General features: G+C 43.0%; 7 protein-coding genes and 1 long non-coding RNA gene across 14 annotated transcripts; 4 read left to right on the top strand and 4 right to left on the bottom strand.

The window, feature by feature from the left end:
- Positions 1 to 32,947: 32,947 nt before the first annotated feature.
- On the top strand, positions 32,948 to 38,077 carry LOC135498401 (uncharacterized). Its single transcript, XM_064788657.1, has one exon. The coding sequence runs from the start codon at positions 32,948 to 32,950 to the stop codon at positions 38,075 to 38,077; it is 5,130 nt and encodes a 1,709-aa protein (XP_064644727.1).
- Positions 38,078 to 40,691: 2,614 nt separating this feature from the next.
- On the bottom strand, positions 40,692 to 107,579 carry LOC135498237 (uncharacterized). Of its 7 annotated transcripts, none has more exons than XM_064788451.1 (5): positions 107,525 to 107,579; positions 63,796 to 63,978; positions 59,622 to 59,677; positions 48,693 to 48,998; positions 40,692 to 42,956 (listed from the first exon to the last, which is right to left on the bottom strand). In XM_064788451.1, the coding sequence occupies exons 3-5, from the start codon at positions 59,642 to 59,644 to the stop codon at positions 42,713 to 42,715; spliced, it is 573 nt and encodes a 190-aa protein (XP_064644521.1). In that variant the 5' UTR covers positions 59,645 to 59,677; positions 63,796 to 63,978; positions 107,525 to 107,579; the 3' UTR covers positions 40,692 to 42,712. The 7 variants fall into 7 exon arrangements, 6 of the variants coding, with proteins under 6 accessions (XP_064644521.1, XP_064644522.1, XP_064644523.1 ...); XM_064788452.1 differs by lacking the exon at positions 107,525 to 107,579 and adding an exon at positions 85,651 to 85,869; XM_064788453.1 differs by lacking the exon at positions 107,525 to 107,579 and adding an exon at positions 85,501 to 85,575.
- On the top strand, positions 55,497 to 57,355 carry LOC135498183 (uncharacterized). The gene is made up of 3 exons (XR_010449017.1): positions 55,497 to 55,677; positions 55,978 to 56,043; positions 56,449 to 57,355. It is a non-coding gene; the product is annotated as an uncharacterized LOC135498183 (long non-coding RNA).
- LOC135498400 (uncharacterized protein F54H12.2-like) lies at positions 68,346 to 69,653 on the bottom strand. The gene has a single exon (XM_064788656.1). The coding sequence runs from the start codon at positions 69,651 to 69,653 to the stop codon at positions 68,346 to 68,348; it is 1,308 nt and encodes a 435-aa protein (XP_064644726.1).
- On the bottom strand, positions 75,021 to 77,078 carry LOC135498397 (uncharacterized). Its single transcript, XM_064788654.1, has one exon. It carries the CDS (start codon positions 77,076 to 77,078, stop codon positions 75,021 to 75,023), a length of 2,058 nt encoding a protein of 685 aa, XP_064644724.1.
- Positions 76,918 to 82,642, bottom strand: LOC135498014 (uncharacterized). The gene is made up of 6 exons (XM_064788124.1): positions 81,260 to 82,642; positions 81,045 to 81,125; positions 80,859 to 80,930; positions 80,658 to 80,741; positions 80,409 to 80,531; positions 76,918 to 80,187 (listed from the first exon to the last, which is right to left on the bottom strand). Exons 1-6 carry the CDS (start codon positions 81,339 to 81,341, stop codon positions 78,941 to 78,943), a joined length of 1,689 nt encoding a protein of 562 aa, XP_064644194.1. The 5' UTR covers positions 81,342 to 82,642; the 3' UTR covers positions 76,918 to 78,940.
- On the top strand, positions 94,953 to 96,167 carry LOC135498396 (uncharacterized). The gene has a single exon (XM_064788653.1). It carries the CDS (start codon positions 94,953 to 94,955, stop codon positions 96,165 to 96,167), a length of 1,215 nt encoding a protein of 404 aa, XP_064644723.1.
- Positions 107,580 to 117,066: 9,487 nt separating the features above from the next.
- On the top strand, positions 117,067 to 118,236 carry LOC135498395 (putative nuclease HARBI1). The gene has a single exon (XM_064788652.1). It carries the CDS (start codon positions 117,067 to 117,069, stop codon positions 118,234 to 118,236), a length of 1,170 nt encoding a protein of 389 aa, XP_064644722.1.
- Positions 118,237 to 144,179: the final 25,943 nt, after the last annotated feature.

Raw genomic sequence — 144,179 nt, 5'->3', positions numbered from 1 at the left:
GTTGACGATGGCGATGGCGATGGCGATTGCGATGACGATGACGATGAAGATGACGATGATCATGACGATGACGATGACGATGAAGATGACGATGACGATGACGATGACGATGACGATGACGATGATCATGATCATGACGATGATGATCATCATGACGATAACGATGACGATGATGATGACGATGATGATGGCGATGGCGATGGCGATGACGATGACGATGACGATGACGATGTCGATGACGATGACGATGTCGATGATGATGATGATGACGATGACGATGACGATGACGATGACGATGTCGATGATGATGATGATGACGATGACGATGACGACTATGATAGCGATGGCGATGGCGATGGCTAATGCGATGATGATGACGATGACGATGACGATGACGATGACGATGACGATGACGATGACGATGACGATGACGATGACCATGGCGATGGCGATGGCGATGGCGATGGCGATGGCGATGGCGATGGCGATGGCGATGGCGATGGCGATGGCAATGGCGATGAAGATGATGATGATGATGACGATGACGATGACGATGACGATGACGATGACGATAACGATGACGATGACGTTGACGATGACGATGGCGATGTTGATGACGATGACGATGTCGATGACGATGAAGATGATGATGATCATGATGATGACGATGACGATGACGATGACGATGACGATGATGATGACGATGGCGATGGCGATGACGATACGATGACGATGACGATGACGATGACGATGACGATGACGATGTCGATGATGATGATCATGACGATGACAATGACGATGATGATGACGATGACGACGGCGATGACGATGACGATGACGATGACGATGATGACGATCATGACAATGATGATGATCATGACGATAACGATGACGATGACGATGACGTTGACGATGGCGATGGCAATGGCGATGGCGATGACGATGACGATGACGATGACGATGACGATGACGATGACGATGGCGATGGCGATGGCGATGGCGATGGCGATGGCGATGGCGATGACGATGACGATAACGATGACGATGACGATGACGATGATCATGACGATGATGATGATCATCATGACGATAACGATGACGATGACAATGACGATGATCATGACGATGATGATGATGATAACGATGACGATGACGATGACGATGACGATGACGATGTCGATGATGATGATGATGACGATGACGATGACGATGACGATAGCGTTGGCAATGGCGATGACGATGACGATGACGATGATGATGATCATGACAATGATGATGATCATGACGATAACGATGACGATGACGATGACGATGATGATGACGATGGCGATGGCGATGACGATGATGATGACGATGACGATGACGATGACGATGACGATGACGATGGCGATGGCGATGGCGATGGCGATGACGATGGCGATGGCGATGGCGATGACAATGACGATGACGATGACGGTGACGATGACGATGACGACGACGACTTCGACGACGGCGACGGCGATGGCGATGACGACGACGATGGCGATGGCGATGACGATGACGATGAAGATGATGATGAAGATGATGATGATCATGGCGATGGCGATGGCGATGACAATGACGATGACGATGACGGTGACGATGACGATGACGACGACGACTTCGACGACGGCGACGGCGATGGCGATGACGACGACGATGGCGATGGCGATGACGATGACGATGAAGATGATGATGAAGATGATGATGATCATGACGATGACGATGACGATGACGATGACGATGACGATGACGATGGCGATGGCGATGGCGATGGCGATGGCGATGAAGATGATGATGATCATGACGATGACGATGACGATGACGATGGCGATGACGATGACGATGGCGATGGCAATGGCGATGGCGATGGCGATGGCGATGGGGATGGGGATGGCGATGGCGATGGCGATGGCGATGGCGATGGCGATGGCGATGGCGATGGCGATGACGATGACGATGACGATGACGATGACAATGACGATGACGATGACGATGACGATGACGATGACGATGATCATGAAGATGATGATGATCATGAGGATGACAATGAAGATGTCGATGACGATGACGATGACAATAACGATGACGATGACGATCACGATGATGATGATCATGACGATGATGATGATCATGACGATGATGATGATCATGACGATAACGATGACAATGACGATGACGATGACAATGGCGATGGCGATGGCGATGACGATGACGATGATGATGACAATGACTACAACGACGACGACGACGACGACGACGTCGATTGTGATGATGATGGCGATGACGATGACGATGACGATGACGATGACGATGATCATGACGATGATGATGATGATGACGATAACGATAACGACAACGATGACGATGACGATGACGATGGCGATGGCGATGACGATGACGATGACGATGACGATGACGATGACGACAACGATGACGATGATGATGACGATGGCGATGGCGATGACGATGACGATGACGATGACGATGACGATGACGATGACGATGACGACGTCGATGATGATGATCATGACGATGATGATGATCATGACGATGACAATGACGATGACGATGACGATGACGATAACGATGACGATGACGATGACGATGACGATGACGATGACGATGACGATAACGATGACAATGGCGATGACGATGACGATGGCGATGACGATGGCGATGGCAATGACGATGACGATGACGATGACGATGACGATGAAGATGACGATGATGATGATCATGACGATGATGATGATCATGACGATAACGATGACGATGACGATGACGATGACGATGGCGATGCCGATGGCGATGACGATGACGATGACAATGACGATAACGATGACGATGACGATGATCATGACGATAACGATGACGATGACGATGACGATGACGATGGCGATGGCGATGGCGATGACGATGATGATGACAATGACGATAACGATGACGATGACGATGACGATGATGATGACGATAACGATGGCGATGGCGATGACGATGACGATGAAGATGATGATGATCATGACGATGACGATGACGATGACGATGACGATGACGATGACGATGATGATGATCATGACGATGATGATGATCATGACGATAACGATGACGATGACGATGACGATGACGATGACGATGGCGATGGCGATGGCGATGGCGATGGCGATGACGATGACGATGACGATGACGATGACGATGATGATGACGATGATCATGACGATGACGATGACGATGACGATGACGATGACGATGATCATGACGATGATGATCATGACGATGATGATCATCATGACGATAACGATGACGATGACAATGGCGATGGCGATGACGATGACGATGACGATGACGATGACGATGACGATGACGATGACGACAACGATGACGATGATGATGACGATGGCGATGGCGATGACGATGACGATGACGATGACGACGACGATGACGATGACGATGACGATGTCGATGATCATGATCATGACGATGATGATGATCATGACGATGACAATGACGATGACGATGACGATGACGATAACGATGGCGATGGCGATGACGATGACGATGACGATAACGATGACAATGGCGATGACGATGACGATGGCGAAGAAGATGGCGATGACGATGACGATGACGATGACGATGACGATGAAGATGACGATGACGATGAGGATGATCATGACGATGATGATGATCATGACGATAACGATGACGATGACGATGACGATGACGATGCCGATGACGATGATGATGACGATAACGATGGCGATGGCGATGACGATGACGATGAAGATGATGATGACAATGACGACAACGACGACGACGACGACGACGTCGATTGTGATGGTGATGGCGATGACGATGACGATGACGATGACGATGACGATGACGATGACGATGACGATGACGATGACGCTTGACGATGACAATGAAGATGATGATGATCATGACGATGACGATGACGATGCCGATGACGATGGCGATGACGATGACGATGATCATGACGATGATCATGACGATGATGATGATGATGACGATAACGATAACGACAACGATGACGATGACGATGACGATGACGACAACGATGACGATGATGATGACGATGGCGATGGCGATGGCGATGACGATGGCGATGACGATGACGATGACGATGACGATGACGATGACGATGTCGATGATAATGATCATGACGATGATGATGATCATGACGATGACAATGACGTTGACGATGACGATGACGATAACGATGACGATGACGATGACAATGACGATGACGATTACGATGACGATAACGATGACGATGACGATGACGATGACGATGACGATGGCGATGACGATGGCGATGACGATGACGATGACGATGACGATGACGATGAAGATGACGATGACGATGACGATGATCATGACGATGATGATGATCATGACGATAACGATGACGATGACGATGACGATGACGATGACGATGACGATGACGATGACGATGACGATGACGATGATCATGACGATGATGATCATCATGACGATAACGATGACGATGATTATGACGATGATGATGACGATGGCGATGGCGATGACGATGACGATGACGATGACGATGACGATGTCGATGACAATGACGATGACGATGTCGATGATGATGATCATGACGATGACAATGACGATGACGATGACGATGGCGATGACGATGACGATGATGATGATCATGACGATGACAATGACGATGACGATAACGATGACGATGACGATGACGATGATGATGATCATGACAATGATGATGATCATGACGATAACGATGACGAAGACGATGACGATGACGTTGACGATGGCGATGGCGATGGCGATGACGATGACGATGACGATGATGATGACGATGACGATGGCGATGGCGATGACGATGACGATGAAGATGATGACGATCATGACGATTACGATGACGATGACGATGACGATGACGATGGCGATGACGATGACGATGGCGATGGCGATGGCGATGGCGATGGCGATGACGATGACGATGACGATGACAATGATGATGACGATGGCGATGGCGATTGCGATGACGATGACGATGAAGATGACGATGATCATGACGATGACGATGACGATGAAGATGACGATGACGATGACGATGACGATGACGATGACGATGACGATGACGATGATCATGACGATGATGATGATCATGACGATAACGATGACGATGACGATGACGATGACGATGACGATGACGATGACGATGATGATGATCATGACAATGATGATGATCATGACGATAACGATGGCGATGACGATGACGATGACGTTGACGATGGCGATGGCGATGGCGATTGCGATGACGATGACGATGAAGATGACGATGATCATGACGATGACGATGACGATGAAGATGACGATGACGATGACGATGACGATGACGATGACGATGATCATGATCATGACGATGATGATCATCATGACGATAACGATGACGATGATGATGACGATGATGATGGCGATGGCGATGGCGATGACGATGACGATGACGATGACGATGTCGATGACGATGACGATGTCGATGATGATGATGATGACGATGACGATGACGATGACGATGACGATGTCGATGATGATGATGATGACGATGACGATGACGATGATGATAGCGATGGCGATGGCGATGGCTAATGCGATGACGATGACGATGACGATGACGATGACGATGACGATGACGATGACGATGACGATGACGATGACGATGACCATGGCGATGGCGATGGCGATGGCGATGGCGATGGCGATGGCGATGGCGATGGCGATGGCGATGGCAATGGCGATGAAGATGATGATGATGATGACGATGACGATGACGATGACGATGACGATGACGATAACGATGACGATGACGTTGACGATGACGATGGCGATGTTGATGACGATGACGATGTCGATGACGATGAAGATGATGATGATCATGATGATGACGATGACGATGACGATGACGATGACGATGATGATGACGATGGCGATGGCGATGACGATACGATGACGATGACGATGACAATGACGATGACGATGACGATGTCGATGATGATGATCATGACGATGACAATGACGATGATGATGACGATGACGACGGCGATGACGATGACGATGACGATGACGATGATGACGATCATGACAATGATGATGATCATGACGATAACGATGACGATGACGATGACGTTGACGATGGCGATGGCAATGGCGATGGCGATGACGATGACTATGACGATGACGATGACGATGACGATGACGATGGCGATGGCGATGGCGATGGCGATGGCGATGGCGATGGCGATGACGATGACGATAACGATGACGATGACGATGACGATGATCATGACGATGATGATGATCATCATGACGATAACGATGACGATGACAATGACGATGATCATGACGATGATGATGATGATAACGATGACGATGACGATGACGATGACGATGACGATGACGATGACGATGTCGATGATGATGATGATGACGATGACGATGACGATGACGATAGCGTTGGCGATGGCGATGGCTAATGCGATGACGATGACGATGACGATGACGATGACGATGACGATGACGATGACCATGACGATGGCGATGGCGATGATGATGATCATGACGATGACAATGACGATGACGATGACGATGACGTTGGCGATGACGATGACGATGACGATGACGATGATGATGATCATGACAATGATGATGATCATGACGATAACGATGGCGATGACGATGACGATGACGTTGACGATGGCGATGTCGATGGCAATGGCGATGACGATGACGATGACGATGACGATGACGATGACGATGACGATGGCGATGGCGATGGCGATGGCGATGACGATGACGATAACTATGACGATGACGATGACGATGACGATGATCATGACGATGATGATGATCATCATGACGATAACGATGACGATTACGATGACGATGACGATGATCATGACGATAACGATGACGATGACGATGACGATGACAATGATGATGATTATGACGATGATGATGATCATGACGATAACGTTGACGATGACGATGACAATGATGATTACGATGACGATGACGATGACGATGACGATGACGATGGCGATGTTGATGACGATGACGATGACGATGACGATGACGATGTCGATGATCATGATCATGACGATGACAATGACGATGACGATGACGATGACGATGGCGATGATGATGACGATGACGATGATCATGACAATGATGATGATCATGACGATAACGATGACAATGACGATGACGATGACGATGACGATGACGATGACGATGACCATGGCGATGGCGATGGCGATGGCGATGGCGATGGCGATGGCGATGGCGATTGCGATGGCGATGGCGATGGCAATGGCGATGGCGATGGCGATGGCGATGGCGATGAAGATGATGATGATCATGACGATGACGATGACGATGACGATGACAATGACGATAACGATGACGATGACGTTGATGATGACGATGGCGATGTTGATGACGATGACGATGACGATGACGATGAAGATGATGATGATCATGATGATGACGATGACGATGACGATGACGATGACGATGATGATGACGATGGCGATGGGGATGACGATACGATGACGATGACGATGACGATGACGATGACGATGACGATGTCGATGATGATGATGATGACGATGACGATGACGATGACGATAGCGTTGGCGATGGCGATGGCTAATGCGATGACGACGACGATGACGATGACGACGACGATGACGATGACGATGGCGATGGCGATGGCGATGGCGATGGCGATGGCGATGGCGATGGCGATGGCGATGGCGATGGCGATGGCGATGGCGATGGCGATGGCGATGGCGATGACGATGATGATGACAATGACGACAACGACGACGACGACGACGACGACGTCGATGATGATGATCATGACGATGACAATGACGATGACGATGACGATGACGTTGGCGATGACGATGACGATGACGATGACGATGATGATGATCATGACAATGATGATGATCATGACGATAACGATGGCGATGACGATGACGATGACGTTGACGATGGCGATGTCGATGGCAATGGCGATGACGATGACGATGACGATGACGATGACGATGACGATGACGATGGCGATGGCGATGGCGATGGCGATGACGATGACGATAACTATGACGATGACGATGACGATGACGATGATCATGACGATGATGATGATCATCATGACGATAACGATGACGATTACGATGACGATGACGATGATCATGACGATAACGATGACGATGACGATGACGATGACAATGATGATGATTATGACGATGATGATGATCATGACGATAACGTTGACGATGACGATGACGATGATGATTACGATGACGATGACGATGACGATGACGATGACGATGGCGATGTTGATGACGATGACGATGACGATGACGATGACGATGTCGATGATCATGATCATGACGATGACAATGACGATGACGATGACGATGACGATGGCGATGATGATGACGATGACGATGATCATGACAATGATGATGATCATGACGATAACGATGACAATGACGATGACGATGACGATGACGATGACGATGACGATGACCATGGCGATGGCGATGGCGATGGCGATGGCGATGGCGATGGCGATGGCGATGGCGATGGCGATGGCAATGGCGATGGCGATGGCGATGGCGAAGGCGATGAAGATGATGATGATCATGACGATGACGATGACGATGACGATGACAATGACGATAACGATGACGATGACGTTGATGATGACGATGGCGATGTTGATGACGATGACGATGACGATGACGATGAAGATGATGATGATCATGATGATGACGATGACGATGACGATGACGATGACGATGATGATGACGATGGCGATGGCGATGACGATACGATGACGATGACGATGACGATGACGATGACGATGACGATGTCGATGATGATGATCATGACGATGACAATGACGATGACGATGACGATGACGATGGCGATGACGATGACGAAGACGATGACGATGACGATGATGACGATCATGACAATGATGATGATCATGACGATAACGATGACGATGACGATGACGATGACGTTGACGATGGCGATGGCGATGGCGATGGCGATGACGATGGCGATGACGATGACGATGACGATGACGATGACGATGACGATGACGATGGCGATGGCGATGGCGATGACGATGACGATGACGATGACGATGACGATGACGACAACGATGACGATGATGATGACGATGGCGATGGCGATGGCGATGACGATGGCGATGACGATGACGATGACGATGACGATGACGATGTCGATGATGATGATCATGACGATGATGATGATCATGACGATGACAATGACGATGACGATGACGATGACGATAACGATGACGATGACGATGACGATGACGATGACGATGACGATGACGATAACGATGACGATGACGATGACAATGACGATGGCGATGGCGATGACGATGGCGATGACGATGACGATGACGATGACGATGAAGATGACGATGACGATGACGATGATCATGACGATGATGATGATCATGACGATAACGATGACGATGACGATGATGATGACGATGCTGATGACGATGATGATGATCATGACGATGATGATGATCATGACGATAACGATGACGATGACAATGACGATGACGATGGCGATGGCGATGGCGATGACGATGACGATGACAATGACGATAATGATGACGATGACGATGACGATGATGATGACGATAACGATGGCGATGGCGATGACGATGACGATGAAGATGATGATGATCATGACGATGACGATGACGATGACGATGACGATGACGATGACGATGATGATGATCATGACGATGATGATGATCATGACGATAACGATGACGATGACGATGACGATGACGATGACGATGGCGATGGCGATGGCGATGGCGATGGCGATGACGATGACGATGACGATGACAATGATGATGACGATGGCGATGGCGATGGCGATGACGATGACGATGAAGATGACGATGATCATGACGATGACGATGACGATGACGATGACGATGACGATGACGATGACGATGACGATGATCATGACGATGATGATCATCATGACGATAACGATGACGATGATGATGACGAAGATGATGACAATGGCGATGGCGATGACGATGACGATGACGATGACGATGACGATGTCGATGACAATGACGATGACGATGTCGATGATGATGATCATGACGATGACAATGACGATGACGATGACGATGGCGATGACGATGACGATGATGATGATCATGACGATGACAATGACGATGACGATAACGATGACGATGATGATGACGATGATGATGATCATGACAATGATGATGATCATGACGATAACGATGACGATGACGATGACGATGACGTTGACGATGGCGATGGCGATGGCGATGACGATGACGATAACGATGACGATGACGATGACGATGATCATGACGATGATGATGATCATCATGACGATAACGATGACGATGACGATGACGATGATCATGACGATGATGATGATGATAACGATGATGATGACGATGACGATGACGATGACGATGTCGATGATGATGATAATGACGATGACGATGACGATGACGATAGCGTTGGCGATGGCGATGGCTAATGCGATGACGATGACGATGACGATGACGATGACGATGACGATGACGATGACGATGACGATGACCATGACCATGACGATGGCGATGGCGATGGCGATGGCGATGGCGATGGCGATGGCGATGGCGATGGCGATGGCGATGGCGATGGCGATGGCGATGACGATGACGATGATGATGACAATGACGACAACGACGACGACGACGACGACGACGTCGATGATGATGATCATGACGATGACAATGACGATGACGATGACGATGACGATGGCGATGACGATGACGATGACGATGACGATGACGATGATGATGATCATGACAATGATGATGATCATGGCGATAACGATGGCGATGACGATGACGATGACGTTGACGATGGCGATGGCGATGGCAATGGCGATGACGATGACGATGACGATGACGATGACGATGACGATGACGATGGCGATGGCGATGGCGATGACGATGACGATAACTATGACGATGACGATGACGATGACGATGATCATGACGATGATGATGATCATCATGACGATAACGATGACGATTACGATGACGATGACGATGATCATGACGATAACGATGACGATGACGATGACGATGACAATGATGATGATTATGACGATGATGATGATCATGACGATAACGTTGACGATGACGATGACGATGATGATTACGATGACGATGACGATGACGATGACGATGACGATGGCGATGTTGATGACGATGACGATGGCGATGATGATGACGATGACGATGATCATGACAATGATGATGATCATGACGATAACGATGACAATGACGATGACGATGACGATGACGATGACGATGACGATGACCATGGCGATGGCGATGGCGATGGCGATGGCGATGGCGATGGCGATGGCAATGGCGATGGCGATGGCGATGGCGATGGCGATGGCGATGGCGATGGCGATGGCGATGGCGATGAAGATGATGATGATCATGACGATGACGATGACGATGACGATGACGATGACGATAACGATGACGATGACGTTGACGATGACGATGGCGATGTTGATGACGATGACGATGACGATGACGATGAAGATGATGATGATCATGATGATGACGATGACGATGACGATGACGATGACGATGATGATGACGATGGCGATGGCTATGACGATACGATGACGATGACGATGACGATGATGATGACGATAACGATGGCGATGGCGATGACGATGACGATGAAGATGATGATGATCATGACGATGACGATGACGATGACGATGACGATGACGATGGCGATGACGATGACGATGGCGATGGCGATGGCGATGGCGATGGCGATGACGATGACGATGACGATGACAATGATGATGACGATGGCGATGGCGATTGCGATGACGATGACGATGGCGATGGCGATGGCGATGGCGATGGCGATGGCGATGACGATGACGATAACGATGACGATGACGATGACGATGATCATGACGATGATGATGATCATCATGACGATAACGATGACGATGACGATGACGATGATCATGACGATGATGATGATGATAACGATGACGATGACGATGACGATGACGATGACGATGTCGATGATGATGATGATGACGATGACGATGACGATGACGATAGCGTTGGCGATGGCGATGGCTAATGCGATGACGATGACGATGACGATGACGATGACGATGACGATGACGATGACGATGACGATGACGATGACCATGACCATGACGATGGCGATGGCGATGGCGATGGCGATGGCGATGGCAATGGCGATGGCGATGGCGATGACGATGACGATGATGATGACAATGACGACAACGACGACGACGACGACGACGACGTCGATGATGATGATCATGACGATGACAATGACGATGACGATGACGATGACGATGGCGATGACGATGACGATGACGATGACGATGTCGATGATGATGATCATGACAATGATGATGATCATGACGATAACGATGGCGATGACGATGACGATGACGTTGACGATGGCGATGGCGATGGCAATGGCGATGACGATGACGATGACGATGACGATGACGATGACGATGGCGATGGCGATGGCGATGACGATGACGATAACTATGACGATGACGATGACGATGACGATGATCATGACGATGATGATGATCATCATGACGATAACGATGACGATTACGATGACGATGACGATGATCATGACGATAACGATGACGATGACGATGACGATGACAATGATGATGATTATGACGATGATGATGATCATGACGATAACGTTGACGATGACGATGACGATGATGATTACGATGACGATGACGATGACGATGACGATGACGATGGCGATGTTGATGACGATGACGATGACGATGACGATGACGATGTCGATGATCATGATCATGACGATGACAATGACGATGACGATGACGATGACGATGGCGATGATGATGACGATGACGATGATCATGACAATGATGATGATCATGACGATAACGATGACAATGACGATGACGATGACGATGACGATGACGATGACGATGACGATGACCATGGCGATGGCGATGGCGATGGCGATGGCGATGGCGATGGCAATGGCGATGGCAATGGCGATGGCGATGGCGATGGCGATGGCGATGGCGATGAAGATGATGATGATCATGACGATGACGATGACGATGACGATGACGATGACGATAACGATGACGATGACGTTGACGATGACGATGGCGATGTTGATGACGATGACAATGACGATGACGATGAAGATGATGATGATCATGATGATGACGATGACGATGACGATGACGATGACGATGATGATGACGATGGCGATGGCGATGACGATACGATGACGATGACGATGACGATGACGATGACGATGACGATGTCGATGATGATGATCATGACGATGACAATGACGATGACGATGACGATGACGATGGCGATGACGATGACGAAGACGATGACGAAGACGATGACGATGACGATGATGACGATCATGACAATGATGATGATCATGACGATAACGATGACGATGACGATGACGATGACGTTGACGATGGCGATGGCGATGACGATGATCATGGCGATGGCGATGGCGATGGCGATGGCGATGGCGATGGCGATGGCGATGGCAATGGCGATGGCGATGGCGATGGCGATGGCGATGGCGATGGCGATAACGATGACGATGACGATGACGATGATCATGACGATGATGATGATCATCATGACGATAACGATGACGATGACGATGACGATGATCATGACGATGACGATGACGATGACGATGACGATGACGATGATGATGATTATGACGAAGATGATGATCATGACGATAACGTTGACGATGACGATGACGATGATGATGACGATGACGATGACGATGACGATGACGATGACGATGGCGATGTTGATGACGATGACGATGACGATGACGATGACGATGTCGATGATCATGATCATGACGATGACAATGACGATGACGATGACGATGACGATGGCAATGACGATGACGATGACGATGATCATGACAATGATGATGATCATGACGATAACGATGACGGTGACGATGACGATGACGTTGACGATGGCGATGGCGATGGCGATGGCGATGGCGATGGCGATGGCGATGACGATAACGATGACGATGACGATGACGATGACGATGATCATGACGATGATGATCATCATCATTTCGATAACGATGACGATGACGATGACGATGACGATGATCATGACGATATTGATGACGATGACGATGACGATGACGATGACGATGACGATGACGATGATGATGATTATGACGATGATGATGATGATGACGATAACGTTGACGATGACGATGACGATGATGATGACGATGACGATGACGATGACGATGGCGATGGCGATGGCGATGGCAATGGCGATGACGATGACGATGGCGATGGCGATGGCGATGGCGATGGCGATGGTGATGACGATGACGATGACGATGACGATGACGATGACGATGACGATGACGATGACGATGACGATGGCGATGGCGATGACGATGGCGATGGCGATGGCGATGACGATGACGATGAAGATGATGATGATCATGGCGATGACGATGACGATGACGATGACAATGACGATGACGATGACGATGACGATGATGATGATCATGACGATGATGATGATCATCATGACGATAACGATGACGATTACGATGACGATGACGATGATCATGACGATGACAATGATGATGATTATGACGATGATGATGATCATGACGATAACGTTGACGATGACGATGACGATGAAGATTACGATGACGATGACGATGACGATGACGATGACGATGGCGATGTTGATGACGATGACGATGACGATGACGATGTCGATGATCATGATCATGACGATGACAATGACGATGACGATGACGATGACGATGGCGATGATGATGACGATGACGATGATCATGACAATGATGATGATCATGACGATAACGATGACAATGACGATGACGATGACGATGACGATGACGATGACGATGACGATGACGATGACCATGGCGATGGCGATGGCGATGGCGATGGCGATGGCGATGGCGATGGCGATGGCGATGGCGATGGCGATGAAAATGATGATGATCAAGACGATGACGATGACGATGACGATGACGATGACGATAACGATGACGATGACGTTGACGATGACGATGGCGATGTTGATGACGATGACGATGACGATGACGATGAAGATGATGATGATCATGATAATGACGATGACGATGACGATGACGATGACGATGACGTTGACGATGGCGATGGCGATGGCGATGGCGATGGCGATGACGATGACGATGACGATGACGATGACGATGACGATGGCGATGGCGATGGCGATGGCGATGGCGATGGCGATGGCGATGACGATGACGATAACGATGACGATGACGATGACGATGATCATGACGATGATGATGATCATCATGACGATAACGATTACGATGACGATGACGATGATCATGACGATAACGATGACGATGACGACGACGATGACGATGATGATGATTATGACGAAGATGATGATCATGACGATAACGTTGACGATGACGATGACGATGATGATGACGATGACGATGACGATGACGATGACGATGACGATGACGATGGCGATGTTGATGACGATGACGATGACGATGACGATGACGATGTCGATGATCATGATCATGACGATGACAATGACGATGACGATGACGATGACGATAGCGATGACGATAGCGATGACGATGACGATGACGATGATCATGACAATGATGATGATCATCATTTCGATAACGATGACGATGACGATGACGATGACGATGATCATGACGATATTGATGACGATGACGATGACGATGACGATGACGATGACGATGACGATGATGATGATTATGACGATGATGATGATCATGACGATAACGTTGACGATGACGATGACGATGATGATGACGATGACGATGACGATGGCGATGGCGATGGCGATGGCGATGACGATGACGATGACGATGACGATGACGATGACGATGACGATGACGATGGCGATGGCGATATCGATGGCGATGACGATGACGATGACGATAATGATGACGATGACGATGACGATGATGATGACGATGACGATGGCGATGGCGATGGCGATGGCGATGGCGATGGCGATGACGATGACGATGACGATGACGATGACGATGACGATGGCGATGGCGATGGCGATGGCGATGGCGATGACGATGACGATGACGATGACGATGACGATGACGATGACGATGACGATGACGATGACGATGGCGATGGCGATGACGATGGCGATGGCGATGGCGATGGCGATGACGATGACGATGAAGATGATGATGATCATGACGATGACGATGACGATGACGATGACAATGACGATGACGATGACAATGACGATGATGATGATCATGACGATGATGATGATGACGATGGCGATGGCGATCACGATGACGATGACGATGACGATGACGATGACGATGTCGATGATGCTGATCATGACGATGATGATGATCATGACGATAACGATGACGATGGCGATGGCGATGTTGATGACGATGACGATGACGATGACGATGACGATGACGATAACGATGACGATGACGATGATGATGACGATTGCGATGGCGATGGCGATGACGATGACAATGAAGATGATCATGATCATGATGATGACGATGACGATGACGATGACGATGGCGATGTTGATGACGATGACGATGACGATGACGATGACGATGACGATAGCGATGGCGATGGCGATGACGATGACGATGACGATGATGATGATCATGATGATGACGATGACGATGACGATGACGATGATGAGGACGATGGCGATGGCGATGACGATACGATGACGATGACTATGACGATGACGATGACGATGACGATGTCGATGATGATGATCATGACGATGACAATGACGATGACGATGACGATGACGATGGCGATGACGATGATGATGATTATGACGATGACGATGACGATGACGATGTCGATGATGATGATCATGACGATGACAATGACGATGACGATGACGATGACGATGGCGATGACGATGACGATGACGATGACGATGACGATGGCGATGACGATGACGATGACGATGACGATGACGATGACGATGATGAGGACGATGGCGATGGCGATGACGATACGATGACGATGACTATGACGATGACGATGACGATGACGATGTCGATGATGATGATCATGACGATGACAATGACGATGACGATGACGATGACGATGAAGATGATGATGATCATGATAATGATGATGATCATGACGATAACGATGACGATGACGATGACGATGACGTTGACGATGGCGATGGCGATGGCGATGGCGATGACGATGACGATGACGATGACGATGACGATGACGATGGCGATGGCGATGGCGATGGCGATGGCAATGGCGATGGCGATGGCGATGGCGATGGCGATGGCGATGGCGATGACGATGACGATGATGATGACAATGACGACAACGACGACGACGACGACGACGACGTCGATGATGATGATCATGACGATGACAATGACGATGACGATGACGATGACGATGACGATGACGATGACGATGACGATGACGATGACGATGACGATGACGATGATGATGATCATGACAATGATGATGATCATGACGATAACGATGACGATGACGATGACGATGACGTTGACGATGGCGATGGCGATGGCGATGACGATGACGATAACGATGACGATGACGATGACGATGACGATGATCATGACGATGATGATGATCATCATGACGATAACGATGACGATTACGATGACGATGACAATGATCATGACGATAACGATGACGATGACGATGACGATGACAATGATGATGATTATGACGATGATGATGATCATGACGATAACGTTGACGATGACGATGACGATGATGATTACGATGACGATGACGATGACGATGACGATGACGATGTCGATGATCATGATCATGAAGATGACAATGACGATGACGATGACGATGACGATGGCGATGATGATGACGATGACGATGATCATGACAATGATGATGATCATGACGATAACGATGACAATGACGATGACGATGACGATGGCGATGGCGATGGCTATGGCGATGACGATAACGATGACGATGACGATGACGATGACGATGATCATGACGATGATGATGATGATCATGACGATAACGATGACGATGACGATGACGATGACGATGATCATGACGATAACGATGACGATGACGATGACGATGACGATGACGATGATGATGATTATGACGATGATGATGATCATGACGATGAAGATGACGACAACGATGACGATGATGATGACGATGGCGATGGCGATGACGATGACGATGACGATGACGATGACGATGACGATGACGATGACGATGACGATGACGATGTCGATGATGATGATCATGACGATGATGATGATCATGACGATGACGATGACGATGACGATAACGATGACGATGATGATGATGATGACGATGGCGATGTTGATGACGATGACGATGACGATGAAGATGATGATGATCATGATGATGACGATGACGATGAGGATGACGATGATGATGACGATGGCGATGGCGATGACGATACGATGACGATGACGATGGCGATGGCGATGGCAATGGCAATGGCGATGACGATGACGATGACGATGACGATGACGATGACGATGACGATGGCGATGACGATGGCGATGGCGATGACGATGGCGATGGCGATGGCGATGACGATGACGATGAAGATGATGATGATCATGACAATGACGATGACGATGACGATGACAATGACGATGACGATGACTATGACGATGATGATGATCATGACGATGATGATGATGACGATGGCGATGGCGATGACGATGACGATGACGATGACGATGACGATGACGATGACGATGACGATGTCGATGATGCTGATCATGACGATGATGATGATCATGACGATAACGATGACGATGGCGATGGCGATGTTGATGACGATGACGATGACGATGACGATGACGATGACGATAACGATGACGATGACGATGACGATGACGATGGCGATGGCGATGGCGATGGCGATGGCGATGACGATGACGATGACGATGACGATGACGATGACGATGACGATGACGATGACGATGACGATGGCGATGGCGATGGCGATGGCGATGGCGATGGCGATGACGATGACGATGACGATAATGATGACGATGACGATGACGATGACGATGACGATAATGATGACGATGACGATGACGATGACGATGACGATGATGATGACGATGACGATGGCGATGGCGATGGCGATGGCGATGGCGATGGCGATGACGATGACGATGACGATAATGATGACGATGACGATGACGATGACGATGACGATGATGATGACGATGACGATGGCGATGGCAATGGCGATGGCGATGACGATGACGATGACGATGACGATGACGATGATGATGACGATGACGATGACGATGACGATGGCGATGGCGATGGCGATGGCGATGACGATGACGATGACGATGACGATGACGATGACGATGACGATGACGATGACGATGGCGATGGCGATGACGATGGCGATGGCGATGGCGATGACGATGACGATGAAGATGATGATGATCATGACGATGACGATGACGATGACGATGACAATGACGATGACGATGACGATGACGATGGTGATGATCATGACGATGATGATGATGACGCTGGCGATGGCGATCACGATGACGATGACGATGACGATGACGATGACGATGACGATGACGATGTCGATGATGATGATCATGACGATGATGATGATCATGACGATAACGATGACGATGGCGATGGCGATGTTGATGACGATGACGATGACGATGACGATGACGATAACGATGACGATGACGATGATGATGACGATTGCGATGGCGATGGCGATGACGATGACGATGAAGATGATGATGATCATGATGATGATGATGACGATGACGATGACGATGGCGATGTTGATGACGATGACGATGACGATGACGATGACGATGGCGATGGCGATGGCGATGACGATGACGATGACGATGATGATGATCATGATGATGACGATGACGATGACGATGACGATGATGAGGACGATGGCGATGGCGATGACGATACGATGATGATGACTATGACGATGACGATGACGATGACGATGTCGATGATGATGATCATGACGATGACAATGACGATGACGATGACGATGACGATGGCGATGACGATGACGATGACGATGATCATGACAATGATGATGATCATGACGATAACGATGACGATGACGATGACGATGACGTTGACGATGGCGATGGCGATGGCGATGGCGATGACGATGACGATGACGATGACGATGACGATGACGATGACGATGACGATGACGATGACGATGGCGATGGCGATGGCGATGGCGATGACGATAACGATGACGATGACGATGACGATGCCGATGATCATGACGATGATGATGATCATCATGACGATAACGATGACGATGACGATGACGATGATGATGACGATGACGATGACGATGGCGATGGCGATGGCGATGACGATGACTATGACGATGACGATGACGATGACGATGGCGATGGCGATGGCGATGGCGATGGCGATGACGATGACGATAACGATGACGATGACGATGATGATGACGATGGCGATGGCGATGACGATGACGATGACGATGAAGATGATGATGATCATGACGATGACGATGACGATGACGATGACAATGACGATGACGATGACGATGACGATGATGATGATGATGACGATGATGATGATGACGATGGCGATGGCGATGACGATGACGATGACGATGACAATGACGATGACGATGTTGATGATGATGATCATGACGATAATGATGATCATGACGATAACGATGACGATGGCGATGGCGATGTTGATGACGATGACGATGACGAGGTCCCCAATGTCTGCTTGCTTTGAGAAGTGGTAGAAAAAAAGTTCATCCAACACACTTGTATGGTCCCCCATGTTGTCAGCTCTAAAGCATGTCTGGATGAGGTCACTCAAAAAATGGCGTGAAAAGGTATTGATATTGATCTGACTTTTCAGTAGCTTCAGGAGTTGGCTTTCTGGAAGTGATTTTACTAAATTCTCCGATAATTGTTGCTTTTGAAGTGGGGTCAGGTGGCCTAGATCCTTGAGAGGTGGCAGACGAGAAAGTTGTGGCGGTGTTGCTGTTGGTGCTGGCCGTGTGCCATCCACATACGAGTCCACTGTGATCCCCAATCTCTCCTCAGCATTGTCTACAGTGCAATATTCATTTCGAAGTTTTATGACCTTTGAGCGTATACCTCCAGCTGAAAGAAATAACGACAACTAAAACATGCAACCAAGCCCATCAAAAGCATGAAGGAGCCGCAGGATAGGATGGGAGAGGTTAGTGCAGTTGGTAAAGCTACTGACGAAAGACTAAAGACAGAGACAAGTGAAACCGTAAGGCCCATGACGAGAACTATAAGCACAACCACACCCAAATATGCCAAACTCTTGGTGAAAGCGATATGCAATGACAGTGATATAAAGCGGTGTGGACAAAAAGCAACCAGCACACAAGTCAAACCCATACTTACATTACACCTTATGTGTCAACCTATGCAATGAGAAAGATTATAATCAGCATAATTCAAAACATGTCACTCAATGACAGCAACTTCAACAGCAAATCTAAACTGGGAATAAAACATTGAATTACCTTGACGTTTTACAGATTCCGTGACATCATGTATGTACTTAGCAGCTTCTGTCCAATACTTATGTGGCGGTTTCATCATGGGCCATTCAGTTTCTTCATTGGTTTGCAGTTCTCTTGAGAAAAAAAGACAAAAAATTCATTTTACTCTTGTCATTATAACTGTTATCAAATTCTATATGTTTTTAGGCTATATAATTCCTGATGTTTACCTGTGCATGGCAATAAATTGAACAAGAGCTACTGTCTCGTCATTGGACCATTCACCATGAATTCCTCTAGCTTGTATCATGCTTGGGCTGGGTTTCAAAGCTTTCAGTAAAAGCCTATTGGCAGTCTGAAAATAAAGTTGCAGAATTAAAGACTTCATCCTCACACACAGATGTGTCAGGCATTGTGCCCTGCCATTCCATGCCCTACCAAAGATGAGTAACATGAGAGACAACTATTTCGATTGACAATACTCATAACCAGATCATGATGATGATGCAGGCAATACTGATTCACACGTTATGCACCGTAGCATAAATAGGCATGCCAAGTCAAGCCTGACCAATGCATTTGACATGGCCTAGGCCTTCCTATAGGGAAGTGCCTTTATCATAGGCCTAGCCTGTAGCTATACATAGCTACAGCACACACAGGCTACACTCATCATCAACATTACATCTATCTGCTATCAAACTTTTCTTACTCACCAGTTGAGCAGGACTTTTCGAAGGAGAAAAAGATGGTGAGTAAGCCGATGTCCTGAATCGATTTGCGGGTGACGAACATTTGCTGTCATGACTAGCGTCAGTCACATTTGATGTGCTGCCAAGAGTGCTGGTTGACACACATGATGACGGATGATCTACCTCTTCTTCAGTCCTTTTCTGCTGCCGTTTTGCACCAACAACGCTACTTAGGGCCCATCGTGAAGAGCGCTGTTTATGTCTCGTTTCCATGGTATCTAGAGGGCTAAAACCTGGGGATCTTAGGGGATCTCAGGCTCTTTTTGCTGGTAAATTTCATGATAAACACGATGGTGGCCACCATTTTTCAAGATCCCCTATGATAATGACAATAACCGACCTCTTACCAAGGCTACCAAACACTATGCTCATTTTCACATACATTAACCTCACTTCGATCGATGCAGATTTTTTCAAGAAAATGAGCAGCAAAAGACTACCTTTTTTCTTTATAAATCTCTTCTGTCATTATTTAAACATATTCAGTTATAAAATCTTTAATAATCCATAGCTATCTTTATGAAAACAGCATTTAAAAAGACGTATTATTATTGATATATTGACCACGTGAAGTTGTTTATATGACCTTGACCTTTCATAGTAGATCATGTGACCAGTTGTCCGATCCTCCTTGCGATAGGCTAAATGTTTTTTAACCGCTTCACTCGCCGTATTAACTCCGCGCGGCCGGCATACTTCCAGTTTGCCCCAATATAAGACAAACATCGGTTATATAACTGCATTATCGTGTCTTTGACGTCATCTTCGCCTATCTAGGAAGACATTTCGGGAAGGCCAAACATTCCAAGGACTCTTAGCATGTTTCCAACAAATGCCAGGAATCAAGGATGGCTTCTCAATAACTAAAATACGAATACTTTATATACAATTATTGCCATTTCATTTTTCCTCCCGCAGAACTCCAATGGATAAGTTTAGCACTCGCTAGAGTGGGAAAGTTCGCTTCAACGGCAGGGCTCTTGATTATTTATATCTATGCCAGCAAATTGTTTCCAACTACGACAAGAAACGATTTCATCGGACTATGCAGCGTTGGTGGTAGGATCGGAAGCAAAGTGGCGCCTTATATCGCCAGCCCGGTAAGGTTGAAACGACCACCCATTCTATTATTGATTACGTGATTTTTTATCTGAGATTGGCATTCCTTTTCCATAAAAAAACTAGTATTTTCATTAGTACGTTATGGAGGGAAAAGGTGCCTTTTAGAAGTTGATGTAATATACAATAATGTACCTTCAAATTCGCACTGCTGTACAAATTTTACAAACACGAAAATGATTTGACCTTCGCCGAAATCACTCATAATACATGAATCTAGAGAGACACTAAAGTCTGAGCTCGAAATCCCATGTGTGCCAAATAACCAACTACTCTTGTTGACAGGAATTTGAGAAAATCTTTTTTCAGCAAGGCATGGAGAAATAAAGCAAAATTTTGAAAGCAACATTTCAAACAGTTACGCTACAATTGCTACGGCGATAGATCGATTTAAATACTCTTTTATACTGCATGTATTAGAATGCTTATTTTTATTTGTATTGATAGTTTTGGGAAAATACTTCTTCAAAAGTAGCTTTTAAAAGAGCTTTGTGTTTGCAAAATTTTGGTCATGACCACTTTTGAAAAATGCCCTTTCTACCATGATAAGTGAATATTTCACGTCCTGGCATAAGCATTATCATACTGAATACCTGCTTTAATTAATGCACATAATAAACTCGGTCGAGACGGTAGCATCCTAGTTATTTATCGGCGGATGGACTCGCAAATGTATGTAGCCATGACATGTACTCGTGTACTGTCATGGTGTAGTGTTTACATTAGGCTGGGTTCACATATATATATATATTTCTTTATTTCCTCCTTGTTAGAAGATTACAGAACAACAGTAATGTATAGTTATTTACAACAAGCAACAAATCAAAATTGCACGAGACTAATCAAGAAATTAAAGTAAAGGTGTCTCTGAACTATTTCGCCTTAAACATTTTCTCACGGCCGCCAGGTGGCGGCAGTAACACCCAGAACTTGTGACATTTCGTCAAAATCGAGGCTATCTGTTTGCCTCCCAAGCAATGTTTCGACCAAATCACTGTCCATCATATTCCACAGTTCGCTACTAACATTAACGTCGCATTTTTGCTCAATGCTGTCCCAAAACCGGTCCCTGTTACTGCTAAAGGCAGTGCATTGACAAAAAAAGTGAACTTGAGGGTCCGTGTAGACGCTGTTACATTGTTCGCAGGATTTTTCGGTTGGTTCGACACGCAGTGTACACAACTTTGCCAGAAAGGCATAATTTGATGCTAAGTTCGGATCGTTCTTTGCACAAATCCAGAGCATAGACGGAAAGTCTAGAGACTTTTCAATGTTCAGTATTCTCTGATGGCCATTTTCTTGGCAGTCTAACACAAATCGTTTATTTTCAAACAGTAATGTTGCTTCGTTCACTATAATTTTCCAGATTCCTTTATCTGGAAAGCTACATGTATCCGATTCAAAGTAATCGGTCAGATATTCACGGCAATTATATTTGTCCATAAGCTTTACGAGGTTTGGAACATAGCCTAAACTTTTATTACTGTCTTTACCCGCACGTTCGACCATATTGGCATATCGGCATTTTAGAACTTTCAAAGGAAGGGAATTTTCAGACATTTTTGCAAGTTACTATACGGTATTCGGTATACGCTATTCGATATACGCTATTCGGTATTCGCTATACGCTATACGGGCACGGCGAGTCACATAGGGTAGCATGCGTGCGGTATTCCGTCTTTTGACGTCGATCAGATTGACAGTTCAGACGAAGAAGATTTGGCTCTTCTCCTCTTAGCCGAGGATGAAGCTGACCAGGCACAAAGACCAAAGAAAGAAACAAGTTCGCTATATGTTAATTAAAAGAATCATTTAGTTGATTAGTAATAAAACATGTAATGAAGGCCTGTACTTAGAAATTGCAATAAAATGAGTAAAAATGAGTACTATTGTTTCTAACTTATCATATAGTATGCAATTAATCGTTTAATAATTGTGATAGATAACATTAAAATGCATACCAATTCCTCTGGTCACTTCTGAACAGGGTGGTATACGCTCCACGAAAATCGAACGTGCACGATTCCCACTATACTATACTATACGCAGGTATACGACCTTTTCGAATAGTGCCCTCTTATGTGACCCGGTATTGTGAAATTTCCTTGTTCGATTTCAGGTACCCGCGTGCCCTGTCAAAACGGCACCGAATACCCGAATAGTAAAGTTCTATGTGAACCCATCCTTTACCTGGTAATTGGGCATAATTCAAGACACTGACAGCATCACTGTGCAAAATCCTGGCGTAAATCGCTGTAATTGTTTTGTTTTTATCGCCGATATCGTCAGCTAAAACTTGATGGCCGCCATTTGCAATTTCACGTCATCGATGAAGTCATTGGATCTTGGAAAAGGGTAAGTTACATGAACAATGGCTTAATGGCATAAATACACACATGTTGCCTTACATTTTGTCGATGATTTCACGAAGTGACAAATCAGCAATTTTTTCATTGAGAAAACTCCACTCAATGATTCCGTGTACAGTGTGTCCCAGAAAGTTTGTCGAATTAAATCTAATAAAAGTGGCAATACATCAATACAGCAATAGGGTTAACATAAGGTCTTATCCAACAGGTAACTTGTCATTGAAACCGGCGGTTCTTTCCTAGGCATAGAATTACATAGAAGCTACCCTTCGTTCCATATTGTGTTATTTCACAAACATTACAGAATTCCTAATCACTGATGGTTATAAGTTTCCTTATTTCTGCAGAAAGAACAAGCACAGAACAGATGAACTGAAAGATACACAACAAGGTGTTCATTACAAACACCACAGTGACGACAGATATGCAGAGAAAGAATCGGATCCGTTGACTTTGCTCATATATTTGTCAACTCGCGCATTAGAATGAGGAGAAGCAACAGACACGTCACTATGACTAGGGAAGGACGTGTATTAAATGAAATCCATGACATGTCCTTTAATACCCGACCAACAAAATCGATTTTAACTAAAGAACACCAAGATGAATTCAGCGTGTGACCGGCGATATTGTTCGGAAATAAAAATCCGATTGAACTATTAGGTATCCCCGAATTTTATTCTTATTGCAGCCATTGTCCTTGCATGGGTCAATGCATCGGCAACGCGAAGCGCGGGTATGGCTAGCGGGAGTTGACAAACGTATCGAATTGATAGTCCGGAAAAAACTGATTTATGCCTTTTTTCGAGCGGGGGAGTGCGATTTATTAATGGCGGAAGTTTGTAATTTCCTTGACACAACAATATACAACAAACGGCATGCACATACTCTGGAACGGTGCATTTATCTATGGGGAGATTTGAGTTGAGGTGGAGCCACTGTCAAAAAATAAACTCTAAGTGTTTCAGCGCACAAGCCGGGATTATGCCAATTGATGTGGACACGTGACAATAAAACGTCGATGATTTCATGACGTGACCAATCAGAAAATTCACTCAAGGTTTGAAAGACTCTGTGCATTATATATGAAAGAGTATATGGCACGAAATGCGAAAGAGTTATAGAATTAACATTGGCTTTGAATATCACCATGGTAATTGGTTTGTAAGTAGACATGGCTAGTACAACTCAGATGGTGCTGTTATCTCAATTTCAGAAAAATTACAGACTGGTCACTCTGTGAAATCATCGACGAAAACGTCCTCGTTAATATGCAGTAGTATTTGCCATATTATATCTTATCTCAATCCTTCTCTAGGCGTGAGTATCAAATATGAAGTGATGGGATGAAACCGATAAACTTTTGTGCGCACGACATTGATATGCAAATTGATTGACCTACTGTGAGGGACAGTGTGGTCGGCTGTTCATAATGGCCGCCACCATGGGAGAACGCCATTGTGAGACAAGACCACTAATGAATATTCATAGGTTGGAGGGTCCAGGCCTATCTATTAGACGAGTGCATGTTTTTTACTCTCAAGTACATATTTGGAGAGGTATTGAAAAAATATTTGTTGTGGCAAGTCTACAGATATAAAGAAATTATTTGATGAAAAAATTAATTTCGAATTTCGCTAATTGGGTAATAGGGGGCGTGTTTTGAGTTTTTTCTGCCAGTTGGCTGAAAAGAGTGGAAATATCAAAGTCTGTCTAATTTGTCGATTAAAAAAAAATTTCCGTGGTCAATCACCATTTTATTTTTCACCATTTACTTGCCCGACTGTCCGGAATAACATAATCTAAATTTCAGATTCACAACACCACGCGTTCTTTGATGCGTCGCGGTCAAACATTGACAATTTAACTGCTAAAAGGCTTAAAAAATCAATTGTGGTCTTGTCTCTATTTACACTACATTTTGGGTCAATATAGTGAAAAATTTGAATGTGCTCAAATCACTCTAATTCATTTAGAATATTGTATTGCTGATGATTTTTAAGGTCAAAACAAGCTAAAATAATGAGAAAAAAACTTAATTTGACCCAAATAAGAGTCAACCTAACCCCGGTTTAAGTTCGGTTTCATTTTTACAAGTCTTGTTGTGTTGCCATTCATTTTGTAATTTCTTTGAAACTACTTAGGCCTTGATTCTGAAAGTTGTGCCCTAAGCAGCAAAGATATTCCTAAATCACATCCTAAAGTTTCAGCTCCATAGCTTGCTTATTCTGGCCAGGGCAGGTCTTTGAATTTGGTGCTGTTGGGTGCAAAATCATGACTTTTTGTAGATTTTGTCCTCTTTCGTCGCTTTGGCACAGTTGTACCACTCTTTGAAATGTCTCTCATTTCTCCAAAAATGTCCAGATATGACTTTCCTTTGTTGGAGAGTTGTGGGATGTCATGTACATTAGTTTGAAAAAAATCTCAAAATGTTAACCCCTGAAATGTACCTTCATTGAGACAAGACCACTAATGAATATTCATAGGTTGGAGGGTCCAGGCCTATCTATTAGACGAGTGCATGTTTTTTACTCTCAAGTACATATTTGGAGAGGTATTGAAAAAATATTTGTTGTGGCAAGTCTACAGATATAAAGAAATTATTTGATGAAAAAATTAATTTCGAATTTTGCTAATTGGGTAATAGGGGGCGTGTTTTGAGTTTTTTCTGCCAGTTGGCTGAAAAGAGTGGAAATATCAAAGTCTGTCTAATTTGTCGATTAAAAAAAAATTTCCGTGGTCAATCACCATTTTATTTTTCACCATTTACTTGCCCGACTGTCCGGAATAACATAATCTAAATTTCAGATTCACAACACCACGCGTTCTTTGATGCGTCGCGGTCAAACATTGACAATTTAACTGCTAAAAGGCTTAAAAAATCAATTGTGGTCTTGTCTCTTGTTCCTTTGACGTTTGGTGAATAGACATATTGATACCCCTTACAAATTCCCAAAACTAAAATTGGTAGAATCCCAAACAATAAACTCACCAGCAACAGCATCGTGGCTGGGGGGGGGGCTAAATGAGTGGTCATTATTGTAACCCTGATCTTTTTTTTTGGGGGGGGGTCATTGTGCAAATCTTCATGCAATTGTGGCAGTAGTTTTTTTAATTAGAGCTCCACCGGTTATCAGAAAATGATGACACTGACGAACTTGAATGAGAGTTTTGTTTAAGGATCTTTTTAGAATAAAACATCAATTGAACAAGCTGGGTTCATGAAATTCCATCTGCCAACCAAGATCATCCATACCGCAGTATTTAATAATTGTGATACTTTTTAAGAATAAGATACGTAACTTCAAAACAGTGACCAATATTGAATCTGGTTATCAGGTTATTACTGTACCTCCGATACGTTGAGGGCGGACATGAGTTTAAATAGTTTAAATGTAATAACAACAGTAAATCTAACTGGCAGTGCTCGCGCCCTAGTCGTTACCAGTAACAGTGTCTATAACATAATATTATACCCTACTAATTGAAACGTGCTTACAAATAGGACGGAGTTCATGTCAACACTTTTTACTGTTCGCAACATCCATTTATCAGTGAATCAATCAATCAAACCAATAAGTGAATTTGTATTGCGCCCACATTATAAGAATTAATCTAGGACTCTTAGGCGCATTGAAAAGACCGTTTGAGAAGGTGTGCGTTAAATGACCATTGGTGTTATCAAGAAATATTTTCTGGGAAATATTTCCAAGGTGTCGGCTGCCCAATCACCTCCTATTTTTGAATAAGTAGTTTCCATCAACAAATTTCACAATAAAAGGAAAAATTCACAATGTGACTGAACTATCACGCTCAAAGGAGATTCCACGGTGATGTCGCAGCATTTTTTCAAAATGGCGGCTCCAATGTAACCAAAGACACGTGTTGCACTCGACGTTTTTATCGATATAAAATCACATGAACTACCTAAATAAACAATCACGAACTAATACCCCAAAGTGTAATCCACTAGAAGATGATTGAATATAATAAATTTTCACAACAGTTATGTTAAAGTCTGTGATTAGTTTTCCGACTTTTATCACGGTAGATGTTCGCAGCTTATTCAAATGTTGACATGGAGTGACCTTCACATTATGCAGTTATTTGATATAAGCAGAAAAGGAATTTCCCAACCCTTTCCCCCAAAAATACGAACTACTGAGACAGAAACCATCATAGATCCCCTCGTTTTCTTAACTTTTGTGCCCTATGAAGATGACCAATATTTTGCCTACATAGGGATGGGTTGTGTACATGGTGTAGTGTAAGTTGCACTCGGCCCATTTACAGCCGCTTGGGAAATTGACAGAACTGCACGTCAATATTAATTTTTAATTTTTGATACGGTCTCATAATGTTTTGCGACAACTTTTTAGAGAATCTGATTGAATAGAATTAGTGTCTGCCTTATTCAAGATGAAGTTGCAGAAAGTTCTGTTCTGGCTGTTAGGGGCTGTGCCAATGTTTGCAATGACGCATGACGATGATGACGCACATCAGAGTGATGATGATGGTGATGACGATCATGTAAACGTTGATGATGAGAATGCTGCTCCTTTTCTGATGGTGGTGTTAACCGGGCAATACACACATCTGGAACAGCAAGGAAGGATTTTACTAATAAACCACAACTTCGGCAAATCCAAAGTTTATTCTACAGAAAAAATGGCGAAAGCCATACACTACATTACAGTGTATACATACATACCAATAATCAATAACTACTAGAGCAGTACAGCAAAGTCTCAAGTTCCCTACCACAGAGGACAACTTCACAATGACGTCTCCTGACTGACTTTACAGTACCTAAACCACACCAACAAAGTAGCTACTCATAGTGGCTCCTAACCTGCTTTACAGTAGCAGACACACTCACAGGGGACCTGCCTCAAGGAACAATTTAATGCAGCTGACAGTGGAACGGACACTGCCAGCCACAGAGTACCTCTAAGACATACTCCTCCCTAGATTGGTGGAGTGAGGATTGGCTGCAAAGGGTCTTGGCCTTTAAAACCCACAGCAGTCAATCCCCTGTTCCCAGAGAACCAGTAAACTAATGTACTCTCTCCATGCTGGCATATACAGAAAGATCAACAGCAACACTTCAATGAACTCCGACCAGAATCCATTACCACACAGGAGGTTATGCCAAACTTTATATGATTTTTGTAGAACAAGAAATAAAGCATCTTCACACCGTCTGCTGGCGCCATAGCGCGGACAGTGGACGAACTAAACTGAAGTCAGTCTGACATGAACCACACCTAGAATTAACCACTTTATCTCTGCCAGCACACCAGAATAAATGCCTGAAGGCTACTAGAGTTCTTCTAGCTCATGTACATGACCTCATAATTAACCATTTCGGTCAAAACCACCCGTGGCCAGAGAATGCAACTCGGCCCACACACGAGGTTTCAGCTCGGATTCTGTCAATTTCACACGGGGACCAACATGGTCACAAACTCATCTTTTCTGGTCTAACTGGCAATAGTCAACCATCGCCCTGACAATATATATGGTCTTTATACACTTATCTAACGAAATATTGTGACACATAAGTCTTATCTGGAACAGCAAGGAAGGATTTTACTAATAAACCACAACTTCGGCAAATCCAAAGTTTATTCTACAGAAAAAATGGCGAAAGCAACTTTGCGCGATCCCACAATTCCCAGTGCGGAAAAGGTGTGAACCACGTGATCTCAGCCCATGCTTTAAAAAGTGAGCCCCCCCCCCCATTTTTCCATGCGGTTTATTCCTACTACTCCACAGTGGTACGTCACATGCACAGCTATAGTATGGTTCACGGTCACGTGATGTGACATCACCGTGGGACCTACTTTGTACCACGCTAATCTGATGTTGACTCCAATTAGACCCGAGTTAGCCCTCTGTAAGTGTGCCTAGTAAAGGCTTGGTTAGTTTACGTTTTCAAATTTGGCGCGCTTCCTTGTCAGCGGATGAAGAAGCTGGTCTGGGCATGCGCAGTGCTTTTGCCATCTACGATTTGTCAGAAAGACTGTCGCCTCTCGATTTGTCAAAACTTATATAATATTAAAGCCCCCTAAAGTGGTAAGTTTATAAAAACTAGTCAAAACCAAAGATTATGATGCCCAGATTGCCTGCAACTGGTCCAGTAAGGACGTCACTTGTTATTATGTCAAAATTCGACCCTTTTGTGCGGACCCTCAGATTTGTTGGTAGAACGTGTTTTGGCGAGGTTCCGCCCTGTCCTTTCCCTTCTATAAAAGTGTTAATTACACCCTTTACGGTCACTTGCATGGGCTCAAACTATTCTTGATGATCTATTGATATTGTCTTGTAAGACCCTAGTTCGTAGGAGCGATGTTTTTGGCAAAACGTGTGTTTTTATCTGATAGGCCTCCATGTACTTATATGGGAAACCCCACACACCCACTTCACGCCCAAAGGTGCGCGGTCACGTGACCTGCCACGAGGTGTTATAAGATGACGCCATGAATGTGTCTTCATAGGCACATCCTGTCACATCCTGTCTTACTAGTATGTAGATGCATGTTTGCATCATTTTCATAACGGCTACTCAGGGTTTAACCCTTTTATTGTCTGTATTCTTGTCTATGTTGTTGTTCAAAACTTATGTTGTCTGCAACTCTTTGTCTTTGTAGATTCAACGAGTGGTATCGACTAATAAAAAGATTTAACGAATTACGTCGTAACTTCTACTCAGTACGGTCAGCACGGGGGCAAATCGAGGAGCGGCAGTTACAGTGGAATCACTTCGCGGAATGATTCGTCGAACGTGATACTTCATGATGGGTGATAAAGACGTAAGCAAGTTCATCCAGAAACAAGAACGGGCCCTGCGCCAAGATGTCTCCACTTGGAGAAAAGTTGCTGTTGACACGGAGAAGTTGTGTGTTAGCTGTGAGGATCCAAATGCATTTGATGAAGCGTTCACGTATCTTCTATTCGATGCATTCACGACGCTGGAGAAAGCATTCAGAAAGTTAGAAGAACTTTACGATCTACAAGGCAAAGAGAATGAATCCTATGTGCAGAAATATCAGGATATAGAAGAACTTAACTATTATCTGACTAAGAAACTGTCCGATGCCTTGGCAACTTTGAAGCAAAAGAACATGCAATCTAAGGACACTGTTAGTGTTACAAATAAGAAAGAAGAAAAGCAGTCTGTGGACACTGTTAAAGATTACGATGAAAACGTCAATGCTAAATCTAATGACAGTCCTGATAACCCAAAGGATAACTCTGTACTTCCAAAAAGGAATGCGACTGCATGTGAACCCGCCACGTCAGACGTGGCCAACCTGATTTCACACTTGGTTGATCAGGTCAATCTGTCACGCCTACCACCACCAGAGCCTGGCGTGTTTTCTGGAGATCCACTTTCATTCCCCTCCTGGAAGGCGGCGTACTGTAATCTTATTGAGAGAAAGAATATTAGTGCACCCGAGAAAATCCACTATCTGAAGCGATACTTGTCTAAGTCGGTAAAAGAAGTTGTGGACGGCTACCTGACTGTCGCCGATGAAGATTCATACAACCAGGCATGGATGCGATTGGAGAAACGTTACGGGGATCCATTCATCATAGCCAATGCCTTCAGGGACAAGTTAGATCAATGGCCCGATGTACCATCACGAGACGGGAAGGCACTTAGGAAGTTTTCGGATTTTCTGAGGCAGTGTCTGGCCGCCATGAAAGTCGGAACAAAGGGAAACCTGAACATTCTAGATGACGAACGTGAAAACCAAAAGATCCTGAGAAAACTCCCCGACTGGCTAATCAATCGATGGAACAGAACCGCGTCCACCTATAAACAGACTGTTTGTTGCCATCCACCTTTTCATTACTTCGTTACCTTTATCGAACAAGAGGCAGAACTTGCTTGTGACCCTGTAACTAGTGTCCAGGCTGTTAAGAAAAAAGAAAGTCGTCCTGGGAGTGAGATGTCTGCTCAACTTGGCACCAAGGAGAAACAATCGTGGCGTAAAAAGGCCCCAGCTACCAGATCCTTCGCAACAGAGACGAAAGAAAGGAAATGCTTCTATTGTGAGGACAGTCATTTAGTACAGACATGCCCCCAGTTATCATCCAAACCCCTTAAGGAGAGACAGGACTTTGTACGATCAAACGCGCTGTGCTGGGGCTGTCTTCATAAGGGACACAGATCAAAGGACTGTAAGACACGCCTGCAGTGTAAAGTCTGCAGCAAGAACCACCCGACTTTGTTGCATATGGAGAGATCTGAACCGGCAAAGACGACCAGGAATCTGGAGAAAGCTGACGAGAAATCTACCAAGACCACCGACAGAAAAGATGTGGAAACGGCCTTCAACCGGAGGAGTCGGACCAATGTAGCGGTAGGATGCAAGAGCTCGATGATCGTCCCAGTCTGGTTGTCACACAAAGATCATCCCCACTCAGAGATTATGACCTACGCTATGTTAGATACACAGTCCGACACAACGTTCATCCTGGAAAGCCTTCGACAGGAACTTAGTGTTGATGGGACCATCACTAAGCTAAAACTGTCCACAGTGAGTGCTCAAAACAATCTGATAGAGACTGTTAAGGTGAAAAATTTGTTAGTTAGAGGATTAACATCGGATTCTGAAGAAAGACTCTCACTACCTCCGTCTTTCACTAGAGAGGTAATGCCAGCCAAGAGATCGCACATACCGACACCGGCAATGGCCGAGAAGTGGCCTCATCTAAGACCCATTGCCAAGGAGCTGCCAGCTATCCAGGACTGCGATGTTGGGATATTGATAGGTTATGACTGTCCCAAAGCCCTCAACCCTCGAAAAGTTATCTCTGGAGTCGAGCCTACTGATCCCTTTGCACAGAAGACCGACCTTGGATGGGGAATAATTGGTATCATCGACAATCACTCAAGCAGCGACGACCCAATAGGAGTTAGCCACAAAGTTCTAACTTACAGCGATATACCCTCAGTTGAACAGAAGACCATAAAAAGGGATTTGGTTATCTCTAACGTCACAATCAAAGAGGTTCTTACAACGCTGGAGGCAGATTTCAAGGACACTGAGGATACCGGCAGCCAAGAATCAATTGAAGACAGAAGATTCGTTCACATATTGACCAGAGAGATGCACCAAAGACCGGATGGGCATTATGAGGCACCCCTGCCTTTTCGGAACGGCAAGCCAAAGGAGCTCCCAGAGAACAGACGATATTGTTTGAAAAGGCTAAACAATCTAAAAACCAAGTTAAACAGGGATCCAGAATACAGGAGAAAGTACGTTGACTTTATGCAGAAGATAATCGACCGTGGAGATGCAGAATTGGCACCCCAACCACCGCTAGCAGGACAACATTGGTACCTACCCCACTTCGGAGTTTTTCACCCTAAGAAGCCGGAAAAAATACGGGTTGTATTTGATTGCCGAGCTGAATACATGGGACACTCGCTCAATCAGTACCTGCTTCCAGGCCCAGATTTGACGAACTCTTTACTGGGTATACTCTGTCGATTCAGGAAAGAGAAGATCGCAATAACATGTGATGTTGAACAGATGTTTCACCAATTTAAAGTCAACCCAGATTGTAGAGACTATTTGAGATTTTTGTGGTGGCCAGATGGTGACACTGATAAGGAGCCAGTAGACCATTTGATGTCCGTACAACTGTTTGGAGCCACCTCAAGTCCATCAGTATGCAACTTTGGCCTGAAAAGGATCGCCACAGATTATGAAGAAAAGTACGGGAGTGAAGCTGCTAACTTTGTCAGAGAAGATTTCTACTGTGATGATGGGTTAAAGTCTGTTCCCGCAGAAGATGAAGCTATTGATCTAGTAGGACTCTGTTCAGAAGGGAAGTTGAGACTCCATAAATTTGCATCAAACTCTGAAAAGGTGCTGCTTACCATCGATGAAGAAAACAGAGCTATCAAAGACAGTGATCTACAGCTGGTGCCACACGTTGGTCAAAACAAAGACCAAGTCTTAGGAATGTATTGGAGTATATCATCAGACCAGTTCCAGTTCAAGATAACGCTAAAGGCACGGCCAGTGACGAGACGTGGGATCCTGTCAACTATCGGCACAATTTACGACCCCTTAGGATTGATATCTCCAGTACTCCTTGTGGGACGACTCATCTTACAAGAACTCTGCTCCCTCAACCTGGATTGGGACAGCCCTCTACCAAAAGAACTACAAGACAAGTGGGAGAATTGGAGAGAGGAGCTGCACTCTTTGGAAAAGCTGAGAATACCCCGATGCATAAAGCCAGCAGATTTTGGAGAAGCTAAGTCAGTCATCATTCATCACTTTTCAGATGCCTCACAGTTCGCCTATGGTCAGTGTTCTTATGCCAGAATGATCAACAGCCAGGGTCAGATACACTGCAGCCTCATTATGGGAAAAGCAAGAGTAGCTCCATTACGTCCTGTCACGATACCCCGCCTAGAGCTCACCGCCGCAGTCTTGTCAGCAAAAGTCGCAGCAACACTACGGAGGGAACTGAGTCTTGAGATTGATGAAGAAACCTTGTGGACGGATAGTAAAGTAACATTGGGCTACATACAGAATGAAGCAAGACGCTTTCACGTATTTGTCAGCAACAGAGTCCAGCAGATCAGGGATAGCAGTGAGCCAAGCCAATGGAAACATGTCAGAGGTCAGGACAACCCAGCTGATGAAGCTTCCAGGGGGATGACAGTTGAAAAGTTCATCACAGGCTCCATGTGGCTAAAAGGTCCAACATTCCTTTGGGAACCCGAGATTCCAGCCCAAGCTAGTAAAGAGATACCAGAGCTATCACCAGATGACCCAGAAGTGAAGACAGTTACCAGCCTAGCAGTTCAAGCAGAAAAAACGGCCTTTGAGACAGAAAACCTAAAGGCATATTCCACCTGGGAGAAGGCGAGGAGGTCTATTGCGATAATCATCAGATACAGAGATAATCTGAGACGTAAAGCCCAAGGGAAAGCTGTTATGGTCGGCCCATTGAAAGTTGAGGACCTCAGGAAAGCAGAGTTAGAAATATGCAAAGCAGTCCAACAAGAGAATTTCAGCAAAGACATCGCAGTTCTCAGAAAGCTGAAAGTGGAGAAGACAGAAAAAGATGACCAAGCCAAAGGAAGAAAACTACAGATCAAAGGAACATCTGCAATTTATCGTCTGGGTCCTTTCCTGGATGAAGACGGCGTGTTAAGAGTCGGAGGTCGCTTAAGAAGAGCTGATATTCCATCAAATTTGAGGCATCCAGTCGTCCTGCCCAAATCATCCTACGTCACAACCTTGATTCTGAGACACTGTCATGAAAAGGTACTTCATGGTGGCCGCGGATTCACAGTCAGCTCAGTTAGAGAAGAGGGGTACTGGATGATTGGATGCAGGAAGGCAGTAGGCAGCTTTATTGGAAAGTGTATTACCTGTAGACGACTACGCAGACCACTCCAACAGCAGATGATGGCAGACCTTCCCAAAGATCGCCTTGAGTCAAGTCCACCGTTCAGCTTTGTTGGTGCAGATGCCTTCGGACCATTCTATGTCGGCGTCACGATTGGCAGGAAAACAACAGTCAAGAGATATGGCATAGTCTTCACTTGTCTTTCAATGAGAGCTGTACATATTGAAACAGTCACCGATATGACCACCGATGCCTTTATCAACGCACTTCGTCGATTGATTGCCATTAGAGGACCAATCTCCCTTCTACGATGTGACAGAGGAACAAATTTCGTCGGCGCAAGAAACGAACTACAGAATGCATGGTCTGAGATGGATTTTGACAAAGTCCAACAGTTTCTCCTGAAACAGGAATGCAATCTCGAGTTCAGGATGAATGTCCCATATGCCAGTCACCACGGGGGAGTCTGGGAACGCCAGATTCGTACCATGCATCAGATCCATACTGTCTACAATTCTGCTGAAATCTGGAACACAACTTGACAATGAATCGCTGCAAACGTACATGTATGAAGTCATGGCTATAATCAATGGTAGGCCACTGACTACAGACGACCTGGAGGATCCAGACTCCTTGATGCCACTCTGTCCGAATCAGCTACTGACTATGAAGTCACGGGTGGTAATTCCACCGCCTGGAGACTTCCCACGAGAAGACTTGTTTCTGAAGAAGCGTTGGCGCCGAGTGCAACATCTGGCGAACGAATTTTGGACCAAGTGGCGCAGAGACTACCTAAACAGACTACAGCCAAGACAGAAATGGAACCGAAAAGAGCGTGATTTCGTCATTGGGGACGTTGTTATCGTGAAGGATGATGATCTGCCAAGAAACCAGTGGAAACTGGCCAGAATCAACAAAGTCTTCGTTGATGAGGATCAGGTCGTTAGAACAGTCCGCCTCGCTGTCGGAAATCGATCCTTGGACAACAACGGAAAACCATTACAACAGACCACCTATCTTGAGAGACCTATTCAGAAACTCGTCCTTTTCCTTGAATCCGATCCACAGAAATCCGTCAATCAGCCAAAAGGACCTGCTGATCAACCCGAGTAATTCCCGGTCGAAGAGCCAGTTACGTTGTCTTCAAATCGATCTGAAGTCGTCTTCAAAATACGTGTCTGTGTCAGTGCACTACTCTATCGTAATATGTGGGTGAAGTGCTAGTAACCTCTCCCCATTACATAGTCACTTCGCAGCACCGGTGAAAGTGAAATACTAATATTGTGAAAATTGTTTAGTTTCGCCAGACACTGATTCTATTAAGACGGAAGGACCATCGCAGTGATCGCTAGTGTTCCTTATTGTTTACAAACATTGGATAGTCATCAAACTGACTAACTTTGAAAGTCTAAACTTGAACTGTCTTAATTATGAAGGTCTTGAAATTGACTTTGAGATAAGGAGAGACTTCTCCAACTCATCTTGTCTGGAAATAGTAGCCTCAGTGAGTTACAGACCATCCTCCTGTCTGATTTACTGGATGTTGGAGCACCACTTTGTGCATTTGGGTTGTTATGCTAAATTTGGTAGATTCTTTGTAGAATTGTGAACTCACTGGGTATGCTGTCTCCTTTTCATGCAGCCGTGGACTACGGTGTGTTTGGTTCTATGTGAAATAAGAGTTTTCATAATGATTTGAAGGCCAGTTAAGGTGAAAGCTCATTGAACATTTTGAAATCTGGTTGTGATTTGTCAACCAGTGGTTTTTAATTTTATGTGCAAAATGAACACCTCCGTTAGCAGTATGATTAGCATTGTCATACTTGGTATTTGATATAGTGAATATTTTGGCGATTTGCCAGGTTCATTGATTTAGCTGAGTTTAGTAAATGTTGGCAGTTTGCCAAGTTTATTTTAAAAGGTTTAAATTACCAAGAGTAATTTGGAAAGCCATGTAAGTGTGCCTAGTAAAGGCTTGGTTAGTTTACGTTTTCAAATTTGGCGCGCTTCCTTGTCAGCGGATGAGGAAACTGGTCTGGGCATGCGCAGTGCTTTTGCCATCTACGATTTGTCAGAAAGACTGTCGCTTCTCGATTTGTCAAAACTTATATAATATTAAAGCCCCCTAAAGTGGTAAGTTTATAAAAACTAGTCAAAACCAAAGATTATGATGCCCAGATTGCCTGCAACTGGTCCAGTAAGGACGTCACTTGTTATTATGTCAAAAATCGACCCTTTTGTGCGGACCCTCAGATTTGTTGGTAGAACGTGTTTTGGCGAGGTTCCGCCCTGTCCTTTCCCTTCTATAAAAGTGTTAATTACACCCTTTACGGTCACTTGCATGGGCTCAAACTATTCTTGATGATTTATTGATCTGGTCTTGTAAGAGCCTAGTTCGTAGGAGCGATGTTTTTGGCAAAAAGTGTGTTTTTATCTGATAGGCCTCCATGTACTTATATGGGAAACTCCACACACCCACTTCACGCCCAAAGGGGCGCGGTCACGTGACCTGCCATGAGGTGTTATAAGATGGCGCCACCGTCTGGCATACAGCATTTCAAATAGTTTGAATGTGTCTTCATAGGCACATCCTGTCACATCCTGCGTTGCTAGTATGTAGATGCATGTTTGCATCATTTTCATAACGGCTACTCAGGGTTTAACCCTTTTATTGTCTGTATTCTTGTCTATGTTGTTGTTCAAAACTTATGTTGTCTGCAACTCTTTGTCTTTGTAGATTCCACGAGTGGTATCGACTAATAAAACGATTTAACGAATTACGTCGTAACTTCTACTCAGTACAGTCAGCACGGGGGCAAATCGAGGAGCGGCAGTTACACCCTCTATGCGTTGATCCTCTCATGTGGACCGATGCATTAGTAAGGCGCTGCCTTGATATATGGGTCTACAATGTGACGTCTTGCTGTATGTAGCATCCTTTTTGTTCGTGTTGCTCAGCAAATCTGGGAGAGCCCCAATCAACTTCGGGGCCGAGTTTCTTCAAGGCGGACAAACCCCCGCTCTCGAATTGAGAGGCGGAAGTTTGTTCCAGAGATCTGAAGCTGATCAACAGGTGTGATCTGGACATCGCCAAATCAATAAGACTAGATCAGTCATCTGGGCTTTTTTTACAATACTTCGTATTTCATAGCACATTTAAAAACAAAACTCTTGAAAGTTTTTATTCAGATAATAGAACGTCGCACGAATGTTCCTAAATTAATAGACGAGGTTAAACGTTTTACTAGCACGTTCGAAGATCACCTTAGATGATTATTACTACAAGCCCATAACATATCCATATCTACCCTATCACACATCACCCTATCACACATCATTATATCTAAAATTGATCTGGGTCAAGACTAATACGAAGAAAATGTAACAGCAAAAATCCAAAAAAATGGCAAAACATCCTACACTTCCCGAAAAATCCAGCTGATTCAATAGCTCCCGAACCAAACATCTCATAATACAGGATCGGTGCATCTCTACCACGTCGATCATGCCAGAAAATGTTTAGGGCAATCATCCAAAGAGACGGACCGGGCCTCATCGTGTTGAAACTGTACAAGTCCTCATTCATATTCCAATCCGAGTGCTGGTTTCGTTTCGAAGCCTGTCATCTGTTTTCAGTCATTTCTGTGAGAAATCATCATATCAATATGATGCATGGATCAAAGGATTTCGCTAATGTATGAAACGATAAAAGAGCCACTAAATTGAATAATATAATCATCTAGTAACGAAATGTTAAAAAGAAAATATTACTTTCAACCCAATATTGGTACGAAGATGGTAGATGCAGAGTTTGTTGCTGAATTATAGTAAAGTAGCCCGCCCATCATCCAGCATGTCCAGAGGGGCTGCAGTTCAATACTTTGAACAACATCCCACTGAAAATCTCTTCTGAGACCTCTCATAATTGTCTTTTATCACATGCCACGACGTCATCGAGGTTTTGCGAAAACCCATATCAAAATAAAATCTGATATAAATTGTGGCAGAAATTTATACCAAGTGACGACATCACATTCGTGGTTGTCTTGGCCCGGAAACACACTCGACCTGCTGTCTCTTGGGTTTCCAGGCCAATACAATCTCTCATGTTATATTTCCACTCAAAAAACACACTCGTTTGGTTTTCTTATTGTTCTCCTCAATCAGCCAGTATCACAGTAATTGGTGACCCACTACTCCGCAGTGGGTCGTAAGTCGCACTAAGGCCACTATGGAGTTATTTACATATTATTATGGTTCCCGATCCAGTAAGATCGGGAACCATATTGTTTCTGGTCATGGTGTCTGTGTGTGCGTGTGTGTGTGTGTGTGTCCGTCCGTCACGCCTTCATATCTTATCTCCCTCAACAGCTACAGCTCTGGAAACATGTCGTACCCCCAGGTTTGTCAACCCTGCCAATAGAGTGGAACTTATCATAAGAGCATTAACTTTGCTTTGTTCATCAATTAGGCCTACCCATTTTGTCAGTTAAAATTCAGTTACTTAAAATTCAAAGCATTGATGATGAAATCAACACCAACTTTGCTGCCCTTATGGAAATCTTGTGTTCAAAACAAGCATATTCCTGGTTGCCAATGGACAAGTACTTTTAATTTCCCTCGGGCCCCCCCCCCCCCCTCAACACTACCACCACTGGTAAATCAAGGCCATCCAGATGCTATACCTAACAAACATAGTGGGACACACTGTAAAAACATGCTATTGTCTTGTACTTCTCTCAGATTACAGGGACAACCGAAGCTGGTCTTGTTGTTATTGAATATAACTACGTGGGAACCATATGACATTCACAATGTCTTCTTGTTCATCTTGTTTAGGGAATACGCTTTTTTGATACCACTCCTATTTTTGTATCTTTTGTGGTTCCTGAGATATTTTTTATTGTGAGAAAATAACAAAGTTCAAACAGCAACTTATGTCTATAAGTTCGTATATCTAAATTCGTGTTTTAAAATTCATATTTTAGGGGTTTATGAAGCTTTTTATGTCATAATCTGAAAGTTGACCAAAGGTTACGGAATTTAACATTGCCGATGATTACTTGATACTTTAGGCCTGGCGACTTACCACCGGATTCGGTGTGGTGGGTCACTGTCTCGAAAGCACTTGGTTGGCATTGCTTCAAAAGAAACAGGGCCACATTCCGTTGACACAATTAAAACCTCGCTGTATGGATCTCGATGTCTTTCACGTGAACTCTTGCTCTGCTGTTGTCATGGAAATTCAAGTCAACGCTATGAATGTCGGGAAGTCTAAACTCTTCAGCTGATTCAATGGGTTTTCTTTCTCTAACGTCAGGCTCGCTGAATCCTCGACTTAAATTCCTTCGTCTGGCGACAGGGGGCAGATGATGTCTTTCGCTGTCACGTGAATCATCATTTCGCCTGTTGCTCTCATATCTGAAAGAGAGATGATGATATTGATCAAAATAAAGAATACCACGCTGTACTATTTAAAAACACCACACCACCTTTGAGGGAGCCACTGCCAAGTGAATGCAAATGTCAAGATGGCGGTAATACAGTAGACCCTCCTTTGGAGGACACCCTGGAAACTGACAAGTGCTGTTCTTAATATAGAGATTCCTGATTAGAGATGTCAAACTGACTAGAAACAACCAATTTGGGACCAAATCTAGTGTCCTAAATAGGGTGATGTTTCTTAATTGAGAGGTGTCCGCCAAGGGAGGTTCCCGTGTAGTGCGATTCATATTCGTATTCAGCGTTTTCTGTCTTGAATTCAGGCAAACATTTCTATATAGAATCTTTGAAAAATCTATGTAGAAATTTCTTCACCAAAACTATTATAGAAAAACGGTAAAAACAAAATTTACATATAATTTCTATGTCGATTTTTCACATATTCTATATAGATTTTCCGTAGAAATGTTGATACATTTGTCGTAGGCTTTCCTTTATAGCAAGTCATTTAATTATTTACTCTGGGCTTTTATGGTTACCCTATCAGTTGAATTTGGGGGTTTAATTGCATCATCATTCAGGTGCTTGGCTTGGGGTTGGGCTTGGCAAAAGAGCTTGGGCTTGGCAAAAGAGTAATGTCGGGTCAACATTTTGCAACAGTGATGTCGGGCCTGACATCATTCAGTGAATATCAACCTGACATTCGCGTGAATGATGTAGGAATAATGCCCGCCTGACATTCCCACATTTTGCCTGTTTATCATGCTTCTTCTTTGTCCGGTCGTCGTGCAATGACCGAATCTGCGTCCTCCCATCAGAGTTGCGATCCTGCAATGGCACACGTCTATGGTAGGCGGGAGGGGACATTAATCAGAATATATCGGCCGATTAATTACTTGCGCCGCAAAGGCCTCCCGCAAATGATGCGCCGCAACAATGCCCCGCTAAAAACACGCCGAAAAAGAATGCGCCGTAAAAATCTCGCCGGTCTCCCGCGAAATTTGCATAAGTCCCCCCGCAAGTCGTGCTGAAGACTCCCGCGAAAATACCTCAGACGCAAAATTCAAACCGTCCTTGACTCCTGATTGGTTTAAATTGGGTCACGCGGCGAGATTTTTACGGCGCATTCTTTTTCGGCGTGTTTTTAGCGGGGCATTGTTGCGGCGCATCATTTGCGGGAGGCCTTTGCAGCGCAAGTAATTAATCGGCCGATATATTCTGATTAATGTGCCCTCCCGCCCACCATACACGTCGGTGCATCAAGTCAAAGTCAATACAAGGTAAAATACAAGAGAAAATCAATCGAGACAACACTGCCACGTCATTAAGTCTTCACATTCTGACGTCATCGCGCTGATATCAACGTTCCATGACGGGTGAGGCTAGATCAAGAGTGTTTCAAGGAGGTGTCATAGCGGCTATGTTTACGTATCTATAAATGGTAGAGGCTAATTACCAAAAGCGCCAGGGACCATCATTAATAATCACTAGCATATACCCATGGAGCGGGCAAAGTTGAAATGTAATATACATTAGTTAAATGGGCACGATGATTGAGCTACATTAAATTACTAACGTTACTGAAGTTTTATTAAAGGTTAAAAACGAAATTAACTGCATTTAGGGACTTATTGCTGCTATCTACATGCAACCCCCAATAGATTGATTGGAGTACGCTATTTTGCACAATGCATTGAGACCAGTGACAGCAGGTCCTGTTCCAAATAAGGCCCTCACATATTAGGCATATCACCTACCCACTCCCGTACCCAATGCCACTGTCGGACCAAAGCCAGGCGCATGGAGAGATGCAGAACGCAATTCAAACTGACAACATCAGTCAGTAAAGAATAAAACAAAGAGCAAGCGCTGGCCACTGTACATATTTTGTCCATCCGGGCATAACTGTTTATTGATACCCTGACTGCGTGTTCCGGTAGGCCACTCTCCAGAATTTGCCTTATCACTCAGGTCAGTGTTTCTCGAATAGAACTAAAATAGAACAGGCTAATCATTAATCTCCCTGCTAATACCCTGCACCATGGACCAGGTTGTATAGCACTACATACGTGCTGGAAGCTAATACTGATGTGGCAGGGAGAATATGCGTGAAGTTTGTGTATGCTTTTGAGAATGAGCGGAGCTCTCCAGTCGACGTGCTCTCTGAAAAGTTGTTATTTATTCTAAAACCACGAAGATATTCGACGTATGACACCCTCAGTGACACTCTTACATATGATCCAGACCTACGAAGCCAAAGGTTGCAAGAATTCGACGCATTTCCAAAGCCCAATTTTGAAACAAAAATCGCCTCCTAAATAGCGGCCACAACGCGCATTATAGTATAGATGTATTAATCGAAGATCATGTGATTCAACGTCACCGGCGGGAATTTCAACGTGGCTGACACCACCAGTTCGACAGCTCCTAAGGACAGCGACAAAGGAGTTAGAGCGTGGGACAGATGTGATTCTCTGCATCATCAATATTGTGCAAATATTCCAATCCAAGCAATGATTAATAGATTCTTCTTGATCTGTCCAAAATGTTGAATCCTACATGCATATGCAAGTAACAACGTGTATCTTTACACTCCCCATGATTGGTTGTTGATTCTGACAATCTTTCCAATACTTGTGGTGATAGTATTTCGAAATCTTGTGTATTGGTTACTTTGTACATGTTGCATGGTTTTCAGTTGTCGCTGCTCTGACGAACTGTTTTGGCATTTTAATGATGAGGTATGGATTTCGGACCCTTAGTAAGGGGGGTGGGGGGAGTTGATACTTGCACTAGAGGCAGCTTGCTGAAGTCCAATCCTGTACTGTAGGGTCTAGGTCTGCTTTTCGGAGGGGCTTGCATGATTTTTAAAAGTCATGAAAACTTCGTGGACCTTATTTGCTGGTTATCAGATTTATATTATATATTTATATTTGCATCTCAGAATACTGCCAACATGATCAAACTATAAAAATTGACCACACTAATGAATGTTAAACTGTTGTAATAAATTGCATTCAAGAATATAATTTACTAACTTTTTTTTTTTCAAGTTACAACAGGTCTTGTACCCCAACTGGCCTTCAGTAACCCCGATGTGAAAATGGATATCAAACTTAAGGTCACCTTTCATCTCCCAGTTACAAGGCCTTGAGTTCTGGATACCTTATCACTGGGCCACACCCAGATCACGAGTCGAATATTATTCCCTGTGGTTGGGCAGACCCAAAACTCCCAAAATATCCCATCATATAAGAATTAAATGACGTGGCAATGTACGTATACTTACCTTGGGAACATGAAATCCACAGGGGCTGGGTGCACTGATGAAAGCTTCATGGAGCTGAAGCCCATTAATAATGCACTCTGAAGTGAGTGGGGGGCCCTAGGCCCAAATGGTTGCGACAAAAATCGACCACTTACGAATATGGGAGAGTGTGAGACTTCCTCATCACAGGCACTACAGATGTGCAGTGCCAAAGCCAGAGCACCCTGGGGTGTTCCCAGACAGTGGACACCAAGGAAATAATAACAAATGATGTTGACGTGGCAATTTGGTGTCCACCGCGCCTGCATGACCGCAACTGAATGAAGAGATCATTCAGGCACTGTCTGACAGCTGTGATTGTTGACCCGACGTCATGACATCATGATGACGTCATGGCATCCTTGTGACGTCATCAGTGACATCGTAGCCTCAATTCAAAGCATTGATGATGAAATCAACACCAACTTTGCTGCCCTTACAGAAATCTTGTGTTCAAAACAAGCATATTCCTGGTTGCCAATGGACAAGTACTTTTAATTTCCCTCGGGCCCCCCCCCCCCCAACACTACCACCACTGGTAAATCAAGGCCATCCAGATGCTACACCTAACAAACATAGTGGGACACACTGTAAAAACATGCTCTTGTCTTGTACTTCTCTCAGATTACAAGGACAACCGAAGCTGGTCTTGTTGTTATTGAATATAACTACGTGGGAACCATATGACATTCACAATGTCTTCTTGTTCATCTTGTTTAGGGAATACGCTTTTTTGATACCACTCCTATTTTTGTATCTTTTGTGGTTCCTGAGATATTTTTTATTGTGAGAAAATAACAAAGTTCAAACAGCAACTTATGTCTATAAGTTCGTATATCTAAATTCGTGTTTTAAAATTCATATTTTAGGGGTTTATGAAGCTTTTTATGTCATAATCTGAAAGTTGACCAAAGGTTACGGAAGACCAATATCTACTCTAGGTCAATCAAGGGGGGAAATTCACTCCTTGCGGTCCCGCTATCAGGATACCTCTGTATATCCAACCGTATTTCTTTGTCGCCACACGCATCTGATGAGTCTCTCTTGACGAAACCGTATTTCCTGCACCTTCATGACCTATCAGGCACACATGGTTGCTTCATACCATCAGTGCACGGTGCCCAGTAGCCAAAATCCTTCATATTGGTCCTCTCTTGTTGCCATGAGCAACAGAGCATCCAGGCTCAGGCTACGATGTCACTGATGACGTCACAAGGATGCCATGACGTCATCATGATGTCATGACGTCGGGTCAACAATCACAGCTGTCAGACAGTCCCTAAATGATCTCTTCATTCAGTTGCGGTCATGCAGGCGCAGTGGACACCAAATTGCCACGTCAACATCATTATATAAGAATTAAACCCATATTTCACCCTGCGAACAAAGTACTAAGATGACGTGTCAATCTTTTCACAAGAAAATTTCAAAAACATTGGCTACCCCAAAAACTTTTAAACATCGATAACTACTTGAGTATACTATAGTTCTTCATCCATGTGGATTTCTAAAAAAAGCAGTTACAGGAACCATGTGACACTGTGGGTGTAAACAAATGGCACGTGATCTCATTGATAGCGTAAAAGTCAATATGACGTCAGACATGAATATTGATGAAGGTCCATGGCGCTTTGGGGAATTAGCCTCTACCATCTATAAATAGCTCGGGGAACACCAAATTACGATTTGACATCATCAATGGAATTTCCGGGTGATAAAATTTGAACATGTATTTGTTGACATGGACTTGGAATTTTCTTGAATCAGGCATCCATATTTCCTTTTTTTAAATAAAGTGTTTTTACGTGATAACCGGTGCCGAGTTGTAAAGTTGAGTGATTCTCAACGGTAAAGTTTTACCTTTTCTCAGAAATTGATAAGCTTTCATGTCCTCAGGTATAAGCGAGAATCACATACAGTAGACTCATGTATATCCCACCGTCAAAGCCAACGCGATTCCGAAATTTTCGAAGTCCAGCGAAGTATATTTATATATATGTACATATCATATTTCAGCACTTTGGCTATTGTATGTTACATGGCGTACATTTTAAGAAAGAAGTGTCAAAAATGTCAGGATCACTTTTCCCCCAAAGTCTTTGACACTTTTTGAAATCCTTCGGCCATAGTCATGGTCAAAAAGATTTCTCCTCCCCTCCGCTAGCTACGCCCATGCTAAACCAATCATGCATCTGATCACGTTAGTAAAACCATGATACGCTGAAACAATCAAGCAGATGTGAGCTGATATTGCTGAGGCTAAATGTCGATATTTTGCTGTTATGTTTTGTGGTCCCGAGGCTTTTATATCCAAAATCTATTGTTGGAACATTTTTATCGAAATTGTATTTTTTGGTATTTTCCAGGAAAGAAAGAAATGTCAAAAAAATTATTCTCCCATTTCTCACCTCTTCTCGAATACATCCCGCGTCCTGTCAACCGGGAGCGACCTCTTTCGCCCATAGTCATAGTGCCACCTAATGACCGGCTCGTAATTCAGAAATGATCCAATTTCGTTGGAAGTAATCTTGACTTTTCGTCTGTTATCGTCGAGAACCTGATTTTTCAATGCTGGGCCAGTTTTGTTGATATAGGTCCTTGGCCATTCTCTCATGAATGAGCCGTACACGGTATTGGTCGTGGTAGACTTGGGGTAGGGCATGGCCAGGCCCTGGTCCAGGTAGGGATCTTGACCGCTCATGATTTCAACAGTGCTGAAATGCAGAAAATACGAAAAAAGCATTATGTCATTTTACTCGCAAAGGAACTGAAAAGATTAACCAGGTACAGCGATGATCGCTTGATGATTTGGGTAAAGGTTAAAGGATGATGTAGCTGCCCTTCGTCCAACACTTATACAGTTATATATAGGAACAAGGTACAGTTTACTGTTTAAAGATTAAAACATTGCATCTTTTACACAGGCTAAAGTGTCCATGCCTGGATCAATGACTGTGATTAATCAATCTTCCATCCTCTGGCTAGACTCTTACACCAGTCTCCTCCATTCACTCATTACAGAGACTGGTACTTGACGGCATTTCACTCGTCATGAACTAGATTTGGGGCCGTCGGCTTCCGGTGTCCGGTCATGTGTTTTTCACAAAGATAGCTAACCTCGAGCTAAGTGAATAACCAGGAATACCAGAGCGCTCAGTATTGACAGTGCATCCACTGTATGCACTGGAAATGTATGGCTCGTCTCAGTTAAATCAGCGAGGCCTCCTCGACCCTCCGCTGCGCAGCGGATAGGGTCGAGGTTACATGGACTATTCATTGGCCCACCCATGGATAAATGATGTAGAATCCCCATCATAGATCATAAATCCATGGATGGAACCCATGGTCGTATCTGCCAATGGGTCCATCATTGATCCATGCGTGAAATCCGTTATAATTTGTTTTGACCGGCCATCAAAGAGTTTATATTAGAATTGGTGAACTATATTTATTTTTCAGAATTCTGAAGACTAGACTGTTCGCTGCATACGCTCACTTTAATCGGACCCACCGTCATTGGGCCTATGACGGAACTCCCATCATTGGAATGTTTCTGTGCCAATATCAGTGGATCTATCATGGGCCGTCATAGAATCTATGATGGGGTACCACTGTAAAACGTAGTTTGTGATAACAGGAAAGCGAATCCTCTCTATTGGGGAGTCTTTAATAATAACAAATTGATAAGTCAATCATGGGCCCTATAATGTTTGTGAAATGAACTTCGAATCAAAATATAATGAGGCCAGCTACACAGGTTATCGTCTACTTCAGAAATTCTGCTAGGCTCGACTCGAGGAAAATTTGCTGAAACGTGCATGCGGTTTGTAGTGTGATCAACGTAAACATTGAAGCAAGGTTGTGAGTACCGGTATCAGTCGGGCCAATCTATGAAAAATAATCCCCAAACCTCCAAACAATTGTAACGGAAGGGTTTTCTGTTTGGGCAAGTTGATTTGACCCCCAGGAAGATTGTATCAAGAGTTTGATAAAATCCAAGCTGGGAACTGCCCCAAAGCAGCATCCTTAGTGAATGTCCTTTGCAATACTATGAACTTCTATTATACAAATCCAGGCAAGTAACTTAAATAGTACACAACTTTTTTCTCGTCGGCATTAGTCCCTAAAAATGTACATATATTACCAACAGACATGAGACTGATAGGAATATGGCACCAGTAGTAGAAGGGCTTTTGGCAATTTCTCGCTTCGATTAAACATGAAATTAACATTTCAAATTTAGGTCAACGTGGTCAGCGCAATGGGATAGGAGCTATCATGGCTGTCAATGATTTGAGGTACACGTAAATAATTAAGAAAAACCCGACTAAGTTCCCTGATTCACCTTGGGACCACCAATAAAATTGGACCCGCTAGCTCCTGCTTATAGTTCCTAATGCAACTGTACCACGAAGGCGATGGCCTACGGCATCCTGCCTGCCGGCTATATCATATTACCTTGATTTTCTGGCTACCTTTGGCAAGGGGAGCACTTGCACCGATTTAAAGTGCGCGGTCTACGGGAACTGATCTCATACCTCAAGTGAGATTCCGTGAATACGATTGGCTGATACACGTCACGTAACCGTGTGGTATTCGCAATGTTGCCCGCTCCAGCCGGTCGACATTTTGCCATGTCTCCCGGTGTGACGACATTCGGCATGTTACACTCCGTGGCGGGCAATCTATTAGAATAATACTGGAAGGGGGACGAGTTAAGTCACACTCAGAGCAGTATTGAGGAATTTTTAATCGGACACTATCAATTCATCTTACCACGCACATTCTGCTTAGTTATGCAGTGGCTTAATCAGTTACCTGCACTCCATGTGGGGTGACTAAAATTACCTGTTGAACAGCTGGATGATTGGAACAGCGTGTATGGCAAGCGGAGTGTCCAGTAATTAAAAAAAACTAAATTTATTCAAAAAAACTGGTTTTTTACCTAATAAACTAAGTTTATTTGGAAAAAATATAGGTTTTTTTAAAACGACCTTGTTTATTAGCTAATAAACCGAGTTTCTTTAATAAAACCAAGTTTTTTACCTAATAAACCTCGTTTCTATCCACAAATGTCAAGTTTAACAAATAAACTTGGTTATATTCCCTAAAATATAAGTTTTTCATCCAGTGGTAATAAACTTAGTTTTATAGCAAAGAATCTTGGTTTATTAACAATAACTGGACAAATGGCTAATAAAGCTAGCTTTTTACGTAAAAAACTTGGTTTCATACAAAACAACTTAGTTTTTTGCAATAAAACCTGGTTTTATTGTAAAAATGTAGGTTGTTTTGAATAACTGGACAAACGGCGTGCAAAAACCTACTTTCTATCGAGAAACTTGTATTTTCTACCTCGCCCCATGTACACAAATCCGCGATGTTATCGGGACGAGGATGGGCAACCTCGGCACCACGTGGTACTAATGCTGCACTGCACTGCACTCTGTAAACTAGTTAGTGAGACCCTAACCTCATCCCAGATAACTCAATGTAGGTAGGATCGAGGTTTAAAAATATAAGTTTTCTAATAAACCAGGTTTATTTTAAAAAACGAGGTTTATTGGTAATAAACTTAGTTTTTTTTAAATAAACTAGGTTGTTTTAGTAATAAACCTTGTTTTATTGAATAAATGGACATTTCTGTACAGAAACTTATATTTTATACGATTATGTGGTAAAAAAACAAGTTTTTTTAGGTAATAAACCAGGTTTTTTAGCATAAAATGTTAGTTTCTGTTAAAAAACCTACTTTATTAGGAAAGAAAGTAAAAAACTTGGTTTTATTAAAGAAACTCGGTTTATTAGCTAATAAACAAGGTTGTTTTAAAAAAACCTATATTTTTTCCAAATAAACTTAGTTTATGAGGTAAAAAAACAGGTTTTTTTGAATAAATCTAGGTTTTTTTAATTACTGGACACTCCGCTTGCCATAAGCGTGTACCTGCTAACCTCTCCACGTTCCATTTCTAGTATTGATATGCCAAAAGTGTGTCGTTTCTCAATTCAATTGATAATCATACGATACTGCCAAATACATACTGATATCACGAGCGTTTCCGTCGAGTTTTGATCTCATAAAAGTTGATATGTGCCGCGACCAGTGTTTTCTCCGACGTCGGCATCTGTACGTAAATGGCCAATGTCAACTGACGCGCCATCTCCTGGATGATGGTAAAACTGGTGTGCCCGCCGCACCTGGTGTCTCCAGCACCCGAATGACTTATTCATACAGTACCGAACAAGAAAAAAAAACACGGTTTTCTCACCAAACGTGGCGAGAGTGTTTCAGAAATCTTTAGTCAAGTAAAGTTGTAAGATATCAAGAACAATATACCTAGAATTGCTAAAGAAGCTTTTTTGCTTTGTCTGGTTCATTGGACTCCACTATCAAATGTAACCCAAAGCCAAATGATCTGGTAATCAAACAGGCTCTTATGGGGACAATAAAGTCCATGGCTTTGAAAAAAGGCCAGGGTATGGAAAAGAAGTAAAAGCGGACACGCGGGAGCTTCTTGCAATGCCAGCCAATGCTGACATCAATGAATTAATGCAGGAAATTTAAGTTACATGATACAGTACTAGTGATCAGCATACGGATTTTTGTAGCGCGGAAGGAACGTGATCACAAAACCTCTATGAGATCTTCTAGTACCTCAATGACTACAACCCATTTGTGTCAAAAGAATGAGCATTACACAGCGTAGCGTCTTTCTTTTTTGGTTCATGTGGGGGTGAAAGCTAAATGAGGGTGAAAGCTAAATGGCAGAATTTGTTTGGGCGCGAGCTGCGTCAGTGGCCTAGTTGATACACTCTCTGCCTGTCACACGGTAGACCCGAGTTCTATTATGCCTTGGGTAATTTTCATCCATTTTTCATTCTGTTTGAGCATTTTTTGCATCTAGATTTTTAATCATACAAAGGTTATGTAAATTCCGGATTTTTGCCGGGAAATCTGGCACCGAAAGGGTTAAAGGTCATTGAAATTGCAGAATTGTAAAATAGAACGTTTATTGACTAACGCGGTGTTTTTCGCCAAAATTCATGCGTGCACGTTTTATATGTTTATTGCAGCTCTTTTCTTATTGTTGAGGATAATTTCAACGTCAAAAATGTATTCTTTGAAATGCGTGGTTTTCGTAATACTCCCATGAGTGCGGATATGCCTTTTTTTGTTCCGTTTCCAGTCCTCCTAGGCTAAACAGCGTCCACCAGGTTTAAAGTCCCTGAAAACTTCATGACATTTGGGTTTAAGAAGGGAGTTGCTCAGTTGTGTTGTCCTTTGGAACTCACTCGGGCTTTCGGCCCTCGATATTACCAAAGTTATAGTGGCCTGTGACCTAACCAATCCCATTGTGAACCTGACGCCGATTGGCTTGTTTCACTAGCATTCAACCGCGAGGGGCATGACATGCAGTACGCTTGATACGGTGTTGGATATGACTCACTGGGGATATTTCGACTTTATCGTATGCATATTGGTCGAAAGTCGTTTGTAAAGCCACACTTGCGGGGATTCCCTATGTATTGTCAATCTATATGTTTAGGTTTTGCTGATTATACAAGTAATGCCAAATCATACCCGAGCAAATCATAAACACATCTCAAACACTCTATTAAGCGAGTAGCTTCACGACAAGTATGGAATCTCTCTTAAATGTCAACAGAAAAATAACGGCGAAAACGGAATTAGTTTGTGACAGTACCATGAATGAAAAGAAATCCCACATCGAAGTGTAAATCAAAATAAGGATAGCTCCCTACTATAACCTCGGTCTCATGAACGTTCGCAGCAACCTTCTCAGGTTCTATATATGCAATTCTGTGGCGGGTGGTACTCCTACCGAGGTTGGCATCTCGCAATTTCGCATTCCGCATCTCGCGGTTTATAATGTGAGCCAACAAGTGACAGCAAACCAGTGTACAATGACCTGGACGCAAGGGCCCAACGCGCCGCGTAGCGGCAAAAAAGCGAAGCTGGCGAAACATTTATAACGGGTCACAGTCACTTATTATTGGACTTATAGCGCATTTACGGGGTTGCAACTATTTTGCTTTATAGTGTCACCAGGAAAGAAAAGCATGCGAACTAACGCCGATCTATTTGTATAAAGTGATAATTGGAAGGTATATAGTAGGAAATATCAATAAAATAATCATTCCATGTCGTCTTTTGAGGGCATTTTTGATTGTAAAAAATATATGCGTACGTCACCGTAGTCTCTGCAATGATAATTTTATCAGAGCAGTCTCGCGCAAGTAGAAGTTCTTTACCTATTAGTTCTTCACTTATTAGTCTCAACGTCTGGCGCAAAGCCAGACGTTTTCCATTACGATTTCACTACGATGTTTGACAAGAAGGAGCAGTGCGCGAGATATGCTAATGAGCAGACTTCCCTCGCTTGAGTTTCTGAAGAATGTTCCATATCGCGCTAAGCTCATCACTGCTGATTATGACAGGCGTGCAACGGTAGGTATCTGCTCCCCAACTTCCACCCTAATACGGTACAATAAGTTACCATTTGATGGGAATGGGACAATGCCCTCACTGTGTATGGAGTCATAGGGATAAGAAGACATTATTCATTAGTGTTGGTACAAGTGATTTTGCCCAAAAAGCATGCGCATTCAAAAAACAAAATATGCAAGGTATCACGTACATGACCATGACGACGTGCAGAAAGTGCACTGGCCAGTGCATACCCTATGGCTATGTACTAGTAAACATGGTAAACATGAACAACATCATTATTCATCGGCAGTTCATTTTACTCCGAGCTTTTCCTGAAACATATAGCCATGATGATTAGGCCTACCATGTACCATGACCAATAACAGCACCAGATCATGTAGATGTCAACAAGTTCACATGAACCGTATAATCCCGCATGGCGCATGTGGGGCATGCGTCTAAACCAAAGCCCCAAAATCACTTGTTTTGTTCTATTTCACTTGTGTTTCCCCCGTCTCCCAGTCCATAATACATTTACAGTTTACAATCCCCGATCATGGCCCAACAAAAGGTCATCGGATGACTAAAGGAACACAACTGTTCAATGGATTTATAGTTGAATGCGATCAAACTACGTCTTTTCAATCGTGGATTGTAAATTTAACCCCATGGGCCTAGGGAAGGCCCTACAACAATACTTTCGACACAGTTATTATCTCCGCTGCCTCCACCATGTTACACACAGTGCTCACTGCTGATTCTAAAATGCGCCACCTAGTCAAAACAGGAGATATGTTCTTCTTGGAATAGATCTCTTTCCAATATTTCGTCATTCCACTATTGTCATCACCTCATCATACTTTCATTGACATTACAGGCACACATCCACAGAGCACTCTTCAAATCATCTACACAGTGGTTGTCCAACTAGGATTATAAAGGTAATTTCTTAGCCCCCCACAGTGGGTTTCAGTCTTGATAAAGGGGCACTATTGCTAGCAGCTAGGTAGGCAAGATAAAGTTAGCCGAAGTAGCCGATTGGGGTCTCTCACCCCTCAAAGTCCGTCACAACTATTCAAGCTTGTACAAGGAATACATGCAGCGCTGACTCTAACATGACCCAATGGGAATGTCGCACAGTCATCTGTCAAAAACAAGACCTATGTTGTAGTATGATCTCTTGCCAATATTTAATAATTGCACTATCGTCATCACCTCATCATACTTCATTGACATTACAGGCACGCATTGACATAGACCACTGTTGCAATCAACGACACAGTCGCTATCCAAGTAGCATTATAGAGGTAATTATCATTATCATACCTCATTAGCATGTGAACCAATCGCGTCGCGTCCTTTGCGATCACGGCAAAGCCTCATGGAATAATGTCTTTCACCGTTGAATAATTTTTCATATTCCATGCCTACAACTTCAATTTCTTCATATTCCATGGCTAGAAGTTCAATACTAATATGATATCCAAGATAAAGTTACAAGAAGTAGTCAATAGGGGTCTCTCACCTCTCACTGTATGTCCACACTATTCACGCTTGTACGAGGAATACATTCAATGCTGAATCTAACAACACCCAGTGCCCTTACTCTGTATATTAGTCACTGGAAGATGGCCCATTTCACTCCTTGCTTCTACTTCACCTATAGTCTCATTGCAAACGCCTCAGGTCTATGATATCACATTCACTTTCAGCTGTCATGCAACGCAAGAACTGTGCTATCTGCCATCGCACATCAACGAAGAAGTGCAGCCGCCCACATTCCACCTCACGTCTGTCCGACCAGCTGCAATCCTCGAGGACGCCCCACTGTACCACGATTTCACTACGATGTTTGACAAGAAGGAGCAGTGCGCGAGATAGGCTAATGAGCAGACTTCCCTCGCTTGAGTTTCGGAAGAATGTTCCATATCGCGCTAAGCTGACCACTGCTGACCATGACAGGCGTGCATTGGACTGGTACAGGTTGGAACTGAACATTGAATATGCTGGTGGTGACGCTTTCTGATGAGAAGTTGGTCGTGACTGATGCAGTATCTTTGGACTTGTCCACAGCATCGTTCAATCATTGCTCTCTGAGCTGCCTTGATTCTGTACTTACCCAAATACTAAGACCAAATGCCTGTTGACTGTGCTTTAAGAGAGACTGGCGCCATGCCTAGAGATATGACTGACCCCTATTGGCAAATTTGTATGACTTTATCTTGCCTACCTAGCTGCTGCCTATAGTCTCCCTTTAACTGGGGAACACTTCAAAGTCCATAAAATGCTATGTTCCACCTTTTAATGTGTTCAGACCGCCATTTTCAAAATAATCAAGTCAGGACACTGCCTTCTAGTCTCATAATAAATTTTGCTTTCCTCAATAATAACATTTCTTCTTCTTCAATGCTTTCATCATTCCAAACTTCTCCTCCTCTGACTTTTACAGGGGTACAGTCATGGCAATCAAAACCCAAATACTGAGACCAAATGCCTGTTGACTGTGCTTTAAGAGAGACTGGCGCCATGCCTAGTCTCTCTTAAAGCACAGTCAACAGACACCAACCCCCTCAGACTCAGAAACCACAAACGCCCAACCCTTCCTGCTACCTTAATACTTCTGGATGGAGGTTTTTTTTTACAGAGGTTTCCCTGGGAAAAATGTGAAATATTTGACTCCTAGGGTCTACGTACGTCAAGTGTGTGAATCTAAGGACTCTGTTTGGTTGCCTTGTATAATTCCACGAGGACCTTCTCACCTCGAGATTCGCAATTTAAAGCTACATTGCAATGTTTTTGTCAGTCTTTTGCTATGTATTTTTGCCTACGTACATATCTTGAACGTCTTTGAAAACTGCAGAAGCTAGCTATAACTGGTAGACACCATGGTCACTTACACAATCTCCTCCCTCGCTGTATCTAATGCAATTTATGGGAAATGCTTAAATTACTCAATGACGTATGGTCAGCATCATATCACATCATAATCCATCATATCCCAATAATTCAAATCCCCGCTTTAATGCCAGGCAGTTCACATAGTGCGTCAAAGAGAATTTTATATCTCGAAGGCTAGGGCGTCAAGATTATCATAATCTAGAAAGCTGATTGGTGGCGGTGGTTAGAGTGCCGGTGCAACATGATACTGGCGTGATACATATTACTGGTTGTGTACGTACGTGATCTTGAGGACTACACTGGGTGAAAGTAGGCTAGAGTTCTTTGGGCTTAGGGTTGTTAAAGGGCTAAAATTGCTACAACGAATAATACAGAAGGCCTAACTGTTAAAAATAGAAGTGACCGAATTCGTCTACCTTCAGTTGGGGAAGAAAGGAGTGGCCTGAGAAAGCACCTGAGGAAACAAGCTGACACTGATTTTATACCAGATGCGTACGAACCATTTGTTATTGCAAACCTCATGCCTTCTTGCTGCTGTTAAGCCATCCAGCTTTTTATTATTGGCCACCACAGAGTCAGTTTCAGCCAATACAGCGCAAATACTGGGGTTGGTTCAAAACCTTACACTGGCGAGATCTTATTGACAGGGTCATGTATTAATGATCGAGGTAGCTATGTGGGACAAGGCCAAAATTGCGTCAATTCCTTGACGTGACTTCGTATATAAGATGTCCATATCTCAACTTTGAAGTATGTCATATTTTTAAAACTTTGATAGCCTGAGGAATACACATCTATATTTTCGAGTTGATTAATAACTTCAAAATGCCTAAACACACTACAATTTAGAGGGTTTTAATTACAATACCCTGGGTGCCAGTTTCTTTCATGAAACGGTTTATTGTATCAATAAATAACGTCATCAATAAATTAAAAACATGTTATCTTTGTAAATAAAACCTGAAACTTTTTGGTGTGTTTTCAGGTGATTTTATGCAGAATCGTAAATGCGGCGTAGGGTAGTAATCATTTTCGCGGGCTTATATACTTGCAAATCGAAAAATTATTTCCTTTTCAAGTTGGTGGTAACTTAGTTCCACTAGCGGCGTTGTAAGGAAAGAAAGCAGCGCCTCTAGTGTCAAGATTGATAAGAAATCAGACTGCTTGTGGGCCTATTGTTGGTGTGAGGTCTGGGTCCATGGGCACTTGGCCGAAGGGGCACGAATGTATGAGTCCTTGGGTAAGATACTTGGCAGAAGGGTCACGAAGGTAGACGTGTTGGTCCTTGAGCAAGACACTTGGTAGAAGGGTCACGAAAGTAGACGTGTAGATCCTTGGGCAAGACACTTGGCAGAAGGGTCACGAAGGAAGAGGTTAGGATCCTTGGTCAAGACACTCCACTTTCCAGCTTTCCAGGTTTCCATGGGCGCCGCTGGGTGGACATGCTTGGGTGGGGCGGACAAGCTGACCTGGCTAAGACTGGCAACTGGGTTTCCCCTTATCATGCACACCATTGTCCATGCTTTCTGCCATCATCATGGGCCTGCCATTGCCTACGGTAAAGTCTCTGTAGCCTAGCCTACGCCTTGACCTACTTGACTGCATACTGTAGCGTATGTGAAGGCATGCAATTGACATGATAGAATATAATTTAGCGCAAAAGACTAGGACTGACCAGCATTAAGTGTCGGCCGTAGCCCACTGGCTGTGGTGAGGCTGTATCATACAATATTTTTTGTTTTTAAAATTGATTCAACTTAATGCTGACCATACAAATTTGCTTTATTTAATTTATTTATATCCCTGAAACACTGTATTTCAATTTTCTGGCAAAGGATATGTCAGCGCTGGTGCCAGCGTGCCAGTGCCAGTACCAGCGTGCCAGTGCCAGGTATTGAACCAACCCACAAGTACTGATATTTTCCTACTAATGATCTAATGGCCTAACCACAGATGAAATGGTTAGCTTTGTGAACTACATACTAACCTTGGACTCCAAACCCGCTTCATTTTAAGCAGAATCGACAGTTTATAGAAATATTCCTGTTGAAAAACAGTTCATGTTCGTCAGGTCACATTAAGTACACAGTAAACAGTTCACACGTATTCCTTAAGCCTCACGGACGTGAATATTTATCTTTAGCCATATCATTGATTACTTAGCTGTAATAGAAAATTAGTACCACTGATGAAAAAATAAAAATAAACTCTTTCACCCGATATTGAAATAATTGATTGTGCTGTCAAACCGATATAAGAGGAACAAATGCGTTGTTTCTTAGCAACAAAAACGATCCTATGACATTATGATGTTTCTGAAGTCGTGCGCATGCATTTTCAGTCACAGTAATGTGACAGTGGAATGTGAACACCATTTATCTGCGGAAGACTCTTCCTCGACAGATTGTGTTCGTAAACAGACAATTCTTGTTTACTCTTGGGTTTTAGCTTAGAGCCTATACACACTTAGCCATAGCACACAGGCATTGCCTTTATTGTACAACAGGTTTTTCTTCATTTGTCCAAATAAAGTCATTATGCCTTTCTTCTGTAAAGTAGAGCTTGACACAGCCGATGTTGAACGGTCAACACAATATTATCATTGAGCATGCCAAAAGAACGGATTGGAAGGGTAAACAACATGATAACTCTTATATATGGGGTGGCTCAATAGCAAAACAAACGAGTAAACTATACTGGAGATTGGATTCCACAAGAAGTAAAGGCTAGATACCTCTAATTGTTACGTGTACAATCTGTGTACATTCAGTGTACATAGACTTTGGAAAAAAAGAACCTCTATGATGTTTCAATCCGTGGTCTCAATTTATATGTGTCATGAAAAACCATTTACCAATCTATTAATAAATTCCATAAAATTCCAATGCCTGGCCTGAGAAAAAATGATTTTTGTGAACCATTTCCTCAAATCGAAGCCTACGCACTGATTTCGGCCAACTAAAATACAACTTTGATCTGAACTGGCCAGTATGACCTTATGTTTTGTAAATACATTATTAAAAGTATATTCCTAAAATGGCCTGGCTCTGTAGATTTCGAATCCTACAGAGATTGAAGATTTCATCCAATTGCACACGTGACAGCCACTTCTATAACTTCATTGTCTTACAATCTGACAACCGTGCATCTGTTCTGAGCTTGCACAAAACAACATACTGTGTATATGAACTGATAGCGTTAGGCTAATTTTTTACCATATTGTATATTTCGACATTAATTTTTAAAATATCATTTCCTCACAAATATTCTGACCTTCGAAATCGTTATTACCAGTTACACTTGATAATCATAAAGCGAATTTAGTGTGAATAGGTGATGAAGTAAATGTGACCAACTTCAACTGTTGTAACATACGTTGTTAGTCGTCTTGAGTATATCGGTTATATACATAGATTGTATATCGATTGTACATCGGCGTAGCAAGTCTTGCAAATATGTATTTGAAAGACTCTGGTGAAACCAACGGCGTTTCGCTCGACTCCTCCGCTCATGTGGAACAAGAGGCCCAAGGGCCTGGCGCTCAGCTGGATGACCTAATAACATAGGACTGAGGGTGTAAAGTAGTAAATATCAGCTTTATACTACTGTTTGAAGGTCAAGAGAACACGTTATACCACTAAGATTTCCAATGCAGAGCTGCCAGCTGGATGAAATATGATTGAACTAATCAGCCATGGTATGTAAATATTACAGGAGGCAACGGAAGATATCCCTAGTTCAGTATGTTGTATCGGTAGCTTTACAGAAAAGAAGTGTCAGAGAGGATGAGACTTCTCCATGGACAACTGTGGTATGTCCAGGCTGGGTTGTACAGCACAAGGATACAAAATGCTGTCTGTAATTGAGAGGTATCCTGATTTAACAGAGGTCAAAATAAATGGAAATGACCAGTTTGGGACTAACACCACTGTCTTTTTTTGATAAGGTAGAGATTACAGGAGTCAACAAAATTAATTTTATTGAGAGAAATTGACCTGTAGGCTGTCCTGCAGGTGATTGGAATTAACAATACAAAGGGTCGTTTTCATATTTGAAAATCCCTTCATAATCAAGGGCTACCTCTGACTAAAACAGCACCCATAAACAATAGACCACCAATTTGACCCCAGCTCCTAACTGCGGGAAAACCCAAGTCCAGCAACCAAAAGTACCAAAAATACATTTTTGTTTACATTTGAACTGCACACATGCGTTTGTTTACAATTTCCCGCGAAATCTCGAAAATCAGGTGACCTGCAATCGTGGATTGAAAATAACATTTATCTGGGTTCAGCAGGTCAGCAGGTATACCGGCTGTTCCAGTCATCCCCCTACAGCCAGCTGTTCAAAGGTAATGTTATTCACCCCACAGGGAGTGCAGGTAATTGATTAAGCCCCTGCATAACTTAACAGCAATGGCTTGGCTTCTGTGAGTGGTAAGGAGAATTGACAGTGTCCGATTAAAAATCCCTCATTTCTGCTCCGCTGAAGTAAATTTTTGAATAAAACCAAGATGTTGCATCAGGGTAAGGTGTCACCACCATTCATGCAAAATTTCAAGGCGATCCAACGCCTCTAAGTGTGACTTTATTCGTCCCCCTTCTAATATTATTATATAGAAGAATTAGACCAGCGATGACGTCATTTCTGGTGATTCCCTACGTTGTCCAATGAGCGCTTTTTAAAGTGTGCCATTTGGCATGCATTAGCATCCAATGTTTTTTATCAGACAATTGCCGAACAGAATGCCGTAGCTCCGTCAATTTGCAATCAATTTTTATGGGAGTAACATTATTGTGTTGCTTAAAACGTCTACTTTTTACTCATGTAAGAATCGTAGTACTAAAAACTAATATGCAAACAGAATCATGCCGATTCACTGCACATACTGTGGGAATTCTCCACTTCAAAATACATCGCGAACAGAGCGTGCACTTCCGATATCGTTTTCACAGAATTGTGGCCAAATTTTCAAGAACTAATTTCTTAAAGTATTCCCTTAAGACCTTATGACTACCCACTGAAAGGAACTAGTGATAATATCGCCTACTTGACTACTTTTTAGCAGAAAATTGGTTACTTGTTGCAAAATCAATCTTCTATCTTTACACTGGTCACAGTGGGTATGCTGAAATATAGCCTGGTTCCCTGGCCAATTCAATGCGAAGAATACAACTGCGCAACTATACGTCATAACCCGGGCTTTTGAATCATCAAAAATCTGTCAAATGCGCCTATAGCGCCAACTGGCGGTGAAAACTAAACTAATTCCATTACAAGTCAAAATGAAAAATTATTAAAAAATATTCGGCCAGATTTGAAAACAATATTTCCTCTGTGGCCCGAGGTTATAAAGGAAAGAAGTTTAATCTTCCCGATGACCTCATTCGCCGAATGTAGGTCGGATCGCGCTGATTTTTGGTTTCTGAGTTCCCCTTGGGCTACTCCTAATTTAGCAGCGTCAACAAAGTGCCTAGGTCTTACGGTTACAAAATGCCCAAAATTGACATGGAAGGATGGAAGGACGGACACCATTGCCTTAGTAATATTACCAGCTTCGCTGACTTTGTCAGCTGAGCTAAAAAGCAATACACGGCGAATTGCATTGAACTACTGTGTTTTTCGAGGGGTAGTTGTAAAACAAGAAACACAGAAACGAAACAGAAACGCAGGAACGAAACATTTTTTGAGTGCATTTCATTTTTCGGCTTTTATGATACTTAGAGGAATTATAATAAACTAGACTACACTCCCTTCGTGCCCCTGATGGAGCCTCAATTCCAACTTTTATGAAAACTCGTTTCTTTTTCGTTTCTGTGTTTCGTTCCTGCGTTCCTGCGTCTCTGCGAACTCTTTGACGTATCATTTCGGGGGGGGGGGTTCTCCATTACCCTGCAGTTTAAAAAATTCAGGTCTAGCCGAATTATACGCGGTCTATTTTTTAAACAAAGCCCGATCGCACCAATGTCGAATTTTCCTTTGTTCTATCATGTAATGAAATGGTTATCAGGGCAAAAATTGACAAGCACAGCTGCAGAGGTGTACCTGAAATAAACTTAAAGTCAGAAGGAAAAAGACACATTTCGACATTTAGGCCTCAAAAGTTGACATCATGCGTTTCGAAAAGGTTTTGCCATTGTGCGCAGTTGATGATTGCTTACCTGTGCGGTTAGCACTCCAGAGACGAACTAATCCACTGTGACTGTTGTTGTGCAACCCATCAGACCATCAGTTAATCACATGAATGTACACGGGAAATGAAGAGAATTGGAGAAACTTGAAGCAGCATCCCCTGTTTACTCAATGCCACGCGACAGGCACAAGATGGCGATCCAGTAGTGTCCCTGATTAAAAACACAAGCAATGGATTAACTACTATCAAGGCTTAACTGCACCGAATACTAGTAATAATGGCCAACTTTTGATATATCTAACATTCTCTAGCTTCATATATATTTAAAATTGTCAGCAAGATGTCCAGCTGTTTGTCGTCAATGACGATTGTTGCATGCAGGCCTGCGAAAACAACTTACTATGGGACTCAATGGATTACAGGGTATTACCACTGCGTTTTTATGATCTTTGGCAAATACTCAAAGCCTATGCTTACGGTCTGAAGGTTATTTGGTAACTACTACGTGGTCGCCTGCAAACCGTCAGACGGATTACAGTGTCAGGTGGATAAAAACTTCAAAAGGATTCCCATTTATGTTCGTTACTATTAAAATTCCATATCTGCTTACCTTCTAGGTAAAGACAAAAATATATCTTGTAGGACCTGACACCGAAACAAGTCTCCTATAGCAGGCCGTTGTATCGTTTTTAAAATACACTCAATCAAAGCCCTGCTAAAATCGACTTGATGTGGTGAGCTATCATGGTTATTTACTATACATCGAAATTTTGCATCACCCCACTGTCCCATCCTGGCATCAAATTGAAACACTCAACCATTCAGTACATTTGAAAAGATCGAGTTGACTCATCATCTCATTTCACCTCCTGTGGGTCATAAAAGAAATCTATATTGGGTTCTTCATGCTAACTAGGTGTTCTGCCCCCCCCCCCCCCCACACACACCATCGACACAAAGGCCGAACCGCTAACGAGGGGTCTGCAGTCGGAGACGGTGGTTTGAAATTGTAGACATGTTAGATAATCGGACGAATCTGAGAAAAAAAGTTGACATTTTGGCCGATTTTAGCCTTTCTAAAGCATGATTATAAGCGATGCCCCCTGCTGTAGGCCTACTGGCACAATCTGATTTGAATTGTTCATGCCTGAAGACTTGTCACAGCAAAAATATCCTTGGAACACCTCACTAATCGACATATCTCGCTCAGGTAAAAGGCAAATCAAAGCCTTACAAAATAAATATAGGCCACTGGCTATTAACGCGGATAATATATTGTTGTATGAAAGCGAGTGTTGATCTAAGAACAGATTTGTTGACAAACTAGACTATCAGGTAATACTCCTGAATTTCATGTAGGTCATTCGGTAGGTTTCGCAAGCTTTACGAAGAGCTACGTGTACATTACGTACTACAATTGTAGATGATTGCTTTTTAATTTCCCCGATTCCTTCGACTACTAAGGACAGTATAAGATTATTCACCAGAGTGTCGCTAATGCAGGACTTGATTAAATCAATGACCTTCGTACGTCGTGGTTCGTATGGATTGCGAAACCTGCCTATTAAAGCAATTTACGGACTTCTTCAATGAGACTTTCACTGTTAACACAACGGAAGGCACTATCAGATGACCACTTAAATACAAACAAGCACTCCGGCAGTAGTAGTATAGCAGGTACCTAGCGATTTAATTGACCTATTTAGCATTGCCCTAGTTTCAAGTGACCTTGACCTCCCATGGCCTTGACCTTGGAGGAAAGGAATGATTTGAGAATGACCTTGACCGAGAAAGATGAGTGTTTTCCCACTCTTGTCCTTGAAACGGTGAAGGTTATTTTCAAGCCATCTGTCACATTTGAAATGCGGGTGCATTGGTCAATTAAATCACAGGGTACCTGCTGTAACCGCCATGTTACTCTTTATTAGCCAAAAAAGTTACACACATGACAACATTGATAATAAAAGAAGCTACACTATAATGTTTCAGTGCAAGTAATGTAATGTGAATGAGAAAAGTCCAAGCATGAGAGAGGAACAGTTTTACACATAGTCCAACATGGAATAGTCCAACATTTGAATTACAAGTTTGTTAGGTCAATCCCCTTGGATGAGACAATTTCATCCGCTGTAGCATTTTGTTCATCAGAATGATCCTGACATGACAGGTTTGAATACAGAACATCAAAACAACACCGACTAAACCTAATGTTACAATGCAAAGTGAAGCGATCTAGTTGTCTGTAAATCGCTAAAAGAAGTTTTAAAATATCCATGTTGTTGTTCTGTGTTACATAGTTGTAAAGTCCAAACCTCCTGATGCTACAATGTCATGTGTCTTTGTATCCATTTCACAAACATCGTCCGCATCATCATTGTCATCATCATTGCCTTCCGCGTTTTTAAGGTTCTGAATCAGTTTAATTTCATCCATGAGTGCATCACTCCAATCAGTGAAGGTTTTGTTCAACAGATATCGAGGTGTACGTGTAATTTCGATGCCTAGTCCAAGGGCAGTTTCAGCAAGGCGTATGGTAAAGAAGTGAATATTAATGTTTTTCTTAGCACGTTCGAGAAAGTCCATGCGAATTTTAAGTTGCTGTTCAGAAAAGTCCTCATCCATACAGCAAATATGGTCAAGTTGACTGGGCCATTCGTTTGCACAACCTGCGCATTCGAGTTTCGCGTAAGGAGCAGTGTATTGCGTTACATATGCTCCGAGCACTTGAATGGTCATCCTGCCCAAAGGTGTTGTCATCAGGGAATCTTCGCAGGTGTGTTGATCGAAAGTCTTTGAAAGTTCATACCACTGGGGTATGCTGAGAAACACGCCACACTTGGTTGGTTTGTGTGGATTGTATAGCCCTGCTGCTAGTGCAGCCGTAGGTGTGTTGGTCACCTCTTGATGTGTGAAATAGCGCCGAATGTCAACGTTCATTCTGTTGTTGAAGTATTTGGTTGAAACGAACACGTTCTCCTCCAACAACCACTGGTCATCGACGTTGCCCTTAATCTTTCTGGCGATGACATCGACAAGGTTCCTCAGGTTGAGAAAACCAGGCTTGGAGAGCCGTATCCATTTCGGCCCGTGTGAAATGGTAACACCTCTTTCGTCGGATCTGATGCGTAAGGGTAAGGCATGGTTCGATACATGGCTGGTACACGGTGCAGGGATGGCGGCGATGGCATCTTTCTCGAGGTTGTAAGGGGTGCGTGCCACTGTTTTCTTTCCCTTCTTTGGCGCATTCAACAGTTCAATCGAAGAAGGACGTCCTGCTTTACGTTTACCGAGGTTAGGCGTTTCAAGTCCAGATGTTGACGTTACAGTGGACTTGGGTGTTGAATCAGTCTGCATCGGGGTGACGTCTTTGTTCATGACGGCTGTCGCTGCTGCAGCTGCTTTGTTGTTAATGGCGTTGGTATTCATCTTGGCTCTCTTTCTCTCTCAGAAGCGTGTGTGATGGACCTCATAAGATGGACTGTTTATATAGCGACACATCGAATGTAGAATGATTCTGATTGGTTAACCCAATTAGGGTAATGGGCGATGATTGCGTGTATGTGATGACGTCAAACGTATGAAAAGTGGCCTGGATACGTGTCCTTGACATGTATGTTAAGCCATGTCGGTCATGGTCGATGTTTCATTCCGGATTTCGGATGATTTGACTTGTTGCAATGTCTTGTAGTAGGATTCGTAATATTCTGCGATGCCTCCCTCTCCTTCTACAAAGCTTAGCAGAAGTGTGATGGCCTCTGCTGATAAGTGTAGAATCCTCCAAACTTCTGGTGGAATGTTGATCTTTTTCTCGCCGTCATCGATTTGAATTCTGATGTGCTCTTTGTCTTTCCAAATGGCAAGGGTGACTTTGGGCGTTAGATACAACGTCATGTTCGGCGACTTCTGTTTCATCTTGCCATCTCCTTTTTGCCTCTTTTTACTATCGGTGTGTTTGTCTTCCTCCAGTGTGAGGGGTGCTAGACGTTTTTTCGTTAACTGAGCCTCTGCCATGATGAGATCTTTATGCGAAGTATGACACGCTATCTGGACACGGTTCTTTTATGCCAGAGTTGATGTGTTTTCACGTGTTTGATTGGTTACAGGGCTATTTAGCTTGATGATATGCAAAGGTGCGTTTGAGATACTGACCTATTTTCTTATCATTGAGTTCAAGGTCATCGTTGTTGTGATTGAAACCCGCTAAAATGCTCTCGAGGGAGTGATTCTGAGCTCTTTTTACTAAGAAATAAAGACAATACTGGCCGCAAAACAGCGAAAATGGATATTGCAAAACTTTACTAGAGTAGGTCCACACAGCTGTATTTCTCTGTATAAACCTTGTGATGTGTTTATCTCTGGGTGGCAAACCGTATGAGTCAAAAAAGATGCCTCTGTGTTTACCGTCGATTTGCACACACACCCAATGCTCCCCTTCTTTTCGCATGGGATGTGTGTTGACTATGTATGCAGCTGGATAGGTGTCAACGCGTTTAGGTAACTGATCCAGGGCATAAACACCTTTGAATTGTTTCTTCAATTTCGGATGGGTAGTCGCCAGATATTCTAATTCAAGGGTATTCATTGGAAATCCTTGATGATGTTTCTGGCCCTATCAATTTCTATGACGTTATCGAATTCCGCATAAACGAAAACGGACATAGTTTCTGTCAAGGCTTCAGCGAATTTCAGATCTAAGCGGAGATTTCCTTCCTTAACGAGGTTAACGTGATTGCCGTCCTCCCTATCGGGCGTCAGATCAAATACCCAGAGAGTGTAACCTTTTCTGTAGCTTTCACGTGTGATGTCGTTGCCGTTGTCATCGTGAATCTTCCCGGTTTCGCTGAACATGGTCATGTATGATTTGATATAATTGTTCTTAGTGCCAAAAGCAGGGGTCAGTGGCTGTGCTGGATATGTCCTGCTATTCGCCTCGATGCTGATGAAATTGAGATCATTGTGCTTCAGATTGAATGGGTTTTTATTCTTTGCGCCCACCTGAGCAGCATTTTCGGTCATGAAAACAATCACTCTCCTAGGAACTTGCCCCAAAAACACGTTGTCTCTAGTGATAGTTTGTGTGCCCGTGTTGACCGAAAATGTCTTTACTTCGACCCTTCGTATGGGATACCTTGCATTTGTAGTGTTTAGAGCTTTAGCATGTGCTGTTAAGACAGCCGGGTTGGGTTTAACATGCTGCACTAAAAGGATGGCTTTCGTAATCTTAGTGACCTCAGTGCCGAGATCTGACATGAGAAAGAATGTGTTTTTCGTGCGATTCAATCTTATTTTCATGTCTACCCCATTGAGTAAGTAACGATTTTGATGGCACAAATCAAGATGCAATCTGCCAAACAAATCAAGTTGTCTGCTTTTGGCGATAAATTTGGCCCTTGTTTTGAAGCCGCTGTTAGTGTCAGCTGCTGTAGGATCGACCTTTTCAAATTTACCGGGCTCGTCAGCATACCATAGACCAGCCTGAAGTTGACTTTTCTTGGCTTCTTCGCCGTAGGACAGTAACGTTTCAATGTATGCCCTATACGGGTATGTGTTATTAGCAGATGTGACCAATTGCCCGTTTAATGATAAATCAATCTGACTGAATAAGGTGTGCAGCAGATTGTTGACAGGCCCAACCTTTGCATTTTCTTCCAGATCAGTACCATCAGCCTTGGTAACTTTGAGTTCGAGATAAAGATACGTCTTGGCCAAATCAATGTATTCATCACCGCGATTAGAGACAAAAAATTCGATAGGCGTATCATCGGTAAGCGATCCTAGGGGTAAATATTCGATGTGCTGCGACTTTTCAATGCTTGTAAGCGTTGGAGGTAAGGAAAACAATTCAAGATCATTGTTTGTGCATTCACAGGAGCCAACTTGCATCATTTTGACGTGTAAGTTAGTTAGCCGAAGATATCAGATGCTGTCTTTGTTTTAGATGCTCGCCGCCGCTTGGCCCGTCTGAGACTGGTGAGAGGCGTTGCCTCTTTCCGCTTTTTATTCGAACCGCTAGCCTTTCTTGGGACAAATCCCTAACGGAAGAAAGCACGTTTCTCCCTATATTCTTGCCAGCTTCAATAGCCCTTTCTTTGGCAGCTTCTTTGATATTTCTTCCCTTGAGCAAATCGCCCGCAAATTGAGCCCCCGATTGCAGCAACGATTTTCCCGCGGTTTTTGCCGCCGATTTCAGCAGTGGGATAGCCATTTTTGCCAAACCCGAAAACAGGCCCCCTATACCGTGCCCTTTTTGAACGCGAGACCCAATAAAAACAGGAAAGCTCCCACCGCCTTTTTGCGTATAGTGGGCGTCATAGCAGCGAGGATCGCAAACGTACACTTTTCTCATTGTTTTTTACGTCGGAAGTGAAGTACAATGTCAACGCGTCCTTTCTCAAATGGTACAGGATCTCCGAGGTCTGTCCTTATATCGATTTCGAGGGTGCCATATGTAGATTTGCTAACAGGGAAATAGTGAATATTTTGAAACGATTTTCTAATAGTATCACCCTGCTTACCTTCAGTGGCTATTGCACGGAGTAAGGGGGTTAATACGTCACCAACGAGTTGATATTGAAGTACATCGCTATATATGTATAAACTGTGAAAATCACCGTGCAATTCCGTTTTAAAAGGAGCAGTTGTATTCCCTGTAATAGTAATGCTGTCTTGATTGTAGCCTAACATGCGCGTAAGAGGTTTTGTCATGGACATCGCTCTTTCACGAGGCATGATAAATGACACCTTCTCTGTGGAATCGGTGTATTCGAGAAAAAAACGATGATCCTGTTCAACACCTGCATCAAGTGTTTTTTTAATTTGTTCATTAACAAGCAGTATTAACTTAGCTATGTCGGAATAGTGTCCGACTGGCAGCGTACACGGTTTCCAAGCAAACGGTATCTGGCCAGTTTCAGGGTCGGGATCATCGCTGCTTGGTATATAGATATGAAAAACATTATCGGGTGCGTTGATATTGCTCCAGGAGTGCGGATATTGAACCTCCGCCAGACCGACCTCCCAGTTTTCAGCAGAGTCAAGATCGATAGGCGTGTTGAGTTTGGTGATGTAATGGCCTATTGTATTATCGGGAAAGAACTTCAGCGAACTATTGCACGGCAAAGACACATAGAAATGTTCATTAAAAGCGGTCATATCTCCTTAATTGGGAAAACGTGTCTTGGCTAATGCAGACGTATGTTCGGGTAACGTAGGATTCGGTAGCAGGTAGCCTAAACAGCTGCACAGGAGAGAGATCCACACAGTACTCTCACCGTTGGCAATAGCTATATTAATGAGGGCTGTGATAATCACAATGTAAATAATGATAACTTGAGCGAAAAAAATTATCTCTGGTTTCGGAACATTATGCCCGAATAGTTTCCAATTCTTTGGTTGGGGCGCGCTCGAATCGCTAACATCTCCGTCATTCTTTTCTGCTCTAGGTGACATTGCCGTGCTGTGTGTAATGATATACCAAACGTGTAGGCACACATAGACGTGATTACAGGCGTTGAACGTTCGCCTTACACACCCAACTGTTGAACTTAGAGGGGTAACCGTCCCATTTAACAAGGTATTCTTTGGTTCGACCCCCACCCCGTTCTGCAAGTATTCGTTCGATTTTATAGGTTTTTTCAGGTCTTACAAGCACCTTCTGCAATTCCTTTTCGTAGAAAGTGCCTTGAATTTTTTCACCCTGCACGTCCTGAACTGTATACACGGGAGGGCGTGCTTTAATACGCCTTTTTATAGTGAAGATTTCGGTTGACCAGTTAGGTAAATAGGATTTTTCGAATAACATTTTTGTCTTACCGATTCTAACGTGGTCTCCAACATTAAATTTAAATTTGATATCGTTCAAACACATGTCTTCTCTTGAATAGAGCGTATGCCATACATCCGGCGCATTAACAGCCGTCACCTCGCTGGGTTTTCTCTTTATGCTTCTATGCCATGTATTGTTGTATGAATCCACAAGTTTTTGAAGAACAGGCATGTATGAAACTGTATTCGCCTCAGTCAGGTATCGAAACATGCGCGATTTCAAACTGCGATTAAAGCGTTCAACTATAGCTGCTTTGACCTCGTTATTCGATGTAAAGAAATGAATATTTTCTTTTTTAAGGTAGGCTTGAAACCGCTTCCCTAAAAATTCGCCGCCTTTATCGGTCCGCAGGCTTGCAGGTTTTCGTTTCGACTTTGCAAAGATTTTAGCGAATGCGGACACCTGTTCTTCACCGGTCTTCGTACGTAAAGGAACAACCCATGCGTATTTGGACAATGTATCGATCACAGTGAGGAGATATTTGAAGTTTGTATTACATTTTGATAGTTTAGACATATCGACGAGATCTGCTTCCCATTGTTCGTCAATGTCTGCGACAACAATACGTCTTCGTTTGAAACGACGTCTGATTGGCTTGTGGAGCGTGTATGTGTCTTGAGTTCTTAACCATTTTTTGATCGCGCCGGTCGATACCTTGCTACCGACTGCACGCTTTAAGGCGCCTATACCGCCAAAACTACCTGCATGCCCAGGGTCATAATAAGACCTTTTCAATAATCTGTCTGTTTTCTTACTAGTACCATTGTTCCCAGTCCTCGTTTTTTGGAGGTTTTTTTTTGCCATGTTTTCGTCGTGAAGAGGGTGTATCGAATATTGGAGAACCCTGGATGTGAGATGTCAGTGGAGAGTTCCAAGAAGCTAATGGATTTCTCCGCTCGGACGTTGGTGTTTTATTAGCGCTTGCTTTCGGACTGTCTCTGAGGCCAAGTCTTTTTTTCCACTCTCTGCTGGTTACCATGTTACCGGATATCACACCCTTCCCGTTTAAATAGGACAGGACAGAATCAACGCCGGCCGGTGTGAACGTCTGTCGTGCATTAGAAGAAGCATTATGTACGACAGTCTTAATATTACTCCCTTTGACGGCGTCGCCGTTTATTGAAATCTCGCCTCTTTCATTCCAGTTAAAATTTGGATCGTCCGTCAGTGCTTTAACCAACTTTTTCGCTTTTGCTTTCGAGTAGCCGGGTACTTGCTGCAATATCACATTAGTCGAAAGAGGTGCCTGTTGTACAGGTGTTTTGACATCCGTTTGACTCACTGTCGCTGTATCAACAGGTTGTGCCTTTGCGGTTGCTATTACAGGGTGTGTACTAGCAACTGGAGCCGGCTGTATTTCTTGACGTTGTTGAACTTTCGGTGCAGGGGCGTTTAAATCTAAAGACGCCGAATGTATCGTTCCCAAATATTTGCGCAGCAATTGTGAGTAGGCTATTGCCTTATCGTAATCACTCATAGATGTTGAGGACAGTATTTCTTGCATTTCTTGATCAATACCCATCGCACTGTGTGCATGTGGCTTGATGTCTTCTTTGTGGCGTTGTTGATACAGATATTTTTCAACCATTTCGTGTGGTATAAGCGACATTTTTCGCATCTGACTCATATCTGTTGAATATTTTTATAACGATCGCTATAACAAGTAATTAAACGCCAAAAATACTTCCGATGGCTTTGATCACAGGTCCTAGCAATGCTCCTAAAAAGCCACCCTTTTGAATGATCCGTTTACGCTCTCTTAACGACGTCTTCTTGCAAGCTAATTTACGCAGAGAGTGCTTGTGTTTCTTCAGACATTTGAACTGATTTCGATTGAGGGGTACGTTCCCTTTTAAACAGTTGCTCGCCGACTCTCCCACGGCATTAAGGAGGCCTTTATCGGCTGTCTGAAGAATTTTACGTCTCTTCTTAGCCTGGGCTGCCTTCAAAGCCTTCAGTTGATGTACATAATGTTTTATGTGATATTTTGCCATATTGAATTGATGCTACGTCACCTGCCAACACGTGCCGAATGTTACACGCTTGGATTGTCATTTTGTTAAGTATACAATTTGATTCTCGCCAGGAAAGATATTGGTCCTTAAGCGTAAATCGTCGGGTGTTGCTGCCTTGAAATCTAAGAATAGATATCCAAAAGGCTGGCGCGTGGCATCATTGAAAGCTTCGCGCACGGCCTTTGTATTTCCAGGAGAGATTTGCTTAGCCAAATGCGTAATCTGGGACACGTCTCTTGGATTTTTGAATAGCACAAGATAATTCGAATTGAGGCTTATAGTGCGTTGCTCTCTGCCTTTGTGAAATAAATTTTGAACAATATAAACCACACTCATATTTTGATGGTGACAACCTCTTGTGAATATTTTAGTGACTTTCTCGTCAGTTTCACACATCAAATCGTCGATAACGAGCAACGTTCGCCTGTCTGCAGAATGATTTTGAGAAAAATTCAGACCCGAGACGAACTCTACATTTGGAAATGCTGTAAATGTCTCCTGCCATTCGCCGCCGTAGCACCAAACGATCCTTTCAGGCGGCGGCTCAATAGTAGACACAGCATTGTCTATCAATCTATGCACAAAGACAGACTTTCCACACATAGTCGGTCCTGCCACGAGACATGTGAATGGATGTTTCAAGAGAAGGGCTCCGCTTGAAATATGCATACTGAGATCTCGACTAATATAATGAGTGATTCAACAAAAAAATACTGTTTTATACACATTTTATTAATGAAACGTTTACGCATACTATCTAATGGTTGTACACGCATGTTAAATTACATTATCATGTCATACAGAGAATTTTATTTACAGGTTATGTACATTTAATAATATATATACATCCAGGCAGCGAATACGTCTGGAAAGGGTAATCGAAATGAAATGACGGTGATGATGATGCTGATGATGAAGGGAATATTAAAATACTTTTTATAGGCTAAAGTGCAACTGTCTAGAGCAAAAACAGACAATGATCTATTGTACCGTGAATGTCTGTGATAAAGATGGTGATACATTCTGTAATAGTGCTATCAACGTATTATACATGTTTTCTGGCGCAGAAACCATAATAGAAAAACTAATATCTCAGGCATGAATGGAGTTGTCTGCAGTGCTGATGCCGATGATGACGGAGATGATAACGATGTTTCATGTTGACTCAAAATGACACTGGCAATTAATTTTACAATAACATCCCTTATAAAATGACATATATGTAAGCACGATACAGGTCAATGATGTTTATAATAATAATAATAATAATTATTATAATTATAACAGATGTACAATGATGATGATAGCGCTCAAGGAGCGCGTAAACTTCACTATGGTGAAATAATACACGTGTGAGAGAGAGAGAGAGAGGGAGAGAAAGAGAGAGAGAGAGAGAGAGAGAGGCCATAATAGCTAATAGCCAAAAGGCAATGTAAAGAAATCGTCTGTCAGGTAACGCTTGTCGTATACTAAGCCGTACTTTTTCACCTCTCGAACTGTTGTAATTTTGAAATCCTTACGTCGCCGAATTTTGTAAGGATTTTCGACCGAAATGGTGTCGGAAAAATTCAGGTTTTGTACCAAACATCTCATGGTTTCGAAATTGATTTTCTGACTATTACCATAGTTCAGGGTGAACCCTCGGACTTTGCACACAGTCTCTTGACTCTCTTTGATGCGATACCCATAGTTTTTTGGACCCCCTGAAACAAACTCTTCAATGGATGCGCCGTTCAACTCATCCTTGAAATCCCCCAGATAGTCACCTAGGGGTGGGTTGAAGTGTTTTTTGTTTGTTTTGTCGTACACGTATATAATACTATCAGTGTCAAAATATAATACTTGTTGATCAAGTTTTTCCAACTCCTCATACAATTTCAGCCGCGCATGTGCAGTTGTGTAAGCTGCAATAACACAATTTGTGTAAGGACACGCTTCTATGAATTCAGTCTTCTCACGGTATTTCAAAAGAACGAATTCTTCGTTCACTAATTGAGAATCTGTTACTTCAATGCTATCGTCGGTCAATTTATTGATATAAACCTCTGGACTATCCGTATATAATGTTTTTAGAAAGTTATTTCGTTGCCCAAATTTTCCCCACAACGCACATATCCCCGCCTTGTAGGTACTGCGCATACCTGCGTTATATTTGATATTGTGACGGTCTAAAGTGATCCCCTCGTGCTGCGCGTAATCATCGATGTACTTCTTTTTGTCTTCTTCGGTCTCACACCAATCGGGCCAACCGCTAGCTTCTTGCTTCTGCTTTAGAAAAGTATTAATGAAACTCGTAAATAGGCCTCCCTCTTTCTTCTCAAAATCATATTGTGTTGTTTGCTCGAAATCCCAAATTTCGTATGTTTTCACCAGACGATAGCCCTTTTCAACCGCTTTTCTGACTTCAAATATAACCCATGTCCCTATCAGAGCGCGCTCATCGTCTGAATGGTCACACGTTTTAGACGTCGTCTCCGCACACTTCGCACAAAGAGAAAACTTCAACTTGTTACCCGTCCTCTGGGGTAAAACAGGAAAATACAATTGCTTTGGCGGTAATACTTTACATTTGATAAGACCTTCGCACTTCAGTGGGTCGTCAACCTTTTGCAGATTTTCACCCCGGTACACCACAGGGTGTCCTAGAGGATAATGTTTATATTTATTGACATACGGATAAAGCGATGTAAAGTCGACATATTTGATGCTTTCGTTTTCATTGCATTTGTGATAGAGTTTCACAGCGTTCGTTCTTCCCCCGAAAAAGGCTTCTCGGGGGTTCAGAGGCTCGGAGATGTTCAGATCTTTTGCAAATGCTGCCAGTTCGGGATCTGCCTTAATTTCCGCTCTGAACTCGCACTCGCGCTTGGAAATGACAGTGTGTCCGCGGTCTTTCAAGAAAGTACGCCGAAACGCAGTGCGTTCGCGCAGTTCACCCATAGTGGAACCTGTACGTTGATTCATAGTGTCTCCATTTGGAAAGCAGACTTCGCAACCATGAAAGTAACACCCGTCGAAAGAATAGACAACGTTATTCCGCTCATCCCACCCATCTACTTTGTAATTCGCAATCGCCTTTTCGCCCCCGTTCTGCGCATGTTGTATAAAGAGATTTGGGTTTTTTCGCATCAACCATTCCAACCACTTGACACCTATAGCAGACTGTTTGTCGCATGTATAGCCGTATGGCGGTAGTACGCCAATGGTGTTGGGCTTCATAAAGTTTTGACGGTACACACGACTGCATGCTGAAGCCATGGTTGCACTTTTCTCAAAGGGATTAACCTTTAGAATGCTTTCAAAAGCCAGAGCGAATAAGACGCAACAGCGACGGAGAATCGTAACGTCACTTTTACAGTATGCAAGAAGCTCCTCGAACATGTTGTAATCTTTTCCTTTTTGATTTTCGTACCACAACATAAATTCCTTTCTACCGTCAACAGACATGCTCTCAGGGTCAAAGTACTTCATGTCGGGTATCTCCCCGACATAATTTTGATTTTCTGCTGTATTAAAGTGATGGGGAAACCACCCCTTTCGACACTCTTTCAGATTAAACGTTTTCGGAAATGCACTCAGCGGCATTGTCAAATAACTCAATGAATCCAGGAATTTTATACCGCACGCTTCGAATGAAAGATACTTCTGTCCCACCTGTATTACGTTTGTGGGCTTAATACCAACACGATGAAGATACTGTATGATGAAGAAAGCATCGTAACCCCTGTTGTTGTGAGCGATTGCCACTCGACCCATATTTTCGCCGTTGAATAACCATTCACAAAATTCCGTCACGGTATCCGCCCCCTTGAAGACGCATTCATCACGTCTGTCACCGCACACAATACAGCTCAAGTCGTCATCATTTTCAGCGCTTTGTTCCCTCCCACAAAAAAGACAGCAACGCTGTGCAACACACAGATTGGGCACGTGCTCTTTTGAACCATCAGCCAGTATCTTCTCCTGTGTTGACTCAAAATCGTAGAATACAAACTTCATAAATTCTAAGGGGTCACCAGGATCCCTTTTCTTTATCACAGTTTTCTTTATATAGCAGTCGTGTGCGAAAGGCCTGTTCAACCCGCAAATATGGCAAAAAGACATGTAGCATGTATGCTTTCCGCGCCGCACTTCGTAACACTTAGCGCATGTTTTACATTTTTTGAAAATATCGCACACACTCTTATCGTTTCGGTTTTTGACAAGGTGTCTGTCAAAACACGTATTACTTTTGAAGACCCGTAGACAATCGGTACAGTTTCGCCACTTAACGATGGGACAATCCTCATCGTTTTTACAACAGGCACAAGTTTTGTCGCAAATATGTGTTTTGTAATTCTTGAAACCTATATCACAATGAGGGCAAAAATAAGCTTTTTCTAAGAAACCGGTCATAGTCATAATAGGGGCATAGTGTTCACCGTAATGATAGATATTCAAGCGATGTTGTGCAGGCGGCCCCTTATAACATACACCGTTCATAGTATGCGTAGAAAATACCACTAGTTGAAAATCTGGAGCCAGATATGCCTGAAATTTTCGCATCTCTGGAATCCCGCATTTTTTCTGGGGCACCCCTGCTTTTTCGTGAAGCTCGGAAGCTAATCGGAGTTGGTGCTTGATGTAACCTTTTTGGATGCCTTCATAGTTCGGGTCGTTTAACACACGTGCTCTTGCCGTCACTATTGCACGTGCCAGGCAAAGATTGTCTTTGTTTTTTATTTCGACAAAAGTAGCTTTGTCTTTCACCCTTTTTTCAGGACATGCAATACCCCTGGCGTACTGACCACCGATCGGCAACCTAACATGTATGAAACTCACGTGAAATACCCCTTTAAAAAGCCACGTATCATTTGACTGTGTGACCCTTTCCAAGTGTGTTAAAATCCTCTCTACGGTCATCTGATCAGGGGCTATGAACGGTATACTGATATGACGCAGACCCTCCCCCGACACAATAAGTCTGACTCTGTCTTGAGAATCGACGTTCCGCATAAGTGTGGCCAAAAGTTCCGAAAAGACATTGGACAGATGGAAAAGTACATCATTGTATGAAGTACTTTTTTCCAAACCATCAACGCTAATTTTCATTTCTATGGCGTTTTGTTTATATTTTCGAACGTATGTTTCACCAACGCTTAAGACACGAAACGCTGGTTCACGTTCCGCATCCCCATCAGAGTCAGACTCATTATCAATGGACGGTGTTCCTTCTTCATCATTATCATCATCATCATTATCATCATCATCATCATCATCATCATCATCAAACGTATCACCAACACTTCGAGCGTTGCCCGCAACAACCCTGTTACCACCAGTCTGCACACCTGTTAGGTTACTTTTTGTTTGTGTGGACCCACCCCTAAAAAAGACTGGTGTACAATGGTACGTTCAGGAACATTTTGCACTTTTAGAGGTTTTTGTGCAATGTTGCCCTTACCGTACCGATCTCCGACATCTGAATGTACAGGTATATTTCCCTCTGAAAGTAGACTCCTAAGAATCGGGCGGTTACCTTCCACTCTACTTCGTACCCCTTGCTTTATTCCAGCATGAAAATCAACTGGCCTCTTACTAGGTGGAATCACGTAAGCGGCTGACGTAGTTGCCTGTTGAGAACTGTGATAAACATCGTTGGTTTGCCGCTCCAGTGTATGCAAAGGTTTCGCCCGCTCTATAACTGCGTCTAGAATTATACTTTGCTTACTCGGGAGCGGCTCAAGGAAACGCTGACCGTTTGCGAGCTCTTCGATCATATGCGTCGCCCATTGCATATTCTCACAGAGGCGCCTATTTGATTGATTTTCATCAGTCCCCGTTGTCGAGATAGCAAGAGGAGCAGTTGGCTCTGTCGGAGATTTATCCGATTGCAGCACACGTTCACCTGTGCCAGACAAAACCTCTGTTGAGCTGAACAGCGTTGACAATACATCATCGGGAGGTCCTGAATGCCCAACAGAATCGTGTGCCCCATGCAATAGATCAACTAGTGGTGCATCTGTGTCACACGTTTCCATTAGCATTTCAAACCCGCCCGACAATAATTCAAGCAATTCTGAACTGGTTGCAGAATCGTCTGTCACAGGTAAACCAGCAATCGGATTTACAGGGGGCGTGCAACACTCGACCGAGTTCGCGTCCACCTGTTGCTGTTGTTGCTGATGCGCATCAATCAGTGGGACCTGTATGGATGTGTCCTGGTCTCCTTGAGATACTCTACGGAGCGGAGAACCAGGCGGAGAAATTGTCTCCAGTAGGAAATCCGGAATTTCATACGGTTCATCAACAACGGAAACAACAGCAGATGCATCAACAACAGCAGGCGCTTGGTGCGAACCCGGTATTTGTGATGGTGGGATTCTGGGTTCATCATCATCATCACCAGCATTGTTAGGCCTACGTCTACATGTACATGTATTTATTGTTATATAAAACGGTTTAACTACCCTTTCCATTGCCCTGAATTCGTGTGGCTCCGTCATTTCACGCGGTAGTCCATATTTTCCCCGTTGCATCCGTTCTGCCATGATGGAATTCAGTGTTTCGATCAAACGATCCGTCTTATTGCGGGACACCCCTGTAGAAAAAGAAGAAATATATATATATATATATATATATATATATGCGTATACGCATACGCATATATGACTGAGACAAACTACGTTTTATATAAGCGCAACATCTCATGGACATGCTTTGTTCTCAGCAGAACAAAAATGAGATGCTTGCTAAAACACCAGCACTCAATACGTTTTTGGTAACTGCTTTTGATAATATGTCACATGTTACGCTACGCACCTTCAATCGGATGATCATCATTGTTGTGAGATGGCACTGCTGGTGTTGTCCCACCTATTGGTGATGCCCTTGCAGCTGTTGATGTTGTTGCACTTGCAGTTCTGAGTGTCTCAGCAGATGTTTCTACAATCACAGGAAAAGATACCCTGATTTACAATCGACATAAAAGATCAAATAACAGTAAATTATGTGTAATGGCGCACATTTAACAGAGAAATTCGCAATTTTCAACTAACTGCAGAAACTTACTTGTCTTCTTTACAGGAGACGGGGGTGCGTGTCGCAGCGTCTTCCATGTCGCTTTCCCAATTTTCACTGGCCGTTTGTCTTCCACTGAAAACACACAAAACGCAGTGTGATTAAAAGTGTGTCTCTTTCAAATATGGTTCGTAAATATTATGCTGCATTGAATCAAAAATGATCACGAAATCCACACAGACGTATACGTACCTTTCACAGATGCTGCGACTGACGCTTTAGGTGTGACATCCGCCTTCTTCTGCCTTTTCTTCAGGGACAGACCTGTTGAAGAAAACATGCGTTCCGTTATGTTTTCGGCGTAAAAACGTTGCATGCAAAAGCGATAATATGGAGGCGCATCGACAATTATCGGTTTTTGATGGAAATGAGACTTACGCGAGTGTCTTTTCCTTTTGCGATTTTCTACTATCGTCCATGTGGGTGAGTCTGCGAATTCATCGTCTGAGTCGTTGATGACTGTCAAATAAATAAAAATTGTGGTTATGTTACATTCTGAGACATGTATAAAAAAGCTAATATAAATGACATGATTTGTTTTCAAACAGAGAATTGCGCGGATTTGACGGAAACAAGCCTGTCAAACAACTCACCGATACACGGATGCTTCTTTTCAGACACCACGTCGGCGTAACTGCGGTGTGTTTCGGCGTCTCTGTCACTATTTTTTTCCATTATACAACTGCTGTTTACTGAAAAATAAAAAAAGTAGCACGTCTTTAGTAAACGCTAACCCGATATCGGACATCTACTGGCAGTCTGAACAAAACAATATAAACTTACCCTTCTATACTTTAAAGGACTTAGACGCTGACGTGCATTCACCATTGACAATTTATTAAGTATGCTTTTTACAGGTATACAGTAGCATCCATCAATTCAGTGTTCCGACTCGTTCAAACGTTCACCTTTATTGCATTGCATCCTTAAATGCCAGATAATAGTTACTGTCATTTTCATAATATGCTGAGCGACAGCTTTGCAAAATGAACCAGTGTTTAGGAGCTATTTCGATTTTAACGATGTGCAATGTATCTCTTTCGATAACTGTAACACGTGGATCATCAGTACTTTCTTCACGCGAAATTGTGCCAGGAACCACGATGACACCATCGCACAATTCCAATTCAGGTTTGTAGGATGAAAATGCAAATTCGAGTGATTTTCGCACATAATCAGGGGGAAATCGTTGCAATACAACTTTTCCGTTTTGCTGCAGTTCCCAACCTTCCGGCCTAGATAACGCTAGAATATCCGAAAATTTTGCAAGATATTCCATGCATTCAACAGGCTCCCACACCGTGCATCGCTCCATTGTGAAAATTTCAGACATCTCAAATGGCCCATATTTCTGTTTCATCGGTATACTGCGATTCAGACAGAAAAGATTCCCCCCAATCATTATATTGCCAAGAGAGATGATTTTGACGTTTTCATTTTGAGCAACCAACTCATCGTACACATCCTGACCCACTACAAAAACACTATCCACTGGTTCTTTACCACGGGGTGTAAATTGTTCGTGTAGAACAAAATTTAACGATGCCCTAACAGATACTGGTAGACCGTTCATGATGCTCGTCTGACATCAAATGACATATAATGCACATGGGTTTACTTTTATCTAAAAATATTGTCTCAATGACACTCATCAATCATGCAGATATTCCGATATTTCAGCCATTCTCTCTCTTAGAGCGTACCAATTTTGTTTCATAAGCCCAATACCGATAAATTGCGCTCTCTGCTCTATGAATTTCCGAATATCTACCACCTGCACATTTTGATAGTAGCAAACGTGCAAATAAATCTCATTTCCTAATGATACGTTCATCGTACAGTTTGGGAAGTTTGGTAAACGACCACCGACTTCATCAGGGTACAATACCGTTACATTTAAATCGGACTGTGATATAAGCCTGTCAACAGGACATTTTGTTTTCTTCATATAAGACGCGTATACAAAAAGCAATACACATTCCACCATGAAAAGCGCCAAGGCAATAGACAGCCATACAGACGCGCGGCAGCGATGCACGCTTTGAGACATCATTTTGACTAATGAATGACCGCATGGTTCAACATGACTATAATACAGTCCGCAGACCATATACTATGTATACGATCACACTTTAGAATCATTAGGTTTTTTCCACCAAGCACAGGTGTTGAACGGTAATCGACACGCACTCAATACAAAGCGAAGCAAAATGTATCAAAATGCGCTCTTACCTTTCTTGCTTGACATTTTATCCCCCGATGTTGATTTCAACAAACTCCTTGAATTTCGATCAACGGAAGAACACGGTAAATTTGTTGAACTTGAAATCGGTAAACACGTGTCGCTCTGCTCTTGTCCTTCGTTCAGATGAACTGATGATTTGGTCGTTGCATTTCGCCCTTTTTATTTGAAATCTCAAAGGCATCTCCGTGGCAGATGTTTTTTTTTAAATATGCCCAACCTTTAATGATGTCAAGTTTTGGCGCAATTTTGACAATTTACTGGCGTGTACTTAAATGACACATCTTGATTTCTTTGACTGAAGTTTCGGTGCAACCAGCTACAGCCACACCGCGTCCTGATGAGGGGACGGCAGCGTCCCCTGATTTGTTTAGACATAAGCGTGTCCTCAAAACCAGGTCACGACTTAATGAGGGCAACCCTACTTTTATTTTAAAAACAGATGGTATGGCCTCTGCTAGGCTATAGTTTATATCAGACAGATGCCTGATTGATGGGCACTTTCATCCTGGGGTGTTTGGCGCTCTGATTAGAATAGAACAATACAATTACTTCATCGAAGATCTTATAAGGACCACTCAGTCCCCTACTTCTGACAAAGGCACACCTAGGATATAGGACACGCGACGGGCGCTTCTTTGTCACACTTCTGCACGCATTCATTTGGAAACGTGCTGCATAAATAGCAATACAACAATTTTATTCAAGTGTTTTATTAAACAGCATTAGAAGGAGGCGTAATGAATACAATGTTTTCTCTTCACATTTTGACAGCTGTCCCTCAACATGAGTAGAGACAATTTCTATGGGCGCGTGTCTATGCCCAGGTGATGGACAATACCACACATTTCTATGGATCGCATGCGTCGGTGATGTTTCGGAACGTGCCGGTGTAAAAGTAGAAAGTGTCATCCTGGGAAAATAAGTCCCTGGAAGTTGTGGGCACTGTTAATTAGGGCACTTATTAGCACACTAATTACCTTAACTATCAAGGATAACCTCCACAAACATCATTCTAACTCTCAAGTTCAAGGTTTTTGACCCATCTTTTCCTCAACTCAAGGTCATGACCTTGAGAACAAAAGGACCTCATTAAATATGCAATTAGGGCGCTAATTTGCATGCTAAATAGGTCCATTGAATCGCTAGGTACCTGCTATACTACTTCCGGCGGCATTCATTCACTTGGTTGGAAATAATGCTCCGGTTGTGACCATGACAACACTGGTGTCGTCGCCTGATTTCCGTGGCGAGGAATCATCAAGGCCAATGTTTTCGTGTGATATTGGGAGATTTAGAAAGCATTATTGCCTTGCTGACACTGTCCGAATCCCTGCACTGATGCTTAAAATGCTTGAGGAAACTAGTGAGTAGCCGCCAGTCGACCACAAACACTAGCAATCCGTCTTCACAACACAGCGATGCCACCTAAAATCATGCTATAAATAAGAAAAGTTGTAAACCATATTAGTGACCTTACTAACCACCGGTTTATGCCTGTTTCGCCTATTCCTGTTTCGCCTACAAAATTCCTGTTCCGCCTATTCCTGTTCCGCCTATTCCTGTTCCGCCTATTCCTGTTTGGCCTATTTCCTGTTTGGCCTATTTCCTGTTTCGCCTATTCCTGTTTCGCCTACTTCCTGTTTCGCCTACTTTCCAGTACCTCTACAATAAATCGACTCTCCCAGGGGAACCTTAGGGATGCATGTCCATTTTATGGGGTAATGTGAGGGGACAATTGGATGATGTTAACGATGTGATGACAATTTGACTAATCAAATACCATCAACTTTGGTAACAAACCATGCCATGACCGTTTTGAAAGAGTCACCTTGAAAGCGGGGACAGTCCGGGACTTATTTGACCATATGACCATACTGACACACAGTAAAAACTAATAGATTAAGTAGAGTAAAAGCAGTCGCTTATTTTATAAAAACAGGAATTCATGAGTTTTTGATAAAAATACATAATACTGGACATTCTCATAATTATTTGATCAAAATCAGCTGTAAAACCCATGTCATAGTAAAGAACAATGTAGCTATAGGTACTATTTCTATTACGAAGCCAGTTACTGACTAAAACAAAAGAAAGAGAATCCACAATATAAAATGCAGGCCTAAGAAACCTTTCTCAAATCTAATGAAAGGGTAAAACTTTCTTACTATTTTATTTCTTGCCTTTTAAAATAAGCTAAAACTTAAGCCGATGTAAGCTATGTATAATTTTCCAAAGTTATTCCGAATAATACTGAAATAATTGACATGTCGCTGAATCCATTATTTCAGACTTTATTCTTAATGATAGCCTTTAACACTATAGTAAGGGACGGTTCATATTCCTACGTCTGTGGGGAGGTTAGCAATACATTTGAATAGGCGAAACAGGAATAGGCGAAACAGGAATTAGGCGAAACAGGAAGTGGGCCAATCAGGAATAGGCGAATAAGGAATTAGGCGAAACAGGAATAGGCGGAACAGGAATAGGCGGAACAGGAATAGGCGGAACAGGAATAGGCGAAACAGGAATACACCAAACCACCACCGCCTGAGTATGACCATGCATTCAACTCCACTTCACAATACTCACTGTACACAATACACATTGATCCAATGACTTTGAACAATGCAACGAGCGCAATGGATACATTGTACTTGCACATGCTTGCTTATGCGAGGATTAGTTACCTCAATCCCAATATACTCATTCCTTCTGTATACATACATGGGCATAACTTACCGCATTCAGTGAATCCGCACAACATAATTCTATTCTCTCCACAGGTACGGTGGCCATTTTAACTCACACAACGTAGTGATAACTCACACAACGTAGTGAGTGTAATGGTTACGTCTGTACACTGTATGTAAAGTGTAAACAAAATTCATATATCCATCATGTCCATCGAATCTGAAAAAATTTGTGCAGACCCATGACAGTTCCGGTTCCGGTACAGTTTGTTGCATTCCATACGGGCCGCGCTTGCCGATCGTGCATTCACGACGCACCGCAACCACAGTTACCATGATTCCCGTTGTTGACGCAATTATTTCATGACGTCATGAGCCATTGACCAATCACGCAAGTAGATTTATTCACACCGGCGCCACTGTCTTGAAGTGTATCTAAAAATCGTCTGCTAGAACATACAGGACAACAACGTCGGCGGAGACAGTTGTGACATTTCATTGCAGACGAAGTAAACGTCCTCTTCTTCTCGATTTACGTACTTTACTTCAAAAAGTCAGTTTTAACACTACTGCACAAATATAGAGTGGTCATAAAGTTCCATTTGGAAAGAGATTGGACGGACTGATTTGGAAATTCATTCCAACCATGCAACTGTTTCAGAAATGAGAAAAAGCTCCTGGGTGTCATGACATTGTACTGGCTATATACTCTAGACTCGATCTTGTAAGGACAGACAATACAACCCCAGTAAACCCACCCACTCCACGCGGTACTGAATAGGCGTTACTTTTCTTTTGTGTGGAGGGGCCACGCGACTCCTAGGACCAAAATCAATGTGTCCGATCAACCAACCCTGCAGGTGACCACCACTCTTGGTCAAGTCCAACTCTCTGTGATGTCATGCAGATCAGAGTGGTAACCTGGAATTGTAGGCCAATTGTCATGGGCGAGTCTTCCGAATTCTTCACAATACTATTGCATTATGAAATTGATGAGGTTTATAGGCCTAGCTGACGTTTACTGGGTCATCTTCATAAGCCGTTACTGTCATGTCATTTTTGGCCTGTACACTCTGGCTTGCTGTAGGCCTACATGTGCTGTCATGGATGTACCACCGCTAAGAAAGCGTCGACGTAGCTACGGTATCAGTGAAAAAATTCGGTATCTAACCGATTGTGAAGAGGCCTTGGCGAACGGGACAGTCGCCAGTAGTGATGAATTTGCAAATCATCACAGAATTCCGCCCTCCACCTTTCGGAAATGGGACCGAGAGGAGCTAGATGCCGTACTGTACGAGAAAAATGGTAAAATTCGTAAAATACGAGAAAATCATGTCGGAACATGGCCTGAAGTAGAAACTAATCTCCATGAGTGGTTCGTAGGTGAAAGGCGAAAGCGTCTGGTTGTGTCTGTCTCGGACCTCCAAGTAAAAGCACTTGATCTTTTCCAAACGTGGTGGGACAACTTGGCAGAAGACAGACGGAATGAAATTGTCCGTTCTAGACCGATTCGGCATGAATTCCACGCCTCAGCAGGTTGGGTGACCGATTTCATGAAGAGAAAGAACATTTCTTTTCGGAAGACTAATAAAAACACTACTACGATCCCTGCAGACGCCGCAGCTAGAGTCGCGCAATTCAGAAATGATGTCGCTGGGTAGTTGAACAGTTGCAGATACCAATGGGATTCTTTTTCAACATGGATGAAACTTTCTTGCTATTGGATTGTCGTCCTGTGTATACATGTGAAACCACAGGGGCGCAATCGGTCGATATCTGGACATCTCGTGCAAATGCCAAGTTAGGTTGCACCGTTACATTGTGCATTGCTGCTACAGGAGTAAAAATTCCAGCTCACATAACATTTCCTCGTCGTGGATTTGTGAGGCAGATGGAGCAAGTTGCTCAGCAAGAACTGCCACATAATGCGAAAGTTACCACTTCTGATACTGGCTGGATGAGGCAAGACACCATTGAACACTGGACAGATACTGTTCTTGAGCCGCATGTGCAGGGAGAAAACTGCGATCAGTTCTTTATTATCGTGGACCGATACAGAGTTCATCTAACAGAGGTCTTTGGGAACGCAGTGATGGAACTGGGGGAATCATAGATTTGGTACCTGCGGGGTGTACCTCAATTGCACAGCCTTTAGATGTGTCTATTATGGCATCGTTTAAGAAACATGCCAGGAACGAATGGAAGGGCTGGAAAAGTAGAAACACTAATGAACAGGGTGCCTGTGACCAGATTTCCTTAGTTAATGTGATCAACATTGTCAGTCGGGCATGGGAAGCAGTGGAGGTCCAGGTCGTCGTCAATGGCTTTGAGACAGCTTTTCGTCCAGACAACATTGACGACGGACCGCTCAAATTACCTGCCGATGGCAATGATGATCAAGAGGATGGAATGGCACCCTGAACATGAACTGGATTAGGCCTAGGTGTAAAGGACCCCAGATAGGACTTCATTGAAAATGTCAAATCGTATTTGCTGGGTCACCCTGTATGTTGACATGTGGCTGGTTTTAGCCGTTCTACTCAATTAAACCGGTTAACGTCGGCAACAAACAGTACATGTGTCCAGTCCCCAGGCCTCACAAAGCATTGTACACGCATGACATCACCAATGGCTTTGCCGAAGAGGAACGCAAGGCGGGCATATGCAGTGCAGTTGTGACGCCTAGACCTTAGTCCAGCGAGTCATTGGCCCTTGTACATAAAGGAATAGTAAAGCCTATTCAGTACCGCGTGGAGTAGGTGGGTTTACTGTATTGTCTGTATCCTAGTATTGTCTGTCCTTACAAGATCGAGTCTAGAGTATGTCAGAAGGACAGTTGTGTGAGTTCACTAGAGATTGCTCTTTACATATTATTAACTCACACAACGTAGTGAGTGTAATGGTTACGTCTGTACACTGTATGTAAAGTGTAAACAAAATTCATATATCCATCATGTCCATCGAATCTGAAAAAATTTGTGCAGACCCATGACAATTCTGGTTCCGGTACAGTTTGTCGCATTCCATATGGGCCGCGCGTTGGCCGATCCTGCATTCATGACGCACCGCACCCACAGTTACGACGTCGGACGTGAATCCCATTGTTTCCTTCCTCGTGACGCAATTATTTTATGACGTCATGAGCCAATGACCATTCACACCGGCGCCACTGGGTCAGGTCAAGTCTTGGGGTTGAGAAAGTGTAGAGTGTTGGAGTAAACCGTCACCAAGGTAACACCATCACTACACCAACACTTGACCACCCTGCTCGGTGTTGGGTTACATCGGTGTAACACCGGTGTTTGAGGAGGGAATCCCTAAGATTTCAACACTAGTGTTGGGAAAGTGTTACACTTTTCTGACACTAGTGTTACACCTACCCTGGCCCACCTGAAGAAACAAGGCAAATGCATTGAAGAAATGTACAGGTGTAACACCTACCCCTAGAGGTAGGTGTTTGGGAGTGGTCAAGTTTTTAGGTTGTCAAGGTGTTCAGTCAGCCATTAAAAAATTGCACTCTGTTATTTGCTGATTTTGCACATAAAATCCAACATTTTGACAAGAAAATTATACATTTTCATAGGAAACTTCAAAGTCAAAACTATCTAAAAATATTTACTAAGCCAGAATCGGACGAAGTATGACCAAGAACGAGCGATGTGAAATGAAATATTATTCTAAAATACCTTGGTACCGTAAAGTCAACTTTTAAATGGAAAATGCATAAGCCTCGTTCTGAGAGCGGAGTGTTTTGGACACGCAACCAAGATGCTCTACCAAAGTTCCCTCGGGTTGCACTAAAATGTGGAAACCATGCACACGTCACGTCAATGGAATTTCAGCTCACTTCAGAAGTTTGAGGCTCTCAAAACACTGCTTCAAACACTAATCAGCCAAGGAAGCATTAACCACCCTAAGTTTTTTAATAAGCACTACACATATTTGCCGAGAAAAACGCTCCAAATAGCCCATTTGCGCGGATTTTAGCATCACTTGAGCGAGCCGATGCGGACTTCCTATGCGCGCTGTACAAAATGTACATGTCTCATGTTCTGTAAACAACGGCGCTACCGGCGCTCCGGCCGGGCCGGCGATGGATGGAATTTGCCAAATTCGCACATATTCAAGTTATTTTCGTGGCCTATCTTTTTAAGTTTGAGGTATTTTAGAATAGAAATTGAACCCTCGGCTTTGGACCTTGGTTGAGTTACCAAGACACTCTCGGGTGGAGCTAACTAAAATTTCGTCCAAACCCGAGCCGACAGGCGAGGGTTTGGACTGTATTTTAGCTCCACCCTCGAGTGTCTTGGTAACTCAACCAAGGTCCTCCGCCTCGGGTTCAATTCCTTAAATCGCTAATGAAAATTTTTCGAACCAACACAATTTTTTACTTTTCTTCGTGCAGCTAGAGTCGAGAGTGGCATTTTTTTGTGAAATAACGAGTCCAGGTCAACTAGCTTATCGTCAGCACGACAGAGGCATTCATACGCCAAACAAAGCCACACAAACTATTGTTTTTTTAAAAATTATTCTAGATACTTCACTAATTTGTAAGTACAGAAGAAACAACAAAATTCGAAAATATTGAAGTGACAGATCGTGTTGACGTTTCCGGCCGCCATTTTTTGGAAAATTTGTGAAATTTTGAGTTCATCAAAAGACTCAAATGTCCGACAAAGGCAATGACATTCCAAACAGTCACACTCATTACAATCCTTCAGTAATGTTTTATCCAAATAAAGATATGAGAAACAAGGAATTTTGGTATAAATAGTACTTTTGACACAGTTTTTCCACCACACTCATGCGGCTTCACATATCGATTTTTTCTTGCCGTTCCACAGTCAACTCCGCTGATGTGGTTCACCGATTCCGCTTCGGCCGCGCCGAGACGAAATCTGCAGTCTTCACAAAAATCCTGGTCTCACATCTCACTTAGGGCTCGAAAATAATCGCCAATAAGGGTAAAATTGTCTTTTTTGGTTGAAGCGAGAAAACAAGATGGCGTGAACTCAAACACCTAGTCAACTCACCGGTGTTACACCTACCGGGACCTTACACCTGGTGTCACCCTGGTGTTGCTCAAAGTGTTACACCGATGTCCAACCAACCCAAGCTCGGTGTTGGGGGTTGGGGTAGGCCTCCTACACGAATACTACACCAACACCAACACCTAACACTTTCTCAACCCCAAGACTTGACCTGACCCACTGAAGTGCGGGTGTGGGACATCATGTATTTAAAATCGTCTGCTAGGACATACAGTTGTGTGAGTTCACTAGAGCTTGCTCTTTACATATTACCTCTTTATATAAGGCATGTACATGAGCATTGTACACAGCTGCACCCCGCTTCCAGGTTTGATTTCCAAAAGTGCGAAAACATTATTTGTGGACATTTATGTTCACTTCTGATTCAACTGGACACAACTAGCCATCGCCACTAGCCATGGTTTACAACTTTTCTTATATTGATACATTTTTGCATGAACATTGGTTATGCCATCGCCGAGAAAAAACGGTGCTACAAATGACATCATTGTCAGAAATAAATGATCACTAACAAGTGAATCAACAGTACAAGTTGACCTCTCTCAGTACATCTCGACCCAACATTCACAAGCTGATCTGCTCATTTCTACACAAGGGAGTGAGATCAAGAGGTGATCACAGGGTGGTCCACAAATAAATGTGCAAATATAATTTGCCATAATTTCCACAAACATTGTATTTCTGTCTCGATTTTGCTATTAGGAGTAGTGGGATTGTATTATACGTTTTGGCCGCAAAATTATCATCTACCTTGTTTTGAAATTATTGAGAAGAAAACCGTCGTCGTCGTCGGCGGTGGTGGTCAGTGAGGTCACTAAGCTATTAACGATGCACGTCGTCCATCCTAATTCTCTTTGGACGGCCGCGCCGACAGCCGTCCATCCACTATGCCCTTCAAGTTAGTATTTGCTGGTGTTCCCTTCGCTCTCCTGACACGGCCGAACCAACTTTTCATCTTTGCAACGGTAGGGAGGCTGTCATGATGCCCGATGTACTGGGTAACCCGTTCTCTCACTAGGATGGTGTGGGATGCATAGTGAATGTTGAGCAGTCTCCTGTAGCAGTTCAAATGCGTTGATCCGTTTAATTCTCGATGTCGGTGTTCATGGTCCACGATTATGCCGCATACAAAAACACTGAGATCACCAAATACTTCAGTAGCGGATTTTTGACGTCATTGAGATGTTTCTGTCGCTCTTCAGTCTGGCTAGACGGCTGCAACTTTTGGCTATACGCGATTTTGTTCAAACTTTGACTGACTGATGATTTGGTTTGTGCGAACATGAATATATGAGCTATTAGAGTAGTGAAATGTCTCATTTTACCAAACAAAAACACTCTCCTTGCATAATATACAAAATGGAGAGCTAGAAAAGTAAAGAGGATATTCCTCTTTCACGGACATTCCTCTTTCACGGACATCCCCTGTGTCAGATATTACATATCGTTGCATAACCCAGGGCTTCCTTCCCAGAAGCTGCATCTGTTGCCAATCATGGAGCTAACATGGGTAGCTCGAGACCAGCACTTTCCCACGACCGGAGTTGACTTTGTGGTCTGTAACATATACCTTGCTTATGCCACATTTGTGGGAGAATAAAGATATGATTCAGTTGTTAGTATGAAACCATCGTGTTTAGTTCGCCATCAGATCTGCGATCGCTGCAACTCCCATTTAGTAAATGTGTAGGAAACATCTTGCCTTTCATGACATGGTGCCGTGACCAGGATATCAACCACACACAACGCAATGTACAATCACTAGGATTATTACCAAGGACGATCATTCGCTGCGGCGGGAGGATAAAAAATGGAGAAAGTAAACACACTAAGACAAAACAGAGACTTATTGCAAAGAACGTTTGAGGAAAATTATCAGGATGCAGAAGGGATTATGGAACTGGTGATGCCAACGAAGTTAGAGCTTTCGAGGCTGGAGGCATGTTTGGAGATGATGACAGAGTCATGGGACGCAACGCAAGTTTTAAACGAGGAAATTGACAAAGCAGTAGTTAAGCCCAAAAATGACGCACTACGTGAGGACGAGGTCATGACGACCAACAAAAGGAACATTGACATCAAAACAAAACTGATACATGTAAAGAACCATGTGAGCGCTCTGAAAACGCCCAAGACACCAGATCCCGCGCCCACGGTGGGCACAACAGCAACAAAGGATAGTCCTTTGAAATCCGCGCAACTTCCTAAGTTAAAGTTGCCTACGTTTGACGGGACTTACACCAAATGGAAGGCATTTTAGGACACTATCGAGGCAGATGTTATAAAGGCGAACTACGCTGATATAACCAAATTCAATTACATCTCGGGGCAACTCACAGGAACAGCAAAAGAAAGTGTGGTTGGACTACATGCTACAGGGAACAATTTACAAACGCTGATAGACCTATTGACTGAAAGGTTTGGTCAGCCACGGAGGATCATTTGAGCGCACGTTAACAGTCTCTTGGACATGCCAAGTCCAGGAGGAAACCATGCGTCACTGAGCGAGTATTACAACAGGATAATGGGGGACATACGGTCCTTGGAAAATCTACAAGTCGACATTTATCAATGCGCACCTTTCATCGTTCCGATTATTGAGAGGAAACTGCCCAAATTCTTCCGAGAGAAGATGGGAACATGTGGGCAAGATAACACTTTTGACCTGAAACGGTTTTTGAAGGCCTTCACACACCAACTTGAGAACATGGGAGAACGGATGGATTCGTCGGAGCGCGAACGGGATACGAAGAAATCAAGCAATCATCACCACAACGGGAGCGGGAGTAATAGGTTCAACAGCGTGAGATCCGTAGAGGCCTTAGTCAGTGTGCCCGCCGGTGCCGCAAGATCGAAACCAACGCGAAAATGCCCATTTTGTGCCGACTCTCACTCATCTTTCAATTGTGGATTAGCACCTGAGGATAGATATAACGCCGCGCGAACCAATCGTTTGTGTTTGAATTGTCTGTTCAGTACGTCACATGTCGCCAGATATTGTGATAGCAATCGCTCATGCCAGCACTGCAACCGGAGGCATCATACGAGCCTACACGATTCCTATCAGAGTTCAAATTCGAGCCGAGGAAACGCAACATTCAGTGGATGCACCACCATCACCCCCAGGATAAAACCAACAATGCCGTTTGAAAGCAACAAGGCCAAGGAAACAGGTCAGGTATCTAAGCCGGAGAGCGAAATCAACGCTCTCGCGCCATCAAGTGTCGATTAAAAAGCGCAAACACCGTCAACCAAAATCGTCAATGTGAACTCGGATAAGGATACCGAACATTGGCATATCAATCAAACCGTACTCTTGGAAACGGGACACGTTACCCTAAAGAATGAGGAAAGAAGCGTCAAGGCCGGGCTCATGATGGATCGAGGCAGCATGAGCTCATACATACGTCGGGAAATAGCACAAAAGTTGAATCGACGTTCAAAAGGAGCGCAGTCACTGTACGTGAATGGATTCGGAGGTCACTCATCAAAACGCGTTTTCCAAATTGTGGACGTAATCATCAAAACTTCGGACGGGGACAAAGTAATCGATGCATTGGTTACTGATGAAATTGTCAAGCCTATCAGCCAGCAGGGATGGGGGGCCTGTCTCGATTACGATTACATAGCCGAACATGAAACCAATCTAGCAAATAACTTCACTGAAGACCCGTTCATCGTGGACATTATAATCGGTTGTGATCACGCTTTCGAATTTCTGGAAAATCGCATCATAAAGGGTGACGGTCCAACTGTACAATTCTCTAATCTTGGATACAGAAGCCGCGTACCGTGCTCACGGCCTGTAACACGGAGGACAACGCCATGGACTGCTTCAGGGAGGACAGTCAAATCGATCACTTGGAGAACTTTTTGCGAGCGAACGTTCTCAGCGACACAGGGATGACAGATATGGACTACGAAGATAATTTCAAAGAAAAGTAAAGCATGGAAAGGATACAATTTCGGGATGGACATTACTACGTGCCACTACCCTGGAGACCAGATCACCCGGAGTTACAGAACAATTACAACACCTGCAAGGGAAGGATAAATCAAGTAATGCACAGATTGCGTAAGTTGAACCTTGTCCAAGCCTATGTTAATGTTATGAAGGAGAACATCTCCAAGGGGTACGTCTCAGAAGTCACCACGGCGCCCACCTCCCGCCTTGATGAAGGGTTTTTTTCTGCCCCACTTTCCAGTTCTCCGAGACAGCGAAACCACCCCACTAAGGATTGTTTTTGATGCTAGCTGCGGCTCACCTTCCCTCAACTCTTGCCTGTTTGAGGGACCGAACATGATTCAAGATTTAACTGAACTGCTCCACCTCTTCCGCACGAAGAAGATCGCCATCTCGGCCGACATCGCTAGGGCCTTTCTGTCAGTTCGTCTGCTCGAATCAGAACGTAAATTTGTCAAGTTTTTATGGTATAAGGACAATGATGTAACCAAGGGACTCGTACCATACCACTGCAACACCGTAATCTTCGGAAACGTGTCAAGACCATTCGCGCTAGCTATTACGCTGCACAAGCACCTATCTGCTTTCGATGGCAAAGTAGCCGAGGACATGAAAGAAAAGCTTTACGTAGACAATCTGCTCACCGGGGTGACTGATGAAGCTGAAGCATTGGAATGTTATACACAGTCACGAGACATTATGAACAAAGGATCATTTCTGCTCAGGCAATGGTCCAGCAACTCGCCAAAGTTAAGCGCAGTAGCGGAATCGGATGGTTCGAACGCCAAAAGTGAAGAGGTATCGGTCTTGGGGTTAAAATGGCACCCAGAAAAGGACACATTGTCGATCGCACGCAAGATCAAGGAACAACCACGCAGCAAGGTAAACACCAAGCGCACCGTTACGTCAGAATCAGCTTCAGTATTTGATCCGTTGGGATTTTTAGGACCACTACACGTTCCCGCGAAATCATTTGAGAATCAATTATGGCAAGCTGGCAAAGATTGGGATGACAAGCTTTCCCTGGCCGAAAATGAACAATGGAGTAAAGTACAAGTATCACTCAGCAGAGCCCACGAGATAAAGATTCCAAGATGGTTAGTCGTCGACGCCACCCAACCGCTAGATATCATCATTTTTTGTGACGCTTGTCCGACCGCAGCCGTAGGATGTGTTGCTTACGCGAAGCAAGGCACACGCGTGGGACTAATTGGTTCAAAGAACAAGATCGTGTCACAGCAAAATGCCAAACAAACTGTTCCAAAACTAGAGCTAATGGCTATGGTCATGGGGGCACAATACGGAGAAATATTACGCAAGACATACGCCAAGGAGTGCTTCACCATCGACATCACCTACGCAACAGATTCAGAGATCGCTCTCTATGGGCTGCAATCCGAGAAAAAGTTAACACCCTTTGTAATGAACCGCGTCAACGTCATCAGAGAGAAATCTGACAGCAACAAATGGTATCATGTAGCGACGAAAGAAAATTCAGCGGATATCTTATCACGTGGCGCCACCTACGAGGAACTGCAATCCTCCACATAGGAAACTGGTCCAGTTTGGCTCAAGCAAGACAAATGCGAATGGCCGTTTGTTGATGTACGCGACAAACCCACGAACATTAGCATATCGTTAGCCGCAAGTCTAGAAATAGACAATATTATTATAGTTCTTTATTCGTACTAACAAGTACAATCAAAAGGTGCAAGTGCAGATACAAAGTGATGTGCTACAACAAAAGAGAACAGAACAAGACAAAATTGTCTTTACACCTTGATATTTACCCTACCCCACACACAGATCAGCCAAGATAAACTCAATCTCTTCCTTCTCCAGAATTTCAAAGTTCCTTTCTTCCTTCATAATGACCAAGTCTCTTATAACACCCGCATTGTCCTTGACTGACTGATCTACATTTTCAAGTCGTCTTACATCTACATTACATACGTCATCTCTACAACAGTTCGCTTTCTCACATAGTATTGCAATGTTTTTTGATACCGTAGATCTACTACCCTCGAGTACCAACTGGCCACATCTCCTAACAAGCTCGTTTTCGCTGTTTAGTACCGAGTACATGAATTTAACGAAGCGTGCGTACAGCTGTATGTCAAATGGTGTATCAACACAGATCAGAGGAAGCAGGCTCCTGTGGGTCATATATGGCAAATTAAAAAAATTTCGGACACATTTCCGCCACGCTACACACCCTTTTTCTAGTTTCCTAGGAGTGAAGTCCCATAAGACACAGCCATACAGGGCCATTGCAAATGATTTGAAGACACGATATGATATTCCAGACACGCGATGTTGGTAACACAAGTACCCGCCCCGATCTCCAAGCGGTGATTGACATTTCCAAATTCAGTTCTTACCAAAAGCTGCTTAGAGTCACAGCCCTCGTAACGCGAGCTTTCAAGCCAGGTATCAGAGAAAGGAATAAACTGTCTGCTGTGGATATCGCTAAGGTGGAACGCACGTGGATAACACACACCCAACGAGCCCACTACAGCCCGGTGTTGGATTATCTTAATAAGGAGAAACAAAAACTTCCGTTACCAAAACGCTCGTCAATCATCAATCAACTCGGCCTACTAATAGATGAGGATAACATCATTCGCTGCGGCGGGAGGATCAGGAATGCGGATGTAAACACTGCGAGGAAAGATTCCATGCTGCATCTAGGAACGCCGGGGACTTCACACCTGACATCTCTAATCATCACACACGCGCACCATACGGCGACACACTATGGGGTAGGATTTACCATGGCAGCACTGCGAGAGAGATTTTGGATTACATCAATGCGCTCAGTCGTCAAGAAAGTAATCAACCGATGCGTCGTCTGCAAATTGGTTGCAGGGCGGCCATATTTACAATCTAAGGCACCTCAACTGCCAGAATTTAGGTTGAATAACATTGTTCCGTACATGTCCACCGCCATAGATTTCACCGCGCACCTGTATGTGAAAGTTAGGAACCAGGACCATGTTAAAATCAAGGATGCGCATAGAAAGACGTACACCGTTCAGAAAGCTTACGTTTGTTTGTTTACGTGCTGCACTACCCGAGCAGTACATCTCGAGATAACACCAGACCTAACAGTTGGGTCATTTCTCAGGGCTTTCATACGCTTTACATCGGCACACTCGGTGCCCAGATTGGTTTACTGCGATAACGCCAAAACCTTTACTTGTGCGGACAAAGAATTAAAACGCCTATACCAGAACGTGGCAGGAGAAGAATGTCAAAGACAATTTGCGAACAAAAGGATAGCATTTAAATATGCCCCCGTTCAAGCTGGTTGGTTTGCTGGGCTCCACGAAAGACTCATTGGAGTTAGTAAATTAGCAATCAAGAAGGTTCTTGGAAAAGCGCTAGTTCCAATGGATGAACTTCAAACCGTCGTCAAGGAAATACAATCCGTCATAAACGATCGCCCGCTGACTTATTTGTCATCGGATCCACATGAACTGAAAGCAATCACACCGAACTGTTTGATATATGGACACGAACGCTATATCCTACCACAGGAGGAAGTTGAAATCGGCGATGATTTTGACCCTACATACGGTGGACGTGATGCGATCGAAAAATGGGCACATTAGCGCGGGCTTCTACTGAAAGCATTTCGTACCAGGTTCTATGATGAATATCTTGCGGCACTTCGGCAACAGCATACTTACGAAACTAGCAAAGCAATACGCGACGGGTGACGTCATACGCGAAGGGGACGTCATACTGGTACACGAGAAGGATCAACCAAGGATCAAATGGAAACTAGGCGTGGTCGAGGAACGTCACTGTGGACCGGATGGACTAACCAGATCAGCTACTGTGCGTACTAACAGTGGTAGGTCAAATAGGGCGATAGCGAAACTCTATCCCCTAGAACTTAATACAGGAACACTGAAAGCAAAGGAAACGATGCCTAAAGAGGCGACGAAAGAAGTGGAGGCGACTCGTAGACCTTAACGAGCTGCTGCTCTCCAGGGCCAGAGACAGAATCCTCGGATTATTCAATTCGGATTAGACATAAGCAGAATTGACATTTCGTTCAAACTATCATTGTCCGTATTGGCTATACTTTTAGGCAAGGTATAGTGGCTGGACGCCTCCCTCCGTCAGGGTAAGACGCCTGCAGTCATTGCGACTCCCTCCGTCGGGGTTACGACGCCTGTCGTCCATGAGAGAAGATACAAGATAATAGATATTATTCAAAAGAATAGACATTGAACTTTTTATGAACAACAAGATCATGACGAAATGGATTATTAGTTCTGACCTCATCATTAATCATTTTATTTCAAGGTTCTTCACTAATTGTGTAGTCATTAGTTAGATTTAGCATGCAAGCGCAACTTTGTTTTAAATGTGTGACTGGATTACATTAGTACTATTAGGGGGTAGTTGATAAAGCTTGGAATCAGTGAAACCTTGGAACCAGTGATAAACCTTGGAATCAGTCCTAAAAATGCATAAAAACATGAAATAATGCCATTGGAACCTAAGGTGGTTACGAATCAATATTTGGAGATTATTTTTACATGATCGGAACGTTTGAACGTTTTTACAGATCGGAATTTGACGGTAGTTTAGAAATCAGTCGCATATCCGATTAAACAATCTATATTTTAGAACAACCCAGTCATACCTCGCCTCCAGTGTACATTACTGATCTCCCAAATATGGGCATTCACGTCACGACACGCCCACCACACACCCATAATATGGGGCCTATTTGAGCTACGGAGCGGTGTGATCATACAGGGTGATACAGAGAAGATTGACTACATCATGCAGTACCGGCTGGCACATTACCAGCTATTGCGGGCCTAGCCAATTAAGCCAATTAGTGCACCTGCTTAATTGGTCCTGGCAAGCCTAATGGAAAATGCATAGGAAATATCAATAAAGTTGGCTTTTTGGGCGGGGTGTTAAAATAATCCCAACTCCCGACTTCTGACACAATTCTATATATGTCTAGGTATTTACTGGCAAAATTTGGAGTGATTTGGATGGAAATTCGATGTGTCCATCTATAGGTTGAAAATTTTGGTAAATCTGTAATGCTTCACTCGTAGCCCGTAGTGTAAATTCCTGAGAAAGTGGGTTTTGGGGGCTTTTCTAGCTGCGCTAGCTCCGAAACTATACATTTGATACAAACTCCCGACTTCAGACGTGGTTGTTATAACTCTTAGGATTATATTCCCAAGATTTCAGCTTTATTGGAGAAAAATTCATAGTGTCCATAGGGGGGTTGAAAATTGGAGGATTTTCAATTTTTTTCCCAACAAATATGCGAAAAATATTACTTTCCATCTAGAATTAATCAAAATTTCGCAAACTATCATAAAGTACTTCCTTGCAACAATCATTTGTGAAGCTTTCAAAACTTTTGGCTGATTTATTTGACCCTAAATCAGCAAAAACCAAACATTTTAGTGTTTGTATGCACCAATGCACAGGAGGCTAATTGCCAGATTAATTCACACCTTTCCAATCTCAAACAATAGGAATGATGGAGTCTCCCTCTATTCAAAACAGAGTGTGCTAGGCCCGCAATAGCTGGTAATGCACTTATCCGTACATCACCTTATACATGACAAGAAACGTAGATGAAAGTTTATTACCGAAGGTTTTGGAAGGGTTTGGAGATGAAAAATGTGAACAAATTCCTTCGCTGTGAGCGATTTCGTACATCTTCATGTAGGCCTGCACATCGAGGGATGTAGATATCTTTTCGTGATGTCACCAGTTCAAAGCGGTTTTTTTTATTCACGTGTGTGTTTGTCCTATGATCTCGTGCATCTAGTACCGAGCATAATACTTTATCGTCTATGGAATACAAAACAATCATAAAAACTAATTTTTGCTTCCATTGAAGAGAAATAAAATATTTTAACGACCACAGCGCATTGCCAATTGATGACGTCATCCTCCACATTAAAAATGTTAGCTTCTGAACTAACTGGCAAATTGCTATCAATAAAGTCAGCTGGGACGAGACTGTCAGTTGGGAGGGTATAAATCGTGGAAGGAACGCACCCGATTTCCCGCGCTATTTGCACAGTGATTCCATGGTTTACATTGAATATTACAAGGTTTATCAGTGTTTCCAAGGTTTCACTAATTCCATACTTTATCAACTACCCTATTAGGGTAAATTTAGGATTCATTGTTGGAAAGGACGCAGCCATTCCCAGCGCATGTCCGTATAACCGCCGATTATTGAACAAAATTCTAATTATGCATATTATCAACAAAGTATAGCTTTTACTCAATATAACTTCTCTATTTCGGAAATTTCGCGGAAATATAGTTGAAAAACCCAAAATCCGCGGTTATACGGACAAGCTCCAGTTGGTAAACAGCAAATTTCAATTTTCAAAATTTTCAAAATGTTATATGAAAGAGAAGAAAAACTGAGTGACATTTTGAAACTTTGTCATTCACGTCGGTTTGTTTACTATTTACAACACCAGCCCACTATAGATCCATGCACTTGATTGGGACCAACGTTTACGAAAACGTCGCGTCTCGTCACGTTACAGTAATGTAAAATGCATGGTGACGTGACGACGGCTTACTGGACTTTGTGCAACGAAACGAAACGAGCGAAATGGGGGAGCGACCATTATGTTTTTACCCCGGTACTCCAGCCTGAAAATTTGTTCGGACCTCGATCGAAGAAGGTACGACAAACAATTAATTAATCAAACCCTTATGAGGTTCATTCATTTGAAGTAGAGAGGGTAACGTACATTGTGTACACAAATCAAACACACACGCAGTGCTTGCATGCATTGCAGAGAACGACTTTTGAGTGATGACCCACACCCACCCAGGCAGCTGAGACACATGTCTTGTTGGACATACCTACCGATTTTTACTAAATAAAAGCATAACTTCATCACACTTTTCGGGGTTGAAAATGTACTCACGTAAATTAACAAAATTATTGGAAGCTCAAATGTCTGAATGTAATGTATGCGCGTAATGTATACTCTCAGCAAGCGAATAGTTGTGATCGTCGGTTTTTGATACGAATCGTTTCCTGTATGGCCGTTACAAGCCGTTGTCTGAATATGATGTGAACCTGTTTACCGTTCAATGCTGCTCCCTGTGACGCTGTACCCGCAAATGTTCAATGAAAAAAATGCTGGATAATGACTTACACGGCTTGTTCGCATCGTAAACATAGTGGTACTCGCGTAAACTGTATTTGCGTTTGGCCTAATTTTACAACGATTACTCCCCATGTAACCACGATCTAGGATTGACAGGCTGTGTATTATGAATAGGAAAAGTCATCTAGGTACCGTTGCGTAGAATAGTTTTTTGGCGAAATATTGCGCAAAGTCCAGTAAGCCCGTGACGACGGCCAACACTACGTCATGTAAACGTTGTTCCCAATCAAGTGCATGAATCTATAGTGCCGATCTACAAATTTTATCATCGTATAACGGTAGTTGATAAAGTATGGAATTAGTGAAACCTTGGAAACACTGATAAACCTTGTAATATTCAATGTAAACCATGGAATCACTGTGCAAATAGCGCGGGAAATCGGGTGCGTTCCTTCCACGATTTATACCCTCCCAACTGACAGTCTCGTCCCAGCTGACTTTATTGATAGCAATTTGCCAGTTAGTTCAGAAGCCAACATTTTTAATGTGGAGGATGACGTCATCAATTGGCAATGCGCTGTGGTCGTTAAAATATTTAATTTCTCTTCAATGGAAGCAAAAATTAGTTTTTATGATTGTTTTGTATTCCATAGACGATAAAGTATTATGCTCGGTACTAGATGCACGAGATCATAGGACAAACACACACGTAAATAAAAAAACCGCTTAGAACTGGTGACGTCACAAAGATCTCTGCATCCCTCGATGCGTACTGGAAGATGTAAGAAATCGCTCACGGCGAAGGAATTTATTCCCATTTTTCATCTCCAAACCCGGCTAAAACCTTCGGTAATAAACTTTCATCTACTTTTCTACGGATAAGTGCCAGTCGGTACTGCATGATGTAGTCAATCGTCTCTGTATCATCCTGTATGATCACACCGCTCCGTAGTTCAAATAGGCCCCGTGTGGTGGCGTAGTAAGCGGAGCGCTGATTGGTCCATATTATGGGTGTGTGGTGGGCGTGTCGTGACGTGAATGCCCATATTTGGGAGATCAGTAATGTACACTGGAGGCGAGGTATGACTGGGTTGTTTTAAAATATGGATTATTGAATCGGATATGCGACTGATTTCTAAACTACCGTCAAATTCCGATCTGATCATGTAAAAATAAGCTCCAAATATTGATTCGTAACCACCTTAGGTTCAAATGGCATTATTTCATGTTTTTATGCATTTTTAGGACTGATTCCAATGTTTATCACTGGTTCCAAGGTTTCACTGATTCCAAGCTTTATCACCTACCTCGTATAACAAGCATTTTTGTAAGTACAAGTTTTTACTATCCATATCGTGATGTTGACGTGGCAATTTGGTGTCCACTGCGCCTGCATGACCGCAACTGATTGAAGAGATCATTCAGGGACTGTCTGACAGCTGTGATTGTTGACCCGACGTCATGACATCATGATGACGTCATGGCATCCTTGTGACATCATCAGTGACATCGCAGCCTGAGCCTGCATGCTCTGTTGCTCATGGCAACAAGAGAGGACCAATATGAAGGATTTTGGCTACTGGGCACCGTGCACTGATGGTATGAAGCAACCATGTGTGCCTGATAGGTCATGAAGGTGCCGAAAATGCGGTTTCGTCATAAGCTGAGACTCATCAGATGCGTGGCGACAAAGAAATACGGTTGGATATACAGAGGTATCCTGATAGCAGGACCGCAAGGAGTCAATTTCTCCTCTTGTTTGACCTAGAGTAGATATTGTTCAGTCCATCCAGGCAGTATGGCCTGCTGACGGCTGTTATAAAACGCGGATTCCGCGGAAATCCGCGGAAAAATCTAACTTGGCTACAGGGTGGCTACCTGAACCGCAGGTGAGAGTTTTTCATATTAGTAGTGTGCATTGTTGTGCGCATGAAGTACTCCTGGTGACAAGGTCTTTGGGAATCCCCGTAATATGGTGCGCTGTATCCGCCGTAAATCACAAGCACCTTGTGGTTTGAAATAAACTTCTACTATAGACGGGCCGCGAAGTAAGTTTTTGTGATTGCTTAAAATAGACTCCAATGTTCAGTCGCATATGGTTGGTTAGGTTCGAGCTGCAAGGAGATTGTCCTAAAAAATTTTCGTAGACCAGAATTCAGTTCGTCATCGACTTATATTTGAAGGAGGCATATACCGTAACGTACATCAATCCGGGCATCAATCACACTAGAAAGCAGCCTCGTAATGTGTTCCGTTAGGGAAGGAACCACGGTGGTGTCGAAGATAACATGCAAAGTTTATCAACACCAAGAAAAAAAGAGGAAAGAGTCGATCGGAATGGCATGAAGGGCGCTCCAAAGGATTAAAATCTGATCGATGAAATGTGCAGATAACTGGTAGTTCTTGCCTCCGATTTATGATTTATGTTGTTATTTGTATAATATAATTATCATTAAATATTATGCGCGTATTTACTGGCGGCTTTGTGATTTTTCCGCAGATTTCCGCGGAATCCGCGTTTTATAACAGCCGGCCTGCTGAAGGGCGGTCTGAGCCAAGCAGTTGGCAAAAAGTGGGTCTAGATGGTTAAAAGTTTAACCTGTGTGCCTAAAGAAGACACGTGAAACCGGAGAAGTTGAAACAGCTGGACAGAAAAAGGAAATAAGTATACAGAGGGAAATAGTATTTAAATGACGTGGCAATGTACGTATACTTTCCTTGGGAACATGAAATCCACAGGGGCTTGGTGCACTAATGAAAGCTTCATGGAGCTGAAGCCCATTAATAATGCCCTCTGTAGCGAGTGCGGGGCCCTAGGCCCAAATGGTTGGATCATTCATTTTGGTCCTCTCTTGTTGCCATGAGCAACAGAGCATGCAGGCTCAGGCTACGATGTCACAGCTGATGACGTCACAAGGATGCCATGACGTCATCATGGTGTCATGACGTCGGGTCAACAATCACAGCTGTCAGACAGTCTCTGAATGATCTCTTCATTCAGTTGCGGTCATGCAGGCGCAGTGGACACCAAATTGCCACGTCAACATCATTTGTTATTATTTCCTTGGTGTCCACTGTCTGGGAACACCCCAGAGCGCTCTGGCTTTGGCACTGCACGTCTGTAGTGCCTGTGATGAGGAAGTCTCACATTCTCCCATCTTCGTAAGTGGTCGATTTTTGTCGCAACCATTTGGGCCTAGGGCCCCGCACTCGCTACAGAGGGCATTATTAATGGGCTTCAGCTCCATGAAGCTTTCATTAGTGCACCAAGCCCCTGTGGATTTCATGTTCCCAAGGTAAGTATACGTACATTACTATCCATATCGTTGCAACATTTTGGCTGACTTTTTACATTTTCTCGGGCGGTGAAAATGAACCTACTCATTTTCTGTTTAAAAGTCTGGCGCAAATCAGTTAGCTCTATATGGCTTGACGCAAGGGCCCAACGCGCCGCGTAGCGGCAAAAAAGCGAAGCTGGCAAAACATTTATAACGGGTCACCGTCACTTATTATTGGACTTATAGCGCATTTACGGGGTTGCAACTATTTTGCTTTATAGTGTCACCAGGAAAGAAAAGCATGCGACCTAACGCCGATCTATTTGTATAAAGTGATAATTGGAAGGTATATAGTAGGAAAGATCAATAAAATAATCATTCTATGTCGTCTTTAGAGGGCATTTTTGATTGTAAAAAATATATGTGTACGTCACCGGAGTCTCTGCAATGATAATTTTATCACAGCAGTCTCGCGCAAGTAGGAGTTCTTTACCTATTAGTTCTTCACTTATTAGTCTCAATGTCTGGCGCAAAGCCAGACGTTTTCCATTACGATTTCACTACGATGTTTGACAAGAAGGAGCAGTGCGCGAGATATGCTAATGAGCAGACTTCCCTCGCTTGAGTTTCGGAAGAATGTTCCATATCGCGCTAAGCTGACCACTAACTGACCATGACAGACGTGCATTGGACTGGTACAGGTTGGAACTGAACATTGAATATGCTGGTGGTGACGCTTTCTGATGAGAAGTTGACCCGTCGTGACTGATGCAGTATCCTTGGACTTGTCCACAGCATCGTTCAATTATTGCTCTCTGAGCTGCCTTGATTCTGTACTTACCCAAATACTGAGACCAAATGCCTGTTGACTGTGCTTTAAGAGAGACTGGCGCCATGCCTAGTCCCTCTTAAAGCACAGTCAACAGACACCAACCCCCTCAGACTCAGAAACCACAAACGCCCAACCCTTCCTGCTACCTTAATACTTCTGGATGAACATGTGGACCGTAGGACCTGCGATAGGTTCCTTTCAGGGAACTTGCGTACGACTTGATCATGCATCAATTGCTTTGATACCGAATGAGACGTGGGAATGGGATAATACATGTACAAGGATTGTTCGTAGGAAATTCGCTTTAAACTTAGCAGTTGTTTGAGCGTGACATGGACTCTATAGTCAGGCCACAGGCTTTTATTCTACATAATGGTTAATGGGTGTAACCTTTTTATAACTTTATATGATGTAATGATTTTAATCTGTCTATGCGTAAATGTCAATGCTTTTAGTCTAAAATATACAGTCCTCTAGGAAAGAAGTGTCTTCAAGTGTTATTATCATGGTGAGAAGTACCGAACGATAAAACAGCGGTTATTAATCAGCCGGCGAGGTCAGTGAGTCAGAAAAAGATAGAATAAGTTATAATCGAATGAGAATGAGAATGTCTTTCAAGACCACACCTCAAACTTGCAACGATCTCAATCTGAAAAAGCCGTGTGGGACAGGTTGTGAGCAGGACGTGCCGGGCTGAATTGATTTACCTCAAATAATTTTAAAAATCAAGCTGCGGAAACCGAGCACGAAAGTGTAAAAGATTGAAATTTACCCGGCCATTGAACATCGGATAACAGTTTGCGAAGCTTGATTAAATAAACTTATATAGAAAGTAGTAACCCTCCTCAGGACGGAACAATATGAAACCCTATTGCTGGTTTAGCCAACGTTACTGCGAATGACCTCACGAACTAAAACGGCGCGCAAACGAGTAACAAAAACTGCATGCCCTGTCGCAATCGCATATCCCACTTGGATTCAAACTAATAGTAGTGATGCAAAAATGATGTTTCATTTGACAAAATACTTTATTGCAATAACCATGACGAGATTCTCATGTCTGCCTTTCTCACTGTGACCGATCAAAGACAACATTATTTTATTCGTGCGCAATATCGCTCGTGGATAAACAATTTTAGTTGTCGTATTTGCATTTAACCTGGCAAATGGAAAGGGTGACCGGTGATGACATGATATGCTGTTACCCCTATTGCCTGCCTGATGAACAACTGCAAAAGTAGTCACCACAATTAGTGTTACGATTGAGCGATATCGCGTACGAATAGTATTATTTTGTTGCATGCAACGAAAAATCTCTCATTAGCAAGTGCTTGCAAAATGAACTTGTCATTGCCGGCTTGCGAATTGCAATAAATATCTGAGCCAGCGATGACCGTTTTTAACTTCATTCGGGTAAGCGATATTTCTGTCACACAGCACAGCAATGATTACTTGATGGATGCTGCGATTAAAGATATATCGTTTGCGAGAGCGCTTCAGTTAGCTGCTGAATACAAGCTGTTCCCACTCACCTTTAGGCTGTGCCCATTGATCGCATCAAAATTCCAAGGCAATATCAAACCCTATAATGTCATCAACATGTGCGCTAGTTGGTAAGAAACTTGGTCAACTCAACGCCGAGAGCAAAATATCTATACTTGCCAATATCAGACGTTATAGAACGGCTTTCTGCAGTGCTATGATTGATAAATGTGAGGCCTATGGTGTTGTGATCATAAATATTTATGTCCAAGTAGGCCAAGTGAGAATAAATACATAGTTCGTTACTTTTTGATACCATAGAATGAAAGCAATTTTATGTGTGACGAATCGGGTGTTTTTTACGATGATATACCGGTACTCGATCACACTACTAAGCATGATAGTGACCCCCATTCTTGCCGAACTACATATAGGCGAATGTCGGCGCCGAGAGCGAAATCATAGTAAAGGAAGACCAGTTACCGTTAGTTTCACAAGAATCACATTTTCTTTTTATTGTTTTACCTTAGGCTACACGGGACTATGGAATTGAACAGAGTTCTACAATTTCACATGAGATCTTTACCAACCTGTTCGCAATTTTCGGAATTTTGTGCTATATTGCCCTTCGTAATAAGAAAATTGCGTTCCACATGGTTGGTCAGGCATTGTTTAAACAAAATGGTCCAGAATCCCATTCGTTGCAAGGTGAGGATTACGTTTGTATTTGATGCACGGTGTCTTATGTATTGCATAACGTTCTTAAGTAATGCCCAGATGGTAGGACATCTAATGTAATGCATATGTGCATGATCATGGGGCAGACTTGTCCAATCTAGGAAAACCATCCACCATTCACTTTCGATGGGAATGATTCGCGCCAAAAACTGATACCATGCCTCGGACTTTGCTGCAGTGGACTGTTGATTGGGCTCTTTAAACGGAACGTAAACCGCGAACGTTGCTTGGAAATGATAAACCTTTAGATCATTCCAGTGCTTGATGCTAATTTTAGGAGGAATCACGAGCGTATTACGCATAGAAACTGCGCATTGTAAAGTTCAATGGCTTTTCTAAGAACCCTGTCCTTTTGTGCATGACACGGTCTGCACTGCGCTACGTAATAAGGCCCATAAAGAAATTTTCTTTAGGCTGGGTTCACATAGAACTATACTATTCGGGTATTCGGTGCACGTTTTGCCAGGACACGCGCCGGGGTACCTGAAATCGAACAAGGAAATTTCACAATACCGGGTCACATAAGAGGGCACTATTCGAAAAGATCGTATACCTGCGTATAGTATAGTGGGAATCGTGCGCGTTCGATTTTCGTGCAGTGTATACCACCCTGTTCAGAAGTGACCAGAGGAATTGGTAAGAACATGCATTTTAATGTTATCTCTCACAATTATTAAACGATTTATTGCATACTATAGGATAAGTTAGAAACAATAGTACTCATTTTTACTCTATTACAATTTCTAAGTCTAGGCCTTCATTACATGTTTTATTACTAATCAACTAAATGATTCTTTTAATTAACATCTGGATGATCCATGAGGTTTTTAAATGTCCTGTGGTACTCCCTCAACAGAGGTCTCATCTTAAAGTGCTGCCGCACCCATTCTGTTCTTTCTTTCTTTGGTCTTTGTGCCTGGTCAGCTTCATCCTCGGTTAAGAAGAGGAGAAGAGCCAAATCTTCTTCGTCTGAACTGTCCATCTGATCCGCGCCAAAAGACCGAATACCGCACGCATGCTACCCTATGTGACTCGCCGTGCCCGTATAGCGTATAGCGAATACCGAATAGCGTATATCGAATAGCGTACACCGAATACCGTATAGTTCTAATGAAGCAGATCACGCAACGTAGTTCTGGTCTGTGTTATGTGATCGGCCAATAGAAACTGACCATAGGCCTAGGATATGAAAGGGTAGCAATATGTGCAAAGGGATCAATGAAGGCATGCGGACCAATAGACATAGTATTATGCCCGTATTACGCAACACGTTACATATGCGCAGTGCGCTGCATGATAACGCACGTAATAACGCACCCAGTGGACACGGGCCTTTATGCTCACCCTGCGACAAATGGGATTTTAGGCCATTTTGTATAAACAGTACCTCACCAGCCATGCGGAACGCTATTCAAACATGATTGGTGTCAATTGAAGCTAAGGTCCATACGCATAATATGATTTATTTGTCATATCTATCTTAGAGTTGTAAATATTAGGGAAATGAACACCTGTTCCTGGTTTTTTTATACACCCTGTACTGAAATACAGTCAAAATCACAAAAGTTATCCCTAAATTTGCGTTATCGACGTGCTACCCAGCGCGTTGGTCGCGCGAAAGTCGTTCGGTCACGGTTAAATTTATCATATCATGCAATAATATCATCTTATATCATGGCCAAGAATGAAATGATACAAAAATCAGATTTAAATCTTCGATTATGAGGATAGGAACAAGGAAAGGGCAAGGATAGCGTTGATCGGGCAAAAACAGTATTCACGCTCTTTTTGTAACACTTCTGCCCGCAAAAAATCACCCCTCAGCGGTACCAATGACAAGAAAAGGCACCAAAGTGACCTTTATCTCAACAAAGCGACAACAATAGACACAAAAATGCATTTCCATGACCTATATGGTGAGAACTATGATTTAAATAGCCTGTGTTTCGAGAAAACATGTGTTTCTGAAACGTGCTACTGGGTCACGTACCTGTAATAAACGGTCAAGCCATTTTTCAGTTAAATTGGCACAATCCACACGCTCATGACTTTTTTCCGGAATTAAATAGCGAGGAACGTTTTCACAGCCAAATAGATTCATCCAAGCCTGTCAAACTATGAAATTTTCGTTGTACATTGTATGTGATAATTTCAGGGTTTGGGGGTTTGAAGTTTGGGCGATGATTATTGACGGCTTTTTACCAGCGAATCAGCTTTTTGACCACAACGGATTAATTTGAGCCCCGAAAGCGCATAAGTAAGCCAATTGGACTGAAACCTCATCATTTTTATTCATTTAAGAAGTACATTAAATGGAAAATACCATTCATCTGGTATGGTGAGACCACGCATTGATCTCAAACTGAACTGTTTTCGTACCTTCGTACAACTGCGAGCTGATTGGCTTAATACTGGTGCATGACCGTACGGAGGTCGCACATAATTTACGCGAAGCAAAGAAACTCGCAACTCGCGCGTACGATGCGAAGCAGAACATATGTCATTTGTGATTTGGACTGTAAGGTTTTTGATCTGCTATACTACGTACCAAATACTTGTAGAAGAGCGTTTAATCTTTAGTGTCCTAATAAATATATACGCATGTATCGGATGGCGTCCTCAGCAGATTATATCACCACAAGGGCCACTTTGAATATACCGTGTCCGTGTACACGGGACTCCATAAATGCTTAATGCCAAAAGACGAGAGAGGAACGCAAACCCGTAAATGGAAATAGGTCTGATATTTAAAGTGGATTTTTGCACGAGGAATACAATGTCCTTCCCGCGCCTCAACCAGTATCTAAGCAATCGATGCATCACCAGGTCCGTATACGTATGTATACGTGTTGGATGGAACCATGCATTGCGGGCGCTATTGTCCATAATGTTCATCATACCTAAATCCAGAGGTATTAAGGTAGCAGGAAGGGTTGGGCGTTTGTGGTTTCTGAGTCTGAGGGGGTTGGTGTCTGTTGACTGTGCTTTAAGAGAGACTAGGCATGGCGCCAGTCTCTCTTAAAGCACAGTCAACAGGCATTTGGTCTCAGTATTTGGGTTTTGATTGCCATGACTGTACCCCTGTAAAAGTCAGAGGAGGAGAAGTTTGGAATGATGAAAGCATTGAAGAAGAAGAAATGTTATTATTGAGGAAAGCAAAATTTATTATGAGACTAGAAGGCAGTGTCCTGACTTGATTATTTTGAAAATGGCGGTCTGAACACATTAAAAGGTGGAACATAGCATTTTATGGACTTTGAAGTGTTCCCCAGTTAAAGGGAGACTATAGGCAGCAGCTAGGTAGGCAAGATAAAGTCATACAAATTTGCCAATAGGGGTCAGTCATATCTCTAGGCATGGCGCCAGTCTCTCTTAAAGCACAGTCAACAGGCATTTGGTCTTAGTATTTGGGTAAGTACAGAATCAAGGCAGCTCAGAGAGCAATGATTGAACGATACTGTGGACAAGTCCAAGGATACTGCATCAGTCACGACCAACTTCTCATCAGAAAGCGTCACCACCAGCATATTCAATGTTCAGTTCCAACCTGTACCAGTCCAATGCACGCCTGTCATGGTCAGCAGTGGTCAGCTTAGCGCGATATGGAACATTCTTCCGAAACTCAAGCGAGGGAAGTCTGCTCATTAGCCTATCTCGCGCACTGCTCCTTCTTGTCAAACATCGTAGTGAAATCGTGGTACAGTGGGGCGTCCTCGAGGATTGCAGCTGGTCGGACAGACGTGAGGTGGAATGTGGGCGGCTGCACTTCTTCGTTGATGTGCGATGGCAGATAGCACAGTTCTTGCGTTGCATGACAGCTGAAAGTGAATGTGATATCATAGACCTGAGGCGTTTGCAATGAGACTATAGGTGAAGTAGAAGCAAGGAGTGAAATGGGCCATCTTCCAGTGACTAATATACAGAGTAAGGGCACTGGGTGTTGTTAGATTCAGCATTGAATGTATTCCTCGTACAAGCGTGAATAGTGTGGACATACAGTGAGAGGTGAGAGACCCCTATTGACTACTTCTTGTAACTTTATCTTGGATATCATATTAGTATTGAACTTCTAGCCATGGAATATGAAGAAATTGAAGTTGTAGGCATGGAATATGAAAAATTATTCAACGGTGAAAGACATTATTCCATGAGGCTTTGCCGTGATCGCAAAGGACGCGACGCGATTGGTTCACATGCTAATGAGGTATGATAATGATAATTACCTCTATAATGCTACTTGGATAGCGACTGTGTCGTTGATTGCAACAGTGGTCTATGTCAATGTGTGCCTGTAATGTCAATGAAGTATGATGAGGTGATGACGATAGTGCAATTATTAAATATTGGCAAGAGATCATACTACAACATAGGTCTTGTTTTTGACAGATGACTGTGCGACATTCCCATTGGGTCATGTTAGAGTCAGCACTGCATGTATTCCTTGTACAAGCTTGAATAGTTGTGACGGACTTTGAGGGGTGAGAGACCCCTATCGGCTACTTCGGCTAACTTTATCTTGCCTACCTAGCTGCTAGCAATAGTGCCCCTTTATCAAGACTGCAACCCACTGTGGGGGGCTAAGAAATTACCTTTATAATCCTAGTTGGATAACCACTGTGTAGATGATTTGAAGAGTGCTCTGTGGATGTGTGCCTGTAATGTCAATGAAAGTATGATGAGGTGATGACGATAGTGGAATGACGAAATATTGGAAAGAGATCTATTCCTAGAAGAACATATCTCCTGTTTTGACTAGGTGGCGCATTTTAGAATCAGCAGTGAGCACTGTGTGTAACATGGTGGAGGCAGCGGAGATAATAACTGTGTCGAAAGTATTGTTGTAGGGCCTTCCCTAGGCCCATGGGGTTAAATTTACAATCCACGATTGAAAAGACGTAGTTTGATCGCATTCAACTATAAATCCATTGAACAGTTGTGTTCCTTTAGTCATCCGATGACCTTTTGTTGGGCCATGATCGGGGATTGTAAACTGGAAATGTATTATGGACTGGGAGACGGGGGAAACACAAGTGAAATAGAACAAAACAAGTGATTTTGGGGCTTTGGTTTAGACGCATGCCCCACATGTGCCATGCGGGATTATACGGTTCATGTGAACTTGTTGACATCTACATGATCTGGTGCTGTTATTGGTCATGGTACATGGTAGGCCTAATCATCATGGCTATATGTTTCAGGAAAAGCTCGGAGTAAAATGAACTGCCGATGAATAATGATGTTGTTCATGTTTACCATGTTTACTAGTACATAGCCATAGGGTATGCACTGGCCAGTGCACTTTCTGCACGTCGTCATGGTCATGTACGTGATACCTTGCATATTTCGTTTTTTGAATGCGCATGCTTTTTGGGCAAAATCACTTGTACCAACACTAATGAATAATGTCTTCTTATCCCTATGACTCCATACACAGTGAGGGCATTGTCCCATTCCCATCAAATGGTAACTTATTGTACCGTATTAGGGTGGAAGTTGGGGAGCAGATACCTACCGTTGCACGCCCGTCATAATCAGCAGAGATGAGCTTAGCGCGATATGGAACATTCTTCAGAAACTCAAGCGAGGGAAGTCTGCTCATTAGCATATCTCGCGCACTGCTCCTTCTTGTCAAACATCGTAGTGAAATCGTAATGGAAAACGTCTAGCTTTGCGCCAGACGTTGAGACTAATAAGTGAAGAACTAATAGGTAAAGAACTTCTACTTGCGCGAGACTGCTCTGATAAAATTATCATTGCAGAGACTACGGTGACGTACACATATATTTTTTACAATCAAAAATGCCCTCAAAAGACGACATGGAATGATTATTTTATTGATATTTCCTACTTTATACCTTCCAATTATCACTTTATACAAATAGATCGGCGTTAGTTCGCATGCTTTTCTTTCCTGGTGACACTATAAAGCAAAATAGTTGCAACCCCGTAAATGCGCTATAAGTCCAATAATAAGTGACGGTGACCCGTTATAAATGTTTCGCCAGCTTCGCTTTTTTGCCGCTACGCTGCGCGTTGGGCCCTTGCGTCTAGTTAACTGATCGCCGCCGGACTTTTAGACAGGAAATACAAATGTACATTTTCTCGGGTGGTAAAAATGTAAAGAGGGGGCTAAAACGCTGATCGTGCGAAATCCCCTTTAATTTTAAAGGGGATTGCCAGAGTCTTGAGATGTCAATGTCGGGCTTAGCCGGAGGCTGCGCGTCCTAACCGAACCAGCCTCTGTTGGAACAAAATCGCTAAGCAATTTTCACAAGGTGCGGCCAGTGATATATACCATGTCAACCATCATCCCAGGTAACGAATCAACGGTCGGCACGTGTCATCGCTATGATTTCCCTTTAAGCTGCTTTAGCTACCAAAATAGGTAGCAGGGAAATCTGCTTCTTCGCATGCACAATATAATAATAATAATATACATTTAGCTAACGGTTCAGTACATAACATAACCGACGGTTGCCGCAACCAGGCGCAACAATCTATCCAACCGGCCCCGCTACCGATATAACACAACGGGACGCCATTGAGTGTTGTTAAATATTTGCAATTTCGTAAATAATGCACAACGGGTTTCTTTTATGATTGCTCGGGGAACAACAAGTCCAAGCGCCTGAATCGATTCTAATCTGACTGATTAGTACTGCTTTGGTCATTCCGAAATCTTCATCTCTAAGTCTCGCTTGCTGGTGTATGCATTACGAGTCATGGCCGGGGGCATAGGATATCGTACGAAAGTGTTAACAAATAAGCGATAAAGAATTTTGAATTCTTAAATTCCTAAAAGGTTCTAACCGAGAATCACCAGCTTAAATTTTTGCAAATGACCTCACGAACTAAAGCGGCGCGCAAACGAGCGATGTTTGTCACTGTGACCTGCATAGGTGCCATGACGTGTGCTCAAAAGTAAATAAACCAATCGATGGCCGTATTCTTTCTGCATTTGGCATGTTGTCATTGCTTCATTGCAGGTCGGAGCGACAAAAATCGCTCGTTTTTGCGACGCTTTATTACAACCTCAGCTTTGGAAACTTTGAATTCTTCGTTTGCCAGAATATTGTTATTTTCTAAGACAAAAAGCTATTTTAAGGCCATTAATGGTTTGATATATTTCACAGTAAGCACCTTAAAGCAGTGTGTGTAACATAGCATGAAATAGATACATAAGCACGGCTATGTCTGAGACCCGAATCATCGTGTGTCCTGTAAAGATCAAATGCGATAATCCTTTTTTAAGATAAAAAAAGTCTCCTGCTCTTTCTCATGGCATTTTTGTATTTGATCAGCAAGTGACATATTGGTATCAAGCTCACTTATTTAGTTTAGTATTTTGCTTTGTCCTGGCATAGGCACAAAGCACACTTTTGTAAAGGAACATCAGTTTTACCTTTCAATTAGGGTTAAATGTATAACCCAATGACACAGAGACGAGACGGAGGGGATTCTTCAGAGTGTTGAACCCACGATATGTTAATTATGAGCAACTATACCACTGATACCCTCCTTATGAACACATACCATGACTCTTTGTAAAGATCTATTGAGGGAGGTTTCGGAGTCCATTTATTTTAGCCCAGATTTTCTCAGTCTATCCATTTTGTATGTGAACGTGTATTCATCTTCCTCGTCGTTACACGGTCAAATGAACGGTAGTTATGTTTTTAATCTAACGCATCTAAATCTTTATCCCAAATTGGGGGCTAAAGAACCATTTACGGAACGCTTAGTGTGTTTATTCAAAAACAACTTAAGGAATGGATACATTATTAACCGATAGGTCAGGTTGGTTGAACGTTATCCGGTGGCTCTACCAAGAAAGGAATACAACCACTCTTTAAATTTTTTAGGAGAACAGGATGTCAGAGTGGGCAATCGAGTTTTTAAACGGAAGAAGTAAATTACGGTGAGTTAAACAAAATGACTTACGCATTATTTCAGAATGAAAATAATCTTACCGCGATCTTGTTACATTTCATTGCAATCATCTTCATGACAATGTGTGTTTCGTGGTGTACAATTGTATAAGAACCCAAGCTATTACATTCCTTGTATTATTTTAATTGGCTACCTCCGGACAGCTCAACTTAACTCTAACCACACTTAACACATTGCACCCCACTTTTTTCACAGCATACATAATATTCAAGCATAGATCTCTGCCAGTATTGGAATCCATTGCACGTGTATTACGTGTACATGTGTACACAAATGTATGCATAATAATGCTCGTAGAAAACCCCGTAAAGGTCTCTATGTCCTAAAATTTTCAGCTACGGATGGTGCTGAGGGTTTTAGAAATTACTCTGAATAACCTGCATGCCCGTGATCTATGTTTATCAGCTTTCTTTGCGTGGTGTTTATGTACAATAGTCCAAGACACCAATGAGCACTGGTACATTGAAAAAGAACAAAATATGGTTTTATGTTTCCCAAAGCAATGCGCCAAGCATGTTCCCACTCGTTTTGGGCAAAAAAACGTCGTGTTGCGTACAATGACGTAACCCAAAATACTCAATGCAGCTCTGAAAATTTCTTGCTTTTCTTCAACGTCCTTTATAATAAATGAAGGATTGTTCAACCTTGATTAAACTATTTACAACTTTATTTGATATTTTCGGAATCATTGGATCCCCATCTGTCCATTACAAGTAAAAATGTTAGTATATACGCTTACAGTAGTTCCCCGCATACCTCGCTGTCAGACCCAGGCCTGATTTGAAAAATGTCTAAGCCATACGAAGTTGTCAATTGACAACTTCGCATGACTAAGAGTGCGTTCGATTACTTGTCTAGGACATGTCCGACCTCGATCTGGGGCTCCCAAGACATGAGTCACTAAACGAACGCATGTGAGGTTTCTGTAGGGCAAAGTGTCATGGCGTAGCCGGGCGCTTCATGGTCGCCGTCTATGGTCTTCTTTTGTAACTAAACGTCTGTCCTGGTCTCCTGCATTGTCCTGGTTGTCCTAAATGGACATGATGGAGGCGAACCGCAAAAGGGCGATGGTGGCCATGTCTATAGCCCTTTTCCGGGGAAATACCCAAATAATACAGAATAGGTTTGTCAGTGAGAGCCTTGAGACAGCAGGCCTATCGTTAGAGAGACACCTCCCTGAAGAAAGACGTGCCAAAGTCCCAAGGACTGAGAACTATGCTGAGGTGACGGTCCCACTTCAGTCTCTAGATGATTTCCGATCGCATTTTCGGCTCTCCAGGACGACATTTCAGGTCTTATTGGGGGAACTACAACCGTGTCCAGAGATGGCCCTGGGACAACATGGGTTTGGTCGTCCTCCAGTTGAACTCGGCAAGCAAGCCTTGGTGTTCCTCTGGTACCTTGGGTCACCCGACTCCTTTAGATCAATTTCTGATCGCTTCGGGATTTCGAGGTCAACAACACACTGCATCTGTCGCAGAGTTTGCAAAGCCGTTGTGAACAACCTCATTAAGAAACTAATATCCTGGCCAAGTCACGAGAACAGAGTGAACATTTCTGAAGGATTCGAAAAGTACAGTCACTTTCCAGGGGCCATTGGGGCAATAGATTGGTGTCACATAAAAATCAAAGCCCCCACGAAGAATCCCAATTCATATGTAAACCGTAAGAAATTCCACTCGGTTGTGCTACAGGGTGTCTGTGACGATGCCCTGGCCTTCACCCACGTCTATACTGGCTGGCCAGGGTGCACACATGATGCCCGTGTTTTCAATAACTCCTCAGTGTTCCAAGAGGCTGCAGCCAAGTTTGAAACGGATGAATTCCTCCTGGGAGACTCGGCGTACCCGATACAACCATGGCTTATGACCCCATATAAGGATTATGGGAATATCACAAGGGATCAAAAGAGGTACAACAAGAGACATAACTCTGCTAGGGTCGTCATTGAGAGAGCTTTTGGACAACTCAAAGGACGATTCAGAAGGCTAAGGCACTTTGATTGTTCCGACTTCGAACTGTTGTGCCACTCTATTTTGGCGGCATGTGTCATGCACAACCTTTGTCTGAAGAACAATGACGATACACTAGAAGAACTTCAATTAGATGAAGAGAATGCCGCTATGCCTAGGCCACACCACCACAGGACCAGCGGAATTGAAAAACGTAGGGAACTAGAAATGCTGTTGGCCAGGAGAGACTAAATGTGACTACTGATTGGGATGCATCTCACAAGTGTTTTATGTGAAAAAAGACAGAACTTCTCCAATGCATGAAATGGAAAAACACAATTTCCAAAAGACGCAAACAAGAAGTGGATTCGCCTGACATTTAAAAAGCCTCAAAAGCGATTTTTCGAATTAAACACTCTAAGACTTTTACAAGCTCCCACCATGCCCACAGCAACCCTATAGTCCCTCTTCAAAAAGAAATACATGCAACAGTTCTGTCTTTTCTGAGATAAGTTCAATTTTGAGATGTTCCCAGTACAAGTTATCCAATGACGGACACGAACACTGTTCTGCAACAAAATCGAAGTAACAAAATATATTCTATATATTTTATATTATAAATGTATTGTTGAGAACAATCAACAATTAAAAGTTGTATAAAAATAAACATGTACCAGGAGGTCCCATAGGAAAGAACCTGCTGACAGAGGCATCACCGGAAATCCAATCAATTTTTGGGCCTTTCCTTCCTTACGTCAGGGAGGAATGACACAGTGCCCATCAATGATGCCTGTGAGACGAAGTTATCTATTTACACTCCAGGTTCTTTTCTCTTGGACTTTTCACTTGTTGTAAATGTACAATATCATGATATGTAAAAAAATACATCATCGATCCGCTAACAATAATTCAATTGATTGAACTGTCAATTTATAAACTAAATTTTGCTAAAACATCCTTGTTTCAATTGCTACAGCAAACAATACACTCTGGGCGGATCGTATAGGCCTAAATCGATTCCGAAGATGAATTTATCGCCCGTAACCTTCAGCTTCTTCGCCATCGACGCCATGTTGCTGCAATGCATTGTGGGACACTTGCCCAAGTAACCCCATCAGCGAGGAGGGTTAGAAGGGCATGTCCTAGACATGTCCAACACCACTTTTTGAACGATGATGGACCAGGTCCGACTACTGACTTCCGGCAAACTACCACACTTGGACATGTCCTAGACAAGTAATCGAACGCACTATAAGAAATTTTACACCAACAATAGACATTGATGACCGGACCTATAACCGACCTGCGGGTTACGGGATACTCAGTTATGTCAGTCCTGGAGGTTACGTCCGGTTTGCAAGCAACGTTGAAACACGTTATTTGTGTTGTCCACGCTTATTCAGAACAGGGCTATAGTTAGTCAGCATTTAGTGGACTATCCATGTTCGTCTAAAATCCTGCAGCAATCCAAGCTGCCCTCAGAAATGGGTAGAGCGTGCTTGATAAAATGATAGATGAAATGTTGCTGCGTAAATGAAAGGAAGGCAGGTGCATTATTTCAATGTTAACTTTCCATTCTTCCCACCGGGATAGGGATACATCAAATTTTATCAAGAAAAAAACAAATATTATTTTTTTTATTCTTGATATTCTAACGCTTCAAAAAACCTCTAAATCATCTTCCTCGTCACTCTGATTTGTTCAATTTCAACTAATTGTCCAGGTTCTACTTGTTGACCTTCGTTGTCGTCAATAATGCATGGGCAGACGGCTATGTCCAAAAGCAGTCCGCACATCATCAGCGCTGATCCTCTCCGAAGACAAGCTGATCATTCTCTCGACCTTTCGAAGTTCGCTTTGGGGACATTCCCATTATCCTCGGTGTGACCGATTTTCTAGGCTTTCCGGATGGCACGTCGTTGGCATTTGAAAACGTTCACGATGATAATATCCAAAGGTAGGAGAAGGCTTGTACACTTTCCTGGAATGAAATCGAGATGACCTCCATCCTCTTCCGGCATGTTCCGAAATTCCCGATTCCTATGCGGTGGGTACTGGTCGAGGATCAACAAAAACGGTTCCTCATCTACGAATGGTAGCAGTATTTGTTAGAAACCAATTCATCAGCGTTTCCGTTCTCTGATCAATCCTCTCTGGTTACCAGTAATTAACATGTGAAAAGAGTTTTGTTTTATTATCAACTGTCAACTGTTAAGTGGCAGGAAACTTGCATGGATGCACCATGGCCCAGGTCATTAATCATGATAAAACAGTGTTGGTCGAAAAAGTTTGTGTATTTTCACAGGCACAAAAACCAGTACCAGTGTTTTATTTTTATTTTTTGGTCATTATTCACTGGCATTGCTTAATCATCAGATCAAGAGGTCTCCACTTCAAATTTTGTGTAACATTATTCACTCGGACTGATTGTGTAAAACTTATCTATAGTCGTGGGCATAACATGTATAATAATACAAGGTTGCAAGTGTGTTGTATATATAAACAACTCTTTGTGCAACCAAGTCATTGACTTTAAACACTCTTTACGATAAAGGTCTAAACCATAATGTTTTCTCAGCGGGGCTCAACCTTGATTCGAACGCATAAAATAGCATTCATGAAATTACCGAGTGCGGAAGTCTATTATATAGACGTGCAGTACTCCAAAAAAAAGTAAATATCCACCGGGTTTTTTATAACATCACTGAGATAAAATGAGATTTTCAGCAGAGTATATTATATTCAGCTGGTTATATATCTGTTGTAATTGGGTGCAATTCCATCCCGGCAGGGTGTATTCTACAGACCAAAGACTTTAAAGACATTGTTTTTTGGCTCTCACATTTTTGTTAGTGGAGATTTTCATGAAATCTAAAGTGCTATTGGACTTTCAACGGTAGCCGCATATTCTCAGAAAGATTTTTTTGATTTTGAAGAAATAAAAGTCTGTAATTCTCAGAAATCTAAATAAGAAAAAACAGACCAACTTCAAAGGCAAATTAAGATATTCTAAAAACATTTTTTACCCCTCAGCCCGAATTGGGCAGAGGGGTATTGTCGTCCCCTTGGCGGGCGGTCGGGCGGGCGGGCGGTCGGGCGGCTGCCAAGTTTGTCCGGAGCTGTTCTCAGTAACGGCTTGGGCTAGGAAGTTCATATTTCATATGTAGACTACCCCTGGGGGGTAGGCGTGCTTCGTCAAGGTTTCGTCCCATTTTGACTTGCGGACTGGCCACTAGGGGGCGATATGTGAAGACACAAAAAATGCAATAACTCCGCAAATTTTGATCGCATCTTGCTGACATTTTTATTCTAGATACCTATTGAGAGGGGACATAATATATTTTACGGTTTTGACCTTGACCTTCTTTTCAAGGTCACAGAGGTCAAAGTTTGTGTAAAGTGACGAAATGTTCACATTTCGTAACCACTGGAGCTATTGATACCAGTCTTGGTATGTGTGTACCCCTAGGCAACAGTAACTCGTAAACCAAGTTGTAACCTTATATCATTACTGGTTTGGTCACCAGGGGGCGTTATGTGAAAACATAAAAAGTGTGATATCTCAGTTAATATTGGTCGCAGCCTGCTGAAATTTTTATTGTAGATACCTCTTGTATGGCAAGCCGTTTGCTTCAAAAAGTCGAGATGATTTTTTTCAAGTCGAGATTTTTTTTTCAAGTCAAGAAAAAATGTTTCAAGTCAAGAAATTTCTTCAAAAAGTTGAGATTAGTATTTTCAAGTTTACACTTTTTTTTTTAATTCTACAAGTTTTTTTTTAAGTCGACTTTTTGAATATATATACATATTTTTTTTAAGTAAAAAAAAAAATTTTTCATAAATTTTTTTATATTTTTATATTATATTATTTTTCTAATTCTTTTAAATTTTTTTTCAAGTTGATAAAAATTTATTGTAAATGACAAATTTCCTATTCAACAAAAAAAAACACATTCGAGACAGAAAAAATAAGTCGAACATTATGACGTCATCACTTTTCGTGTACAGTATGTAGACTCGTCCCCAGCCGTTCTCTTGCTGACTTCGCATTCTAATGCCCACATATATACATAGCAGGGGACCAGTCTATACAGTATGCAAGATGGCGGGAGGCGATGTTGTTGACATTGCCGAGTGTCTGCGTCAGTGTCCCGCTATGGTCCGGCGATCTGAAAGGGCCAGACAATCATTAGATCAAAACAAACTAGAGAACTGGATGTAGGACATGAGGGTCTCTTGGTGTTACTCGATCTTTCTGCGGCCTTTGATACGGTTGACCACACCATTCTGCTTGGCAGACTCCAGGAGAGGATAGGACTCTCGGACACTGCCCTGCACTGGTTCAGCTCATATCTCGAGGACAGACAACTTTCTGTGTGTATACAGGGTTTTACGTCAGCTGCTGTGTCACTGGAGTATGGAGTGCCGCAAGGGTCTGTGTTGGGCCCAGTACTTTTCACGATATATACAATTCCATTGGGAGACGTCATGAATAGAGCATGCATTCCATATCAATTGTACGCTGATGATAATCAGTTGTTGACTTCTGCTCGATGTGGTGACAACGCCCAGTGTAGCGCCATGGTTGCCTCCACGGAGGGTGGAATAGGCCATATCCAGTCTTGGCTGTCAACAAATTGGCTCTGTCTTAATGCCCCAAAAACGGACATGGTCAATTTTGTGTCAACGCGTCGACAGGGATCCATTCCCAGTATCAGTATCAGCGGAGTTCAGATTCCAAAATCTGAATGCGTTAAGGACCTGGGAGTGTGGCTCGATGAGGGAATGACTATGCAGACTCAAGTGAAAATGACATGCAAAGCTGCCTATGCCAGCCTCTACAAAATTGGGAGGATAAGGAAATACCTAGATCGTCACTCAGTAGTAAGGCTTGTGCACGCATTGGTTGTCTCCCGACTAGACACTAACAATGCCATACTCTATGGTCTACCAGATAAGACCCTGGCTCCTTTGCAACGTGTGCTAAATTCCGCTGCTAGGCTTGTTTGTCGCCGCAGGAAATTTGACAGCATCACCCCACTGCTCCGCGAGCTCCATTGGCTTCCTGTCAAGGCAAGAGTCGTTTACAAAATTCTGACTCTTGTACACAAGACAGTAGTGAGCAGTGGGGGTCCGATGTACCTGTCAGATTTGCTGGTGGCGACAAGCGGCTGTACGAGGTCCACCACGTTCAAGGCGCTTAAAATCAAAAGAAGTAAGTCCAGGTATGGTGACCGCAGCTTCTCATGCTGTGGCCCATACCTGTGGAACAAACTTCCTGTTTCCGTCAGGGCTCTACCAGAAACATCATTTAAGAGGCAACTCAAAACTACCTTGTTTGAGGACTATTTAGGGGGGGTGGCGCCTTGAGCGTGGTGGACCACGGAAAGGCGCCCTATATAAGTTTTTCAATTCATTCATTCATTCATTCAACTGTTCCAGGCTACTAGATGACATTCTAGGAATTCTGAATGGCTGTAAATTTTCCAGGTCCGACTTATCCATGTTCAAGCTGACGGACTTCATTGCTGACCAAAAAGGAGCTCTCAAATGTCACCAACTGTCTAAAAAAAACTATTGTCTGTAGCGAGCTAAAATTACCTTCAAAATGAAGAATTAAGCAGCACTTTCCTAACTAAAGCAAAAACCTTTTTTGTATCATAGTTCACCAATGCATTGTGAAAACGTATTAAGTCGAAATAGCACCACACGTTGTGAGGGAATAAACATATTATTATGAGGTTGACAGCATAAATACAGTTAGTCATTGGCCTCACTTGAGGTCTTTCTTTAGAAATTCTGTATAGTATGTGTTAATCGGTCGGCCCGCGAAACTTGTTCGAATGGAAAGTCATTGAATATCCAGGTTCAGGTAACTATTGATCAACCCGTCATCCGCGAGAATAGTGGTCTGGTCAATTTCATTTGTGCTCAGGCCTACTCGTCTGCATTCATTGCTTGTGTGAATGACCATTGTGCTGAACTGCATCAACCCTTGGCATTCCAGTGGTGGGATTGAAGAAAAACTGATGACACCTGTTTCATGAATTCTATTTTGTCCAGTAGACATGAAACTTTGACCATTCGTCACAGGATTTCTACACAGGAGAAGAATTGTTAACGGGGTATGGTAGGTTCTAGCCAAATCATGGTCTAAATCTTCATCTAAATTTATAAATTCAAGACCATCGTCTTCGGCATTTTCGAAAAAAAACCTTATCGAAATCAACGATGTCTTCGTCAACGTGTTCTGGAACGGGTGGTTCATCAGGTTGCAGTAGCCTACATGCACGCCAGGATGTGCGGACTGCCTCTTCATTTATTGGGGCCCAGGAGTCACTTATGATTTACAAATCTGTCTGTCTGGTTATAGGTTGGCAACGACCATTTTCATCATTGTTGTCGATTTTCCAGGTTTTCCACCTTCTTCGCATGTTACTTTTAAAAGATCGGATGATTGTTCGATCAAGGGGTTGAACCAGCGAGGTACATCTCCCTGGGACTATCTCTACAAAACCCGGTGCATATTCAATCGGACGCTGCACCTGTGCATTTAGATGGGCCGGGAACATGTCCCATATCAACGAAGGAACGAAAATTCGTCTCCTACAAAGGGAATAAGACGATCATTCACCCATGAAAGAAGGGTCTGCCAGTTGGCCTCACCCGTTTCGGACGCCGATACACGAACGTTGTTTGGAACATTTTCACTCAAACCCTCAATTTCTGCGTCATCTGCCCTTAGGCCTTTGAAGATGACACTTTCAGGCATTTTCCTGCCATTTACTGTTATACCCAATGTGACAGTGCACCCTAATTTTGAGGTACCACGTGAAGTATACGCACAACAATTTGTTTCGCTCCCTTAGCGTTGTATGTGTACTGTGGTACCATGTAATAAAGTGCAAAAATTTCATTCATATTAATAAAAAGGTCTATCCCATTTTCGTCAACAGTCTTGGCAACTTGCTGCTGAAAATTTGCAACACGTTCAGCCGCGTTTTCTGGGATAGCTGAGGAGTTTTTACATTGCTTCCGATAGCTTATACCATTCCTGGAGAGAAAACTGGTCAGCCAACCTTTGGACGCCCTGACTTCAGCTTGTTGAGACCGATGCTCACGGTATTCCAGTTGTTGCTGTTGGGGAAGCTCATCCCACCACGCAAAGAATGAACGTTGGGTTTGAATCATCAGGTCTTCGCCTGAGAGCAGTACTCCTAATTGTCGTCTGGCATCCATCCACTCACGCACCAATCTGTCAACCTCTGGCCAGAGTGCTGAAAGGGAGTGATTTTCTTAACTATATTCCAACGACCCTAACCCTTGATTCACCTTGTATGACAAATGGATGAAGCCTTTGCTCACTGCCGCCGCATCTACTTTTTCACCGAAGCCAAGAAGCTAACGGAAATATCGCCGAAAAACAGTGATTCTGAGGAACATGCAAAATGGAATGTGGTGACAACTTTGGCAACCCAATGCCGGGGTGGGGGATGAATGGGTTAAAGTAGCACTCACCAATTCCTTAGTAGCACTCACCGATGACTATTTGTCTCTGCCGACGCCTCAGCGACTGCCTACTGGTGACTTGATGATGTCTCTCACGGAGTTCATCCTGTTTCAACAGCCATCGACGCAGAGAAGTCGGGGAAATGTTATTGTCCCGTGCAAGCTGAGCCGATGAAATGCCACGAGGGTGCCTTATTTGCCCATTGTTGAAGACATCCAATATACGGATTTTTTCTTCTAGGGAGTATGATCGGTAATGGCGAGGAGGTCGGATATCAAAGTCATCATCTACTCCATTATCCATAGGCAATACGAAACTGTCCAGAATGACGAGGAGTGTTATAAATTTCACGCCGGACATCATCTTGGTTTCGTCTTCAAACGAGGAATGTAATGCAAACATGCGCCCACGTACAGAAGCCTTGCTCATCCGACCTCTTCTTCATATTGTCACATTTCTTCAAGGCTTACTCGCTAGAAGAAAGGCTATGGTGCACCAGCTGAATTGGCATGGTGTTGTACTTGTATGGAAAGATACGTAATCGACTTAACTAGACCTAGAACCTGGATATTCAACGACTTTCTATTCGAACAAGTTTCGCGGGCCGATCGATTAACGCATACTATACAGTAATTCCCGGTGTCTGAATGGATGCGCGCAGCAGAATAACATTGTTTAATGAATAATATTGAAGCATGCAATGGGCGTTAAAAAAATTAAACTTCAAAACATGCATGAAAAGTTATTTATCCGCATCTATCGTTGCGTTACTATCAAGTACTAGTATATCTTTTTTTTTCAACGAAGTCAATGACTCTGAAAAAACTCTATTTTTATATCGACATGGGAATGGTGATGATGAAGATGGCTAGTAGGTTTACGATAGCTGTGTAAAGATTGACTACACTGGTCGGTCTAAGTTAGCGTTACAGAAGGATTGTCTAAAGCATATCACGTGGTTTGGTTAAAAACAGTTATCAAGAATTTCCCGAAGTCTCGCGCTATGGCAATTGAGTTAAGTTAACTCCTTACAAAATATAAGAATTCAAAGCTATGTGATCTCTTAACATGTTTAATGACAATACATTGATATTCATGTCGTCACTGGATATTAAATGTCATTTAATCATAAGCAAGTGATGATAGTTATGACATTATTTTAATTGCTTCCGGTAATCGCATGAACCTGAATCCAAATCTTTAATGGATGGGTGGCATTCCCCTGGCTGAACTTGTCATCGTCATTAAAATTTAAAATCACTAAAAAAACGTAAATGACATTAGCATGTTTTCCTATACACCGACCAGTATATCAATGACAAATATATGTAGTAACCATTTGTTGCATGATTGTGGTGAATTAACCGCATGAAAAACTGATCATCAGGATAAAATGAAAGTTATGTCGATGTGTTTACATGGTAGGAGTTTTGTACTTGCAGATGGCTAAATATGATATATCTAAAGTCGCGACAAAGAAGGAATATTTGTATCTTTGTGTCAGGTATCTTCCTCAAAAGCAGTTCTCAAGATGAACCACCTCGTAATACTATCATCGAAAGTCCAGAGTCAGTCGTATCCTCCTCCCCTCGAACACATTACTGACCCTGGAATAAACCGATGGTTATTCGCGGGACGAGGCGGACAAATCTACTCCGCCCAATCAAAGCGGTCCTTACATTTTCCTAGAAACTCTAACTATTGAAAAAAGCGCCTATCTAAAACGCGCTCTCATTGGCTGAAATTTGAAATGCATGGGACGCACGTGCGGAATTTCGTCTTCTCACACGATCAAATATACGATCTTATATTAAGAGCAATAATCCTCCACCGGCCCGCAATCGGAAAAACGTAGATAAATACTACAAAAATAACAATATAAGTGCCAATTAAAGTACGGAATGAATAAAAAATGACTTATTGAGTAACTTGAAAGCAGTTCGTATTCACGGTGTTCATTTGAAATGCGGTTTTGAGAAATGGATGGTACACATTTATCATCGAACGGCGAGGGTGTTGTGATATCAGTAAACAGCTTGCAATCTCGCTGGAAGCTTGTGGCTTTATTCAAGGCATAAGCTCGGTCGATAGTGCCGAGTGTCGACCTGAGGTTCAGGATGAGGTCATACATACAGGCCTTCGTCATCGCCTGATTTAGGCAATGGCGTTGGGGTATTTCTGGGGAAGGAGGGGGGTAGGCATTTACGGTGGGGCACTTTTGAATGGAAAACGAGTCTCCAGATGTCCATGATGTTTTTTCTCCATATAGTCAATGTATGGCTCTTATCAAAGTTGGAGATAAGGATGCGTTGAGATGAAAACTAGCATGACATTGAGACAGTAAGAGCTAAAGTTACCGGTTTTGGTTCAAAAATTGAACTTAAAGGAATGGGCGGCATTTTACTTCATTACGTCTATTCTTCTCTTAGGGGAGGATTCCACTTCCGCACTCCCACGGAAGGTGTTTTACGATAGATTCGTATCACCGAATGTGCGTTGTATAAACGGTGACAAATGTTAATCAAGCTTCCTTCCGTTGATTGAAGAGACTCTGGCACGCTATAATCTATCCGACGGTGATGATCCCGAACTCTTCCCTGCCAAAGTCCTATTGAAAACAGTCATCAACCGCACCGTTTACAATACAGAAAATATGAAATTCTTGGAGAATCCGAGAACTGTGCAAAAAATGTCTCCTTGCAACGAATTCTACATATCGAAAAATCATTGGACTTTCCGTTCCTTCTTTGGACTGCGGCATAAGCCGACTCAACGAACAAAAACAAATATGCTGACATTGTTTGGCTGAATACGCTGATAATTGTTGATCATGCAAGCAATCAAATGTAATAAATGTAGCCAAGCCTTTACTGACCCAGCGGTACCCCTGTGTTGTGGCTGCTCAGGCTACTCTGCTAGCCGGGATAAATTCTGGGAGACCGTTTTCAACGAGTTCCCAGTTGAACTTAGCGCAACACTGTGGAATATGGAAGATAGCCAGCTCACCGAGGCAATGCTCGGGAAATAGCTGGAGGTGTACTTCGACATTAATATTTTATTCGTAAAGTCGGTATTTGAGAGCTGGGCCAACTCACTTTTGACAGGGGCCCGCTCCTGCACCCTATCACTCGTCGGAGTCACTACATGTGTTAAAAGACACTGTAGACTTATGTTGTTCAGTTGCTCTGTTGTTTGCGTGTTTTGTTTTGTTTTTGTTTCTTTATTGCGATTTTGTATAATAACACCTGACTGTTAGTGTTTTTTTTTGGTAATCTGTGATCTCACATGTTCTATTAGGAGGAATAAACATGTATATACCCTAAATGCACTGATCCGTCAGACATGCTATGTAAAACATCAACATTTGCAACAAAAAATTAAGTACAAACTTCTCCCGAATGTTTTGTTTTAAAAGTCTCCGCCACATTTTATCCGGCCTCAGAAAGCTCTCGACCTGCGGTCTCGATCGTTCTAAGGTCAGAAAAAATCAACTCGTACAATCTGGTGACTCGAATCTTGCACTCGAGCTGTATTCTACGAAAGCCCAGAAGAATCATTCAAACTTCAAACTGATCAACGTTGAATGATCCTTCTGGGCATTCGTAGTATTCTTATTATATCCATCCATAATGTCGTTGCAAAAACTTACTTTACGTGCACAATAACGGGAGCGAGTAGCCAAGGCACTGAAATCCAATTGTAAAGTAGGCCAACAGTACAGACCTAAGGTTGATAATTGGCTTATCAAGTTAAAGCTAAGCGCAGATAGGCTACGATGCACATGCAATGAACTATTGAATAATTTTATATGGATAGTTCGACTCGAAATTATCTTAACTTCCCGACTTTGAATGCCTCAAACTAATCATAGTGGCAATTTATATTCGTCAATCAGCCAAGTGGTATAAGGTAATTACGTCTTTTGTTTGAATCGGAGGAAGGCAGTGAGCGAATGTGCGGTATTCCTTTAACTCAATCATGCTACTGTTAAGTCTTTATTTCATAAACCATTGGTTAAATACGTGTTCTGCCTGACTGTGTTAATTCATGTAAGCATTGTACTTATCAGAACAAAGGCAACAGTCAAATATAGAAGGCCATAATCGCAATTCAATGTTTATATGTAGTTGCTAACTAACAATGCACACGACTTATCGCTATTGCGGTAGTGTTCTCGTATAGTGTATACCGTCTTCATTTGAAATAACCGGACGTGGAGGTGCTTCATTAAAACATGATCTCAGAAGGAATGCCGTGTCGTTTCCGTTGACGGTTCAATAAGGATTTTGCTGCTTGCAGTTTTTGGCTGGGAATATTCTATTCTATACTGGTGTAAACTAATATGGCGTGGACAGAAGGTATGTTGCCACTCTTATGCTCCCCGGGTCTTGTATTCCCCGAGTTCTGTGTTCCCCTGGTCCCATGTCTCTCTGAGTATGTTTCGGTGTGCATGAACTATCCTCAGGGAACTCTATATTTATCATTTATACGTCACTACGTGAATTTATCCGGTAGACATGCGATGAAAAACGTCAAAATTTGTCACAAGAAGTATGTGCAAATTTCTCCAAAATCATGAAAGTGTTCTCAAGGAATGTTTTTGCTTAAAATGAATTCTCCGCCAGTTAAAAACTCATTAACACTAAAGTTTTTAAAAAAAATGTGCGAGAAAGTTTGAAACAAGCAGTCTTTAAAAAAGACTGAAGGGGTGGTTCGAATTGTGGGCAGGGCAGGGACAGAGGTTTGTCCGCATTCAGTACGCCTATGAAGCATAGGAATGCAATTGCGAATTGATCTATGATGGCTTATTGCTGGAACATGTATAATGATAAATATAGCCGCCAGCTAAATGCATACAGTACTGTATTTACCATCCTGAGAATATCAGAAATTTTAGGATTCGTTGCTCTCTCACCACAAAAAAACCCTGAGGTCATTCGCGGCGTTCAGGGAAGTTAGAATGCTGGTATATCAGTTGTGCATACCAACGGTATAAGATACTCTTCTTGATTAATTATTCACGATTTTTGTAAGAAAATAAAATGTATTGGTTTTCTGTTACTCCGTTATTGTTATCTCATTGGAAAGTAAGTAAGAAACAGTTGATAAACGCTGTTTAGAGCGTATATAATGACAGTTTCTCAATTTGCGGAGGGAAAAGATCACTTGCGAGAACAGCCGGAGAACACCTAGGTCGATATAGATAGCCGACCAATAGAAATGCGCGTTACAAGGGCGATGCCGGTTGTTTTCCTTATTAGCTGTTTTGACACAAATTCGGGAGACCATTTAACTGGAAAGAAGAAACCAACTTCCATCGCTCTTTACAACCTGGTGTACATGCGGAATGACGTAACGTAACAAGGGGTTAGGTCTCACTAGCCGGTGCGGAGGCCAGGCCTACCAGCCCCCAAAAATGACGCGACGTCATTTCATGCATACCCCTGTTCAAGCGGCTGTAGACTTGGCAGTACCTTACTCTCACACAAACCTATACATTTCTAAATAGCTTGTCACTTGTAGAATACATCTGGCCAAGTTTCAACGTCGTCTAGACATACAGTCATGCATAGACTGATGCAGCACAATGCACGAGACACCCTGTATGTTATGGTAAATTTGAAAAATTTCAACTTTATGCCTTATAACTTCGAGATTAACAAGGATGGTGAAAAAATATTTTTATACACATCTACTCATCACCTTGAGAAAGCCAACTGACGACTATTTCAATCTTTAATATAAATATAGGCTGTCGTTGCGGCTTTTGTTTGAGTTTTTACCCTCGAAATTTTACCTTGAGAACATGTGCAATCTCACAGGAACCAGTCGATGTCAACATCCTGTTGAGCTTTAAATAGCATGAGGGGCCTGCTCACCGCGTAAGTGCACAGAAGAAACTGGTATTTTGCCTCAAATAATCGTCAGAGCTACCCCTTCACAAAATACCTCGGACATTTACATTTGAACAAGTAGCAATAGTGATAGAGTAGGCCCATCTGTAGGTCCATCTGTATCCATGGTTATCACTCGAGATTGAAGAACTAGTTTTTTGGGAGGGTACAATCCCGACCTGATCACCACTGGCTATTGCGACCTAAACCTGTGTTTCACTGCGACGGCTTTGATGACGTTGGTACGCAATTCCTGGTAGAAACGATCGTTAATGGACCATTGGCATTATCAAGGGCAATATTATTACCCTGCTGTCGGCTCCCAGTCGTCTCCTATTTTAAATCAGTAGTTGCCATCAATAAATTGCACAAAAAAGGAAAAATTCAAAATCTGACTGAATTATCGCGCTTTTTCCGATGTCGACACCGATTTGATCCGTGTTAGCTCTCCACTCATCGACCCTTTTGACGTGGAACGATATACTACATTATCCAAGCGTCGTCAATGGTAATCATTGTTGTCAAGCCTCACTCGACCTACTGTGACTCAATCTCCCGGGCGCCGGGCCTAATGTTGAGTTTACATTGTACCCGCTGAAATTATAGTGCGCTGCTTGTAACAAGGATTAAAAAGCCTTCAAGTTATGTTTTGATAAAAAACATTTTAAGGATGTCATGTTAGTTTTTTTCATAACACTGTGAACTGTATTTGTGTCAAACAGATGCGTAATAAAGATAAAGATTTTAACAATGAATGGCGCAGTCATGGGTGCCCAGTGTTGCCGTGATCCGTGATAGGTGACAGCACGACTGATCGCGGCGCCATATCGCCTCACTTCAAACAGGATTTGTGTATTTATTTATTTATTTATTTAATCGTACATAATAGTACATTCAACAGAGTGCAGTGCTGTATTGTGCAGTGAGAAAAAAAAATAGATGGAAGAACATTTTAAAACAAGTTAGAAACAGGCAGCGAATGCCACAACTAATTACCAGTGATACTCAATTAAACTTGTTTATACAGATATTATATTGGCCATCAACAAATTATTCAGTCTCAGGTGTCTGTAGAATTTAGTTTACACATAAATCATTTAATATAGTATTAATCTCATCAAGATTAAAGAAATTGCGGTCTCTATTGTCTCTCGAACTTATCATATCTCTGATGACATTTCCCTTGTCTCTTAGAATGACTGTTGCATCATTTAAAAAAACAGTTTTGTTTATAGAAATATGTGTAACATCATATTTTGTAACACCCGCTTTTGCACACAAGGTATTGATGTTGTTAGCGACCTGTGAATTACTACACTTAAGGGCCAACTGACCGGCGATTCTTAGCAATGGGTTAGTGCTTCTTGCTATCCCACCAATGAATTGTAAGAAGCGCGTATGGAGTTGCAGTTCTGGGGGTAGGTCTTCACAGATGAGTGGGAGCAGATTAGAGTGTGTCAAATAGGACACATTGTATAATTTCCTGACACATTTCCTCCAGGCGACGCAGAATCGATCAAGTTTTCTTGGGGTAAAATTCCAGAGCACGCATCCATATACTGCCATTGCGAAGGATTTGAATAACTTGTATTTTGTTACTGAGTGGCAATGTCCAAATTGAGCAACCAAGGTATTTACTCTCGAATACTAAACGTTGATGGCATTTTCAAGGTTTTTCCCATCACTATTCTCTCAAACAATATGACCAAGGTGGTATTCTTTTGAGAATACCGAACATATTTGTAAGAGCTTGCGTAACTCATGCCTAGTTGGGGATAATATTACTATATCATCAGCGTAAGCAAATACTCCCATCAATATATTTCCTACATAGCATCCGTAACCAGAATCCTTTAACCTTGACAACAGTTCATCGGTGTAAATACAAAAAAGTATCGGGGAGAGAACCCCTCTTATTGATTTGTTTTTAGTTTTATGAATGGATCGTATTCTGGTAAAATTCAAGGAAAAACAGCCGTTTGGCGAGCCCCCATCCACCATCTTGAAAAAACAGAATGTGCAATGATATTGCTCGCATGCATAGCCAACCTTAGATACGTCCCATTATTACCATTGTTGTCCGGCGATTGTTCCCATTGTTGGTAGGTGATTGACGAGCCAACTGTTGCAGAGACAGTAGGTCGAGTGAGACGTGGCAACGATGATCACCATTGACGACGCTTGGAGAATGACTGTGACTATGGTCTCACTAGCCAGTGCAATGGCCGGGCCTACCTGGCTCCGCAAATGGCGCGACGTCATTTCATGCATACCCCTGTTCAAGTGGCTGTCGACCTTGCAGTATATCACTCTCACACATAAACCTATACATTTCTGAATAGCTTGTCGCTTCTAGAATACATCTGGCCAGCTTTCATTGTTATCAAGTAATTCAGTCATGAGAACTTGGGGGCAGCACAATACGTGAGACACCCTGTACATCGATGAAAATTTTGAAAATTTCACCTTGCCGCCTTATAACTTGACAATTAACATGGATGGTGAAATAATATTTTTATAAACTTCTACTTATCACCTTGAGAAAGCCAAATAATAACAATTTTAAATTTTGATACCAAAATAGGGTGCCGTTGCGGCTTTTCTTTGAGCATTTTGACCGCGAAGTCTCACCTTGAGAACATGTGCACTCTGACAGGAACCAGTTCATGTCAACATCCGATTGAGCTATAAATAGCATGCGAGGCCTGGTCACTGCGGACGTGCACAGAAGAAGCTGATATTTTCCTCAAATTATCGTCAGAGCTACCTCTTCACAAAATACCCAGGACACCGACATTTGAACATGCAGCAATAGCGATATGATAGGCTTATCTGTATCCATGGTAATCGCCTGAGATTGAAGAACTTTTTTTTTAGGGGGGGGACCAATGATCAACACTGGCTAGTGAGACCTATGTGAGAATTTCAGCGGGTTCATGTAAAATTTGAAAGGCGGACCGAAGGGCTTGTGGTATTCGACTCGATGACTCGACGACGCGATGGCTCGATGACGCGATCGTTGCTATGGATTTTGCTAAAATACGGAATCCCATGATCCTGGTCTCCGGGCTCCCGCTCCAATAGCAGAGGTTTTAGCTCGGCCTTCCCATACCCAGCTACGGTATGTGGAAGGATGTGCCCCCCCCCCCCCCCCCAGCCATGGCCACTGAAGATTGGTCCCCGCGGTTGATTTTGATATTTTAAGGACTCGCGGAAGTTTCATAGCATGCAAAATGACCGGAGATTTAATTGATACACAAGCTTCTAGTGGCCAATGTCAGATGTCATGTGGTGTTGTGTTTTCTCATTTGGTGATGCGGGTTTGGACATTTCAACTTCTGCCGTGCTGAACGGATATCCAGAGCCAATCTTGTCTCCAGGAACTCGCGTGTCATTTTAACATTGGAATTTCTGCTTGTAAAGAACCTGGGTAGGAGGTTGATCTGAACCAGCTACATTTAGGTGTATTTAGCTGTATTCACGGTAAGATACCAGTGGCTTGCAACATGGCGCATGATTTTATCCAAAATGCGAACTTGTGGGAAACGAAAAATGGTCGGATTAGATACGGTGAAAACAGCTGGAAAGGGGTTGGTAATGATCGGTTCTTTTTTATTTTCCTCCACTTATGATTCTATGTATAAATTACAGTCCAAGCAGTGATATTCTTTAAAAATATTCCAACTTGATCGCGTCATCGAGTCATCGCGTCGTCGAGTCATCGAGTCGAATACCACAAGCCGGACCGAAGACCGGGAGATTGGCGCACTATATATATATATAGTAAGGCTTTTCCTGGAGCTAGAATCTACCCCTTGACGTCATGGTGCTGATGTCGATTTTTCCGACGGCTACTATACACACCACTAATAGATTTTAAGCCATTTTCCTTTAGACATCAACTGCCATAACTCCCAATATCTCACTCGAACCTAATATTTGCAGGGCAGAAAGACCTCACCCAGGGCATAAATCCATAGAATTTTTGACAGGTCATGACCATGATAATTTCAGGGTTTGGAAGGTCTAAAGTTTTTGGGATCGTTATTGTCTTAATTTCACGCGTGCACCACGTTTCACGGCTCAGCGGGCTGATTGGTCAGTTGGTGATGCGGAGCCTAGAACGCGCTTTCGGAAGATTTTCCAGTTGACGCCTCATTTTCTGAAATAATGGCTAATTTTGCCAATAGAAATCCAAGAAACGGGTTTCAAGTATTTCTCAACAAAATATCAAGATAATGAAGTGTATGACACTATAGTGGGAAAAGTCCTTGTTTTCCATATTTTTACCGACCGCTACCCCGGCCCCTTCACTTTTGTGCTCCATTATGAAAAACTTAGACACAAAATTATCACACACATCTCATTCAATGATTTTAAAATTGCTCTCACCGCAAAGAAGTGGTCCCTATCTATTGATCAAAGTGCATTATGATACACACCAGGGTCAAATAGGCAAGTATTTTGGGATTTAGCGGAGTATAGCGAATTTGACGCCAGGCTAAATTGGCCAAACTAGCCTTACCCAGTTCCCGTACTTCTGAGATGACCCCCAAGTAAGGAAAACATGGCTACATCAATGAATGGTATCTCAACATGACAGAGAAGACCCCCAGAGCATGAAAAACTCACCTACAGAACTGACCCGGGCTATATTTGCTCTCTGGAAGCTGTTTTCCACGAACATTCAGGTTTTGACCACTTTTGGTATAGGCTACACACCACTATTAGATTTTAAGCGATTTTCCTTTAGACACCAACTGCCATAACTTTTACCAGTATATCACTCGAACCTAATTTTAGCAGGGCAGAAAGACCTTACCCAGGGCATAAAGCCATAGAATTTTGACAGGTCATGACCATGACAATTGTAGGGTTTCGGGAGCTGAAGTTTTTGGGTCGTTTTTCACGGATCCACCACCGTGCACGGCTCAGCGGGTTAATATGATCCCCAAATCCACGCCGGTGAACATATGTGGCTCAAAGGTCAACATAATTTTTGTCAGAAACAACTTTTAATTTATGATATCAGAGAAATTACATAATGATTGCACAGATAGCACCCCTACTGGACAGTGAGACCACCCATTGATTTCTTAAAGTACTCCTTTCCTACGCTGATTGGTCAATTAGTGATGCGGAGCTAATCCTTTGCCCGCCATAAGCGCCTAAAAATACCCCTCCCAGTTATGATATAACACTCTTAAATTAATAAATCATTGACAATAAACCATGTGTGACGACAACTGCATGGAGTTTCCCAACTTGGAACAAGTTCATTTCTGCTAGTCATTTTAAAGACCACGGTGCTCAGTCTTGCGTGACTTCATGGACGTCACAATGGTATCAACACAAAGCTCATAACTTCTACCTTATTGTGCTGCAACATCAAATGCTGCATAATGAATGGTTTTCGAACCAGTTCATTTCTGCTAGTCATTTTAAAGACCATGGTGCTCAGTCATGCGTGACTTCATGGACGTCACAATGGTATCAACACAAAGCTCATAGCTTCTACCTTATTGTGCTGCAACGTCAAATGCTGCATAATGAATGGTTTTTTACAATATTAACCCATTTCGCCCAGATTACCTTTTTTATGAGACACCCTGTATAGAGGTACATTTCATATTTGATAATTGGGGGGGGGGGGGGGGCTATAACCCGGGGAACATAGGACCCGGGAGTGTTCTGTCCTCGTTGACACATTCTCTCGCTTCATCATCATCCGACTCATCTGTCATCTAACTGGGGATGTCCTGTATCCGTTTAATGATTTGCCTCGTTATACATCGTAGAGCCTATAATGCTAAGGAGAGCCCCTTTGCAATTGTTTTGGAATGATTACTTTGATAGAAAAATTTGTCGTCCACCTCGCCGGCAGAAACCTGAGTTCTCGCAGATTATGAAGTGACACTTAACATTTGGTCTTTCGTGTTCAAAGCCCAATCTCGAGTCTCCTCCGAATAAATTGTCAAATGCTATGACCTCCGCTACACGTGGCCTCATAAAATCGACGCAGTGAATGATATGTATCTACGTGACATGGCTCCTTTCATGGCAGGTACAATTTTCGAAACTCATAAAATCAGCCATTAGATAACAAACCTCTTACTTCAATTTTCTAGTCACCTCAGGAACAACTTTTAAAAATTGAATCATTTCCTATCAAGTAAAATCATATGCTATGCTTTATTCATATGAAGACAAGCATTTCCTCCCTTTCGAAGCAAACTCTAGAGGTTAAAAAGCGTTTGCTTTGACTTGAAGAAAAGACTTAAATTTCCAAGCATTTGCTACGGTTTTATTCATACGAGTACAAGCAAATGCTTCAAAATCGGTAGAGAAAGCAAATGCTAGTTTTCCTAAGGCCCGTTTTGGTGCTATCAATGCAAATCATTCGTTACAAAAAGATCATGTTAAGATGGCGTTTTATCATGCATGCAATCTAGATTTATATACCTGTACATTAAACAACTTGTTTCAGAAGTACATGTATCATAAAAAATGGCTTATTATAAACCGCGAGATGAGAAATCGAGAAATCGAGAGATGAGTTATCATTATTTTCTGCCACAAGATTTTCTACTTCCCGGGACAATGACAATCATCATTTCTGATGCTGCTGTCCACTTCTCCGTTCAATGATAGTAGGGCCGAAGATGCAGATTCATGATACTGCATGTATCAAGATTATTTTCCCGTTACGCCTGGCGGCACAAGTCACCATGATTGACCGATAACACAAGACATGCACTTTGGTGAACGTCTAGACATCCCTAAAAATAGCGCGGGATAGTCTGACCATCGAAACTAGGTTGAAAATATTAGGTTAACTTCCACACATCGCACAATGGAGTCTATTTCAATGGGCAAATCAGAACAAGGATAGCTCCCTATTACAGCCTCCGTCTCATGAATGTTCGCCTTTTCATGTTCCATACTTGCAATACATCCTGTGGTGCATGGTACTCTCACCGAGGTTGGCATCTCACGATTTCGCATTCCGCACCTCGCGGTTTATAATAAGCCTAAAAAATAACCGTCGTTCATTGGCTTTTAATTATGCCACTGCTCTTGTCCATTTGAGTTCGTTAGAAAACTTAAGAGGAACGTTCAAACAGTATTTTCATGATAAAAACGTACATGAATTAGAATACATTTCCAAACATTCTTGGAAAATAGGGGCTTAGGGGTCGACGGGCAAATAGTCTCACTGGGGGAGGGGGAGTGGGAAGGCACCGCTTTGTGCCATATTTTGCCATAAATCTGCATGAAACCACGTTTTTGTGTATTGTTATATGAGGGGGAGGGGGCAATCCTCCTGGCCCACCAGATAGGTCTTTGTTTGGCTAAAGTTAAACTGACAAGGGGGTGGTTACCCGTTCCTTCACGAAGAGCAGAATAACTTTACGATTAAGAGCAACTATTTTTTTCACGTGGTAGAAGGTTGGACGGTTGTATACTCTAGACTCACTGATGTGTGACCAGTTCATTAATTTGAGTAGGACCGCTCTCAGTGCAATGTACATGGGACAGGCCACTGTCTAGGTCTCAAACTTGTCGGTCTTGTGGCAAGTTGATTGACAGTGGTTGGCATTGGGAATGAACTGATCACTTATGACCTAATTAAAACCACTATACTTCTACCAGTGGTCAATTTCCCTGTCTATAAGACTGTAGGTCTATTAGCAACGAATCTTTGATAAAAGAAACAATGAAATACTTAAACCGTAAACCTAAATAGTGTAGGTAAGTTATTTTCGAGTTAGAAAACCTCAAACATACATTCGCAAACGTGCCAGGTCGAGTTTTGAATATTGCACTTTGAGTATGAACCTTACTGGGCTTTCGTAGTGATCTGCGGTTCCGGTCCGACTCTTCGTGCCGAACTCGGTCCGTTAGACAAACAGGTGTCGCCAATCCCGATTGAACAATGTTGAATGGCACCCAACGACAACACGCATATTCAAACGGATGTGACTATTTGGCAAGCCCGGCTTAATACATGTACCAAACACCGACGTTTTTATATTGTCGAAGAGCTCAATATCATTCAATGGCAAAGCGGTCAACAACACTGCTGGAGTTATAGCGAAGGACCTTAACAATGTACCCATAAATGCATTGTTAATTAAGCGCATATATTAATTCGTATATGACGTCGCTGCTCTCCGATTGACTAATGTGTTGTAAAGTCTCTGGCTCGCCAAACAGGGTGGAATTTTTTACCTGTTTGGCAAGGCTCTCCACATAGGGCAAAAAAATGGTGCTTGTTCGGCTAGCGTCTTGCCAAATATCCCCGGCCTATTCACAATCTGTCTTAGATCGGGAGTTTAGTAGAGTAGTTGGTCCCAATTCATTGGAGTACATTTGTATAGTGCGTTGATTTGGACAATATTCGCTCTGCACAGTTTATCTTTTTATGAATTTTGATGACGTCGTCAGCTTATTTTTCCATGTATTATATATCTTCAAATGAGCCAGGTTACAGCTTATAGAATAATTAGAAAGAAATGGAAAAAACGTACAAACAATGTCCAAGGGCTTCAATGAGAAATACAAAATAACCCAATTTGCAAAAAAATCTAACCTGGAAATTCTGGCTGGTCTCAGGAGTAAATTTACAAAGCAAATTAAAGAATAGGCCCAACATGTTTTGCCTAGCGGCCCGAAAGACCAAGGCATTTATTTCTGAAGCCGAGTACAGGAGACTCTGGGGTCCAGGTGAGACTTTCATCAAGGGGCGAGTTAGACTTGTGACTTTGGACTAGCATACCATGTTCCCCACCCACTCGCGGCGTTTTGTCGCCCGAATTAATGTACTTACACTTCAAACCGCAGTGCATTGTGGGCTTCCTCACAGAACGTGATAACAAAGGATTGTACTTGTATGTTATGAAGTAACCGGTAATTTTGAATAATTTGGGTATGTTCGGCAGGTTTCGCAAACTTGACGAAAAGCTACGAACAACGAAATACGAAGTATGCAAATGTATTATATCGACGACTTCGTGCTTCTCCGTTCATAATTATTTCGAAACCTGGTTATAAGATATAAAAACGTTTTAGACAAACTTTGAAACCATTTCGCCATATACAGTAAAATCACCTGTTATTGGTGGTGCTCAGAATTGTAGTAGGCCCTGGTTTTGAAGGTATTTGAGGCCCAGGATGGGGTGGGTAATAGCCGATTATGTGTCAGCATTGGGCCACCTCTTTGGAACTGCTGAACTGTGATTGTGAAGAAAGGCAGTGGAGTGTAGTTGGTACTGAAATGTGATCACAGTGCACGCAGAGTGACGCAGAATTGACAAGAGGAAGTTTTATTTCCACTAACAATAAACTTGTGCTTATTTGAACAGCATTAGGATTCATAATCTTGCTGGCTGCACGGAAGGATTTTTCTACAGGGTGGCCCAGAAAAAGTGTCCCGACCCAGATTTTCAAATGGGTCTGAAGAAGACTTAGCAGGTTGTAATAGACTGTACCTTTTGTGACTTCGTAAGGAATTTGAAGTGTACATTTAGAAACATCAGGTTATGATCTGTGGATGCTCGTCTGGGCTTCATCCCATCCATGTAAAAATCTGGGTTTGGACACTTTTTCTGGGCCATTTGTATTACTAACAGTTACAATAACGTTTAAGTGGGTATTCAGACTGCATTTTAGCTTCGTTATCAGTGTCAAATGACCAAATTACCCTTCAGAACCTCGTGATTTTCAGTAACACAAAACAGCGTACATTTATTCTAATTCACCATCTGATTCATAGTCCTGGAACTCTAGACCGTCCTCATCCTCATCTTCAACTGGTGGTGGAGGATTCTGAAGGTCAGCAATGTTACGGAATTGACCATTTTCATCTGGTGTTAATCCAGCCACCTGAAAGGCCTTTGCTGCTGATGCTGGAAGGAGATCATTCCATGCACGACCTATCATGCCCAAAAGAGTCTGTAAGGTTATTCGACCACAGGCACCATCAGCCAGGGTATTCTGTTGTTTCAATTCCTTCCAGTGTCGTCTCATATTCGTCTTAAATGAACGCATAATAGTAAGGTCCAGCGGTTGGGATAGCGACGTGCAACCAGCTGGGATGTTATCTATTACCACACCTGCCTCCACAATGGGTGTGCAGAAATCATCAGCCATATGGGGCCGGAATCGATCCAGCAGCAAAAGCCTTTCAGTTGGTTGGATATCACCGAGGAAAGGTAAAAAGACTTTATTCAGCCAATGCTGTAGTGTGTTCTTGTTCTCCCACCCAGTCCGGGATGACGTCACCCGCACATTGTCAGGAATATTTTGAAGACCCCTAATCTGCCTGATGAAGCCCGGCTCTCTGAAGACAACATGTGCTGGCATTTTCTCGCCATTACTGCCTATTGTAAGAGCAACAGTACATCCAAGTTTAGGGTTTCCGAGTGACGATCTAACATTAATGTTCCTTTCCCCACGGGTCGCTGCAGTGTATAATGGCGGAAAGTCCAACTGCCCGAACGTTTCGTTCATGTTGTACAAAGCATTAACTTGGTTTTGAGCTACAGTATGCCTCACATTTTGCTGAAACAAACGCACACGCTCAGTTGCATTAGCTGGTAAGCAAGTAGTGTCCTTGGTCTTTCGGCGGATTGAAATGTGCTTTCTTTGCATAAAATTGTGCACCCAACCTGCAGATGCTCTAAAGTGAGATAGCTCAGGCCTTTTAAAGCTAAGTTCATCACGCTGCTGTGGGGCAAGTTGATTCCACCAAAGTTGAAACTGCCATTCAGAATCCTGCAGTAAATCGATACAAGACATAGGAAGAGTGCGACGGCGGTAATCCAGGAAATCCTCATGAACTCTTTGTTCAACTTCAGGCCACAAACCCCGTCCTTGGTCTCGAATCCGCCTTGATTCACCATGAGTTTCCGCCTGTTCCATCGACGTGTATCTATTAGTAATCCATCGTCTAAGACTTGTCTCCGCAAGGCGATAACGCCTGGCATACTCTGCAACATCACGTACATGACCATGTTCAATAGCAGCTTCACAATCTAGGACATGCCTAAGCCTGGCTGCAACAGAGTAGCTGTTATGCCGTCTTGGTAAACGTCCCTGTGGCTCATTCTCATCGTTTTCTGGGTCTATCCCTCCTGCACAGAAGATCAGGAGAGAGGTCAAGAGAAGGTAGTGCATGTGCAGACGCATTGTCAGTTTGAAAGGGTCAATGCCAACATGAAGTACCTTGACCTTTTCTTCGGCCACAGGAAATTGAACCCTAAGATTACTAGGTTAAATAAGAGCATCAAAGAAAAATTTCCATCATGTAAGGCCGAAGTTACATAGACCTCATTCGTTCATTTACCACGAGTCACTTTCCGGGTTTTTCTTTCATTCCTCGGTGAATGCACGCCACAAGGCCGTGCTTTTACAGAGGAACGAAAGCAAAAGGGGAAAATGAGTCCTGGGAAATGAACGAATGAGGTCTATGTAACTTCGGCCTAATCAACGCCAGCACAGCCTTTTTGTGTTTGCTTCACTGACCACACAATGTTATCAAACATAACGACATAATACCCCATTCCGGGCCTAAAATACCTTCAATATTGGGGCCTACAATTCTGAGAACCACCAATAACAGGTGATTTTACTGTATATCAAAACGTATAAAAAACCTTTAGAAAAATTGTAGGAGTGCATGGCGTATGACATTTTTTGAATTGATGAAGTTATCCACATGGCAACCAATATAGGTGATAACATGGTTCCAACACAATGATAGCATCTCGGGCAATGAATCTTTACCTCAACATTATATCGTTTTAGACACTGAGGACTTCGGCCGGGAATAAAATCACGTTGTTACGAAATTGTAATTTTAGACAAACCGTTTTAGTTTTCTCACCGTGCTAAGATTATCTCTGCAAATCTATTAAATTTGTGTACAACATAAACAATCCAAGTCTGTAAGATCTGAATGCTGAGTGTCAATTCGTTTTTCAGATATCAAACTTTCATCTACGGGAAGCTTTTAGCCTGGACGACTCTATATAATGTCTAGTTTGCCTAATTGTATACGATGTTTCATATCTTTTAGGGGAGGATTCCATGACGGCAAGCACTTAAGTAGCATAATATATCCATTACAATAACATACAGAACTCCTTGTATGTCATAATTCTTTTTGTTCATAGATTCTCGTTTCATACATTTCAGAAACCTGGGGCCATGTCGGTTGTCCTGCATCAACGTATTGAGAGTGGCAAGTTTAACGGCCAGCCACCAGACTCTATACCACCAGTAGGGGAAGTCGTACCTTATGCACAGTTACAATCGTGTGGAACGTTCGACACGTGTTCAAGTGAATCTGGAACCAACATAATTGAAACAGAATGCTCTGATGAAAGAACTACCCCGTCAGACTATTCCAGAGGAAGATCGTCTCTCATCAATATTGACTCGAATGTACTTAATGTAAAACCCACGGTTCCAAATAGTACTACACAATCTTTGAATCCAAACGAGGCAGCTGAATACCTTTCCGTTGTTGAGGTGAGTGGTCGTGATACCCATGATCTTATTTCGATCGGCAACAGGTCTTCGGACCACACTGCATTCGCAGGTAATCTTACAGCTCCTGAATTGAAAGACGCAATTTCTTTGGGCGCAAGTCCCTCCGGAATGTCAGCCTCCGGTGAAGGAGGTCTGAAAGAGGGAGTCTTTGGCGAAGTTTCAGTGAACAAGTCGACTCATGGCTTGGCGACTAACGCAGAGGAGAGTAAAAAAATTACAGAGGACATGGATAACCAAGA

Source organism: Lineus longissimus, chromosome 13 (genome assembly GCF_910592395.1).
Source record: "Lineus longissimus chromosome 13, tnLinLong1.2, whole genome shotgun sequence".
Lineage (NCBI taxonomy): Eukaryota > Metazoa > Nemertea > Pilidiophora > Heteronemertea > Lineidae > Lineus > Lineus longissimus.
Note: the sequence above shows the minus strand (reverse complement) of the source record. Positions and strands in the feature narration are given on the sequence as shown.

Bases quoted from the DNA above. Each gene is read 5' to 3' on its own strand.
- LOC135498397 (XM_064788654.1), bottom strand. From the start codon at position 77,078: ATGAAGTACTTTGACCCTGAGAGCATGTCTGTTGACGGTAGAAAGGAA.
- LOC135498237 (XM_064788451.1), bottom strand. From the start codon at position 59,644: ATGAAGCGGGTTTGGAGTCCAAG. The intron at 48,999-59,621 runs GTTAGTATGTAG...TCTGCATTTCAG, and splicing joins AAGCGGGTTTGGAGTCCAAG to CACTGTTGAAATCATGAGCG. The intron at 42,957-48,692 runs GTGAGAAATGGG...TCTCTCTTTCAG, and splicing joins CGGGATGTATTCGAGAAGAG to ATATGAGAGCAACAGGCGAA.
- LOC135498400 (XM_064788656.1), bottom strand. From the start codon at position 69,653: ATGATGCAAGTTGGCTCCTGTGAATGCACAAACAATGATCTTGAATTG.
- LOC135498396 (XM_064788653.1), top strand. From the start codon at position 94,953: ATGATTCAAGATTTAACTGAACTGCTCCACCTCTTCCGCACGAAGAAG.
- LOC135498401 (XM_064788657.1), top strand. From the start codon at position 32,948: ATGGGTGATAAAGACGTAAGCAAGTTCATCCAGAAACAAGAACGGGCC.
- LOC135498014 (XM_064788124.1), bottom strand. From the start codon at position 81,341: ATGGAAAAAAATAGTGACAGAGACGCCGAAACACACCGCAGTTACGCC. The intron at 80,532-80,657 runs GTAAGTTTCTGC...CTGTGATTGTAG, and splicing joins GTCTCCTGTAAAGAAGACAA to AAACATCTGCTGAGACACTC. The intron at 80,188-80,408 runs GTGCGTAGCGTA...CTTTTTCTACAG, and splicing joins TGATGATCATCCGATTGAAG to GGGTGTCCCGCAATAAGACG.
- LOC135498395 (XM_064788652.1), top strand. From the start codon at position 117,067: ATGGACATGATGGAGGCGAACCGCAAAAGGGCGATGGTGGCCATGTCT.